At 45.6% G+C, this 135,372-nt stretch overlaps 3 protein-coding genes and 1 long non-coding RNA gene across 12 annotated transcripts; 2 read left to right on the plus strand and 2 right to left on the minus strand.

Annotated features, from left to right (window-relative positions):
• Positions 1-4,848: 4,848 nt before the first annotated feature.
• Positions 4,849-22,977, minus strand: CBX3 (chromobox 3). Of its 5 annotated transcripts, none has more exons than XM_075922178.1 (6): positions 22,652-22,977; positions 20,308-20,357; positions 15,645-15,787; positions 13,083-13,248; positions 7,182-7,276; positions 4,849-5,509 (listed from the first exon to the last, which is right to left on the minus strand). In XM_075922178.1, exons 2-6 carry the CDS (start codon positions 20,329-20,331, stop codon positions 5,383-5,385), a joined length of 555 nt encoding a protein of 184 aa, XP_075778293.1. In that variant the 5' UTR covers positions 20,332-20,357; positions 22,652-22,977; the 3' UTR covers positions 4,849-5,382. The 5 variants fall into 5 exon arrangements, with proteins under 5 accessions (XP_075778293.1, XP_006138442.1, XP_006138444.1 ...); XM_006138380.3 differs by lacking the exon at positions 22,652-22,977 and adding an exon at positions 21,951-22,037; XM_006138382.3 differs by lacking the exon at positions 22,652-22,977 and adding an exon at positions 21,721-21,891.
• HNRNPA2B1 (heterogeneous nuclear ribonucleoprotein A2/B1) lies at positions 22,083-42,195 on the plus strand. Of its 4 annotated transcripts, XR_012901989.1 has the most exons (12): positions 23,659-23,884; positions 30,285-30,395; positions 31,961-32,107; positions 32,773-32,983; positions 33,320-33,421; positions 33,511-33,591; positions 34,428-34,490; positions 35,448-35,567; positions 35,790-35,912; positions 39,447-39,529; positions 40,845-40,975; positions 41,844-42,195. XR_012901989.1 is itself a non-coding variant. In XM_075922177.1 (11 exons), the coding sequence occupies exons 1-10, from the start codon at positions 22,283-22,285 to the stop codon at positions 39,506-39,508; spliced, it is 1,050 nt and encodes a 349-aa protein (XP_075778292.1). In that variant the 5' UTR covers positions 22,083-22,282; the 3' UTR covers positions 39,509-39,529; positions 39,685-40,170. The 4 variants fall into 4 exon arrangements, 3 of the variants coding, with proteins under 3 accessions (XP_075778292.1, XP_006138440.1, XP_006138439.1); XM_075922177.1 differs by lacking the exons at positions 23,659-23,884; positions 40,845-40,975; positions 41,844-42,195 and adding exons at positions 22,083-22,312; positions 39,685-40,170; XM_006138377.3 differs by lacking the exons at positions 40,845-40,975; positions 41,844-42,195 and adding an exon at positions 39,685-40,170 and having other exon boundaries at positions 23,660-23,884.
• A 2,045-nt stretch (positions 42,196-44,240) lies between these two features.
• Positions 44,241-58,493, plus strand: LOC142827316 (uncharacterized). Its single transcript, XR_012901990.1, has 2 exons — positions 44,241-54,591; positions 54,647-58,493. It is a non-coding gene; the product is annotated as an uncharacterized LOC142827316 (long non-coding RNA).
• NFE2L3 (NFE2 like bZIP transcription factor 3) lies at positions 54,590-74,250 on the minus strand. Of its 2 annotated transcripts, XM_075922181.1 has the most exons (5): positions 73,037-74,250; positions 61,788-61,958; positions 60,382-60,471; positions 59,537-59,644; positions 54,590-55,935 (listed from the first exon to the last, which is right to left on the minus strand). In XM_075922181.1, exons 1-5 carry the CDS (start codon positions 73,538-73,540, stop codon positions 54,727-54,729), a joined length of 2,082 nt encoding a protein of 693 aa, XP_075778296.1. In that variant the 5' UTR covers positions 73,541-74,250; the 3' UTR covers positions 54,590-54,726. The 2 variants fall into 2 exon arrangements, with proteins under 2 accessions (XP_075778296.1, XP_075778295.1); XM_075922180.1 differs by lacking the exon at positions 60,382-60,471 and having other exon boundaries at positions 73,037-74,238.
• Between the last annotated feature and the right edge of the window lie 61,122 nt (positions 74,251-135,372).

The following is a 135,372-nucleotide window of genomic DNA, read 5'->3' on the forward strand; positions in this document are numbered from 1 at the left end:
TCCAGGCTGGTAACTATACACAGAACTTGAATGAATGGATGTATAAATGAATGGTTATATATATATATATATATATATATATATATATATATATATATATATATACACACACACACACACACACACACACAAGTGTATAAGGGTTAAGTAGTGATAGGAATAAGTAGTTAAACAACGTTGTTTGCTTCTATCTTTTCTTTATTTTTATTATCTTTACAATAAATGTGGCTTTTTGCCTTATCCCCCTCATAAGATCCTGCTTGCTTTTATTTGGTACAACAACCACTGCCAGACATTTTGTGAAGACCCTGGGGGCCGTGGAAAAGCCAAATAGGAGGGCAGTGAATGGACAACAGCCGAGGTCCACCCTGAAGTAGAGGAAGCACGTGTGCGCAGGCACGATGGAAATGTAAAAATAGGTGTCATTGAGATCGAGAGCAGTGTACCAGTCTTGCGTGTCTAGGGAAGGAATGCTAGAAGCTAGGGTAACCATCTTGAACTTGGGACTTTATTATGAAGATATTCAGATCCCTGAAATCCAGAATAGGATGGAAGCCCCCCATTGCCTTTGGGATCAGGAAGTAGCAGGAATAGAAGCCCTTTCCCCTGCAATCCCACAGCACTTCCTCTACTACCTCGAGGTCGAGAAGTTCCTGTACTTTCACCCTGAGAAGATGCTCGTGAGAGGGGTCCCTGAAAAGGGAGGGGAAATGGGAGGGAGGGCAAGAGAAGAAGGGGATGAGGTATCCCCTTCTCACCTTGTCCAGGACCTATCGCTCCATTGTGATGAGCAACCAGGCACAGTGGAAAGGGTAAAGGCAGTCGATAAAAGGCCTCTGGTGTGAGACTGGTTCACTGTCCCCACTTGCATCTTCAAAAGGTTCCGCCTAGGGCCCTAGGCCCATCAGAGGGGCCTGCCTTCTGGTCGGAGGAGGAGCAGGAGAGATGTCTGTCATTTCTATTATTATTATTTCGGCCTCTGTGCCTAGGGAAATCCGGCCTGTGCCCCTGCTGGAAAGGGCAATATGGAGCCCTAAAGAGGGAGCGCCTTTGTGGAGCAGGGGTATGGATGCCCAGGGACCTAAAGGTTGCCATGGAGTCCTTTAGCCCATGAAGGCTGGTGTCTATTCACTTGGAGAACAAACCGGCACCCTCAAGGGGCAGATCCTGAATTGTGTTCTGTACTTCCAGAGGGTTACCAGGCACCTAGAGCCATGCGCCCCTATGCAGGACCAGGCCCATTGCCATAGTATGGGCTGCCGCATCCACTGAATCCAAGGCTGCCTGAAGTGCACAGTAGTGTCCCGGGCTACCTTCCTTGGACAAGGCCCTGAGCTCCTGCCTTGAATCTTGGGACAGCAACTACCCCAACTTGTCCATAGCCACTCATGAGTTAAAAACATATGTGCTCAGGAGGACTTGCTGGCTAGCGATCCAGAGTAGGAGACCCCTCCGAAGTGTGAGCCTTGTGATCCAAAAGGTCTGACCACTTGACTTCTCTGTTCTTAGGGGTAGGGTCAGGTTGGCCCTGCCACTCAGTGATTAGCGGCCTGCACCACTACTGAACTGGGTGGAGGCTGGGAGAACAGGTGCTCATGGCCCGCCTGAGGGACAAAGTAATGGCACTCTGTCTTCTTGTCTGTGGGCATGCTAGATGCTGGCATCTGTCAGAGGGCCTTTGTGATTTTGCCCAGTCTTATTTAGGCAAAAATAAGGGATGGCACCTCGGCATTGAGAACGTCGACTGTAAGGTCTGAGTCCTCAGAGATCTGCTTCAGCTAGACCCCCCAAGGCTCTGGGCCAGTCTCTGAAGGAGCTCTTGATGGGTCTGGTAGTCCATGGCTGGTGCTGACAAAGAAACCAACCCTAGGACCTCGTCCAGGGAGGACGATAAATCCTCCCTCTCATAAGGCCACTCCGATGCTTAAGAGGCGGCAGACAGCTCCGATGCCCATACCCTCCGCCCGGGGGGGGGCAGGGGCTACCTCTGTACCACGAAGGCCTGTGATGCCAGGGCACTGGGCAGGAGGGTGGCCAAAGGTGAGGCACAGATTCCCAAATGTGCAGATCCTGCCATAGAGGGAACACTCCCATGGCCCTGATGTATACCCAGGGGGTCCAGAACAGCCACTGGTATGGATGTTGGCACTGTGGAGGCCAAGTCTGCAAGAGGCCCAGGACACAATCGTGGCCCTCGCAATGCTGGGATTGAGAGCGGTGCCAAGATCTGGAGCGGCGTTGGCCACTAGAGCAGCACCAAGACAAAATGGTGCTGGGGGAGGGGGAAGAGATCATTGCCAGGACCATGATCGGTGCTGGGAAGATGTGCGGTGCCGACAGCAAGACGGGGACACCCTTGATGGTACCGACTTCACGTTGGACTCCAATGAGTAGTCAGACTCCGACCATGGCAGGGCAGAGGTTGAGCCCGTGGACCGATGTCTCTCTGCAAGCTGAACCATAGAGGCTGGCTTGCCCTGGCGCTGTACAAGCAGAGGGGGCACAAGTTGCTCTGGTGCCACCAACTTGGCCACTGGGATGAGCATGCTCAACGCCGAGCTCTCTCTGGACCTGAGAGAGTAAAGCTGCCAGTGCCAGCGTTGGCATTGAAGGCAAAGAACGATGTGCTGCATGGGGTGCCAGTGCAGAAGATGGTGTGGGCCTACCTGGATTAGGTGCCACTGACAAGGCCTGGGCCTAAGACTGGTTCTGGTGCTCCAGGCGAGGCAATGGCGAATCAGCCGTCAACTCAATCAGCTCCCACACTTCCTCTAACTTATCCAGAGTGGAGGGCTGTTGAACCTGAGACAGCTCCTCCCCTGCCCCGTGGACCTTGGTTATGCTCAACTGGCCATACTTGACTGGCCATGCTCTGGCCCAGGAGCCACTAACTTCACCACCGGTGTGGGTGCAACAGGGTGCAGGCACAACCTGCCCCTCTCTACTTTCCTCTTCTTGTGCTGCACCGGCGACAGTGAGCAGTGCCGTGCCATAGGGTGCCTCGATGATGACGAGGCCTCCCGAGGAACCAAGAGTCTCCCAGACGAAGGGTGGTGTACTGCAGGACTCCGGTGCCGAGTCCGAAGACAGTGCCGGGTGATGCACCAACTCCATAAGGAGTATCTTTAAGCACAAGTCCTTCTCATGCTGAATCCTGGGTTTAAAACTGCAACATATTCTGCAGTTAGCCAGGTTGTGGGCCGTGCTCAAGCACTTTTAAGCACGAATCGTGTGGGTCACTACAGGGCTTGGAACAGTCAATGCAGGACTTAAAACTGTGGCACCCTGGCATGTTCCGTGGGCAAGGCAGGAAGGGGACACAACAGGCGAGCCCCAACCCAAACAACTTAACTAACAGGGAAGATCACTTGGATAAGAACAAAAGGTTTAACAAGGTGCTAACTACTCAGAATGCTATGAATACTGCTGAGATCACACTTAAAGGCAAGCGAGAAGGGAGCTCCAATGACCATCATGGGCGGTAAGAAGGAACTGAGGGGGTGGAGGGCCAGCGGCGATATATATGCACTGATATAGCAGCACCACTCCATGGGGTTCCCTGGCTGGCCCGACAGGTACCACTAAGGGAAAACTCTCCAGCAATCCATGCATGTGGTGCACACACACGTAAGTGGAATGGACATGAGCAAACACTTGAAGGGTAGTACCTCTCCCATTCCCAAGTATAAACATTCCCTCCTTGTTTCACCAGAGCCTGGATTTGGTGACCTCCAGGCTATTCTGGTTTTCCCCAGGAATCTCCAAAGTAACATATTTGGGAAGATATTGTAGATTATCTCTTTATTCATTGAGATCCAAGAGTCTCATCTGAGTGTCTTATAACTGCTATTTTATAGAAGCTCAATATTATAAAGTACTGGCAGCAACCCACAGCTAGGATTAGAATCTGAAACAGGTTTGCAAATGCCTTTTGACAGTGCTAGGGCTGGGAGAAAAAAGAAAAAGAAAAAAAAGGTTATTTTGTAACTGTTGTTCGAGATGTTATACTATATAAAGCTTTTACCCTAGCGGTATCCACAGAGTCTATGCAACCCCATGGTGTTGTGCTGCTGGTGTAATGCATATAAGGTACAGCCAACCTCCTCCCACTCTCAATTCCTTCTTGCCAGTTTGTTCCGACAGAGGGGAAGCAGTTTGGGATTTGGAATGGATATGAGCCCCACACCTCGAAGAACAATTATTAAAGGTAAGTAATCTCTTTTCTTTGAGTGATTGCTCATGTGCATTCCAATACATGGCTTACCAGCAGTTCCTTCAGAGCAGGAGTCAGAAGTAGGGATGTAAGCAACAAGTTGACTATCTGATAAGCATAAGGTCTCCAAAGCAGCAAGGGGAGGGTGTGTGGGGGGGGGGAAGGGAGTAGGAGCCAGTGATGGGGGAAGCTGGCTTAAAAGTTGGTTCCTCCTCACCACCATCTCTGTTGGGGGGGACGGGGACGGACAGTGAGCCACAAATCAGCCAATTCCTGGCTTGCGCCCAGTCTCAGTACATTTAAAAAGCAGAGGTGCAGCATCTAAGAGCTAACAGGTGCCTAATACATTTAAAAGGTTGGTGCGCAGCGGGGGAGCGGGGGCGGAATTGGCACAAGCCGGAACAGCTGATTCCTGGCTCCCATGCGCTGCGCACCAGCCTTTTAAATGTATTAAGAGTATTCTTGCTTTTAATATATTTAAAAGGCAAAGCCGCAGCGGGGTTAGCTTCCAGGGCCGGATGCTAACTCCACTGTGGCTCCCCAGCATATCAGCTAATCGATTAGTTGATTAGGAATGTTAAATTTAGTTTACTCATAGTATGTGACAAAGGTTGAAAAAAACCACAGTATCAATATAAAGGAAGAATATAAAACTAATTTATTGACCACTGTTCACCAGTATTTACAATAAAGTAAACAATATACAGTATGATAACATTCAAATTACTACAAAGTGTTTTTACCTGGCCTCTTTGCGACTAAGTTACCTAAATACTAAAAAGAATGATTCTACATGTTAGGGGTGCTACGCTGTGGGTAAAGAAGATACATGCACATCAATAGCATAGATTACTATAAAACATCTGTGAGTTTGTTTAAACGTTTGTTATGATTTGGTAATAATTATGGAGGTTCATGAAAATTTATAAAAGCCTTTACCTAATATGGAAGAAATAATATCAAATGCTGTCCTGTCAATGAAGCAAGTTACAGAAAGCCTTCATTTACTTGCCGTTGATGCATAACACACTACTTCAAAAAGAAAACATATCTAACTCAATTCTCATTAGAATGTAGATGTTTCTCACATTGCTTATAAATCAAAGAATAAAATCAAAATCCAGGTTTTAATATTAATATATATTTATAAAAAAAAGCAATGTAAGTTATTATTGTGCTTCATCTTCTGGACACGAATGCCAAGTTAGTCGTTCTTCATAAAAAGCAATTACAATCTGAGGACATTTCATGTTAGCTTCTTTGGCCAGCACCAAGTCTGCCTCATCGGAATCTTTCCTAAGAGAGTAGGGTTTAAAAAAAAAAAAAAAAAAAAAAAAGTCATATGAGTGTAAAGGCTATCACTAAACCAGATATGTCTGAAATGGATACGGGAATATATTTTATGATCAACGAGCAGAAGTAGGTGTTTAAGTTTTAGAAGAAAAAAATCTAGCTTGGTGAAACCATCACTAGAAACTTTTTAGGAACCATCACTCTGAGAAGTTTTTCTTGAAAGGACATCAACTATAAATCACAATCTTTTGTTTAAAGCAATTTCAATATAGCAATATCCAGTTTTCTCTGCCATTGTGCTATTTTACAGTCATATTTCCCCCTCAAAAAATATTCCTCTTTCCTATTTGAGAGATCCATACAGACAAAAAGGGAATCACTGCACAAAGAAAACATTGACTGTACACTATCATAATACTGGAAAGATTTTCCTTTTATTGCTTCTAATCTTATGTACAACTTCTCAGAGAGAAGCTTTTTTTTTTAAATTCAAAGTGTCACTCCGGGTAAAATGTGGCCATCACAAACTATTACATTCAGTTGGGATATATGCAGCAACTTATCAGACAAACTTCTGATCCTGTGTCAGAATGAGAGAAAGAGCAAGAGAGAAAGTACCCCTGTATTTTAAAAACTTACTGATTTCACATGCTTGCTGCATTTTAGAAGTAGGCTTGTTGTATATAGCAAAGTATAACAAGTTCTCTGGTATTTAGTTTCCTCATTCAATATTACTACAGAAAATGCCACAACTGCATTTTATAAACACTCGCTGTACGTATCCACTACCTGAAGTTTTTGAGAAGATGAGTAACAGCATCTTCTAAAGTGCAAATCTTTAAGGTCAGGTCTACACTAAAGGGGAAGGTTGAATTAAAATACGTTATGTACCTTAATGCACGTTTCTGCACCGTCTCCACAGTGGGAAGCTGATGGGAACAAACACCCCCATCAGCTCCCTTTACTCCTCACGAGAAGTACTGGCACTGACAGGGGCACCCTCCGAGTTTGATTTAACGGGTCTTTACTAAACCCCTATTTCAAACTCCAGAAGATCAATCTCGTGGCAGTGTCGATCTTCTGCTTAGTGAAGACATGGCCTATGTGTCTAGGCAAACAAGTGAGAGACTGATTTTTGGGACAACTGAGTTGGACTTCATTTGGAAAGCTATTATTGCACTACCCACACTACTCTGACAAACAGCATAAATTCAGTATCTCATCAGTTTGACAATTGAATTTTAGAAAGATTCCAATCTTACTCTGCAGGTTGAACTTCTCTGGTCCAACAGCATCTATGGTCCAGCAGATTCTACATGTTAGGGGTGCTAATGGATGGTATTGGACTAGAGAGAGCACCCCAGAGGTTGCCAAAGAACCTCGCTGGCCAAGGGTAGGAAGCCCTGCTGGCAGGCCAGTAGCCGCACACTGGTCAGGCCAGTGGCCAAGAGGGGAGCCAGCGGCCTGATCTCCCTTGGTCCGGCAAACTCCCTTGTTCGGGACCGCTAAAGTCCCAAGATGCCAGACTAAGTAAGTACAGGTTGGACCTCCTATTTGCTCCGGATAGGTATTCCTAAACAAAGAAACAAGTAACTTGTCTGCTTTCCTGTCACATTCCAAAATCAGTTTGAGGAATTTAAACACTTTGGATCAGACCAGTCTGTACATCACTTACCATTTCATAAGAAACATTAGTTCTCCGCTGCTATCTGTGGCTCCAATTATCCGCTCAGGATCCAGACCTCTTGCAAACCCCCTTGGTTTATCAACCTATTAAAAAGGTTGAAAGTCATATCTAGTTTAACATTAAATGCACATCATTTTAGGAAAGCATCAGACGACTTACAGCTTATATCAAGCCAAGATTTAGTTTGTTAAACTTTTAGGCTGAGCCACTGAATTAGTTACATTTAGCAAAAATTTTGAATTTATATAATTGAAAACTACAGAAGGCAGGTTGCATCCTTCTAGTGGAGGCTAAATGTAAAGACCAGGAAACATTTAAACACCACTTCTGTACGAACGTACCAATGACATGCAAACTACAGTCAACTTTCTGAATATAGGAATATGGCAATAGCTCGAGTTAGATTTAATTTCTCTGCAGAAATCACAATCCAAGCTTGCAAACAGTTACTCCCATATGAAAAAACATGTTAATAGTACCATGCGGGCACAAAGATTATGCAGTTGTTGTTCACAGGACTATAGCCTTAACACTTTAAAATTAAAGTTTAGATTAGATTAATTTATTTTGCTTAAAATTCAAATTTGAGGTTAAGAACACTGCGTAGCACTACATAAACCTGGCTTTGATTTAATCATGGGTATTTTGTGATCCGTTCATTAATATTACTAAAAAATACCCTTACTAAATATTAGGTGGTTTGGGGTAGGAGTTACTCCAGAAGATGCTGCAGCACGTGTGTGTCTGTCCCAGAGCCCTGCTCACCAGACAGTACCAGGGACTAACTACCTCAGAAGATCTACAATGTAGACTGTTCTACCAACCTAAGTGTCTTGTGTCAAATTTGTTTTATAAACAAACAAAAGGCCACTGTGTACTTTTGTGAATTAACAGGAAAACGTAAAGTACAACACTGGGAAGAGGACCAGTTATCTGTTTCTTTGATAGTCTTAAACGGCAACGGTATCTTCTCCTCATTCCTATTTTCAGATGAAGACTTGGAAGGATTTTAGTCATCATTATTCATGAGGTAATTACTCTTAAGCCAGATACATTCTCTTGTATGTTCAGAAGATGTGAGAAGATTTCCAGATCCATGGAGTTGATTTCTTTGACTTTCAAGAGAGTTATCAATGTTTACAGTTTTAACTCCCAGGAAAAATTGGAATTGCCATACTAGGTCCATCTAGTCCACTATGCTGAATAGCAGCCAATACCAATGCCTTAGAAGAAGATGTCAAATCCTCATTGTAGGCAGACATGGAATAATATGCTCTCAGAGGTCTCATCCTGATCTCTTACTGCTAAGATTTAGAAAGGGAAGTACATGGGTATCAAGAATATCCAGATTAATGAGAAATTTTGTTAAGAGAACGAAGATGTTAACTTAGGTCCTGAAGCATTGAGTACTTGACCTCAGTGAGTTCCTATGGCAAAGAAATCCACAGTTTAATTATCTGCTGACTGAAAAGTATTTCCTTTTCAGTTTTTTAATTTCCCACTTCAGTTTTGTTAAATGTCCCTTGGTTATGATACATGGAAGAAAAAAAAGTTATCTACCTTTTGTAACTGTTTGAGATGTTTTGCTCATATCCACTCCATTCTAAGGGAGTGCACATCCAATTGCACACGTTGGGAGACTTCTGCCTTTGCAGTATCCAAAGGATTGGCTGCTGTGCCCTCGAGCAATGCACTCATGTGTCAGTATATTTTTAGGTTCTGCCAATCCTATACCCTCCCAATTCCTTCTTGCCAGCAACTCACATGGGGTAGAAGGGCAGGTAATAGAACGGGCATAAGCAACAAATCTCAAAGAACAATAGTTATAAAGGTAGGTAATTTTTCTTTTCAAGTGCTTGCTCATGCTGATTCCATTCTAGGTGACTCAAAAGCAGTATCCTTGGTGAGCTTAGAAGTTCACAGAGTAGCAGCTTGTATGACTACTCTACAAAAGCCAGCATGATCCCTGCCCACGGGGTGGGTGCATAGCAGGATGTGAACAGACAAACAAGTGGCCATCCTGAAAATGCCATGGCCAGGAAAGCTGTCAAAGAAGCCTGTGCTCTAGTCAAGTGGACAGTCGTGGGAAGTGGCATTGTTATCTCATCATAGCAGCAGCAAATGCAAGCAGTGATCTACGAAGTTGTTCTTTGAGTGGACACTTTAAAACCTTTCATCCTGTCATCCACTCAGAAACAATTCTATCAACCTGTGGAATGCTTTGGTCCTTTCAATTTAAAAGGCAAACACCCTCCTGACAGTGAATGAATGAGAACTGGAAGGGACCTCAAGAGGTCATCGAGTCCAGCCCCCTGCCCTCAAGGCAGGACCAAGCACTGTCTAGATCATCCACGATCTAGTATTTGTATTATTTACCATCCTATCCCCTATGCATCCTAAGGATGTAAAAACCTGTTTAATAAGTTAACCAGTTAAATGTAACGTTTAACCAATTGGGGGGGGCCCACTCCAGTTCCCTCACCTGCCACAGCTAGGCTGGTGGATGTGCCCGGGTTCACCAAAGACAAGGCCAGGCTCTATTTAGGATGCATTAGGGATGTGAAAGGTTAATAAAACAAAAACCACAAAACCCATACCATAGCTTCATGATGAATAGGTATTTTCAGTTAACTGTCTAAGACGACACCAAGATCCCTTCCTTGAGCGAATAGTTACTTTAAAAACCATAGAATCTGATGGAACTTGGGAGTCATCAAGTTCAAATTTCCTACATTCACAGCAGGACAAAGAACCATGTAGACCACCCCTGACAGGTGTTTATCTAACCTGCTCTTTATAAAAATAGCCTATAAGCAGTGTTCCCTCTAACATTTTCTATCTTTGTGTGTGTGTGTGTGTGTGGGGGGGGGGGGGGGCGCAGTGCTGAATTTTCTTATGTGCAACACCAGCATGGAGGTCGTGTACGGCTATATAAAGCAGTCCAAATGTGTGGAAGAAAATATATTAAAACCTGGAGTTTAGCAAAGTTACATCTGGACTTTAGCAAAGCTTTTGATATGGTCTCCCACAATATTCTTGCCAGCAAGCTAAGGAAGTATGGATTGAATAAATGGACTGTAAGATGGATAGAAAGCTGGCTAGACTGTTGGGCCCAATGGGTAGTGATCAACTGCTCGATGTCAGGTTGACAGTTGGTTTCTAGCAGAGTGCCCCAAGGATCTGTTCTAGGACTGGCTTTGTTCAACATCTTTATTAATGACTTTGATCAGGTGATGGATGGCCCCCTCAGCAAGTTTGCAGATGATATTAAGCCGGGGGAAAAGAGGTAAATACGCTGGCAGGGATAGGGTCCAGAGTGACCTAAACAGATTAGAGGGATTGGTCCAAAAGAAATCTGACGAGGTTCAACAAGGACAAGTGTAGAGTCCTGCACTTGGGACAGAAAAATCCCAAGCATTATTATAGGCTGGGGACCGACTGGCTACGTAGCAGCTCAGCAGAAAAGGACCTAGGGATTACAGTGGATGAGAATTGGATAGGAGTCAACAGTGTGCCCTTGTAGCCAAGAAGGCCAATGGCACATTAGATTTCATTAGGAGGAACATTGCCAGCAGATCCAGAGAAGTGATTATTTCCCTTTATTGGGCTCTGGTGAGGCCACATCTGGAGTATTGTGTCTAGTTCTTGGTCCCGCACTACAGAAGCGATGTGGAAGCATTGGAGAGGGTCCAGCGGAAGACAACCAAAATGATTTGGGGGCTGGAGCACATGACCTTTGGAGGCGAGACTGAGAGATCTGGGTTTGTTTAGTCTGCAGAAGAGTGAGGGGGGATTTGATAGCAGCCTTCAACTTCCTGAAAGGAGGTTCCAAAGAGGATGGAGAAAGGCTGTTCATAGTAGTGATGGACGGCAGAACAAGGAGCAATGGTCTCAAGTTATAGTGGGGGAGTCTAGGTTGGATATTAGGAAAAACTATTTCTCTAGGAAGGTGGTGAAGTACTGGAATGGGTTACCTAGGGAGGTGGTGGAATCTCCACCCCTAGAAGTTTTTAAGTCTCAGCTTGACAAAGCCCCGGCTGGGTTGATTTAGTTGGGATTAGTGCTGCCTTCGGCAGGGGTCTGGACTTGATGACCTCCTGAGGTCTCGTCCAGCTCTACAATTCTAAGACACCTGTGTCTAATTGCTGTGACTACAAAGTTAAGAAATTTGCCTTCTTCCACGCAAAGAAGAGTAGAAGTCCCAGAACAAATTAACATATGGCTTCAGGGTTTGTAGATAGATGCATGTTTCAAAGATCCTGCAAATACGGTTTCATTGTACAAAATTAGCAACGAACCAAGTATTTGCTACTTCTGGCTTATAAGAGCCAGAACTCTACCACATAGCAAAGATCTGGCCTTAATGTCTCCCACACCCCAGCTACTAATTCCCTCGTTATCCCACCTGCTTATCTTCTCTGGGAGCTCTTCAGTTCAAGCAACACACCTCCATTTAGCTGCTGCTTAGCCAGATAACCTGCCCCCTCACCCCCCATCAGTCAGCTAATCTCCCTGCCTCCGCAGGAGCTTTGAACCTCTGAGCACGGCTCAGAAAATAGCTGTGCAGTTGCGCAGCTTAGAGGGAACTTAGCCTATAAGACATTTTAGCTTTCTTCTTTAGTATGCATTATTTTGCATATTTCAACAACAAAAATCATTCATCATGTTGCTCATTCACCTAGTCTGTAAATTCTTCAGACCCATTTGGTCCTGACTAATCTAAACTTCTTTAAAATTTGCAAACTTTAAAATATTCACCTTCCTTTTCAAATAATTAATATATTAAAACCATTGGACCCAAGACAAATCTTGAAGCTAGGAGAATAAGCGACTAGTCACTTCCCCCTGTTGCTGCCTCTATCAGAGAGGGGTAGAGAGGGAGTGCAGGAGGAGGAGGAGCAGGAGCGGTGCTAGGGGGAGCCGGCTTAAAAGCCGTTTCCCCCCCAGCACCATCTCTGTGGAGGTAGAGGCACAGCAGAAACAGCGTGAATAGGGACTGAAGTGGGGATGTCTGCGCTGGTTCTTGTTGCCTTTCTCCCTTTGAAATATACAAGAGCCACAGACAGCTCTTGTACATTTCAAAGAGAGGAGCGCAGTGGGATAGCAAGTGCCCCCTTAGCAGCTCCTTATTGACTAATTTCTGGAAATTTCATCAACTACTAGATTAGCTTATCAATCAAATTTAACATCTCTAGACTGAAGCAGTCTCACTTCACGCAGTTCTGCTGCGCTTCTGCTTTTGAAACGTGCAAGAACCCTGGTGGGGCTCTTGTACATTTCAAAGCCTCAGGTGCAGCAGGGAATGCAAGGCCAATCCCCTGCTGGCCCTGTGCTCCCTGAGGGACTTCCACTTTTGAACAATAAGGAGAGCACTGGGCTCTTGCTACAGTTCAAAGGTGGAGGTGCCCTTATCAACTAATCGAATAGTCCATGGAAATCCCATCAGCTATTCAATTTGTTAATCTAAATTTAACATCCCTACTTGAAGTACCATAATCTATGATGAAAGGGGCCATTTAATCCTATTGTTTGCCTTTGATGAGGTCCACCAAAGAAGCTAAGTATTCTTGGGTGATAGAACCACAGTAATACTCTTACTAAGAGATGATGAATCATTTTGGAAGTCTAAGGAAGAACCAGTTGGCTATTCACTACTTTGTCAAATAAAAATTAGTGAGAATTTTTTTTGCAGAAGCTGTGCTGTTTAGATTCTATCATATCATGAGCTTCCAGAGGTTTTAAAAATAAACATTTTTAAACCAATTTCTCAGGTACAGATGTACGGCTCATTTATAATTGGATCACCCCTACAGTTTTTTTTTTTAATATAGGTACAAACATTGAACAAAAGAAAAAACATCTGTATAGGAATAACTTGAACATACTTACAGAATCCCTCTTTTTCTTGGATTTACTGTCATCGGATTCACTGTCTGATAACGATTTTCTTTTAGCACCATCTGTTTTTTCTTTACCAGCTTTCTGGGAGTTCAGAAAGGCTTCGATTAATTCTGGACAATCTAAGTTTTCTTCAGGCTCCCATGTGTTGTCGGCACTGGAACATACACACAGCTCATGAAGGACCATCAAAAGCCAGAAACCTAATTTAGCCAGGATGCTTACTGTGAGCTAAGATTTCTTCCCTATAATGTGAAACAGGCTTCTTAAACCTGAGGTGATTTACTTTGTTTTTTTAAATGACCTTGCAGTCAGCAGATATGAGCTAGGAGTTCTGCTCTATTATGTTTGATGTTAAGACAGAAGACATAGGACATCCACAATTTTTAAAATCCTTTACACATCCACGCTATAGACTCTGATTAGCCCTTCAAGACCGCCTCCCTTCCTATTTAAAAACCTTCAAAGACAGATAGGGAACTGTAACAAAGTGGCTGGGGCTACACAGAGAAGCTATCTAAGTGTAGGGATGTTAAAATGCATTTATATTGGTGAACATGTAAACACTGAAGATTTTTATATGCGGGGGGAGGCATCTCCATGGGAGCTGGTGTATGTGAGGAACTGGCTTAAAAAGCTAGCTCTCTGCATGCACTAGCTCCTGCCCCCTCCCCTCTGTCACTGCCTCTAATAAAGAGGCAACAGCACAGAGGTGGGAGGGGAATGGGCAGGGCTCGACAATCTATGTAATCTATTTGCCTGTGGCGAGTAGATTACATCACAGAAAGCCAGGTTCGGGCGATCTGCGCATGCGCAGAACGATCTGCGCATGCGCAGAACGATCTGCAGTATGGCTGGTGAGGGGGGCTTGCCACGGCTCGGCAAGCCCTGGGAATGGTTGTGTATGTATGTATGTATGTGTGAAGGTTAACTAATGAGTTCAGGCTTGTTGGTTAACCATTTACATTATCATATCCCTATCTAAATATGCCTAGTTTTATTTTATTTGCTACTTAATGTCAAATCTATTAAATGTGCCCCTACACATGGTAAGTGCCTTCTCATTAGATTATACACACCAGTAACAAATAATGCACAAAGGAGAATCCCCAAGCTATTTTCAGTTATTGAAAGATACTCGGGCAACTTGAGGCAAGTCCCATCAACATCCAAACTAAGCAAGTTACTGCTATGTACATCTGAGCAGAATATGCACTTTCAGGGATATAACGACAGGCAAACAGTGAATGAGTTACTTCTGAGGGAATTCTGTGCCAAAAAAAGTGTGTCTGCATATATTAAAATTCTGCAAATTTTATTAGTCAATAAATACATGTAAAGACTTTAGCATGGCAGGGGGAAGCATAGGCCATGACTGTCCAACCCTAATACAAGGGCAGAACTTGCCCCAGAAACTAATTAAAAAGTAGTTAAATCAGTGCAATATTCAACATGGAGACAGTTATATTAATCAAAAGCTGTTCATCTACATTGCAAAACAGTGGTAAAGTAGTACTACTAGTGAGACCTGATCAGATATTACAGTTACTTGAGATTTTCTCCCATCGTCTCAAAAAATCCTTAAGAAGTGAGACAGAAGAACAAATACATACTTAATAGATCTGCTTGTTTTGAATTGGTATGGGCTACAGAAATCGGATGAGCAACCAAGAGAAGCTCTAGTACAGAACATCCCTTTCACACGTTTAAAATATCAAGTTATTCTAAACAAAAAGAGTAAAGTTGTTAAATTGCTGTTATCTGGCTAGTCATGTAGTCGATACAATCTGTATTGTACCAAGTCCAGCAGCCCCTGTCCGAGGTGGTCAAGGCAGGCTGTAGGGACCGGCTGCTCTGGCAGCAGTCCCCCCGTCTGTGGCAAGCCTCCCCATCTCCACTCCCCTCTGTCTCCGATATAAGGATGTTAACTACCCGTTAATTTACTAGTAGAGTAGTAGATGGAATTTTCATCGACTACTAGACTAGTCAATAGGCACTTCTGCATTCTCCCTTTGAAAAGTACAAGAGCCCCTGCTGCGCTGCCGACTTGAAATGCCACACAGAGCCCAAGGCGGTGTTTCAAAAGAGCAGCAGTACAGAGATCAGCTGTGCGGAGCTGCTGCTTTGAAATACCCCCTCTCTCCCCACCTTTGCTGCCTCTTTCTGATAAAGGCAGCAAGGGGAAGGGAGGGAATTGACTAGCAACTAGTCCTAACATCCTTACTCTGATAAAGAGGGGTGTGTGTGTCTGTCCGTGTAGGAGGCGGCACCACAGAGATAACAGTCAAGTACTATACTCGACTACTCACTAACATCCCTAAAAAAGACTATTCACTCTTTAGCCTGGGCTAAACTAGGCTGCTGTAACTATGTTGGTCAGAGTTATGAAAAAGATCCATATCCCAAGCAACACAGTTACAACTGACCTGATCCCCAACATATGTAGTGGTGGGTTTCTAGAAGCATAGAGGCCCTTGCTTCCATAGTCATATAGTGGAAAGTATCTAATGGATTTGGAGGCTACCAGAATAAAATGCATTTGCAATTTCTTACTCTGTAAATCCTTTCCATTTCAAGAAGTATTCAACCTTCCCATTTACTACACGTCTGTCCAGGACTTTCTCCACAACAAATTCTTCAGGCTCTGCTTCTTCAACTTTTTTACCTTTGCCATTCTGTTTCTTTCCCATTTTGTGCTATAAAAGAAGTTAAAAATATGTTTAATATATATATATATTTTATATTGCTCTATGCAACCACTTCTATGGTCAAGCACAACCTTTGTTCTCTACATAACAAAAGCAACTTATATATACTGCATCCAGGGCTCAAATTCCTATTAGGTTAGTGCATCAGGGCAGGTAATCGAGTGCCATTTTTGTAAGTTGCTTTATAAAACATCAAACACTGAGCACCAGTCTTTAATAAAGATAACACATTTTTACTCATGCAATTAATGCCTCCTTTCCCTTAGTTCTTATTCCACTCCTTCCTCAGGTGCCAAAGACCAAAAATTTACAAGAACTTGTACAGAAAAATCTAACTGAACATCTGCAAAAAAGGCAGTGTACTAGAAACAGCATAAAAAGTACATAGAAACAACAAAGCTAACTGTGGAGAGCGGGACAAAAGAGACCGGGGATACTATACTGGCTAAGAGAGAAAATTAAAGAATTAATTTCTACTTTCCTCCCAACACCTCCAAAATATATAACTGTGAAGGGAAGAGGAGCTGAAATCATATTGCTATACCAAACTGGATACCCAACAATAACTGATAACAGCTGCCAACAGAATGTGTTATTTGTAAAATTCCATAGCTGATATTCTCCCCCATCCTCACCCATGCACCAAGCGGTGCAAAAACCTAAGAGCTATGATTAAAGAACAGCACATAATGTATAAAATTTCTCTAATTAAAACTTTACAGAATGTCGTAATTAAATATACATTAGATATATTGTCATATAACATCATTTAAATGCTTAAAATAAAATTTATTACATCCACATCATCCTCAAGGCATTCCACATTTAATAAGGCACAATTAAATGCATCAGGACAAATGGCATTTTTCAAAATTTCTTCGTTCATAACCCTAAAAGGTTTGAAACAAATCTCATTGTCATATGGAGTGGAACTCTATGGGCAGAGTTTTAGTTGCCATTTTGGATGTGCTCCTTATGGGTAAGCATTCAAAATGGCAGCAGGACTTTGACACTCCCAGAAGTCAGTCCTATAAGAGCATTAAATTAAGTAGTGCTGTCACATTTCCCTTACCAAACTATTTTTCCACTGAACACGGCCTGCTATTATAGCATTGCCAATGAGTACTATCTACAATTAATACTGACATTTTGAGAAAGCAATGAAGTAGTTGCTTTGAAACTCAGGCTCAAAGTTAGCTCTTTACACTTTCTGTAATTTAAGATTTTGAAGTTATTTGTAAAAATAATAGAGGATCTTTTCCTACTTAGCCTTTCCCCAAATGCCACTAACTTCAGACTCCTAAGTTAGCAAACCTATAAATTGTATGTTCATACAGCAAAATACAAAAAGGAAAGGTTTCAAGATTTCTAGTCTAAACATTATACATAGAAAAGATATCAGATGTGGTGTTTGTTTGAAGGTGATTTGGGCACAGTGTTAACGGTCTGTTTTAAATATCTTTTATTTTCATATCCCACAAATGACATTCTGAGCAAAGCACCAGTATTTGAAGAGTGCTAACTTAATTACACAAGTATTTTTTGGCCTCCAGAGAGAACGTAAGAGAACAAGGATGAAAGAGCAAGACTAAGTGAAAGAAAAATAGGACCATGATAAACTATCTTCTCAAGGCAGATTCTTTTAAAAGGAAAAAAAGTGAAGGACAGAAGAGAGAAATAGGTAGAAATGGAAAAACAGCAAAAATTGAAGAAAAAAAAGTGATATAATGGTCATAGCACAGAAATAACACTATTGTTACATTGGATGAGAGTCTTGTAAATATAGTTTAAATTAATACTTTAAAGAAATTCTCCTTTGGGCTTTAATTCAGTTCAGGAGTGGGCAATCATTTTGGTAGGGCGGGGTCACTTAATGAATAGTAATGGATCAGCACCTCCCCCAGAAGGGGAGGAGTTTGAGGTGCAAGGGGGCAGGGCTGAGGACTAGCCTCCCCCCGAGTTGTCAAGGACTCTAGGCTTTGAAGTAAAAGCAGAGCAAAGAGGTCACAGCTCCCCGCCCCACTGCTACCGCAGGCATCCAGGTTTCTATGGCTATTTAAAAAGCTCGTAGCTCTAACCCCTTCCAGGGTAGCACTGTGACCAGGAGTCAGCCATTTAAATAGATTCTGCTGCCTGAGCCACCGCCTGGAAATTTGGTGGCATATATAAATTTATAGCAGCAGGATATAAATAGAAATCAGCCAGATGCCGTCCCCGGGGTGGATCTGGCCCCCAGGCCACATCTTGCCCAGCCCTGACTCAGTTCCAAGGTGAATTGAGAAAATGAAAAAAAAGTTAATGCATTCTTAGTCTCATAACGTTAAGGACAAATATTTAGATCTTTAAATCAATTTTAAAAACTTTAAAAAATTGGCACGTACAAAGCCTTCAATGGTAGCACATGAGCTTTGTTTAAAACAAAACACTACCCCCCCCCCCACATACTACAGGAACACACATTTAAAGTTGTTAATGAGAAAAGTCACTAGACCAGTGGTCTCCAACCTTTAAGCACAAGATCATTTTTCAATTTTAAGTCAGTCCAGGATCTACCTCAAACCCAAATACTGCTGCCCCACCCCTTCACCGAGGCCCCACCCTCTTCATTCTGTGAATATGGGGTGCAGGGGAGTGGGACAGTGACAACAGTGCCCCCCACCTCTATCTCCCCCACCCTGCACAAGCAGGAGGCTCCCAGGGGGCAGCTCTGAGCAGGAGCAACAGGGAAGTGGGTGAAGGGGCAGCTGAAGCACTGGCACTTGATAAAGACTCCTGGCCGAACCCGTCAGAGGCTCCAAGATCTACTGATAAATCCTGATTTACTTGCTGGTGAGCACTACACTAGACTAAGCCCCTCATCCTGTATCTAAGAATACCCTTATCCTGGGCATTTTAAAGCTGAATGTTCAAGTAAAATGCACTTTGCTTCTGTTTCCCACATTCAAAATTCACATTAGTAGTATGGACACACACCACATTACCTTCAGTGTATAATCACTCACCTTGTAAATGTTATACAAGTGAAAGATATAACATTGATGTAGCATTGTGGTAGATAGTGTAGATACATTAAAGTCAGACATCAAAGTTACAGTGTCAAGAGAAACATAAACTGTCTCCTCATATACTGGAGGAAGCATGGTTCCCATGAGAACTAAGTTCCTAAAAAATAGTGATTGCATTAACAGGTTCTCTTCCTTGTCTCCAAGCACTTTGAGTCTGATACTAAATTCCAGTAAAAGTTTTTTTAGCTTGATAACTTGTTTGCAATGTTATTGCTTAAACCAGGACTACTCAACAGGCGGCCTGTTTGTTTGCGGCCCATGGGTGGGAGCCAAAACAAAAAAGTAGTCAATATAACGGTCTTCTATTGAAATGAGTTTTAGTAGTTAAATTCCTGGACTGTCGTTGATCATTAAAAGTACCCGATTTCCACGCATATGACAGCAAATATTGCTTTTTATTAATGTCAGCAGAACTGACTTAAACGGGGCCTGTGTGTTGTGTAGTCTTGCTTAATCTTTGTATTCATGCCTGTCAGTGTGAAAGAAACTATTTGCATATATATTTGTATGTATATGCAACCACACTTATTGCAGCCCTTGGCATGTTCTGTGAGTATCATTGTGGCTCCCAGGGTCTTCTAAAGTTGAGTAGCCCTGGGTTATATAGTTGCAGTCCAGTGAAAAATAACTAGGCAATTAACGGACAGGAGACAGGATACTAGTATTTGTGTGGATGTGGGATAAACTAGCTATACTAGTCAGTAAGTACTATTTGCCTATTATTTTTCTACTAGGTAAATAGAGCACAGACTTCCACACTGTTGTCCTTTACAAACATGTACTGCCACAGCTAAATGAATACTAAGCCAACTACTGTGGCATTTATGTGTCTTCAACTTCAGAGTTTTTTGGGCTCAATTTAACATCAAGAATTTTCATAGGAACTTGATACATGTCAAAGTCCTGTTACAATGGTCCAGATAGGGGAAACAATCTCTGCTCCTATGAAATCCAATTGAATCGTTATTTACTAACAGCTCTAACCACAATCCACACTATGCCCCATCATATTAGTATTAGGTAATTGCACTCGTAGTTGTAGCTGAGGAGCTAGGGAGAAGTTAAAACGAATATGCTTCCCCCCCCCCTTTTAAATATACAATGAATTACATGGGGTGCTGAAAGGAGGCTAAAAAATCACAAGTGTTTTCTGTAAAAGGTTATTAAACGTAATTTTCACTGAAAGTCAGAGAGCTGAACTGGAGCACAGGCCTCCATTAAAAAGAGAAGGGATTTTGTTTTGTTTGTAAGTCTTTCACTGGAAAACAGCAGTTTTATTTAAGCCAAAGTTAATGTCCTTTCTATTAGCCTTAGTTTCTGGATCTGAGATTTTAGTCAGAATAATGCTGGGGAGGAGAGATGTGGATGTATCTTCTACATGGAGATGCCAAGTTATAATTTTGAAGAAAAATCCTTATATATTTTAGGTGCTCATGAACTTACCAATGTAGTTTTATTGGAGGCCATTTTTATTGCAGACTTGCAGAGCTTTACTAGAAAAATGCATGACAATTAAAAGGAAATTTAAGTTACTCAGAAAAAGGCATCCCCATACAAGCATGGTCCTTGTTCCAACCCCCATGTGTTCACTGCACATAACATGTCAAGTGTGGATTAAATCCAGAAAAGATTACTGCTTTGTCCAGCAGAATGCACAAACACACCATAATGCTAGTCATGATCCTAGCTATTGATTGTGTATGATAGGTTGCAAGAAAGTCCTACCAGCATAAGGCAGAGATGTTTCAGAGAGAGGTGGGGAGAACCATTTCCTTAAACCCAAGAAGGAAAAGTGTTCAGTTTCAAGCAATTAACTAAGATATTTAACAGCATTTTCAAGATGCAAAAGTGAAATTTTAGTTAGCAACAAAGTATCTGTAGCATAATTCACTAGTGAGTTACCAGTAATCCTGACACAGCAGGAAATATAAACTGCAGAATATTAAAACTATAATGTTGCAAATGTATGGATCAGAAGGCAAGAGTTAAGGCTAATACAGATACAAACTGCAAAACTGTGTACACTGTATGCGAAGACTAAAATGCTTAATTAAGAAATATACATTGAATTAACCTATATAAATTACATAAAAACCACATGGTCTGAAGAAAACTCATCCTCTTTCCCATGCAGTTGCTTACACTAACCACCTCTTTGGGCATACATTTAGTCACCCATCCCTGCAAATCACAAAATGATCAAGGCAAAAAAAAGCCTATATGGAAGTCAGAGGAGGGCTTTGACTCAGCGATCCTGCCCAATTCTCACCCCCTTGCAGCCCGAGAGGTGGTACTGTAGCCAAGAAGTCCAGCGAAGGACAGGCAGAGGCTTGGGCCCTGCTGCTGGGCACTTCATCTAGGATTCATTGCGATTGGAGGGGGGAGGGGGAGAAGAGGAGGGAAACAAAGGCCCATAGCACAGGAATGAAGGGTATGGCTGCGCCACAGGCCTGTGATGGGCGCATACGAGGCCCGGGTGACCTAACGGGACTAGCTGAGCAAGGAGTAGGGCCAACCTGCACGCCAACGCAGAGGAGGAAACCCTGCGCCCCTGCCTCTAGTCGGCGGAGGGAACAGCCGGCGAGTCATGCGTGTTGCCTAAACCTACACTCCACCATTTCACACACCCGCTCTCAAAAAAGGACGAGGGCCCCTTCCCGGCGCCACGTTGCCCCCTCACCGAACACGACCATTGCGCTCCAAGAATAAGCTGGGCGGACAGTGGAAAAACCGCCCTCGGGGCTGGCGGCGTCGCTTTGTCCCCTGAACGCACCCCCCTCCGCCTCTCCCCAGGCTGCACCCAGCGTCTAAGCGCTGCGCTCCCCTCCCTGTTAGGGCCCAGAGCCTTCCTCCTACCTATGGGGGCAAAGCACCCACTAGAGATCCCGGAGCTCAGCTCCCTCTTCCCCCGCACCGCCGCTACCCGCCTTCAGTAGCCACCCTTCAGGTAAAGGCGGGCAGCGAGGGGAGGGGGAGGGGAGCTCCGCAATTACACCCAACACGAGCCCAGCTGCAAGGAATTTTGGGCGCTACCCAATTCCTGGCGAGATTAAATGGGAAACGAGAAGAGAGAGAAGGATACAGACTTCAATGGTGCCTGGCGGTGGCGGCGACTCGGGTTTCCCGTCTCCTCCTTGCTCCCTGCGCGCACTGAGCAGCAGCGACATCTGAGGGGGTGGGGGCAGAGGCTGGGGCGGCTGCTGCGGGGTGGGAGCGCTGAGCTGCGCGGTGGCTGGCGGCGGGGCACCGCGCACAACGCCGCCTACACGTTAGCTGCAGCCTCCTGCCGCCGCCACTGCTGCTGCCGTGTCGCTACCAGTGCAGGCGCGAGCGAGAGGGGGGCCAGCCAAGGCTTCTCTCCCAGAGAGCGGCTTGAAACACGGGGACGCGAGCTCGTCGAGCGCCTGGGCGAAGCAAGATGCCTCGCGGAGACCGAGAGAGCGACTGGGTGAGTGCCGGGGCCCAGCGGAGCGCGCCATAGCCGCCGGGCCAACGGCCAGCCCTGCCTGGGCGCGGCCCCGGGACGGGCCTAGAGGCCGAGCTGGCCGCGGAGAGCTCCCGCATCGGCTGAGGGGCTGGTGGGCTACGAAGGGGAACTTCGGGGGAGCGAGCGGAGGCCGGGGGGGGGGGAGCATTAGAGGGGCTTGGGGGCCGGGGCCCAGCGACCATGCGGCCACTTCCTCGAAGACGGGTGGTGGGAGACCGCGGCCATTTCCCCACTGAGCTCGGCGGGGGGAGGGGAGCTGCCGAAGCGCCATTTCCCCGGCGAACTGGGGCCGCCACTCACCCTGGGCTGCGGGGCCGCTGTGCGCGAAGCTGGCTACGGCGGGGTCCGCCTCGCTCGCGGGCCTGGCAGGCGGCGTCTCGCTGCTGGCGCCAAATCGGGCCACTTCCTCCCAGGCGTCCGGAGGCAAAGGGGCCGCCCCGCCAACAAAGGGGGTCTCAGGGCCGCGCACTCCTCGCGCTCCGGGTTTGGCCCCGTGGCCCTTGCCCACGCTCTGCCAGCACCACAGGTGGAGAAAGGGGGCCCCTTTGGCTAATTATAGTCCTTTTGCTGCTGTTGGGATCGGTCTCCGGGCGGCTCCGGCAATTTCCGGAAAAACCCGAAGCGGGAGCTTCGGCTCTATTCGGACGCGAGAGGCTTTCCCGCTTCTTTGTCGGAAACTACCGAAGAGACCTTCGTAGTCGAGGAAGCCTGTTTCGGCTCTTTCCGGAAACTGCCGAAGTGGATCGCGCTAGTTCGGGCTTTTCCGGGTCTTGCCGAAGTGGAGTTGGTCCACGACGACGCCTGCGTCGGTTCTTCTCGGAGACAGCCATTGCTAGCGGAGCTGTTGAGCTTTTTTACTACGTTACTAAAGCACAAAGGAGCGTTCCGCAGAACTGCGGGCGCTTCCGGGGAGCATTTAATTCCACTTGCGGTCCAAGCAGCCGGCGACAGTTAGAGGAAAGGGAGGGGCGGACGGACCATTGCCTGACGATGCATTTAAAAATACGTAACAAGGCAGCCATTACTAAAAAGGTTGGGTCGTATTCTCAAAAAGGGTTACGCCGGCCATGAGGTGGGTGGTACGCAAATAGCGCACGTCTCGGGTGTACAGTTGCGCAAGGTGCGTTTCGGCTCGCAAGAGTTAGTACTCTTGCGTCATGGCAGGCATATTCTTAAAACTGTTACGCTGTTAGCGCAGCGGGAGGCGTTCGAACTTCCCGTTCGCTAATACGCTTGGTGGCGCAGTGGGCGAGTCTTGGTGCTTTTCCGTAGTAGAGACGTTAGAGGGGAGGAAGGTTCTGGAAGCGCCGGCGGCAGTTGGGCTGGTGCGCAGCAGAGGGAGGCGGAGGCACACGCTGCGGCAACAGCGCACGCGGAGGCGAGCCCTAGATCCGCCTCACAGACGGTTTAACCGAGCTCCTGTCGCTCTAGCGAGCCGCGTGCGCTCTGGGGGTGACAATGGAGGGCAGTAAGCGAAGCGGGTCTATGTCCGGGCCTGGGAAGCGCCGGGATCAGTCCGGGGAGGCGCAGATGGTAATGGCGGTAATGAGGGGGAGGGGTAAAATGGCGGCGGGATGGCGGGGAATAGACCCCGGCTTGCCGGGAAAGGCCCGGAGAGCCCTGCTGCAGGGAAGCGCCGCCACGGAAGAGTAAGGGGTGGCGGGTATGAGGGAAGGGTGTGCGGAGCGGAGTAACTGTTACCTTGCGGGCAGCCTGTACGGAGCAGGAGGTGATGTAGGGGTGGGGGCACCGGGGTTCCCTGTCCAGCTTGGCTGGGAGCCGGCGGGGTAGCTGAGGGGGGGCTTTAGGCATCTAGTTTTTTTACGATCTTGCGAGCGAAGCCGACCCCTGTTCTTGCAGTAGCGCCAGGCAGAATTTTTCTCGGCGGCATCGCTCTCCCTAGGGTTGTTGCTTTTAGGCGCCATTTTCCTTCTCTCTCCAGTGGCGGGTGCCTCTGTCTCCCGGCATTGCCACATGGCGGGCTCCGCGCAGCTGCTGCTCTGACCCTGGAGATTGCAGGCCCTTGCCCCGTTGGGAGGGTGCTGAGGTGGACTTGCGGAGGCACCGCTACCGCTCCTCTTGAACAGACCCGTACGGGTAACAGTCGCGGGGAGCGGGGAATTTAAACCTCCTCCCCCCCCCCCGCCCCACACACACGCGCATGAACTTTTTGGCGGGCACGCAGTACTCGGATGCTGATCTGAAGCTCCTGCTCTTTTACCTCTTCCCGCCATTTTTGTTAAGGTCTTAAGCTGCAGTTTGCAGCAGGTTATGGCCATTCTTTGTCTATTTCTGTAGGTATTGTTCTGTAAAACACATTCCTTGTGGCTGGACTCTTGCCTTCTCAATAGAGGCTCAACATATCCCCATCCTTGCAGATTCGCTCATGCTGTGGGAGAAGTACATTCTTGAAAGCTTCAAAGCTCGTTTATACCGTATTTTTTATTATAACTTTGTACAAAAATAGACGTTCTCACCGAGATTATAAATGGAAGGTAGCTGGACATGCTTAAGTTGCCACAGGTAACATTTAGGCCTTGTTTTCACTACAAACATTAGGCTAGTGTAAAGTTCTCCTGCCCTGCCCCATGACATTGTGTAAGTTAGAAACACTCTTCTATCAGCAAAAGTTCCATCTATATGAGGATTTTGCCACTTAGTTGTTAGGTATATGTTTTTTTCCCCCTTTCATACATCGTTATGCTGCTGCAGACAATATAGTGTAGGCCTGGCCATATTGTAGTTTCCTATTTGGTAGGATGCTAGCCAAGGTTGTAACAGTACTTTTAAGGAAAGAGACTGTTCTCATTCAAATCTCAGTAGCAAAGTAATATCTCCTCTCCTCCCCAGTATAGATATGTTCTAGGTAACACATGTTAAAATCACAGTGTAGATAGTTTTAAACATCTCAGCAAGACTGTAAATAATAGGGGGGAGCTGGAAGTCTGAAAATGGAGTCCATGTTCCACCCAAGGCAGGGCATAGCATGGGATCATGTACAATACTGATTTACTCAAGTACATGCTATTTTTGATGCACCATGTGGTAATTTAAATATGAGACTCCAATGTCAAACTTCAGAATAGTTCTGTAGCTCTTGTGGCTGCAGCATGAAAGCTTCAGTGCTGAAATTAAGCTTGTCATGCTTACTACTCCCCGGCCCCCCAAGAAGTTCTGTGCACAAAATGTTCTCAAACTTTCTTAGCGTAACCAATGTAAGGTGTAGACACCCTAGTTCCCCCTACTGAGTTACCTCTTTTTCCTTCCTAGTCTCACTGGTTGTGTGGTGAAAAATGACAGTTTTGTATATATTTTTGTTTCCTTGGTAACTACAGTGTCTTGCAAGTGTCCTTCAGATCCGCAGAAGTTTCATGTCATATATTCTAATAGGTAAACGGTGTGGGTGAGGTACTGTTTTTGTTTGTATTGGACCAACTTTACTCTAACATGATTTACAGCAACACTGCTTATTCTAGTAGCTCTTGTTAACTTGGCTTATAATACTTTCTGAAGATGTGTTATGAATATATGTAGCTTATACCAAATGATAGTAGTGCCTTGATCCAAGTTTTCATTAGCAGTCCATTTCCCCAAACCCTGTCTCAGCTTTGCCCCACTCCAGCTAAGTTTGGAGTAATTTGTGAAAAATATTTATGCAAATATCTTGTAGCATTAATATAGTGGTCCAAATATTCCCATTGAGCAGGGGTTCTCAAATTTTATGGCACCACAACCCCCCCTCTGTGCAAGAACAATTGTTAGTTTGATGCCAGTATGGGGCTTGAAGTCTGAGTCAGACTAAACCCTGGGTTGGGCCGGGTGGGGGAGGAGACAAAGCCCAGGGGCTTCAGCAGGAGACTGAAGAGGCCTGTTGCCTTAAGTCCTGGGCTAAAGCTCCTCAAGCTTTGGTTGCATGCTCCAGAAAGACTAAGCAAGGACAGTTAACCCCATTAAAATGGGGCTCGTTCTTCCCATATCTTTCAGTTGGCTGTAACATTAGTGTGTGGGTGTTTTTTGTTTAGTTTTTAAATCCGAGTGGATTTTTGGAACTTATTTATGGGTTAGTACTTAATCATTCAATTTTTGATAAGACTGTGTGGTTGCTGCTTTAATCAGGCTTTGCAGATTGTCTTACAGCTGTGCAGTAATTAGAAATATGAAATTGAACAGTAAAAAAGGTATATAGGTTTGCATCGACAGTCTAGTGGCTGCAGAGCCTGAGAGAGGTAGCAGGATATGCAGCTATATCAAAACCAGGTTTGGTATTTTCTTAAATAGCTTCTTTTAGCTCTAAGGGTGCACCATTGAAATCTTGCTTCAGGCAAGATCAGGAGGCTTCTATTAGTCAGTGTGGTAATTAAACTGGAAAATAATTTAAGGGGATACCTGCTTTTAAAACTACAAAAATTGGTAATGCGTTAAGTATTCTTTAAAATGCTTAATTTTAGTTTTTCATTACCTGTTTGGTTCTTTTCCTTCTCTCTCGACATGAGTAGTGAAACAGATTAGCCAGCAACACTTTTCCTAATCTGGTTCTAGTCAGTATTATTAGGGTCTTATATAGGGGGAATGTAAGTGACTAGTTGAGTTGTGACTCGATTAGTCGCTTCTCCCCCCTGCTAGAGGCAGCAAAGGGGTGGGGAGCTGGTTTAAAAGCTGGTTTTCCCCCAGCACCATCTCCGCAGGGGAAAGGGGAGGCAGAGGTGCAGCATCTGGGACTGGGCACAAGCTGGGACAGCCAAGTCCCAGCTCTCACCCAGTCCCCTGCTGTGCCTGTGCCTTTTAAATGTAAGAATGGGGTGGCTCTTACTACATTTAAAAGACAGAGCCTTGGGGGTTAGCTACCTCTGCAGTTTTTGTCCCTTACCTATTAATTGAGTAGTAATAGAAATGTAGCCGTGTTAGTCTGGTGTAGCTGAAGCAAAATACAGGACTACAGGCAGTCCCCGGGTTACCTACAAGATAGGGACTATAGGTTTGTTCTTAAGTTGAATTTGTATGTAAGTCGGAACTGGCTCCAGATTCAGCCGCTGCTGCTGAAACTGACTAGGGGCTGACTACAGGAAGCTGGAGGCAGAATTGCTCTGCCCCCAGCTTCCTGGAATCAGCCACTGATCAGTTTCAACAGCGGCTGAATCTCGAGCCTGGGTCAGAACAGCTGGGCTGCCAGGTAGGTCCCTGCAGGACCAACCCGGCAGCACCCCAGCTGCTCTACCCCAGGATCCACAACAAAAGCCTGGTCGTCTGGGGGAGGGGGGGAATGCACTAACTGCCCCCCCCCCCCAGCAGACCAGGGACACGGGGAGCAAAGCCGCAGCAGCGGCGTGGTGCTGCGCCTCTGAGGCTTTGCTCTGGCAAAGCCTCAGAGGCGCAGGACACTGCTGCCGCTGCGGCTTTGCTCCTGGTGCCTCTGGTCTGCTGGGGACCGTCTCCAGAAGACCAGGGACACCGGGAGCAGAGCCGCAGCGGCGGTGGGATCCCGCGCCTCTGAGGCTTTGCTAGAGCAAAGCCTCAGAGGTGTGGGACCCCTCCGCCTCCCCGGCTTTGCTCCAGGTGTCCATTGTCTTCTGGAGACGGTCCCCAGCAGACTAGGGGCACCCAGAGCAGCTTTTCTCGCCCCGGAGGTCGAGGTGGTGGGACTGCTGCGCTCTGGGCGGTCCCGCTGTCTGCGAGCTCCGGGGCGAGAGAATCCCGTTCGTAAGTGTGGATCCGACATAAGTCGGATCCGCGTAACTCAGGGACTGCCTGTATGTAGCACTGAAGTGCTACATAGTCCTGTATTTTGCTTCAGCTATTAATTGAGTGATTGTGAAATTCCCTGGATGACTTGATCAGCTGATTAAATGCAATTTAATATCCTTAGTCTTATACCCTAGTTCATTGCATCAGTGTAGAGGGTATAAATTATGCAGGATTTTTTTAAACATACTTCTATTTAAAATGTGGGTTTTTTAAAAGTTTTTATGAATCCTTGGAGCAAATTTGAGCAATCCAATATTTTTAAAGCATGTTTTGAAGGCTTGAATAGTAACGCAGTAAATTCAATCAATGTCTCCAAATTTACCACTGGTAAATATCTCATCCCAAACATGTGATTCTAGAAGGGGGGGGGGGGGAGATATACAGCCTTTCAAAATTACTTAAATTCTGCTTACCCTCTCACTTTGCAATGACTGGTTCATTAGAGCCTTCAATTCCTAATTAAGTATACAGGCAAACAAATGTTGACAACACATTAATTCCATCTTTTTGATGGTGTTAAATGCCCTGGGAATTTTAATTATGTAAAATTTCTAATTGTGTTAATAGCTACTTCCTTTCCCAGGTAGGGATTTCTCTCCACTTTCATAATAAACTCTTCAGTTGAGTTTATTGGTCAGTTAAACTGTTGTTTGTGTTATGGTAGCTAGTCAGGATTATGGTACCATCATGCTAGACTAGACATAGTCCACACAGTGAAAATTGATCCTGATTTAGTCAATTTCATCTGTTCATTACTCCTTGAGTTGGTCATTTTGTTTAAGATCAGTTGCTTTTCCTCTCCTCCTTTTTATATATGACTGCTTTAGTATCATACAATATTTAATGTGGTTACCCCAGTGTATAGTAAATTTACTGATCCTCTGAGCCACATACTGTAATCTTCAAAAGTTTGAAACAGGCACACTTGCCAGGGTTCTGGCACCTCATTCCTGCTGGAGTCCTGAGTCCGGGCAAGTGTTTCCCCATGGGGCTGAAGTGCTAAGCTCTCTGATCTGGTGTGGTAGATGGAGGATAGGGAAGCTCTGCAGCCACCTTTTTAGATGCAAAATAGCCATGTAAACCTCTGGAGCCATGGTTTGGCCATCCCAGGTTATATGCACAAAAGGTACATTTGCCTTTTAAAGACTAGATGTTTTACCTACTTGTACAATATTCAACAGGTTGTGTTTTTTGTAAAAACAGGTGCTTAAAACTGCAAAACAATACCTGTCAGCCTTCACTTTTTTTCCCATTATAAAAAGCCCCCAATCTTCTTCTAAAATTGCAGCTTCCTTTGTGTACCACCTTTTCATTTTTTTTTTTTTAAACCATGCGAAGTGTGAGTTGGCCTATGTTATAACGCTAGTTCTGAATACGTAGTCTCCTTTTTTAATTTTTGGCATGGCCATAACTTTCAAACCCCTACTGGTACAAAATTGACCTCTGCTGTAAAGGTTGAAATATTTTCTTGAAAGAGTATTTCAGATAAAATGAGGTAAACTGCTTTCCACTTGGGACCCTATCCTACTTATAATGAAGTCAATGGCAAAACTCCCATTGATGTGATTGGTGCAGGGTCAGCTCTTTATATTTGTCATAAGAGCTTTAATTCTCCACATGTGAGTGAATTGATGAGAAATAATGTCTTAAGGTTTTTGGAGAATGAGTGCATGAGGTTTTTATTCAATTTAAAAAGAAGCACCCCTCCAACCCTCTCCTTTTTGTTTGCCTTACATAGAAACTTACTTATTTTCAGGATTATATTGGTGAACATCGATTGGAACACACACTTATTTTATTTTAAAATAAAATAGCCTACTTTTGGGAACGAACAACATACATTCATCTAGTAAAGAGGACACAGCTCATCTATTAGTCAATGGTTTTTTTTTTTTGGCCTTTTTTTCCTGAGAAGACACTAATGCAGAGAGGAAAACTTGACACATCAAGGGGAAACTTCTGTAGTTCTAAGTGTACTTTAAAACCTAGTTTTCCCGTTTGGGAGGGGAAGGAAAGTAATTTTAAAACTCTGAACCTGTAGTACAATGTGGCAATAATACAACTTCGTGCCATAACAGTCTTTTGATGAAAATGAGTATTCATGTACATTTGTGAAGATGTCTCAGACTTAATCTGACTGACAGTAAAATGGAAGGAATTGCAAATGACATTAAAAATGTTCTCTAATTAGAGGGAAAAGGAGCAGTTTCGCAAATTATTCATTGGTGGCTTGAGCTTCGAAACAACAGAAGAAAGTTTGAGAAACTACTATGAGCAATGGGGAAAACTTACAGACTGTGTGGTAAGTTACATGTTAATAATGTGGACTTAAGAAAAACTTCATAAAAATTGAATGCCATTTTCTGAGGTAATGGTAGTAGTAGAGTTGGACCTCTCTGGTCCAGCATCCAAGTTTGCCAGACCAGGGGAGGTTGATTCCAGCCCCTTTGCTGTAGCTGGCCGCTGGGCTCTCCTGGAGGGGTTGCCAGCCTCTTGGCTCCCTTCCTGGCTGTCATCCCTGGCTCCCAGATTCCCTTCCTGGCCGCAGGCTCTGCTCCCGGCCCTGGCTGGCCTCCACTTCCTGTTGTTGTGGCTCTTTGGTCCTATTGGACCACAGATGTCGGACCAGAGAGATTCAACTGTAGAAGATTACTATTGTGAAGTATGTTGAGATATTTAGAATTTGCATTGAAAGTATAAATTGGTGAGTACTTGCAAAATCCAGATATGAGGCTATTGAAAACAGTCTTGTCTTTGCAGAAGGTCCACTAGTTAACTTTGTAATAACTACCCATCCAAACATAACTAACAGTACTGTCTTAATTTTTTCACAACTGTGTGTATCTTCCTGTATATTGCCTTATTTTAAGAGACAGCTTTGTACATAGTGTTAGGCCTAAGGCTGCCCACATGCTCCCCGGCTTTTCTCCCCGTCTCCCTGGTGTGCTGGTCTCCAGCAGACCAGGAAGACGCGGAGCAAAGCCACGGAGGATCCAGGCGGCGGGACCGCGGTGTGTCTCGGTCCGCTGCCCATGTCTCCCTGGTCTGCTGGGGAAGGGGGGGGGGGGCAAGCTAGTACGGCCCGCCCCCCTCCTCCCCCCAGCAGACCAGGCGTTTCTCCGGATGCCTATGGTAGAGCAGCTGGGGCGCTGCCGGTTGGTCCCGCAGCACCACTCTGGGCGCTACTGGACCAACCCAGCAGCACCCCAGCTGCTCTGCCCCAGGCGTCCCCAAGTCAGCCGCTGCTGAAACTTACCAGCGCTGACTACAGGAAGCCCGAGTTGCTCTGCCCCAGGCTTCCTGGAATCAGCCCCTGATCAGTTTCAGCAGCAACTGACTTGGGGACGCTTGGGGTTCTTAAGTTGAATCTGTATGGAACTGGCGTCCAGATTCAGCCTGTTGAAACTGATCAGAGGCTGATTCCAGGAAGCCCGGGGCAGATCAACTCTGCCTCGGGCTTCCTGTAGTCAGCCGCTGGTCAGTTTCAGCAGTGGCTGAATCTGGATGCCAGTTCCGACTTACATACAGATTCAACTTAAGAACAAACCTACAGTCCCTATCTTGTACGTAATCCGGGGACTGCCTGTAGTGGCATAGCTTAAGCACCACAGCTATGCCCCAGTGTAGTAGACCTACTATTAGATGTTACTAATAATTTTATCTAATGCATTTTTAACACTGTATTTTTGTGTACTTGTGGCCCAAATTGTTGGTATACACTGATTAAAAACCAAGTTATGGCTTTTGTAAAACTAGGACATTTTTTTAGTAAGTCTGTCAAACTGAAAATCAAATCTTGCTTTTATTTAACTGTAGAGCTAATATGAAATATAGTGAATTGGTGAAACTTCCTGACTCTCTTTGCAGGTAATGAGGGATCCTGCAAGCAAAAGATCAAGAGGATTTGGTTTTGTAACATTCTCCTCCATGGCTGAAGTTGATGCAGCAATGGCTGCAAGACCTCACTCAATTGATGGAAGGGTAGTTGAGCCAAAGAGAGCAGTCGCCAGAGAGGTGAGCAAAGTGTGATGAGATTCCAGTGCTCTAATTTTTCTTGGAATTAAGAGGCTCTAGTTAGGGGTAGGTGCCTTTTTTCCTCCTTTATCCTTTTATCACTTTTTATTAGCTTTACAGCAGTTCACATGTAGAGGTTGACTTGTACCGGTTTGAATTTAGAACGTGCTTGACAGAAGCCATTTCTGCTTCTTTAGGTTAAGTGACTACACTGTTGGTGGGAGCGTAAATATTAAAAATTTAATCCCTACTGTTGTAGGTTGAATATCCTGGTCAAACTAGATGCATCGGGGGCTTGATGGTCTTTTTGAGACTAGAGATCAAGGATGGGATTCTGGACCCAGTGAAAACAATGGGAGTTTTGCCAGTGACTGTGGGGCCAGGATTTCACTTGAAGTTATCTTTCTAGTAAATAGAAACACAAAATTTACAATTTTCATTCTTCAGCATAGCCTATTTCCCCTCTCATTGTTAAGAGCTATTCCCATAGCAACCAGATGATTGTAAAACAAAATTGACAGAGGCATTCCAGATAATATGATTTACCCAAAAACTAAATTCATTTCTGAGAATTTAGATTCCTAAGTTAATTATCTTGGTAAAGAGTCTGTATACACTCTTCTACCAAAGTTGTAGTTTGAAAAAATATTTCAAATTCTTTGAAGGAATCTGGAAAACCTGGTGCTCATGTTACTGTGAAAAAGCTGTTTGTTGGTGGAATAAAGGAAGATACTGAGGAACACCATCTTCGAGACTACTTTGAAGAATATGGGAAAATTGACACTATTGAAATAATTACAGACAGACAATCTGGTAAAAAGAGAGGTTTTGGCTTTGTTACATTTGACGACCATGATCCTGTGGATAAAATTGTATGTAAGTAAACTTCATTTCACAATTTCATCTAACAAGTGTTACATAAGGTCCTGATATAGAGAACACTTAAGCATGTCTAGGTAAGTTTGAATTTAATTGGCTGGCTTACATGCATAAATGTCTGTAGGAACACAGCCTTTGTTTTGAACCTTTGATTTATAAATTTGAATGCATGTAACAATACTACCTGAAATTATCATGTGATCTTTTAATTAACTCTCTGATTGGCATTGCAAAAAAGTGTGAAAGAAAAGGCAATTTTAGCCATTCCTGAGTTACATTTCAGAAACAATGTTCACTGTATGTAACTTATTCTAAAATATTTATGAATTACAGTGCAGAAATACCACACGATCAATGGCCATAATGCAGAAGTAAGGAAAGCTTTATCCAGACAAGAAATGCAAGAAGTTCAAAGTTCTAGAAGTGGAAGAGGAGGTATTGAGTTTCACTCTGTTTTTAGGTTCAGTTTTTAGGTTCAGTTTTTATGTAATAAAACAATTAATAGGCATCTAAAATTATTTTAGGTAACTTTGGCTTTGGGGATTCACGTGGAGGTGGTGGCAACTTTGGTCCAGGACCAGGAAGCAATTTCAGAGGTGGCTCTGGTAAGAATGCTTTTTTTTTTTTTTTTTAATTGAGTTTGCTGTGTCAATTACTACCATCTACTGCAGCTTTGGCAATAGAAAAGGCTAACAAATGTCTTAAGCTGATCTTAGTGATTAAAAATGAGAGTATAAATGTCTGAAATCAGTGTCTTCGAGCTGTTCAAAACACAAGAACTAACTTTATTTTGAGTATCAAGTCTTTTATTTAAAGTGGTATATGTTCCCTAGAATGGACAAAGTAACAAAGATTGCTAGAGTAAATTATTAAAATTTCAGAGGGGCTTTTAAGTATAAGTAATTGAAGATGGTCAAGGTAGCAGTTTCCTCGTTGCCAGTTAAAGTCCAAAAATACAATTCAATTTTGTATGCCTTTTTTAGTGAAAGCTGCATATTTTTGGTTCAGGGTGCATATGTCTGAAATTCTAAATTAAAATTATCCCCCCAAAGAGAGCTTGGAATGTAAGTAATTGTATTTTTTACCCCCTAAAATAGTTGTGGGTATCTAAAAAATCTAAAGTGATCTATCATCAGAGAAGGTTTGTCACAGTTTGGAGAGTACAGATGTGTTTTTGAAAGTCATATTTCAGATGAATACATTAGCTTATAATTATCAAATCTTCCCAACACACAAATTATGTAAATACAGTATTTGACCCTAGTTTTTGAAGGGCCATACACAGCTTCTGCTTGGTACTGTTTTTGTACTTGAATTTTTTTTAAGAATTATAGCTTGTCTCAATTTAAAAAAAATCTTTACCCATTTTATTCATAATAGTGAACTGGAATTAACTTTTATTATTTCCGTACATATGAACTAAAACAAATGTTTCCAACAGATGGATATGGAAGTGGTCGTGGATTTGGTGATGGATACAATGGATATGGTGGAGGACCAGGAGGTTAGTGTAGGCTAGTAGATTTTTGTACCTTCTTATACTTGAAAAGGTCATTTTCTCTCTTGCTTTTTTGGCTGTCTCACTCATGTTTCTCATTTTGAAGTATATAATACTTTTGCCCCACAAATCAAAGCATGTAGTTAGTTCTGATGGCTCGTGCTCCTGTACAGATTACTCCCTTGTGCCTGAACCATACACTGTCTTCACTTCAGCAAAAATGTCTGGCACTGAGTTTTTTCTCTTCTACACTATTGTTTTGTTCCTTTATGATTTTATGCAAAAAGTCTATTAAAACAACTGGTAAAGAAAAATAGTGACTTTTTAGAGACTTGGTAGATAGTGTAACTACTAAGGATGTTAAGTATTGTGTAATTGACTAATTGAATAGTCAGTAGGGTGGCGCTGCCCCTTTGAAATGCCTGCCACCAGGCTCCAAGCAGTGCTGCCACTTTGAAATGCCATGAGGATCCTTACCCTGGGCTCCATGCAGTGCTGCTGCTTTGAAGTACCCTTCTCTTTCTCCTCTCCTTGCTGTCTATGGGATAGTCAGCAAAGGGAGGAGGGAAGCGAGTAGTTGACTAGTCCTTAACATCCCTAGTAACTGCAGCTCTATGTTGTTTAGCAGTGCTTTCTTAAACTAAACAGCATTATGAAAATAAGAATTTATTTCAAGAAAAGCCATCTTTTTAGACTTGTAATTATCATGTGTTGGTGGTAATTGTTTTAATCCTTAGGCAAAAACTGCAGTCAGGCTAAACAGTTAAGGGAGAGTACTTAGCTTTAAAATGACTATTATTTGTATAGATTGCCCTTCAAGACTTCCTCTTGGCCTTTCTGGCCTTCAGTGGAGTGATACTGAAGAAAAGTAAGATCTAGGTCTTTGTGTGATCTGAGGAATAGTAGACTGAGTTCTGCTAACGTTTATAATGTAAAGTTATTTAAAGGCTTATTTCATAATAGGTGGCAATTTTGGAGGTAGTCCTGGTTATGGTGGAGGAAGAGGAGGATATGGTGGTGGAGGACCTGGATATGGCAACCAGGGTGGAGGCTATGGAGGTGGTTATGACAACTATGGAGGAGGTAATAAATGCTTTAAAGCAAATATGACTGTTTAGTTTTGGACTAGACTGAGCAAGAGTATTGACTTGAACATTTTACTTCAGTGTTGTCAGAATTAGTGTGCCATTTTCTGTGGTCAGGGAAGAAAATAATTTTTCATTGATTAGTGCCTGGATTTGTTCTGTTTGTAATAACGTATGTGCAGTAATTGTAACAATTAGCCTTCTTTTGTCAATAATATAGGCAATTACGGAAGTGGAAACTACAATGATTTTGGAAACTATAACCAACAACCCTCAAACTACGGTCCAATGAAGAGTGGAAATTTTGGTGGTAGCAGGAACATGGGTGGACCATATGGTGGAGGTATTGTATATGTCATGGGTTGAACTGGGACTAAACTTTTCAGTGTTCTGATACTTCGTAGTGGCTGATTAACTTGTATAGAGAATCGCTGCATATCTGTTTTGTTCTAGGGATGTTAAATATTGGTTATTGAACAGTCAACTAATCGCATGAATTCTTATCAGTCGACTATTTTATAGTCCCCGAGGGTGGGGCCAGCAGCCACTGAATCAAGAGGCAGCAGCACGGGGTGGCAGCACCCATCTATGGAGGGGGTTGAGCTCCTGGACCCAGCATGAGCCAGAATTGAGCCAAGTTGCCTGGCTCCTAATACATTTTAAATGCAGAGCTGCAACAGGGGGTAGGTCCCAGACCTGATGTGATCCAGGACTTAGCTGGGCTGCTGGCCAGCCTGCTGAAAAATTTGGGTGTGTGGGCAGGAGGATGTGTGTAGTCTATAGCATTAACCTATAAGCTTTTGCTTATTGATTAATCAGTTAATTGACTACACCACTATGTCCCTATTTAGTTCCACATAATCTTATAATTTCAGTGCCATTGTGAGCTGAATTCTAGAGCCAGTAAGCAGTGGTTATCTCTTAATGCATCCAAACAGTATGGTTTCAAACAAAGTCACTATTTATTTGGTGTGGAGATGAGTTTTCTCAGTGCAGGAACAGTTAAGAGGATTTTGTACTTTGAGCAGACTACTGAGTTCATGCCTGACCCATGTGAAGTTTGTTTGGGGATACTAACTTTGGTGGGGATACTAACTTTGGTAAAATGTAGTATTATATTTATATTTCTTCCTGTTCCCTCCCTAATTTTAGTGTTGGTAGCTTTGGCAAAGGCTATCCATAAAAAAAAAAAAAAATCATCTTTACATCTCTATACCAGTGGTTCCCAACTGCCAGACCACAACCAATGCAGTGTGGTGGGTTGCTCACTAGGACCCAGCAGCAGTGGACAGGGACTTGGGGAACTAAGGCTGTGCTCAGCCCCCACATCGAAGTGTTGTGGTGACTCAGGGATGGAGCCTGGCCTCAGAGTCCGAGTGGGGCCTGCAGCCAGGAGGGGGAATCTCCATTAGGGCCAGTCGTGCTGCTCCCCAAGTCCCTGGGCAGTGCCTCCAGACTGGCCTGGCCCACCCCTGCTCCAGAGTGGGCAGTGCTTGGGAGGCAGATGAGAGAGACGCGCCCCAGGGAGTGGGCCCCCCGGGCTGTTCCTAGCAGAGTTGGCTGCAATCCCTGCCCAGGTACCAGGGAAGCTGCTGCCAGTTCTCAGCATGTGCAAGGCAGGGGAGCCAGTCCTGGGGGTGTCAGGTATAGGCATGTTAAATATCAAGTAATTGAATACTCAGTGCATTTTGCATCTACTATTTGATTAGTCGATAGGGCATCTCTGCCTTTAGAGTATAGCAACAGCCCTAGGGCTGTTACACTTCAAAGGCCAAAGCTCCACATGGAGTCCAGGGTCAGCTGGGGACTCCCCCTCTGACCCTGGACTCTGTGCAGAACTGCTGCTTTGAAATGGAAGCCAGGCTCTTCTCAGCACTTGAAAGCAGCAGTGCTATGTGGAGCCCCACTCCGGGGGGGGGGAGATGGGGCGGGGGAGTCCCCAGCTGATCCTGGGTTCCACACGGTATTTCAAAGCAGCAGTGCTGTGTGGAGCCCGGGGTCTGGCCCCAGACTCCACATGGTGTGGCTGCTTTTAAGTGCCCCATTCTCCTTCCGCCGCGCCTCTCTCATGGAGGCAGCAAGGGGGCGGGGGGAGCGACTAGTCAACTAGCCTGTCAACTACCTGATAAACATTTGCTTATTGGATAGTCGACTAGTTGTTCATATTCCTAGTCGGGGGGGGAGGTGGCAGATAAGGGGGGGAGGGGGATGCAGGAGGCGCGTTGATGCTTAAAGGCAGATGGGAACGGGTGCAATGCAGGGAAACTCTGGGGGCATGGTCACAGGGAGGGAAAAGGGTGGGATTGGTAGTAAGAGCATTCTGGGGTGAGGAAGGCAGATATACGGGGCAGGGGTTGTATCTCCCCCATCTTCTACTATACAATGGCAGTTTCCCTGCCCCATATCCCCACCCCATGGGGCAAGAGAAGAAGGGCAGATGTGATTGGTGGTAGTACCTGGGCACCAGCTCCTATGCCCTTGACAGAAAGTCAGTTGCTAAATAGGGTACCCCACATGCCCCTTGTCCCTTTGAGGGCCACTCCCTCTGCAGGCACCATTCACCCTTGGGGGAGAGGCTGCCCCACCCAGCAGCCATAGGATAATTCTTTCTGTGAACTTTTTTAGTGTTGTAGATATCAGCAAAGTCTGATATGTTACGTGTTGTCGGTGTGAATAGATGCGATGTAAAATAACACGTGGCCTCTTAAATTACCATAATGAGTATGCAAACAAAATGTTACCCATCTACCAATTTTATGAATGCATTTGCTGGTCCATGGTATAAAAAAGGTTGGGAACCACTGTTCTGCACATTAGTTAGAACAGGGATAGGGGACCTCTGGCCCAATCCAGCCCATGGCAAGTCTTTGCAGTGAGCAGGAAGCCATGAACCTCTGCAATGTATCAGAGGTGGCAGCAGCACTTGGTGGGAACTGGTGCACCACATGAGCTATCTTAAAAGAAGTCTTCCAGTGCTGGGAAGCTGGCTGAAATTTTTACCAGTTAGTTACTCATTTTCATGCATTTTAACATCCCCACTGGCTGGCAGCCAAACTCCACACCCTAAACCCATAACCCTCAACCCACTCCTGCAATTAAACATCCTCTCACATCCCAAACTCCCATTTACCAAGTCAGAATCTCCTCCCAGAGCCCATATTCAAGTCCTGAACCTGCTTCTGCATTCCAAACCCCTTGGTCCCAGTCAGGAGCCCTCTCCCACAACTTGAACCCCTCATCATGGCAGAACCTCCTCCCCTGCCACAGGGTTTGTGTGGTCCACAACTGACATTATTCTGTGGCTAAGTAGCCCTGGACAGATAAAAGGTGTCTGTCCCTTCCCGCTGCCCAAGTTGGAGACCAGTATGAATAAGTTGTTCAATATAGTAGTAATTACCAGCATCTCACTATTCCACTAAACTTTATTCTTTCTCTCTCCTTCTTTCATGTTAGGGTCATTATGTTTCTTCCTGTTTTGGGGAAGGGGTAGCAGCTTCTGAGCAGTTACGCTTTGATGTGGAAAGCATGTAAAGAGAAATTTACCTTAAACTATTTTCTGCAAGGTGTAGTGTGGGTGGATTGCTGTTGCCCAGTTCATTCATATTTGCAGGATCAGGCCCAAGAGAGCAGTATTAATTTCCTTATTTGTTTAAACCTTAGTCTTTCTGCAAGAATTTTGTGTTTTCAAAATGTGATTATCATGGCAATTCTTGAGGTAATTTCGGAGGACAGTGATAGTGCACACTACCTTCAATACACAGCTATGTTCTTGTGAATTGAATATACATCTTTTATGTAAATATACGGAAAATGTGCTTGCATTTAAAAAATAAAGAAGTTTTAAATGTTCTCTATCCTGTTATTTCCTCAAATGCAGGAAATTATGGTCCAGGAGGCAGTGGAGGAAGTGGGGGATATGGAGGGAGGAGCCGTTACTGAGCTTCTGCAAACTTACCATGGGTAAGTATCTTTTTTTATAAGTGTTAATTGCAGTGTTTCATGAGACTTAGCTGCAGGAGTAAAAGCTTTTTAGGATCATATTATCTTTCCTTTAAAAATACCTTAGATGGATAATTTCATAACCTATTTTTTACTCTTTACTTCTGTTGAAACAGGCTTCACTGTATAAATAGGAGAGGATGAGAGCCCAGAGGTAACAGAACAGCTTCAGGTTATCGAAATAACAATGTTAAGGAAACACTTATCTCAGTCATGCATAAATATGCAGTGATATGGCAGAAGACACCAGAGCAGATGCAGAGAGCCATTTTGTGAATGGATTGGATTATTTAATAACCTTTACCTTACTGTGGAGGAAGGATTGTAAAAAATGCCTTTGAGACAGTTTCTTAGCTTTTTAATTGTTGTTTCTTTCTAGTGGTCTTTGTAAGAGTGTAGAAGCATTCCTTTGATAATGTTAAATTTGTAAGTTTCAGGTGACATGTGAAACCTTTTTTAAGATTTTTCTCAAAGTTTTGAAAAGCTATTAGCCAGGATCATGGTGTAATAAGACATAACGTTTTCCTTTTAAAAATTTAAGTGCGTGTGTAGAGTTAAGAAGCTGTTGTACATTTGATTTAATAAAATAATTCTAAAGGAAATATTGTGTAATTATAGACTTTTTTTAAAAATATTGTAAAATAAGGCAAGGAGTGGGTAGTATAAGGTCCCACAAATAATACAAAGTTGTTGTTGTATATGTAAAATTAAATGCTGGTCAGAAAAAGTATGTTGTCTGTAAATTATCAGGTTTAAAATATCTAGATAACTTAAGGGATATCTCTGCAAGGAGAAACACCTTTTTAGATCTTTTAGATGCTGCTTCTTCAATGGCAAGGAAAGGAAATATCCCCAGCGAGGTACTCTTCCAGGGACACAGGTCTAGTACAAGAGAACTCTTGAAAACGGCACTAAGTTCAGCCAGTCTTAAAAAGCTGCGCTGTATTTCTGCAAAGGTTTAACTACCGTAGTTTTAAGGATGCCAACGAAGGCTGAGGGTGTAGAGCAAAATAGTTCTAAGCTTCAGTTAAACTTCTTTAGGTAAGATCTTATTTACTTTTCCTTTCTTAATGTTCCAAAAACAAGAAACTAATACTATGACAGTCTCTTTCAGTATAGTGGTTATCATATGTAGTTTAACATAGCAATGAATTGAGTTAACCATTACCAACTGAAGAGAATTTTGTGAACTTTATTTTTTTTCTTGTATAATTAAATTTTGACATTGTCTAAACATTTCAGCTACTTAACATATTTTTTTCCTACTGGAATCTAGCTTTGATATGAGCCATGGACAAGCATAGACTGCTGCTACTGTACACTGCTACAGTTGAACAAATGAGACCTGCAAGTGTCCATTAGTAAAGTTTTGCAAGGGTTCCATACCTGGTGGTGGTAGTTAAAATGGTAGGTCACAAGTTAATTAAATCATGAAACTTTGTTTACACTTTGCAACCTTTTAGTTTTCTTGGGATTTTGATGTTTACAACTGCAATGAAGGTAGAGCAGTTGTACTATTAGTCTTATGCTATTACAAGTGAAATGTACTGCATCTGTGTATACTGGCCTCTTGTTATATAGTGCCTTACTTGGGATCCTTCAGAACGTAACTTCTTTTTATGACCAGTTTGAGAAGTAGCGAGGTTAATCTGTTTCAGCAAAAACAACAGTTCAGTGGGCATAAGCAATTTGTGAGTTGCAATAAAATTAATCTTTTTAAGGTCCTATTGGACTCCTTCCTTGTTACACTTTTTTAATATATTTTAGGGATTTTTTTTCTACAACTGAAATGCATCTACATCGTAGTAATGAATGTGGCACCACCCATTCTTTATTGATGCGTAGTATTTCTCTAAAAGGGCAAGTCAACTTCAGCTGTAACTACAAGTGGGAACTTTTTTTACACACACTTTTATATATATAAATGGAATTTGGCTAGGATACTGTTTCCTACTTTTTAAAAATGTCTTACAGTTAATACATTTTAGTGCCAGATTCTGTAGCCCAAAACCATTCCAGTCAGAAATATTTTACACAGTAACATGCTTCTCAGCATGTGTAAATTGGTAGAATCTAGTCCTTTATGGGTTTTTTTGGTTTAATTGCCTGCAACAGGCTGCACACCTGAAGAACCTGCATTCAGCTAACCAAAGGTGTATTCCTTTTGTGTTCTGCACACTATTGAGTTGTTTAATTTTTTAATCTGTCCATAAGTAAATGGATAGACATACATGATAAACATCTTCAGATACACTTTATTTTTTTTCTTTGGCAGGAAGGTGCCATGCTGCAGGTAACAAATGAAGAAGTGGTCAACCACAGACATGCTTCAAGAAATAAGAAATTCTGTACCATCAGAAAATAGTTGCTTTTTCTGGCTTCATTAAAATTCTATAGGTTAAATGAATCCTGCAAATAAAACATCCTCAGTTAGTACAGGTTTCTGTAATGCTGGGTTTTTAAAAATAATAGTAATAACTGTCTGTAAATCTCTTGAATAAAATTCAGGGCTGGCTAGGAAAAGCAGACCAATAATGTTATGAAATAGCAAAACTTGTGAATAGAAAGATTACATACATATTTTTATAACTTTCATAGCTTTAAAATAAAATTTTATACCACAGTAATTCTAGTGTAATGATTGATAAATTTAATGTGTATTGATAACATTAAAACACCGTTAACATACAACTAAGTTGAGCCTTTGAGACCTTTAACCTCAAGGGAGGTTAAAGTTTTGACAACCATATTGATATAACTTCCATATCTGAGTAATCAACTTTTTTCTCTGCTGGGAGATACAGCACTACACATTCAAGAAGCTACTTTGATTTTTGGACAGCTTTTGTTTTTCACAAGTGCTTTTTGGCTGCAATATTTATCATGGTATATGAAAGTCACCGCTCGGTTAACAAGTTTTGATTAGTTTTCAAACAGTGGAGTCTCATTTAGAAACAGATTTCACATGTAAAATGCGACGCATAATATTATAAACTTTTACATGCTTTCTCCCCAGCAGTACAAGAGCATCATTTCAGGAGCAGCGGGTGAAGAGGTAAATTACTGTGGAGTTGGGGGCACCTTTTATCCTGCCTCAGGCTCAGCTGCTTGGGCTCAGTGGGACTTCCTCTTCCTTTGTGAGGAGGGAAATCAGTTTCACACAAACAGAATGGGAACTGACTGGCTAGGAAGGAGTACTGCAGAAAGATCCTAGGAATCATAGTGGACCACAAACTAAATGAGTCAATATTGTGACACTGCCAACAAAAACATGATTCTGGGATGCATTAACAGGAGTGTCCATAAGCAAGACACACAAAGTGAGTCTTCCACTCTGCTCTCATTAGGCCTCAGTTGGAGTATTGTGTCCGGTTTTAGGCATATTTCAAGAAAAAATTTGGAGAAAGTGGAGAATGTCTAGCAACAAAAATAATTAAAGGTCTAGAAAATGACCTGAGAGAACTGAAAGAATTGGGCTTGTTTAGTTTAGAAAAGAGAAGACTGAGAGGGGATAACTTGAAAACTGCTATCTAAAAAGGTGTTACAAGGCTGAGGGAGAAAAATTCTTTTCTCCATAACCTCTGATGGGCCAAAAAGCAATGGGCTGAAATTGCAGAAAAGGAAGTTTTTTAGGTTAGACATCAACCACCCTGACAGTTATGAAGTTTTTCTTAAACACTGGAATAAACTGTGTAGGGAGGCTGTGGAATCTTCATCGGAGACGTTTAAGAGCAGGTTCTCTGGGATGATCTGCTTGGTTCTGCCATGAAGGTAGGGGATTAGACTTTACCTTTCAAGGTCCCTTCCCATTTCACTATTCTGATTCAGGATGCCTATTTCTTCCGCCATATTGAGCCTCACCACCTGCACCCCAGTCTTTACCCTGCTCTGGGTAAAGGCTTCAGCTTCATCTGGGTCACCTGCAGTCTTATTTTCCCCCTGCTCCCAGAGCCCTGCAGTGAGCGATTGTGCATCCATATCTCTCCTCTCTCTTCTCTTCACCCCGCCCGCCCCCCACCCCCCCAAGGTTGCCTGCAGCCAGATTGCCCCGATTCTGGGTTCTTCTGCACTTAGATCCTTCCAGGCTAAGCCTGCTTTCCCCACACCTGGATTAGGGTTGGGTACGCATGCAAGACTCCTGTGTCTGCCTGTAAGGGCAGTTCCCCAGATTGTTTCTGGGGCAGATCCAGCCATGTACACTCTCCAGTTCTGGTGCAGCTGTGGTGGAGTGCATGTCTGAAGTGGTGGGGGAGCTGCAGGATGATCTCCCAGCTCCATGCAGCCAGTGGCCTGTGCTTCCCAGTGTCTTGCCTGCATATTACTGGCAAAATATCCAGCAGACCAGGCTTTTGTTTTGGACTCTGGGGCAGAGCAGCTGGGGTGCTGCCGGGTTGGTCCAGTAGTGCCCAGAGCGGGCGCTGCAGGACCAATACTGGACCAACCCGGCAGCACCCCAGCTGCTCTGCCCCAGGTCCTGATTCAGCCACTGCTGGTCAGTTTCAGCAGCGGCTGAATCAGGACGCCTGGGGCAGAGCAGATGGGGTGCTGCTGGGTTGCTCCAGTAGCGCCGAGGAGCGGCGCTACTGGAGCAACCCAGCAGCACCCCAGCTGCTCTGCCCCAGGCGTCCCCAAGTCAGCTTCTGCTGAAACTGACCAGCGCTGACTACAGGAAGCCCCAGGCAGAGTTGCTCTGCCCAGGGCTTCCTGGAATCAGCTGCTGATCAGTTTCAGCAGCAGCTGACTTGGGGACGCCTGGGGTTCTTAAGTTGATTCTGTATGTAAGCCAGAACTGGCGGTCAGTTTCAGCAGTGTCTGAATCTGGACCCCAGTTCCGGCTTACATACAGATTCAACTTAAGAACAAACCTACAGTCCCTATCTTGTACGTAACCCGGGGACTGCCTGTACTGAGTTTAAAACTAAGTTCAGAGCTAGTATATTTAGCTTGTATTTAGTAATAGACATTCTTATGTTACACTGCTACAGGAAAATGTAAATGTTCTGAAGCTTCAGTATAAAATTCTTCTTGTAAAACAGTAGCAAACCTGAATTACACATTTAATCTAGCTGTTTTCTCCCATACAGCCCCTAGTCATTATCCTAGAGCCAGACCTAATATGCTTTCTAACTACTCAGCAGGCTCTCCTGCTTGGACATGTAATATGATTTGAACTATGATCAATTTACAAAAGTGGGTTTACACTTAGCAGTTCAGTATTGCAGCTTGGTGGGTTATGGTGCAAATTGGAAGAATAACACTTGGGGAGGAATTTTTATGCATTCCAATGGGGAGGAATTCTTGTGCCTTTTTCCATTTGTTATTTTGACTCCCTATTTTCTATTCATTTTAATAAAACAGGTGGTACTTCATTGTCCGTATTTAGCAAAGGTGAAAGCATAATCTCCTCCCCCCCTCCTGTTTCTGGGAAGCCACTCCACCGTCCTTCCCAATAAGGAAGTATGGGTTGGGGAGATACAAAAGGGAGGAAGCATTGTTCTAAAGCAGTGGAAAGCTTCAATGTTACTAGATTTTTAAGATGTCTTACTACAGCATACTGCTTTTTTGTTTATTTAGGGACACGTTCTTAATCTAGAAAAGCTGCATTTGTGTGTTTAATGGTGAATTTACTGGAAAATTATGGTCTTTAGTCAACATGGATTCTAGTAATTCTGAATGTCCTGTAACGTGTAGTTGTTGCTCGTCATTAAATTTCTTGTCTTCCTTCCTCCTCCCCCCCCTTCAAGCTAATATGAAACCAGTTTTGCAGAGTACATACTTTTAAAAGGTTCTTTGCCATTTAAGATATTTGCTATGTCTCATTAAAAGTCTTCATTTTCAGGGTAGAGGTGTCTTACTGTGGGTGCCTGCAGGCCAATAACGGGCTAAAGGGAAGCAAACTCCTCAGTTGTGCAGGACTAGGGCATGATAGACTGATTAAAATTACAATTGATGCAGAGCCTGCCCATGGGGCACAAAATTTGTGACAAGATGCCCCCCCCCCCCCCCGTCCTCTGATATGAGTGGGATTCTTCAGTTTCTCCACTCACCTCTTAAAGCAGTGGTTTGTGTGGTCTGTGGATCCAATATTAATCCATGACAGTCTCACAGTTGAGTTGGGCCATGGGGTTTCAACAGGAAGCCTGGGCTGGTGCTCCAGCTCTGCTTTTCATGTGAAGTTGAAGCACCAGCACTGGCTTCCCAGTGGGTATAAGCCTCATTGCCTGTATCTGGCTTGTAGGGAGAGCATCTCCACAAGCTTATGGTCCCACTCTCTCTGGCAGGGGGAATGTTAGTGCATGAAACAGCTTGCCTAGAGGATTTCTTCACCTCTCCTATTGGATGGAATCCTAGCCAATGGGAACAGTGAGGAGTAATTCCTGGGACTAGCAGGATGCATGCTCCTGCACCTTCCCTCCCTGAGCACTGACTGTCCTGGCCTGACCTCTGCCCTCCAACCCTTTCCTGCACCTGTTTTGTCATGGGTGGTCACTGGTGCTATGCAGAAAGGTGGGTTGAACAGAGAGTGGCTCAAATTTTTTAGCTTGTAGCCCAATCTTCAAGGGTGATATTTAGAATGCAGAAACCTTGACCAATATCCTCTGCCCTACACATTGGTTGGTTGAGCACCAGCACAAGGGACTGTTGTGGAGTTGGTCTGGGCTGTTGGAAAAGATCAGCTGGAAGTTCTCAAGCTATTGACTTTTTATGTGTAATCTCATTGATCCATAGGCTGAAGGTTTTGTGACTATTTCAGCCAAAGAGTTGAACTAGCAACCCTAACTTTGACCAGAATGCAGGGTTGGAGATTTCAATTTTTGCCTGTAAAGGGTGAGTGAGTAGGAAATTTGCTGCATAGTTCATGTCTAGCCATACATAACGTACCTAGGGTTACTGGCTCTCTGGTTTGAGATCCTGACAATTCTGGTCAGTTCTGTGGTTATACAGCAGGAGCCTTACCTATTTTAACCCCATGTGACTCTTGGAAAGAGCCCCCAGTCTCTGTGCTCCCTAACTGCATGGAGGAGGGATATTAAATTGCAGGTAATTGAATAGTTGATGCATTTTGCATCAACTAAGCAAGAGGGTGTGTCTGCCTTTGAAGTGTAGAGAAAGCCTTAGGGCTGTTACTACACTTAAAAGGCAAAAGCACCACGTGGAGCCAAGGGTCAGCTGGGACCCACTGATCCTGGGCTCCACATGGTGGTGCCACTTTAAATGACAGGCAGGGCTTGATGCTGGCCTCCTGTGGTTGCATTTCCAAGCAGCAGCACTGTATGAGCCTGGGGTAAGGCTCCAGGCTCCACATGGCACTGCTGCTTTGAAGTACCTCCTCCCTTCCCCCTCTTTCTGAGAGGAGGGGGAAACAACTAGTCTTTCACATCCCTACCATAGTGCCTGTCTGCCCCTATGCTAGCTCCACAGCTCACTGTTAGATGGCAACTGACCCATTAGGGGCTAAAAGAACTAACTGTTCATGGAGTGAGGTTAGCAAGCATCAGCCCAGCATGGAATGCCCTCTAGCCTACCCAGATTCCTTGCACACCAAACCCCTCATCCTGCCAGCCAACCCCAGAGGCTGCACCCACAGCTAGAAGCCTCAACCCCTTGCACCCCAGTTTCCTGCCCCAGCCTGGAGAAAGTAGGCACTGGAGGGAGAGGGGTGGGGTGTGTGTGTGTGTGTGTGTGTGGTGGGTTATGGTTGCAGGGCAAGGGTGCTCAATTCTGTATAACCAAGTTGGTAAATCCACGTGGGGCATAGTGGGATCTTATCTTACACCTCAAAAGGGACAATGTGAAATTTGAAGTGTCAGTGTTTCCCTCTGAGGCTAGGCTAATATTGTGGTAACCTAGTGATTGATGAGGAAAGGAGGAGATTGGATGTGAATGCAATGAAGAGAGCAGGTGCCCCCTAAACTTTGTTTTTAACATGTGAAGCAAAGGTGCTGTGAGTAGAGGCACTTCCATTCCCAGGTGTACTGGAACTCGATTTTTATAGTGACACACAAGCACCATGGGACTTGGAATGCTCCCCCACAACATACTTTCATTCCACCAAAAAAGTGTCACTATCAACCAGTGCTTCTCAAACTTTTGTATTTGTGACCTTTCATACAGCAAGCCTCTGAGTATGACTGACACTTCCCCCATCAAAAACTTTATAGTCAACTATTATAAATGTTGGCTATGTCTATATTGCAGTGCCATGGAGTCCTGAAATAGCTATCCTGTGTCTTAACAGTAAGTCTGTTTCAAAAGATAATGGGCTCACTAGTCTGACATCCCTGTAAACTACATTCCACAAGAAGCAAGGGATGTTTCAGAATAGTCAATTTTGAAATTGATTCAAAATGATCTATGCAATTTGTGTTGCTCAAATGGCGTAGCTTATTTCAAGCTATCAGTGCAGTGTACATGGCACCTCTGGACCTCTTGAAGGGTCATACTCCATTCAAGAACTCCTGCTGGAAACTGAAGCCAAAGCACAACATAGGGAAATGAAATTTGACTAGAGCTGAAATTTAAGAAAAAGGTGAAGATTAACCTCTTACTAAAGTAGTACAGGTGGTCAGCATTTTATTTCTCAGCTCAATGCTTATGTGAAATAAGCCATATTGGAAACTGATTCAATGCTGTTTAAATACAAGTCTCTATCTAATGGTAGCTGTGAACTAATCTAGATTAGTATGGTCATTTGAAAGCTGTTTCTACAAAGTGGTCATAGATTCCATGTCTTCCCTCACCGTTCGAACTATGTAACTCTACCAGCCTGTTCCCAACTCGGTATGTCTACACAGTGTTTTGTCAGAAAAACTGCCATTTTTCCAACAAAACTTGAGTTATGTCCACACCGCAATCGCATTCTTCTGAAAGTAAATGGAAAGAAGAGGGGTTTTTCCAGTGTTGGAAATCCTTTTTCTATGAGGAGGAAGCCTTTTTCCGAAAGAGCTCTTTTGGAAAAAGGCGTGTGTGGATGGGGAAGAGGGAGTTCTTTCGAAAAGAGGAAAAAGCATAGGTGCCCTGGTGGCCACTCTGTCCAAAGTAATCACAGCTTAAATGAGAGCGTGCATCCATTCCGTGTGGACGCTGTCTTTCAAAAAAGCATTTTGCTTTATGTGCTTTGTGTGTGGACTTGCTCTTTTTGGAAGAAGGTTGTGTATGGTAGATTTTTTTTTAAATCTATTCCGAAAAAGCTCTTCCAAAAGAAGACTGCAGTCTAGATGTAGCCTCACTCTGATAGCTGCTGTCTCTAGTGCCCATCTTTGCTGCCTCATTTGTTTACTTCTGCAACAACTCTTGCCATTTTCCATAAAACTCCTAGGTATAGAATACCTGCCAGTCTCATTTGGTGAGCAATTAAAGTCTCTCTCTTGTGTCTACAGGTAAATTCAACTTAATTCTGTTTAGGCATGTTCATAACTTATAAGCTGCCTGATCCTACTGAAATTGCTGTGTCCTCTCTGGTGTTTATTACTCTTATTTCTATGTCTGTTCTAAAACTAGATTGTAAGCTCTTTGGGGCAGGACCCATTTGTTTGTTCTGTAAACTGGGAGCTATAAAACTGTTCTACATAAAAAAAAAATCTTCAAATAGCATAATGCAAAAGTATAGTTTACTATATTCATTAGATGTGCATATGTATTATATAATTGGGACAATGAGATGCCATTGTGAACAAAATGGAGCCTTATGCTATTGCAGTGAAACCCAGTGGGGAAGTTCCAGTCTTTTTATGCACGTTCACAAAGTGATGTCTGCTTTTAATAAACTATATTCTGAATTAGCAGTGGTCTTCAGTGAGTACTTCTTGAAAAGCCATCAAAAGGAAGTCAAGGAAAAAAGGGTTTTGTAAAGTAGTCCTACAGTGTGGGGGGTTTTCCCATCTACATGTTGTTACCAGTAACTAAGGAGAAGCTGTACACTCTTGCTTTGACTCTTTCATCTGAAATTAGTAATCTTCCTCTGCAACCTCTACCAGCTTAATTCAGCAGACAGGCTTCACAACCTGAGTAAGTTGTAAACTGGCTTCCTTTCTCACTCATCCTTTGCCTGCTTGCTGTCCCCATCTCCATGAAATAAGTACAACTTCTAAGGGCCAGCCAGATCAAAACCACTAGATTGTAGGTACTACAGGTAATTCTTTTAAAAGAGAAATCAAGCGATAATGAATTTAGCAAAGTATTCATGAGGTTGCTATTTCTGTTTTGTAGTTAGTTTGGCATTAACCTTTTTGTCATACTATTCTAGTGGATTATACTAGGGAAAAGTTAATGGCTCAGTGAAAGTGTTTGAAGCTTAAAGTTTCATAGATGTGGTATGAAATTAAAAACCTTTAGAGGCTTCAAATATGAGTTCGACTAGAATTTCAGGTTTTAAAGATCTAAAATGATGTGGGTCTGCATACAGCTGTTTTTAAACTGTACAGTATGCCAATTATGTTGCTGTTACTGTGATCAATGCCAGGGGTTAGCAAAGATTTAAATCTCCCTAGCATTCTTCACTCCATTGTTTTGCCTTCAAGAATGGATCATATCTTAACAATACTATCAGATGCGGAACAGGACTTGGCTAATAAGTCACCTTTTTGAGAAACAGAAAATACAGGCAGTCCCTGGGTTACGTACAAGATAGGGACTGTAGGTTTGTTCTTAAGTTGAATTTGTATGTAAGTCGGAAATGGTACATACTGTAGGGGAAACTCTAGCCAAACATTTCTCCAGAGCTCAGTTTTATTCTGCCACACCTCCCTTCCCTCAGTCCTTTATTCTCAAGCTGAGGTGTCTGCTGAGAAAAGCCGCTCCGCGTCTCCCTGGTCTGCTGGGGGGCGCGCTAGCTTCGTGTCTCCCTGGTCTGCTGGGGGGAAGCAGCTAGTGCGGGGCTGCCTCACCCCGTTTGTAAGTAGGGATCCAATGTAAGTTGGATCCATGTAACCCGGGGACTGCCTGTACTTAAAACAGGTCTCTTCCTCTATATATCTTTGATTATCACTTAAAGATCTGACATTAGATTCTTAAGGCTTGTCTACACTACCACTTTACTGTAACTTTCTCATTCTTGGATGAGAAACTCCTTCCTCCTCCCTCCCCCCTCCCCCCCCAGCTTAGCAAGACAGGACTGTAAAAGGCCAGTGTACATTGGTTTCCAGTACTGTTAGCTATTCCCCTCATGGAGATAGTTTGTCTAGAGCAGTGGTTCCCAATGTGTTGCCCGTGGGCACCATGGCACCTGCCAGACCATTTGTGTGCTTGCTGAGTGATTGGGGCTGGCCCTGCCCCCAGGTGCGCAGCACATGGGCGGTGCCGGCCCCTGGGCATGTGGTAGTTAGGTGGCCCTGCCCCAGATGAGCGGTGCGAGGGCTGTGCCAGCCCCAGGGCTTAGTGTATAGGCAGCGCTGACCTGGGTGCACAGCACATGGGCGCTGCTGGCTCCAGGTGCACAGCACATGGGTGGTGGTGGCCCTGCCCCTGGGATCACGGGACATTAGCTGTTCTGACCCCGGTCATGCGGTGTATGGGCGGCACCACCCTGGAGCGTGCAGCACAGATGTGGCGCCAGCCCTGGGAGTGCGGCACGTGTGGCCCCAAAAGGTTGGACCACTGGTCTAGAGTTCTGGGAGGGCTCTCTCCCAGTGCAGGTTACATGACCATGCTGCTACATTAAAGTGCTGGCGCAGCTACACATTTATTTATTAAGGCTTTGGCTACATTTACAAGTCAATATAGATTGATGTGCAGCCTCTTAGAATACATAAATTAGCCATTTACTTTTTCAGTGCTTCCCTTCACCAACTAAGCTGCAAAGTGCAAAATATTTGGTAAGGTCACTGACAAACTCCTATTACAAATGGCTGTCAGACTTCCAAAGCCCCCCCTGTAAATGAAACATTACTGCCTAGTCTTTTTGCTTTTTAGTTTTGCAGTGCCTATGAATCTTTCCATGATTAACAGGTACAAAGGCTTACACAGATGTAGAATTAAGTGAATTGTCCTACTAACACATGAATAATCTTTGCAGAATAGGCTTTACTTTGCAACTCAACTGTTTAAAGTAAAAAAATTTAGTGACTTGATTTTAAAAAAGGCAGCTCAGCCTAAAAATATATAGACGGCTAGCTATGGAGTTCTTAGAAGTGATCTACTGAACAGGAAAATTTCAGAAAACTTCAACTGACAAAGTGTTCTCCATGTAGCTTATGTGCTCAAGGAGAGGTGACAGTTGTGCACTAAAAGAACTTGGGATATATACAGGAAAAAAATCTTTAGCTGTATAAATACAATGTGACTGAAATGTTGTACAGGAACAGACTATTACCACATCACAGAGAAAGTTTTGTATTCTGAGGAAAGCATGTGGTTTTACAAAACATGTCTTGATACAAAGCTGTGACTAATTTCTGTAAATGTTAAGTGCAGCAAATTTAACCATGTAGATTCACACCATGATAGGCATTGATTGATTTATATATTGATTATAACAAATTAATGAGGTAAGAATGAATAAGAGTGGATGCGGTATGGTTGTGGAGTAGACAGAAGAGGCAAAGAGGCAAAACATCAGGAGACCCGATTGCGCAAAGTGACTATGGGACAAACATGGAAAAAAAGCATGACTAAGAGTAACTCTTGTGTGCTACCCAGAGAAAAGTCTGATGCAGCAGTTTCGGAGGAAAGTTTTACATAGCAGTTTCTCAGTGAATCATCAACAGAGCTACTGCTTAGAAGTGTATAAAGGTCCTTCGCGCCAGGGTATCAGTGAGGATGAATCAACAGATGCTGAGGCAGCGCATGCATGGCCATATCTCCAGCCTCTTCCAGCTACTATTAGGGTTGGCCACCTGATAAGGACGCTTGTGTGAGTGCTTGAAAAGGGGAATAGAATATATTGCAATTACATGCAAGCAATCTTAACCTCTTTGTTGATATATAAATACGGAATAAAACTAATAAGAATACTATCATTGTGCCCTCAATCCTTCAGCTCTAAGATCTCTGGAGTGGTCTGATCACCCACACCCAGAGGGACAGACTTATAACAGCATCTCTCATCTTATTTCTCTTTGAAACAAGTCATTTTGGCTTTTCCTTTTACATGTTTGGTACAGCACTGTTGAGTTATTAAACAGTGCTGCTATTGTGTAGTTGTACCCTCAGGGAGCATGGGATCAGCAGGCCCCAGCTGACCCCAGGCTCCACACGGCACTGTTGATTTGAAACACCCTGCCTCAATATTTCAAAGATGCAGTGTCGCACAGCTGATCCTGGGCTCAGCTATGCAGTGCTGCTGCTTTGAAGGTACCCCCTCTACCCTCCCCTTTGCTGCCTCTGATAGAGGCAGCAAGGGGAGGAGGGGCGGGGAGGGGAATCGACTAGGCGACTGACTGTCCGATAAGCATTTGCTTATCGGATAGTCTACTAATCCTTAACATCCTTAATGTATACCATTTGAGACTGTGCTACATGTATGTGTGTCTGTTTTTCTTGGATACCAGATGGTCACATAGCTGCATTCTGTTTCAGATACTTACACTTCAGAACTTACCCCAAAATTGTTACCTTTTATCTCAGCATTACATATTTGTATAACAAAATATAAAAGTGACCCATTATGAATAAGGATGCCTTTTGCACACTTCATGGCACAAATACATCTCCATGTTAGTTAAACCTAGAATGTCTTCACTCTAAACAATTTAGCTGGTCACAGCATGATCATAAGTCAAGTAAAATATTACAGTTGATTTTACCTATGTGGTTTGAGACACATTCTTGGCAAATCTGACTTTAAAAATTCTGTTTAAAAACAAATTAATTGTGCTTACAAAAGATTAATTTAAAACAACCAAGAAAGTGTTTTTTCTTTAGAGAAAAGGCAAGTTATCTAGAATGAAAACCTACCTGTCAGAGGAAATGCCTGATTCACCATTGTAGTTTTTCACTTTTGCACAGAAAAGTCAATGGTGTTACACAGACATAAGTGTAATGTGGTATTGAAACAGGTACAAACTATTTCAATATGTAATTAGAGGAAATGACAAGTATAAAATTAATGAGCAATCCAAGTTTGCTTGAGTATGAGGGTACGTCTACACTGCAGACTAAAGTCAAATTAAGATACACAACTTCAGCTACGTTAACTGCCTGCGTAGCTAAAGTCGAAGTACCTTAATTCTACTTTTGGTGCTGTCTACACAGCAAGAAGTTGAAGGAAGAACACACTTCCCTTTCTCCTTGTGAAATTAGTGTTACAAAGAAGCCCATTATTTCAAAGTAAACATGAGTTATTTTGAAATAAATGTGCAGTGTGGAGTGTGTGTGTGTGTGTGGGCGCGTGCATGTACATACACTTATGGGGGAGAGGAAACGTCTGAATAGCCTTCAGGGCCTCTTCAGAAAACAAAGGAAAGAAGCATTGTTTTACACAAGTGCAAAAAGTATACTTTACATCCACAGAAATAGGAAAAATACATAAAACCACAAGGAATTTAAGCCAAACTTTTATGAATCTAAGTCTCTTGCTTTTTAAAAAACTCTGCCACTGCTAGCAGACTAAATCAAAATTTAAGGTCACTTTATCTGCCAAGAGTCATGAATTTAGGGAGGAAAATACATTTTTCCCTCCATTTGCAACCAGTGTCAATTTTGTACTTTTTTTGGCATTCATTCTACAAAATATGGTTCCTAGTTCCAGTTATGACAACATTTACATACCCTCTATCTGGTCCCTACAACCCTTTTTCCATATAGTTCTATAAGTGCAGTATTGCAAATACTGTTGTGCAAACTAATTTAAAGGCAATAAATTCACACTAAGTAGAAATGCTTCTTCCACTGATGGCCTGGTATCCTCTAGTAACTCTACCTTTTGTTACATCTCAGCAGTTCAATCGGACTAGCAGCTTTTTACCGTTGTAGCTTCTAATGGTTGACAATTTACTATATTTACATAAACCATTCCAATAATTAAAGATGCAAGCCATCTGCATAAATCTCATATTACACTTTGGGTCATTTTTCTTTTTTAAAAGGTCCATATGCATTCTTGGCCTCCAGCATTTTTGGGTCATTTTTCTTTTTTAAAAGGTCCATATGCATTCTTGGCCATTTATGCCACTATCTTCAATCTCACTCTGTCAGAATGAATCCTAAATAATTTAGCAATTTTAATATTTTTGTTTCTGTCCTTTTTGGTTATCTTGTTTCTGTTCTGATGTGACCAGTCTCTTGGGTATTATCAAAATGCGGCCATTATTATTGCAATGAAGAGCATAGTGGCTTGGATTAACAGGTCTGCCCTGGTCGTCCCTTAACCTACTGAAAATTACATGATAAAGATCATTTAGCTTTTGCTTCATACGGCTAATCGATTTACTGCACTGAGATTTCTGCTTCTTAAGTCTTTCTTTTTGGGCTTGAAGATTACACACATCATCTTCCAAGTTCAGGATCACATCTAGTTTACGTTTGCGGCAGTTCTGAGCAGCAACCTTGTTTTTTCCTCTTCGCCTTATGTCACGCATAAGCGATATTTGAGTATCTGACAGATAGAACTTTGATAACATGTTGCTGAATGCCTCAACAGGCGCGCAGACAATTTCGTCTACAGAAAATGGAATTCTCAGGGCTCTCACGCGGCGTTCATCAGGGCTCAGATATTTATTTGTGCTATTGAGGCACCTGCCCTTTACTCTTTCTGATTTCTCAGAGGATGAAGGATAATGCTCAGAAGTGGATGCTAATTCATTTGACAGATGATTGTAAGTGTGATTATGAAGAATATGTTGAAGTGTGGTTTCCCCACAATAGTTTGAATCACGTTGATAGCCCAATTGGCAGTGTTTACTATGCTCTGGGTAATGACCCCCTACAGCTCCTATGTCCTCGTGTGAAGTATATTCTGTATCACTGCTATATCCAACAGCACCTTCATTGCAAGTTGAAACAGATGATGAATTTGAATTGTTTGAAGAGGCTCTGCTGTGGCTTGAGTTTAAAGAAAGTCCAGAATCTGAGTCCGGTTCTTCAAAGAGCTGAGAGACTTCCATCTGCTCAAAACCTTCTTCTAGTGCTAAGGCCATTAGATTTATCTCATCAAATATGTTTTCATCAAGATCTGAAAGAATATCGTGGTTTGTTAGGTTCCTAATGTCAACAGATGGAAATAACCCCAAATTAGTCCCATTAAGCAAGGATTCAGAATTTGTGTTGCTAGAATTTAACTGCAGAAAGGACTCTTGTTGCCGTACATTCCTTATTTCTGGGTTTGCCCAAGTGCTGTGGTTTGATCTCAGTAACATTGCTTCATGGAGGCTGACATCATGGCTAATCGCGTGGGTCAAATTTACACTGTACTGAGAGGAGGAGGAATTTTCCTAAAGAAAAAAATATACAGAATCAGGTAACTTTTCAAATTAAATACTTTTAATTTCCTCAGCTATATACATGCACATTTTTTTCCTTCACTATTATCCATACTAGTAGAATCCATAACAGCCCTAAACTTTGTTACCTGTTGTAGAAGAACTATTTCCTACTTGTACACAGATCCTATCTAATTTACCATTGTAGAATTTTCCACAGATGTCATCCTTTAAGAATTGTGCTAAAAAAATTGAGATTAAAAACCATGTGTGATGGGGTGTGCACATCCTGCACTGTAGCAGAAGGGTTAAAACCCTGTGGGTAGAGGAAGTCCTGCCCCCCTCTCCCAGAGTGGGAATGCTCCAAGTGTTGGGGCAGTATAAAAGACAACACAGCAGCTTTGTCTGGGCTGGCCAGCAAGGGAGAAAGATCTCCAGCAGGAGCTACTGAGCTGCAGCCACCAGTGACTCAGATAGCAGGAACCAGAGCGCCAGGAGACTGATGCGACACAAATCCTGCAGAGTCCTAGGGAGATGATGCTGCCAGGAAACTAGAAGATCCGGCTGCTACGTAGGATGCTAACCCAGCTGAAGCGGTAAGAAGTAACCCAGGGAGGGTGCAGGAGTGGCCTCTCCCACACAGGTATCCTCAGTGTGATTTGGCTGGATTCCCTGCTGAGGGAGTGGCAGACTGTTCTGGTGCTCATACAGCCTTGGGTTGGGAGCTGGAGGAGCAGGGAGGGCCCAGGTCCCCCTTCTAGGGTACTAGCCCCAACCCTGGAGACTCTGGCCCTTAGGTCTCACTGCCCTGAACAAAGGGCTGTATACTGACTATTAGGCCATGTGAACCTGAGCCAAAGTCTGTCTAGAGACTCAGGTTGGTAAGGTATCCTTCCCTGTGCACGGAACTGCTTACAGATTCTAGATTAGGGAAAGATGAGGGAATGGTAGAGACGGCCAGCTACCTCATGGCCAATCTGGCAGCGTCCTAATCTGGAAGAGGCTCCCACTTGAGACAGGGAGTGCATATGCTGCCACACCATGTGTTTAGCCCCCCATCATTGTGAAACTAACAAAAACATGAGCAGCAGAGTGCAACCAATACTAGCGATGTTAAATTTAGTTTAATCGACTAGTCAAAATGTGGGGGAGACGCAGTGGGGTTAACTCCTCGCCCAGGCATGCTCTTAATACATTTAAAAGGCTGAAACACAGTATGGGGGACCCCGTGTGAGCTGATTACCGGCTTGTGCCAGGTCACCTCTGCTGCTCTTCTGCTTTTTAAATGTATTAAGAGCTAGCAGGATAGAATGGTGCAGCATCTGAGAATGGGCGAGAGCATGTCTGTTGTTCTGCCTCTCATGCCTCCTGCAGAGACAGTGCTGGGGGGGAGGGGGGAAGAAGAGAACCGGCTTTTAAGCTGGCTCCCCCCCCTTGCAAGGGGCAGGGGGAGAAGCGACTAGTTGCTTACATCCCTAACCAACTGTGAGAGTACCACATTCAGCATAATGGCTTGATAAATTGTCCTGTTTAGTTTTAAATTGTCCTTTAGCTATTTTACTGATCATTCTAGAAGACATGTCTAGTCAACTGGTGTCTTTCTGTCCCTGGTGATCGATACCCTAAAGAGCCTAGCCAGCATGACAAGCCACACCAAAAAGCCATAGTTAAGTTACTGTGTCCTTACTGGTGCTATATTGACGTGTGTTGCTAGGACTGCTTGGAGTCTGGAGGCCTGTCACATCGCTCTTTGTGTTTTAGCAAGCTAGGTTACCCTGATTCTTCCCTACTGAATGGTGGGAGAACAAATATGACCTTCTGAGTACCTGGGGTGAGTTGTGAGAAGGTACTGAAGGACTACCAACATTCTATTAGTTTAACTTGTGTCCTCCCTGCGAAACAGGCAAGGTACCAGTTTGAGTGAAAACATCATTTGGATTTTAGCCTATACATCAGGATGAACAGCTCAAGTCAGATGGGTGTGTGGGTGGACTGGAAAGGTATTGGGGCAACAATGAAGTTACAGCTCAGATTAACTATGCAGTGTGAAGACATCTTTAAATTGCCTTCCATCACATCCACTAAAACCTCCAACTGTCCTCTTTCCTATCGTCAAAACCTCCAGTTCACTATCTCCATCAACACCTTCAAAATTTTATATTTATATACACATACACACACGTATTTATATATAAAACTTCTCAAATTTCCAGCTAACAGAAAATACAGGGAACCAAAATTGAATTACTCATTTTCATACTGAATTGGTTATTAATATTTTATCTTTCACATAAATGAAGGTGCTACATAACTTCCAATTTTCAAAAGCTAGAGTTCCAAAGAATCCAGGGACCTTGTCATAGCAGTTAGGTCCACACTGTTGCAGGGTACACAGGCTTTGGTTATGTGTCATAGCTTTTAACAATACAAAATAATTACAAAAATTGCAATGTCATGTTTGTTGACTTAGAGTCCAACTCTCACTGTAGAATAGATGGTTTGATTTTTATCAAATCCAAGTTCAAAAAATAAATAGTCTTAAGACTAACTGAAAGCTTGTCACTTTAAAATACATAGGTTTTTTTGTTTAAGTATGTGCCCCTGGATAATTATATCATTTTAAACTCCATTTTCTTACTTTTTTTGGGGGGGAGGACCCTTGCTGTGCAAAAGACCCAGGCAAACAGGGAAAAGACCACACTGCACCCTCACTGCACACAATTAAATATTAAACGCAAAATTAAAAAAAATATTTCCCCCTTTTAATCTTTTTGTTTCCTGCCAAATATTGGTAAGATTCATGGAACATTAGACACTAAATATACTTTCAAATGTAAAGTATGTTTGAGAATTTAGATAAACTCTGATTCCTTTACAGATTAATTTATATACAATGCTTGATTGTGAATACATCATGGTACATAAATATAACACTTTTAATAAAACATTAAATAGGATTTCTAAAGCATAAATTATTGGCTTAGAAATAGGGAGAGACCGTTTTATCTAATAATGAGGTTTTAATATTTTGCAGGCTCACCATCTGTTGTTCACAGATTATTTGATCTGTTTGCATTCTGAAGTTATGATTGTCCCAATATTTTGCACATTGTAAGGGCTGTTTTTTGCTTTCAGTTACGTAACTGCAACCACCTTTGCAAACAGTGGGATTTACAAACACATAACACAGCAAAATTAGACCTACAATCGGTCCAGTTACAAAACCAAGTTTGGAGCTAGAAAGCTGGATTTGAAACAGAAAAGTATTATGAATAAAGTAACAAGCATATAACTGGTCATCTCTACCAGAAAAGAAAATTATTAGGTAATGAAGTTCTGTCTAATGGCTATTTATGGAGATAGTAGGAAGGATATGTTTGTCAATTGACATATGCCTGTGTTCATCATCTGGATGGAGCCAGCAATATTCTCCACCTCACGAACTATGAAGTGTATAGCAAGGTGTCCTCACAATTAAATGCTACATAGTTTCATTTATAAATGAAACTATCAGACGGCAGTTCAGTAAGCAAATAATCTCAGATGCACTTTCAGACGTTTGTGTATTTTTAGAAGAACAATATATATACACAAAGTTCTCTACTACACTTACCTGTAATTCAGGTGATAAAAGAAAGTCCTGCCATATATCTTCTACAGCATTATCCTGTGCTAGCCCTGCTGTAGACAGGGAGGTAGAACTGGTGTTTTCAATTATGCCCTTAAAAGAAACATGGACATTTTTTCAAGATCTGTTGCTTTAAAAAAAAAATGTTAGAAATGAATAGGCCCCCAGTGACTAAATACAGACTGTGATGATACTGTCAACATTTGGTAATAAACTGGAAAAAGCATGAGTATCCTCTTTTATATAGATATTTTCTGGGGTGCTGGGAAGAAGTGAAATTTAGACAGTTTTCAAGTAATAAATTATGTAATTTAACGAATTCCGGAAGCAGATAATGACTATACTAAAAGGTAACCATCAGACAGCTTTTTACAATAATGTTCAGATAAATTACTGAACTGATTTGGTGACATGCTCTCTGCTTATTCTTTAATTAAATGGTCTCTCTCAGGGTTGGGCACTAAGGCGATGCTGCACCTGGTGAACCACCGCTGCTATATTTACCTGCATCTCCGCAGGTATCGGACAATCGCAGCTCTCACTGGCAGCCAATCGCCATTCCCAGCCAATGGGAGCAGTGGGAAGCGGCGCAGAGTGGAACACCACTTCCTGCCACTCGCATTTGCCAGGAATGCTGATCTGCAGCCAGTTAGAGTTGCAATCGCCCAATACCTGCAAAAAGACAGATAAATATAGCAGTGGAGGCCCACCAGGAACTAACCCTGACAGACTGGATCCAGCCCACAGGCCAGTATTTGCCTATCTCTGAGCTAGTCCAATTATCCTACTGTATCAGTTATAATCCATTGCTAATACATCTGTGACTTCACATTTCCCTCTAGTGCATTTTCTGTCTGTGAGGACAGGAGCAGTAAATAGTCCTCCAAGAGGGGAGAGGAATCAATGGAATTTCTGTTGCTCTGTAGTGGAGGAAACAGAAACATTTTGAAAAGTGCAGTTTTTTTAGACACCAACAAGGAGTGAAGTAAGGGCTATGGGAGATGGGAACACAACCCCTTCTCTGCTAAACAAAGAGAGAGAGAGAGAGAGAGCTCCTTCTCACCACTTTTTCCTCCCACTCTTGTTCCGGTTGGCTCTAGCCATTGGATAGAGATGAGTACAAGTCAGCTAATGCAGATTCAATAGGCTTGTAATTTTGAGCAAGAGTATGGGTTAGGGTTTTCCATATTGCATTCTCAGCTTTCTATCTCATCCCCACCATCGAGCAGATGGCACACTAGCAGTTAGTGGCATTTCTAGTTGACATTTTAGGTGGAACACTGTAATCCCATTAAAATTTAAGGTATCCCTCAATCCCCTGATGTGGCTGACAGAAGTACAAAAGGTGTATTTGCTGCTGCTTTAAAACAGTGCAACACAGGCTGATGCCCTGGACCTTTTGCCCCTGCATGGATCCTTCAACTGGAAAAGGAAATGCTAAAAAGGGCAAAATGATCCCACAACTAAAAGCATCACACTTGACCCACAAATGGAGCAACTGTGTTTCCTCTTTGATGACGCTGCACCCACTACCCTTCACGTTTGAAGCCTCGAAGTACAGTGAAGGTTGAAAACAGTCTGGGTAGTGACTGGCAGGACTGCGGGCAAGAAAACTGGAAATTAAATTCTCAGGAGCAACCTTTTATTACAGATTGCAGAGAGACAGGCCAAAAGTGCCCTACTGATTTTCAATCCATGCTTTAGTGTAACTGTAGACTGTACCAACCATAATGTAATCCCCCTCCCCCTTCAACCTACAACAATGCTTGGATATTGGCAACCAAGTCTTCCAAAATGTAATCTTCTAAGGACCTAGGGACCAATCCTACATTAAACACTAATCCTGTGGGTATAAAACTCCATCTATCATTACCTAAACCACAGTAAAGTGAAATCAGCATCATTTAGCATCCTTGTCTCAAATTGATGTGCTTAACTTTGAAACTGTAGAGAGGAAGTCTGCTGTCTTCAGAACTAGAGTAAATAGAATAGAATAAAAACTAATTTTAAGATGACTAATTTTGAAAGGATTAGGACGTTTCAAGGGGAAACCATATTTGTAAAAATAGCCTAAACTTTTGAGAAAGAGAATGGTAATGTCGTATTTACAGAGTATCATCCAGACATTGCCATTTTACTAATAGCATTCACAGAATGAATGACAGTAGGACAGCTACAATAAACCATGTACCCCAGGTCTGAGAGTTGTGTGGGTTTTTTCTATCATTACACTTACCTCTGTGCTAGAATCTATATTTTCTGTCTCTTCCCCCTCATTTTCAGCCTTTTTTTCATTCTCTTCATCATTCACTTGCTTTATCTTCTCCTCTTGTGATTCTGATTGTTCACTTCCTTTACGCAGAAAACAGCAATCCAAAACTTCCAGACCAGTTTTCAAATCTGTGTCCTAAAGTGTCAGAAACAAAAGTGTATTAACACCAAACATAATCTTTAAATATATATCCCTATTTAGTTCAGCCATATTATATCATTTCCAGTGAAACATATCTGATGTGTGTGCGCACACACGAACATACGTGCACCCCTCCTGCCCCCATGTTTCCCAGGCCTGGAATAGGGGCAGTAGTGAGTGGTGCAGAGACCTCCTGTGGGGGCATCCCCAGGAGCTGAGGGGAGGGGCACAAGGAGGCCTCCCAGCAGGGCTCCCCAAGCCTAGGCAGGAGGGAAGAGGCTGTGCAGGCCTGCTGGCAAGGCCACACAGGACAGCCTGGCCATGCTGGGGGGAGCCACCTGTGGGCCCTGAGGGCTGTGGTGGGGCTTCCCTGCACCAGGGTCCAGTGCTGGGGCCGAGGCCTAGTGGCGAGCAAGATGGTAAGCCCCATTTCCTGGCTAGCCACTCTCTTCCTGGTGTGGCTTCCCTAGTGGTTACTCTGTAGTACAGCTGTTGCTTACGCATGCTGCCCCCCTGTGATGACTGGGCAGTATCGTGTCCCTCCGATCAGCTCTCCCTTTCCATGTTAAAGAAACCAATCAAATTCCAGGCACTTCCTGTTTTCCTGCCCTGACCTTGCTCTAAGTTAGCATAAGAGGAAGCTGCATTCCAAATTTGGTGGTCCTAGCTCTTACTGTTTAGGAGGAGTTCTTGAACGAATGGACACACAGAAGGACAGACTCAGACACCTCTAAAATATATATTTTAGAGAGTTTGTGCATCTGTCAATGAGTCCGTCCTTCTGCGTGTCCATTTGTTCAAGAACTCCTCCTAAATGGTAAGGGCCAGGGGGCTAGCCAGCAACTGTAGCACCATCTTCGCAAGCATAGGCAGACCTGGTGAGCCCCCTTTCCCCCCAGACCTCCCACCTCTGCTCTGAACTCCCATGTTCTACCCTGGGCCTGACTCCTGCAACCCTGCACTGAGCCCCCTCACACACAGCCCTCTGCCCTCACTTCTGCACCTCCCCATTACCTGTGCTGAGCCCCTGAACTCTTGCTCTGACTCCTGGACCCCCACCCCCACTAACCTCCTCCTTTGAAGGACCTGAACAATGCCAGGTAAGTTTTATAATGTGTGTTTTATATGAATTTATCATATAGAAGTGTAATAACATGACAAGCTGAGGATAAGACTAAAGTAGGACAGAACCTGCAAGTGTAACACACTAATGTATGCTATATATCTTCAGCTTCATATGGGGATACCGAGCCTCCTTAAGGTATACGTAGACATTCTTCTGCTTCACGCACCAGCAAGGGGTAATTGAATTGCAGAGTGCTGCAAATGATGATCTGCAATTGTGTTGGCTATAAAAGCGAATCTATTGTTTTTTAAAATATACAAACATGCTAAGCAGTGACACACAAAACTTATATGAAATTGTGCAAATGGTGATAAGGCAGTAAGGGGTTTGCCATTGCTATTACAAACCATTCCTTTTCCATGTAGGCAAAGGGGGAAGGGAAGAGGAGGGCTCAGAAGAGTTACTTTTGTAATTGTTTATACCTAACTTAAAACTTCATTGCATGGTGAATACGTTGTTAATATATTCCATCTCAGTGTTCTATTGTGGAATGATATCCAGAAGACAATGAAAGCAAAAAGTTTTCAATATTCTAAAATCAGAATAATGTTGTTTCTGGTATTTGAGAAGAATGGTTAGCAAAAGCCTACATACCGGAACTCTGAAACGTGAACTAAAAAGATAATGTCTACAATGGATAACTCCATTCTGTAGAATGAAATGTTCTGCCCAGCAAAAAGTTTCCCATTGAATAGCAAGTGTTACCTTGTTTGTTCCAAAACTGTATGCTGGGCTGAAGCACCATGAAGTTAAGTTTAAGGCTTTGTTGATCCCCAAACTGTATGCATTCTCCAGTTTATTCAGTTTTCTCCTGTATAAAAGCTTTTTCTGAACTTCAAAAACTGTCTATTTATTAAGTATAACTTGATGCAAAACACAGACTCAAATGATTCGATAGATCAATAAAGCAAAAAAGAAAGACACAGTATTTTAAAACACACTAAATGTTCTTGGGAAACAAAGTTAACTTAGGACCCTAACTTTTCCATGCCACTTTTGAAAAAGTCACAAGGGAATTTTAAAAATAACCTTTGTCAATGGTAAACAGGAATCAAATCCATTAATCAAGTCCTCTGATGCAAGTCTTTGTCCAGTAATATATAATGTACAATTCCCACATACTAATAAGGAGATTCAAATATAACTGAAACTGAAAAAGTAGACTATGTTAAGCTATGTGGAACTGATCAGAGAACTTGCTTCTCATGAACAAACATCGAGAAGCGATTTGTTTTTCCAAACACTTGTAAATTTGTAAATATATTTTCCCCTTGATAGTAGTACACCACTGGAAAGTCATTTGGAACATGAGATTTTTAGTTTGCACTTACTAAGGTATTTTTCCAGCACATGCTTTATATGAGTTCAGTAGTGCAACTTAGGACAAATCTCAGCTCCCATTTACCACTCTTTAACACTGTAGTAACAATATGGACTTAGTTCATAATACTTTGCAATCTTTAAACATCAGTTAAAGGAGAAGGAGAAAGAGGCCTCATCTCAGGTCACAGCAGACTCTTACAATCCAGCATGCACTGCCTTTCCACCCATCATTGCTTCTGAGCATGCATTTCACAGTGAGTCAGATGTTCCAAACTTGACCCTTGATTATTTGTAGACATTGTTTTTATTTCTGGTTATTCTCTGTTCATTATATTTCATTTTAAGCCTTGACTGGAAATACTCGCTCCATTGTTGTTGTTAATCTGTGTGTTGCTTTGCTGGGGGAGGGGAAAATGTCCCTTTTCCTCTGTAAAACTATAGATAACATCCATTTTTGTTTTTGATAAAGTTAAAAGAAAACTGTAGCTTGAGAAATCTGTTAAGTGAACACACATTCTCTGTCCTGTTAAACTGGTATGCCTCCCCACAAGTTGAACATGTCTATTTTTACTATGCTTTGATTAAATAATAAATCTCAAGCTCTCTAGATTTTAATATCTCCCTCTCATACATCTCTCTCTGATTACTGCTGTTACTATTAAAGAAAGCTTACCGTAAACTCTCTAGTATAATGCACACCTATGTATAATGCACACCTACCTTTTAAACATCAGAATTCTGGAATGAACTGAGCTCTTATCTATAATGTGCACCCCCATTATACTCATGATTTTACGGTCCCGCTCCCACCTGCAAGCTCGCCCGGGCAGCGGAGTTTGGAACCTGCTCCCCGCCCAACTGCTCGTGCTGAGCTCGTCCCTGCGGTGGGACCCCTTCTCCCCCCCCCCCCCCCCCCGCCGAGCTGCCCCGCCCGCCGGCTCCTCACCTTGTCCGGGAGCCTGCCTGACCTTGCGCCTGCCAGGGGGGACCCCTGCTCAGCTGCTGGGGTGCCACGCTGACCTCGCGCCTGCTGCGGGAGCCCCCTGTTCAGCAGCACGGTGCACCAGCAGCTCAGCAGGGGGCCCCTGCAGCAGGCGCGAGCTCAGCATGGTGCGCCGGCAGCTGAGCAGGGTGCCCCTGCGGCAAGCGTGAGGTCAGCCAGGCTCCGGACAAGATGAGGAGCCGGTGGACGGGGCAGCTCCCTTGTCCAGAGGCCTGGCGGGGATGGTTAGGTAAAAACTTTACAAATTATCTCCTATGTATAATGCACATCCCGGTTTTAACCCTTAAAAAATGGGAAAAAAGTGTGCATTATACTCGAGATTTTACGGTATATATCAGTGGCACACTAAGGGTGGGGGTCTGAGTGGTTATCATCAAGGCCCAACAACCCACACCAGCTCTGACCACCCAGTGTTCCTGCAGAGATCCAGGGTTGGGACACTTGTCTTGCTCCTCCTACCCGACAAACTTGCTAAGGAGCAATAATGGTACATGGGGCTTATAAGCCCCTGATCTTACTATGGAGTGTCCATGGAGCACGGCAGGGCACAGCGGGGCAAGCACCCTGACCCTGTGCTCCCCAGCAGCAGCGCTGGGTGGGTGCAGTGGGACATATGCCCCAACCCCACTCTAGGGGTCCCCTCCCATCCCAATTTATCCTCTCCAAGGCTGGTTGGTGGCCCAATCTCTCCTGCCATACTCCCCAACGCCTACCCACCATCAGTGCTCACTCATCTGAAGTCAGGGCCCACCCAACTATCCCTTTCTGGCTATGCCACTGCTAGATCTATACTCAATTATACAAATTGTTTGACATCTACTTAATCTGGACTAAAGGGAAACACGTATCCAGTCAGTTCTGTACATTCATAATGAACTAAAACATCTCCCCCCCACACACACACACACCCAATCACAGACACAGACACTTAAAGTCCTTTGAAAGGGACATTATCCTTGGAAATATAATCACAGTTTAAAAAATTTGGAAGATAAAACTGTCGCGCTGGAAATTTCAGGATTGTCACTATCAGACTGCCTTGGATTACAAATGTTATGTAATGTTGTATCTAGGCATTAAGATTTCTAAAAATTAGTCAAATTACTTAGGTTAACTGAATATTACATCTGTGGCTTCAAATACTGACTCTGTCTAACATCTGTTATTATTTCCAATATCTCAATCCTGAAACCCCCTCCTTCATCCCACCACTTTGCCTCTGCCCCGAGCTCCCCTTTGCACCCAAACGCCTTCCCAGAGTTTTCACCCATCACCCCCTCATGCACCTCAACCCCCTGAGCCTGGCTCAGCTCAGAGCCTCTCCTACATTGGCCCCCACCCAGAGCCTCTCAAACCCAACTCCCTGCCCCAGCCCAGCAAAGTGAGTGAGTATAGGGGAAAGTGAGCAATGGCAGGGCAGGGAGAGGGGAATGGAGTGAATGGAGCAGGGCTTTGAGTAAGGGACAGGGTAGATCTTGGGTTGCTCTTAAATCCAGAAAGTGATTTTGGGCATCCAAAGATGTGAGACTACTGGTCTAGCCCAATAGGAATCATGGAATACCAAGAAATAATGAATGTTGTGAACTGTACAAACACAACAGCTTGTTTGTTTATTTACTATTTTCTTCTACCCAACAGATGCATCTCTTGAAACCTTATTCCCTCCTGACTTCTCTTCATCTGCTACTTATGACCAAATTAACAAGAGAAACTTTTGCTAGAATAGCAATATCAGTTAGGGGTTGCTTTTTGACAACATTTCTAAACTAACAAAAGCCCTCGGCTGCTTCTAGACTGGCATGATTTTGTGGAAATACTTTTAACGGAAAAGTTTTTCCGTTAAAAGTATTTCTGCAAAAGAGCGCAAAAGCGTCTGTGCCCAATCTAGACTCGCGTTTGCCATCGGGCTTTCTTGGACTAAAAATTAAGGTGCCTGTCTACACTTATCCCTGAGCGGAAGCGTCAAAGTATTTGCGCAAGAAGCACTGAATTCTTACATTAGAACGTCAGCACTTTTCCGCAAACTCAAGGGGCCAGTGTAGACAGCTGGCAAGTTTTTGCGCAAAAGCATTTGCTTTTGCGCAAAATCTTGCCAGTCTAGACGCACCCCTCATGTAGTTGCAGTAATATCAGCATAAGAAGGCTTTCGCAGCTATTATTTTGCTCATGGAACCGCTTTACACTATACAGGCTTATACAAGCACATTTTTTGCCAGCATAAGTTGTGTCTGCACTTTTAGTGTAGACCTGGACTGATTCTTAGCTCCTCCATTCTGCCTCCTTTGCCTCTATTCTTAGATGTGATATTGAATCTCAAAAAGTTAATCCTCACTCAGCCTGTCTCCTTCCCAGCTACTGTCCCATCTTCACTTCTCACCTCCTCCATACTCCGGCTGCAAGTCTTTTCCTATTTCCTCAGTTTCCTCTCATACATTTCTCTCATCGATCTGAAATTGAGTTCCAGCCTATTGACTCCTCTGAGACCATTCTAAGTTTTCTGCCAAGTTCAAGGACCTTCTCTAGCCTCATTTTGCTCAAGACGTCCGATTCTGTTGACTATCAGTTACTCTCTCCTCCTTGGGCTTTTGTAATTCTGTGGTTGATATGATTGTATGGTATCCCAGAATAGCTACCCTGCATCTACACAAGCCACCCATTATTTCAAAATATTTTTCGAAATAACATGTTATTTTGAAATCTGGCACTGTGTAGATGTGCCAAATTTCAAAATAAGCTATTTTGAAATAGCACAAATTGCATATCTTATTTTGAGTTTAGGGTTCTGTGTAGACGCACCCACAGAGTGCCTCTGGGCTCCATCGTTGGTTCCCTCCTCTTCCCTTTCTCCTGCAACACCATACCCCTGTGCAACCTCAGCCGTTCTCATGTTAATTATAGTCTGTATGCTCACAACACCACTATCTACCTGTTCCCTCTCCTTTCCCTCTTTGCTCAGTTCTACAATCTGCAGATGTCTCTGGAGAGCCAGGAAGAAATATAATCCCTGACTCTAGTGAGCAAATGCTGTCTTTTTTCATGGGGGCTATTGAAGTTTTTTTTTTATCCTCCCCAATTAGCAGTGTCTCCTTCCACATCTATCTGCTGTAGCGAAAGTGCTCTTCTCTGACCACTGCTCTGATTGGGGCACTTTCTCTTTGAATCACTGATCCTATCAGCTGATCTGCTTCTATATCAAATTCAGACTTCGTTGACCTCGCCTTTGTTCCTGTCTGCATTTCATCTCCTGCAACTTGCCTCCCTGGCCTCTGCCTCCCTGGCACGCCTTAGCACTTTCTTGACTCCCTCCCATAAATATCTCTTATGCACTTTCCACACCCAGAGAAAGCACCCTCCCATCCTAAAGACAGGATAAGAAATAACAGGCTGAATCTGCAGCAAGGGAGATTTAAGTTAGATGTTGGGGGAGAAAAAAAATCTACCTATATGGGTAGTTATGCTCTGGAATAGGCTTGCAAAGAAGGTTGTGCAATCCCATCATTGGAGGTTTTCAAGAACCAATTGGACAAACAACTGTCCAAATCAGAGATGATCTAGATTTAGTGGGCCCCTGCCTTAGATGGGCTGGACTTGATGACTTCTCGAGGTCTCATCTACCCCTGCATTTCTATGCTCAGATACTGTTACCAGCAATATGAATTTTTTTAAAAATGCATTACAAAATCAAAATCTGCATTATTTCACTGAAATTATAGCACTAATTTTTAAAAAAGGTATAATATACAAATTAAGCAGCTCTACTTCCATGTAAAGTCTTTAAATAATTTTAAAATTCAGGGTCAGGTTATACCCATACAACACCTCAGTTCCCTCAACAGCTGTTGCCTTAAAAAAAGGCAGCAGAATTTATTGGGTACTATTAACAGGCCATATATAATTCCCCTACAATAAGATCCTCAAACAAGGAGTTGTAGATAGTTATGAAAACAATATAATTACTGAATTAGTACTTGCTTCCCTTACTTTCATAATTTATAAACAATGTAATTAAAGTAATAATTAAAGCAGGCATTTCTAAATTGTATGCATCAAGTCAGTACTTGCAAAAGGTACCAGACAAGCATAGCCCCAGAAAATGAAGCGAAGCTACATAGCAAGTCCAACTGGGGCAGGGAACATAGCTTTTCCTGACACTGCCAATGTGCCTCTCCCAGGAGTTGGACATAATCCTATAAAGGAATGCATCAGGAGGGAAAGTTCAATGCCCACTCAGCTCTTCGGCATCTCTGCCAAGCCTGCCATCTAAGATGCTGCTTAATGCCAGCTATACCACTAGTTTCTGTGATACAACTGACCACACAGGTAAGTAGTCATCACAAGACTCCATACCCCATTGTCAAACTTCTAACCCATACAGTCCCTGCCTGTTTCTCTTGAATGAAAAACAGCAATTCCCAATTAATTCCTTTGAAAAGCAAGTTCTACTCCAATGCTAACATCCTACTCTTGCAAACCACTTATACACTGAGTACCTTACGTATGTACACAGTCACATTGAATTCAGTGGGACAACTCTCATGCATAAGTCTTTGCAGAATGAGACCTTAGCTTGTGAACTTCTTTCTTGGATTGTAAACTCCTTGAGACAAGGTTTTGAGACTTGAGACTTCTTGCGTGTCTGAGGATAGATGCTATTGCAATATGAATAGTTAGAATGACACCATAACTTGCTGGGCTAAGATCTTTAACACTCTACATTAGTGTTTCTTAAATTGTGTTCCATGGCACACCGCAAGGCAGTCGGAGGTGTGCTGCAGAGAACAGAATTCAAAATGGCCATTCTTAAAGGGGCAGGCGACCTTTTTTTTTGCTCAATAACTTTCCCCCAGCCTTCCCCCCCCCCTTGATACCTTCCTTCCAACCCTTTTCCCCCCTCGATCTCTTTCCTCCCCCCCCAACAAAAAATCCTTGGTGTTCCCCATAAAAAAATGTACTGTTTGGTGTTCCTCGGTCTTAAAAAGTTTAAGAAACACTGCTCTATATTCACATATTTTAAGGTATTTTTGGGAAATGGGTTGCACTAATTCACTATATAAAATTATAGAACAATCCAAAGTATTGTATAGGTAGAATCTCTCTAATCCAGACAAGGGATGTAAAATCCTGTTTAATAGGTTGACTATCCGAGCTGGAGCACTAACCCTCTCTCTTCCTGTGGCAGGTGCTGCAGGGCTGCTCTAGCCCTCGGCAGGCAGGGAGCTGCTCCAGCCCCCACCGGTTAACCATTCACATCCCTAATCCAAACTTCCCTAACCCGGCAACACTTGTGGGCAGGCATAATCAGTGACCTCATAGGGTGGTCCTCGGCTGGAGCGCTCATGGAGAAAAAGTGGCAGGCTGGAGCCAGAAGCATTGCTGGACTATGGAAGAATGGAGCCCTGGTGGGCCTACCGGCTAGGGCAATGGAATTCCAGAGACTGGTGCCCAGGTGAGCCAGAGCAGCAGAGCACTGGTTGGGGCAGTATTGATATTTGGGGTTCAGTTTACTAGTCTGCATCTCAACCACTCTATACTGTAGGGAAGTAGGGCTTCATAGAGGTCTACAGCTAAATTAGCACAGAAAATGAATCATCCCTCACTCCAACACAGTGAGTGATCCCTTTAGGTTAGGGTGGAGAAACTAGTTCTACAACTACCTACAGAAATAATACCAACAAATACAGTACAGAATCATAACCAGGCTAATCCTTGTGCAAAATCCTAATAAGTAAAACAAATTAAAAGTTTATTTGTACAATATGACTATACATAATAATTAGAGAGCATCAGTTGCTGCTGATCACTGAACTCAAGTTATTGAAAAATATCTTGGCCCTTGGAGATTAAAATCTAGCATGCAAAAGTATGGTCATCGGAGTATTATTTTACTTTAGATTTCAAAATATGTCAAAGATGTTCGTACAACTCAGTTATTATTCAATGATTATATTATTATTATTAGTAGTACTAGTTATTATTCATAAACCACAATTTATAAAATTAAAACTCAAAGCACTGTTTCTCCAAAAATTACACAAGTAACTTTACTCCTGAGTGTAGTCCCATTAAACTGAACAGCTTTACTCACATGCATGTAGTTACACACATGTGCAAGTGTTTTGCAGGATCAGTGCTGTGGATTAAATAGTTTGCTCTAGTTACTAAACAGATACATATGGCATATGTTTATAACTGAATAATCTAACAAACTGATCATCATTACCAGGTACAATTTGTTTTAACTTGACTTATCTCTCTAATCAAATATTTGTAATAAATCAAAGACAGTTTGAAATGTTTTATAGAGCACTGGTGAAACTGGAGTTCAGCTCTGACACAATAAAATGGCCAAGATTTATGGAGACAATATTATAATATTGACAGCACCAGCTTTTAGATAGTGATGTACATATGGTCCATGGTTTTGATGGATCATGGATACATTACATTTAAAAGTGTCCACATGCAACATTAAGAAAATACTTAAAACAAAGGCCCTAATCCTGCAACTCTGATTTCAATGGCATTTAAAACAAGTGAAGAATTTAAAATGAGCACATGGTTACATCTCTTCAGGACTGGATCTCATGGGTAGTCCTGTGTCCCTGCTTATTTGGCTAAAATCTGTCCTCTACTTGCTGACCCAGTTGATTACCTGCTTTTGTTAGACAATTATAACCTCCCCAGAGCCAACATTATAAGTAATGTAGGCTAAATAAAAAAATAATCGGTGTATACAGTTATATTGCTCCAGCTTCAGTAAAGTAGATAACGAGGTTCCATTATCTGTGTACTTTTTGAGCGCACAACCAAGATGAAATCATTTGGAATTTGAGGTCTTTTTACAGACAGCAGAAAAATTTAAGAAGCTGTCTCCTTTTCCTTCTCTCTTCTGTTACAGGATGCACAGTAGACATGATTAAATCTACTGTAAAAAAGCGGAAGAGCAAACGCATTCCCTGGACACAGTGGGAAAACCCACCAGTCTAGACATACCCTCTGTCTCCAAGGAGTGAGGGCAGTATCTGCCTGCACCTCAGCTGGGACATCATGAAGAAAAAAAGAAGCATTTTTAGACCCAGGCTTCTTGGAAATTCAGTGCAGCTGTGTCAAACACTGGACATTTAGAATTTGTCTCATTATAGGGCAGGTGCAAGTGAGAGCATTCTGATCCAACCCTAAATCGCTTTTGGAACAGCCAGGATCCCGCTGCCAAAGTTTGTGTTGTGGGTGTGCCTGTGGGCCAGCTGGTCCCAGCATTCCAAGCTCCTCCCTAATAGTTCTGCAACTCCATGTAACACCTCGTTATTTCATAAGCAGGAAGGGGAGTGTTTGTGTGGTGTGTGAGGAGTCTCTCGCCGTGAGTGCATTCTAGAGGTGGGATGGAGACGTATTGTTTAGTGAGAGTCCCCCTCCTCTCCTATGTCTGGGGAGCCCCCCGGCACGCGGTACTCCAGCTCTTCCTATTGGATCTGCAGATGCTCACTGCCCGCTTTCACCCGCAGAAAATGCTCTAAGAGGAGGCAGGTTCCCCCATACCACCTCCCCGGCTCTGTGGGGCCCCAAGCTACTTCCCCAGACAGGGAACGTTGCGCTGTGCGTCCTCCCTCCTCTGCCACTTACCTCTAGGCTAGGACAGTCACTTCCCCCCGGGGTGGACTCGGCTTCGGGGGCCGCTGAGACTTCTCCATCCCTTTCCTCCTGGGCCTGCAGGCTGCTCCCCCGGGAGGAGAAGGGGTAGCTGGGACCCTCCTGGGCACTGCTCTCGCTGGGGCCATCTCCGCCGGCGCCACTGACGGGCGAAGAGGGGAGCGCCCCATTCCCCTCCCCGGTTGCCACGGCGTGCACCAGCCAGGCCTCCACGCGGGTGCTGGGGATGTAAGGGGCCCCCAGCGCCCGTACCTCCCGCAGCAGCCGGTCCCAGTCGCGATCAGGGCACTTGGGGTGCGGAGGGCTACTCCCCGTAGCCCGGGCGGCGCCCGGCGGGGCCCACCCCGCGTGGAGAGTCTCCGGGGCCCGGCGCAGGTAGAGATCCAGGTCCACACGCAGCCCCGCCAAGCTGAGCAGGAGGGTGACCTGCAGCAGCAGCCCCTCCTCGGAGCAGCAGCGTCTAGCCAGGGACTTCATCGCCGCTCGGGCAGCTCCTCCTCCTGCGGCGCGCCAGCCAGGGGAGGCCGGGGCCGCACGTGTAGGCCGGTTTGTGCCGGGTAGGGAAAGAGAAAGCGGACAACGGAGCCCAGCGCCGCCGCTTCGGCTTCCGCAGCCAGCCACAAAGGGACCAGCCCCCTCCACACCCTCCGCGCCACGCGAGGCTCTTCCCTAGGGCGGCGAGGGGACGGGCTGGGGGCACCCCACGCTGCTGGAGCTAAGGGATGCTGACTGGAAGCGGTTTCCATTATATCCAGGGCTTGCAGTTTGGGTCAGCGGCTCTCAGCACCCCGCCCCTAAGTACCAGCCCCCTTGGGTGCTGCCACCCACCTACCCCTGGATCCCACCATCCAACCCTGGCTGGGAGGCAGGTAGCTGCTGGGTGTGGGGAGGACGGGGCTGGGAATCTCCTCCGCTTCAGGCCGGTGTAGCGAGCAAAACACTACAGAGCGGTTTCACTTTTTGCCTATACACCGGCCACCCCAAACGGGGGTTACAGCCCGGTGGTTCGTACAGAGCTGCCCTGCAGGGAGCAGCTCCATACAAACCACCTGCATGAGCTCAGAGGGCGCCTACTGACCAGCCCAGCAGCAGCGGTATGTGCATTAGAAACGCGGTCACTCCAGCTGTCGACCTGTCCTAGGCTTTTTCCAGGGCTCCCTTACCCCACGACTCGCTAGGGAGGATACTCCCCAGCGGGACCCTTTGTTCTCCTGTGCCTTTAACTCTGGCTGAGGCTGCAAGAGCAACGGGGGCTGGTTAGTCCCGGGAACCTCGGGCGGGGAGCTGCACGAGGGCGGGGCGATACATACAAACTTGCGTCTCTGCGTCCTCCTGAAAGGAGGAGACTGAACAGGCCGGCGAGCGGGGAAGGGACACGCAAAGCTTTCTGGGGATTGAAGTCCTGCGCCAGCGTGCACCGATCCCAGCTCTGCGTGCGCGGCGTGGATTTTTAGTCCACCCGCGCCTCACGGGCTACTCTCTGCTCGTGTTCCACTCGGTCACACGCCCCTCCCCAGTGCTGGTACGTTAGCAGCGAGGCGTGGCTCAGCTGCGTTTGCCAGAGAAGCAAGAAGTCACCTTCCCAGATTCCATCCGTGCTAAGTGGTTTAGCCTTGTATTTATTGCACGCCCTGTGTGCTGCATTTTGAATTCACACCAACCCCCTAGGAGCTATAGTCTCACTGATTTAAGGGAGAATAGCAAACACCACGTTAATTTAACGAAACAGGTTTACCATCTTGTGGCATAACACTTTCATTTTTCTGTAATATTGCATTCAAAGTTGGGGGGGAGGGGGTTGGTTGCCTTTACAATTTAAAAGGAAGGGACAAAATAAGACTGCTAAATACAGGGATGAGTAATACTTTTTGGTGGGGAAAGGGGTTACTCCCAGATTTTGGAAAGGGGTCAAAGGCCACCCTTTTCTGTGGAGGAGATGCGGGGTCTGGGATGGTGCACAGAGTAAGGGACTGGGGTGCTGGAGATGATGTGGGGACTGAGAGGGAGTTTGGGTGAAGGAGGGGGTTGTGACCTGGGGCAGAGGTTTTGGGTGCAGGGTCCAGGAAGGGGTCTGGATGCAGGAAAGGATTCTGGCCTGAGGGAGTGTGTAGGAGGGGGGTACAGAATCTGGGAAGGAGTTGTGACCTGGTGCAGAGGGTATGGATGATGACCTGGGGGAGGGAGTTGGGGTGTCAGAGGCAGGCTCTGTTGGGGTGCCAACAGTCCTGTAGCACTCCCAAGGCAGACTAGGCTCCCTGCCTGCTGCAACCCCAGCCCACTTACAACTGCAAGGTGCCTCTCTTGGTACCACGTCTTCTTGAGGCAATATGTGGGGGACAGGCAGGGTCACAGGCCTGCGTGGGAGCCCTGGATGCAACCCACATCCCCATCCGTGCCCCGGAGCATCGAGCACACCAGTTTGGGGTGGGCAGATCGACCGTCAGTGCCGTCGTCATACAGGTAAGTCCCGGGGCTGTGGGGGGGGGGAGGGAGGAGGGGGGAGAGTGCTGCACTCCATGCCCTGGGGCAGGCAAGACTCCAGGCTGGGTCACTCAGGGGTTTGGGCCATCCCTCCCTTGCACAGGCCTGCTGGGGGGGGGGGGGGCACCCTGAAGCGTGCATGTGTGTGTGAGGACAGAGGGCATCATGGGTGGGGCTCCGTGGGGCCCCCCCAAGGGAGCACACACTCCCTTTTGATGTGTTCCCCTGTGTTTCCCCTGCCTTATGTGATGTGTTCCCCTGTGTTGCTCTGCACCCTTCTGCAGGTCATCAATGACATCCTGCTCCCAAGAGTCATGCGCAACATGGAGGCTACGATGGCTGGCTTCACTGCTCTCGGGTTCCCCAACTGCGGGGGAGCCCTGGATGCAACCCACATCCCCGTCCGTGCCCCGGAGCATCGAGCGGCCCATTTTATAAACAGAAAGGGGTATTTCTCAATTGTACTCCAGGCCCTCGTGGACCACTGTGGCCACTTCCTGGACATTTATGCGGGCTGGTCCGGCAGGGCACATGACGCCCGCATCCTACTCAACTTCGACTTGTTTGGCAGGCTGGAGGCGGGACACTTACTTCCCCCAGCGGGAATTTACTGTCGGGGACGTGCCCATGCCCACATGTATTGTGGGGGATGTGGCCTACCCCCTGCTGCCCTGGCTAATTTGGGGCGTCCGGACCACAACCGGGCCCAGTTCAACGAGCGCCTCAACCGGGACCGCAACCAAGTGGAGTGCGCCTTCGGGCGTCTGAAAGCCCGGTTTCATTGTTTGCTCACCCGTCTGGAGATGGGTGAGCGGAATGTCCCAGAGGTAGTGGCCGCATGCTGCATACTCCACAATCTCGTGGAGCGGAGGGGGGAGGCCTTCCTCCCAGCATGGATGGCAGGCAAGGGCCATGCCTACGAACAGCCCCGCAGAGCTGCCATCCGCCAGGTGCACCACGATGCGGTGTGCATCCAGGAGGCCCTGACGGAGATGTTCTCCCAGGCTCCATAGTAGGGTTGCGTCTGTCTCCCTTTACATTTCCCTCCAATCCCCTCACCTTCCCTCCTCTCCTCCCTTTACCTTCCAACCAACACAGTTTTTTTTGGACCACAACGTTTGAACTTTTTATATACAATGGGGAGGGGGGAGATGTAGGTTGGGAGGGGGAGGAGGCTCTCAATTGGGAGGGGGAGGAGGCTCTTAACTGGGAGTGGGAGCTACTGATGGGAGGGGTGGCCCCTGCGACTGCTTCTGCGGGGGGCAGACCTGTACATGGGGGTGAGGCCACGTCAAGGCAGGCAGCACGGGGAGGTGGGGAGGAGGGGCAGGAGCAGGAGGGGCCATTCGAGGAGCAGGAGGGGGCACGAGCATTGCTATGGGAGGGATGGCAGGTGCATGGGGCAAGGCCATGCCATAATGTATGGCATGGCCAATGTGCATGGTGAGGGTGGAAATGGCATCTGCCATGCGCACGCACTGGGCCTGGAAGGGGCCCCTGGCCTCCTGGCGCCACTGCAGGTCCGCCTCCACCCGGCGTGTGATGGCTGCCTCCATCCATTCAATGGCCTGCATGTGCTGCCGAAGGAGCTGGTCCCACTGCAGGACCCGCCGGCTTGGTGGTTGGGTGGCTGGGGGTGTTGCTGCTGCTGCTGCCTCAGGGCTGCAGGGTCCCTCGCTCCTACTTGGTCCCGCAGCAAGGAACAGAAGAAAGGATCGGTCAGTCAGGCAGCCCGGCCACTGTCCCCACACTCCATGATCTCCACCCCTGAGCCCAGGTGACACCACAGTAGTGTGGCTTGGGCACACTCAGTTACCCTCCTTCCCCCCGTGTTGTATGTTTGCATACAGGACCGCCCCTGGAGTAGGGTCCTCCTCCATGTATTGTAACCACCGGTCTGTGTCCTGGCCCTTGGGGGGTGGGTGGGCACTTGTGTTGTGTTAACCTGTGGAACTCCCTGCCAGGAGGCTGTGAGGCTTTGGGCTAATCAGTCAATGGTGTTTGACAGGGAGCAAGATGAATCCCCACACAGTGCTTGGGAGCACATCTGGCAGAGGTGGTCTGGGCTCTCAGATCCCCATCACGTGGGATTCTCCTGGACCGAAACAGGAGAGTGACTGGGGAGTGTCCCATCCTTGCAGCAAAACTCAGGTGGCCCTAGGGCCAGCCCAAGCGCTTCCTCCCTCCCCCTCCTGCTAGCCCTCACACACGTAGCCCAGGGACATGTGTGGCCGCAGTGGGGACTTCCCTCAGGGGGCCAGCCAAGGCATCAGGAGCAAGCGAGGGGCTCAGTGGGGGCCACGCTGACAGGGCTGTGACGCTGCGGTTTTCCCAGGAGCAGCCGGCTGTGCCTCAGAGCCAGGCATGGGACAGTGAGCTGTTCTCTGTGCTGCACCCTTGCGGAGGTGCGTGCTCTGGCCTGAACCCCTGGAGCCTTGGCTGGTTCCAGCCGGCATCCACCCTTCCCCCTGGTCCCGCCGGATATGTGTGAGCAGTGTGTAGCTCACGCGGCCTGAGTGACGGGCAGCTCTTTCACCTTAGCCCGGACCTGCTCGAGTGTCCAGGCTGGATGTCCCTGGTGTGAGAGCGCCTGGGCCATGCGGTCAAAGATCTCCGTGTTGCAGCGACGGGAGCGGGTGTCGTGGAAAGCCTCCTCCTCCTCCCACAGGTCCAGGAGGGCCTCCAGTTCCCCCACAGACCAGGATGGTGCCCTATGTTTTCGGCCCGTTGGGGCCTCCTGCACTGGGGGTGCGGGTGGCTGTTCCCCCTGGAGCGGCCATCCTGCTCTGGTGGTTTTTTGGGGACGGCAGCAGAGCCGCGTGGCAGAGCTCTGGGCAGAGGCGGCAAAGCTGCTTCTGCCTCATGGCCTCTGCAGGCTGCATCTGCCTTTAAGGGGGCTTGGGTTACCAGGAAGTCCGGAGCTGCCTGCAGGTACGGAGCGTCCAAGCGGCCACTAGGGCTTTTTTCTGTTTAGACTGCTTTTGCGCAAAATGTCTTGGCTGCCTGTCTACACTGGCCTCTTGCGCAAGAGGGCTTATTCCTGAGCGGGAGTGTCAGAGTATTTGCGCAAGAAGCACTGATTTCGTACATTAGAACGTCAGTGTTTTGCAAAAACTCGTGGCCAGTGTAGACAGGCGGCAAGTTTTTGCGCAAAAGCAGTTGCTTTTGCGCAAAATCTTGCCAATGTAGACACAGCCATAGGGTTCACACCAGACCATGACCAGCAGCAGCCTTTCTGCACTGCACTAGTGTCGGAGGGAAGGGATGGGTGCTGCTTCCAGCCGCAGGGAGGTGAGGTAGGAGGTAGGGATGACTTGGCCTGTGTATTTGAGAAGTCATCTCTTCCCTGCAGGAGGGCTTAAATATGGGACTGTCCCTTTAAAAACAGGACATCTGATCATCCTACTTAATAAGGCTAGTATGTTAGGCCTAGAATCTGCTCAGAGAGGTACTCTCCTGTGCCCATGCCGCACCCCACTGACTTCACATGCACTTTTGTGCAGTTGTAAGGGTCAGCTTGTTTACAGCAGCAAAGTGGATCAAGTCCTTAGATTTTATTGAAGACATTTATTACTAAGGAAACACCTACTTGTGCTATTTAATACTAATGCTTTGTTCTAGTGCTAGAGCTAAAAACTGGGATCCAAGCATATCCCCGAAGTGGAAATTCTGAAGAATTCCATAGGTGTCACTCTCTTCTTGGCTTTCCAGCTAAGTAAGCACTTTTCCTCCCATTCCAGCACACAGTTACTTTCCTTCTTCACCGAGGGTTAACAATTTTCAGTCATTCAAACCGAAGCAGCTAATTTATATTCTCACTCTAACTAGGAAATTCTCAGATTGTCTCTGAGCTGTGTTCTACTGATTATAAGGCCAATATTCATGGCCCTAATAAAATAATAAAACTTAATGGTATAGACACAGATTTTAAATGCAATTCATTTGGTAGCTAAATAGCCTTAATTGTTTAACTTTCCTCCCTAGAGTGGCTATAATTTCAATAACTACAGTATATACTTTGCACTATTTTAACTCACATTGGGATTCACATTTAGAGTAGTTTGCTATTTTTGCTATTTCCTTCTAATTGCTTTGCTTCTACTCTCTGTCTCTTCTGGGGTGTGTCTAGACTACATGGCTTCATCGACGGAGCCATGTAAAATAGCTTACTCGACATAGTCAATGAAGTGGGGATTTAAATAATCCCCACTTCATTAAAATAAAAATGGCCACCGCGCTGTGCCAACAATCAGCTGATCCGGCACAGCGTGGCAGACTAGATGCAGCAGGGCTTCACGTTTCACAAGGTTTACAGGAGCAATCGACAAAGGCTTCCCTTGTCGACCGTGCCGTGTCTAGACTATGTCGAGTAAGCTACTTTACGTGGCTCCGTCGACGGAGCCATGTAGTCCAGACACACCCCTGAATAGGTCTCTTTCCCCTCCTGTTCTGCAGAATCTCTCCTTACCCCAATTCAGCTAAGTGTCTCAAACATTTGTGGTGACACAAAGAGGGACAAGATCCTGCTGGACAGAGACTGAAAGTGACATTCCCTAAACAGAAATTTCTGCCTGTAATGAGTGATAGGTCTCATTTTTCTTTTGGCAGCGGTAATATTTCCCTTTTTCAGTTCTGCTAATTATATGCTGTTACAAGCATATACTGCACAAGCATCTAAATACTATTCTCATTATCACTATTGATACCCTGTTGTCATTAACTTTTTCAATAATCCAAAGAAAAAGTCCACCTAATACCGTGGTCCCCAACACGGTGCTCGCGGGTGCCATGGCGCCCACGGGGGCATTTCCATGCGCCCTCCAGGTGCTTGGGGCTAGCCTGGCACTGGGCGCATGGCGGGGGGAGCGCCAGCCCCAGGCGCGCGGCGCTGGGTGGGGGGAGCGCCGGCCCCGGGTGCGCGGCGCTGGCGGGGGGAGCGCTGGCCCCGGGCGCGCGGCGCTGGGCGGGGTGAGCGCCGTCCCCGGGCATGCAGCTATGGGGGGGGCGCCCCCAGGCATGCGGCTATGGGGGGGCCGCCCCCGGGGCGCAAGTGTCCCCGCCCCCTGGCGCCCGGCGGGCAAACGGCCACGCCCCCTGGCGCCCGACAACCTCGAAAGGTTGGGGACCACTGATCTAATAGAACCACGTACTTACTGCCTATTAATTTTTTCTAAATAGGTTGAGATGATGACTTCATTCCTGAATAGGTTCATTTAAGTTCATCTAATGTTCATATTGATGTTACAAAGAAATAAATTATGGAAAATCTGCACAAAGCTAAAAGAACCGGCTTTATTACAATGCAATCTGTTCTCATTCTTGACAGCCTAATGTGTTGTTGCTGCCTAAAGAATGCATTTAACCAGTTTATTGTCTCTAGAGTCTTCAGTGTCATTGGGCTGCACGCACATTAAACTACCTTTATAGCTTTTTCTCTTAGTAGCTATGTGCTCTGTACCTCATCTAAACGAAAACTTACAAGAGTATTAAGACAAAAGCAAGAACTTTATCACTATGATTCATCTGTAAATACAGAAAAGACAGAACATTTAATGGTGGGTCAGACAGAACATTTAATGGTGGGTCCTTATGCTGTGCAGTATTTCCTTTAGCTTTTTTGGCAGCCCTTAAAAGTTAGGAGATGAATACGAGTTACAACATGGTCTTTAATTATGTGACCATGTCACCTCTCGTGCTACCCACTAGTTTCCAATAAGCACTGGGCTGTTTATCTTTCACTGAGCTGTGTGTTTATTCCTCTCTTACATAATGATACCATCAGGGGCGGCCCGCGGCTATAGGCTGACTCGACCGTTGCCTATGGTGCCACCTTCAATGGCACCCGATTATGATGTCTCGGAGCGCCCGGGGTGCTCGATGATGACGTCACCCCTTTGATGGCTCATTGACGGCCGTGCAGGCGGGGGCACCAATCACGCGTTCCGCCTGGGGCGCCAGATGCCGCAGCCTGCCTCGAGCTGCTCCTGGATACCATGCAATGCTGGCTTACAACTAGGCTTCCTTGCAGCTCTCACTCCCCAGCCCAGGCTTACCTTTTGAGCCTCTGTTGCCTTCCTTTATATTCTCCCCAAATGGCTTGTGAGCTCAGCCCAGGGAGTCTCACTCAGGTGCTCACTTTCCCCCTATACAAAGTGTACCTCTACCTCAACTTAGACTATTTCTACACTGCCCCTCTCTTGTGGAAAAACATATGCAAATGAGGCTGTGTGGAATATTGCAATGCCTCATTTGCATAATTAATGAGGTTTCATTTCCCCCCCAGAAGAATGGCTCTTGTGCGTGAGAGGCATTTTGTGCAAAAAAGAGCTGTGTAGACAGCTCCTTTTTGTGCAAAAGCCTCTTGTGCAAAAACAGAACCTCATTAATTATGCAAATGAGGCACAGCGATATTCCACACTTAGCCTCATTTGCATATGTTTTTCCGCAAGAGAGGGGCAGTGTAGACATAGCCTATGTGCTGACAATTTTAGTTGGACATATTCCTGGAGGTTTTGTCACATGACATAATCTTAAATTAAAGGTTAATTTTTAGTCCCTGGAGACTCAAAGACAAAGGGCCTGATGTGCAAAGGTGCCCGTTCCCCCAAGAGGAATAACGTGTCTGCTCCTGGCTTCCTGTGCTAACATTGATCCTTTGCTACGCTGTGTCCGTGAGAACCAATAAAACCTTCTACTCTATTGGCTAGATGAGAGTCACATCTGGCTGTGGATGGGGTACGTTACAGTAGCCTGCTCCCAGGAGCCACACCCTGTGCCAACAGCTCCTCCTGGTCATGTGGCTGAACTATCCTCCAGCCCTGCCCCCAGCCACACCTCCTGTCTGGGGTCATACAGCCCATTGGTGGTGGGGCGAATGATGGTACTGCTGCACAACCAGGAGGAGCTGCTGGTATGGGACACACGCTCCTGGAAGCAGCAGCACCTTTGGCCACAGTGGATGCATCTACACAGAAGGGCTTAACTCAAAATAAGCTACACAAATTGAGCTACGTCAATTGTGTAGCTTATTTCGAAATAGCTTATTTTGGAATTGGGAGCAACTACACAGCATTTATTTTGAAATAGAGCACCCTTCCACCGACTTCCCTTACTCCTCCTACAATGAGGGTTACAGGAGTCAGAATAGGAATTCCTCCAGCTTGACAGTATTTTGACATTATTTCTAAATAAGTGCCAGCTGGGTTGACATGGACTAAGTTATTTTTAAATAACACTAGTTATTTCAAAATAATGTTGCTGTGTAGATGTACCCAGTGTCTCCTGGGAGTAGAGCCCCAGGGATCAGAGGATACTGATTTCTATCTGCATTCACAAGTAGAAATTTGTATCCATGCAGGACTCTACCCATGAGCCCCAATAAGCTATTTTAGATCTTCAAAGTCTTGTGATCTTTGCAAAGATGCCCACATTCACAAGTAACCCTGTCTTGTGAGTGGCAGAGGGAAGAGGCAGGCATTCTGAAGGTCCTGGTTGGTACATCCTCGGGAAACATCAGTAGGGATGATGTTTTGGACACATTTCAGGACTGGGAACTGGTGTTAGGCTTTGTAGAACTTTTTATTTTATCGCCGGTAGTGAATGCAGCTCCAAAAATATGTGGATCCCAGCAGGCTTTGTGACATTTTTCTGTCCCTGAGTCAGCATTCTGTGCGTTGCTTACCACAGTTATCTTGTCACTGCACACTCCAGAGGAAATAATGGGTGTTTGGGGAAAATGTGGGCCAAGGCAATGCTTACTGCAACATATTATAAATTCTCTGTAGTGATTAATCTCTTTCCTTTGACAAGATGGCAGCTCTTTAGAGAGTCTCTTTGCACAGAGGCTCTCATCTGGCTGCTGTTTGTGGAACACAGTTGTCAAGGATGACCCTTGAGGCCAACTTCCTGAGTCTCAAAGCAATGGCCTAACCAGGAGAGAGTAAATCCACTGAGATTGTGGAGAGAGAAATTGGAACGTCCTGTCAGCCACTCATTAAAGTGGAGTTAAAATTATTGTTCCAGGTGCCTTATGCTTCCCGAATCCCCCCAGAATGTGGGAAAGCAGATTCTTAAACCCAACCATTGGAAAACCATGAAATGCTCATTCAGGAGGTGTCATCAGGTTTGGGCATCCTGTCTTAACCAGCTAGTATAGCTATGTTGGGTGTCTGTTACTAGGTCCTATCCCCTCTGTCAAGCAGTCTGGAATGGCTTGTGGCACAAATACCAACCTCAGTGTGGACTGTGAAGAAGCAGAGCAAAAACCCCAAATTGGTTGTGATTCTACACTTAGGGTGTGTCTAGACTACATGCCTCCATCGACGGAGGCATGTAGATTAGACAGATCGGCAGAGGGAAATGAAACCGTGATTTAAATAATCACAGCTTCATTTAAATTTAAATGGCTGCCCTGCTCTGCCGATCAGCTGTTTGTTGGCAGATCGGGGCAGTCTGGACGCGCCGCTGTCGACAAGGAAGCCTTTGTCGATCGGCGCAGGTAAACCTGGTTTCATGAGGTCGACGGAGGCATGTAGTCTAGACACACCCTTAGATGTCACCAACCAAGTATCAAGTGTGAACTCCTCAAGCAATATATCATCCTTAACATGGAGTCACAGACTGTACTTGTCACAAGACTCCTCGCCGCTTTTGCAGACTGTACTTGGGTACTCCTGTCTATCTTGGTAAGCTTGCCTTTGTGATAAATGATCCCTTACACCAAATATCACAACAATATTCAGGTTACTCCCAGTCTCAAGTGACCAGTTAATTGCATTTTAGATCTTTCACCAAAGATAATGCTTGAAATGAATCCAATAATAAATTAGGTAAAGATTTATTAATTAATAAAAATGAATTATTTACAAACAGAAAGCATATAAACATGCACACAGAAATGAGGTATAGTTTTAGCCTTCAAAAGGTGCTAAAAGCTGTTGTGATATGCATATTCTGTGTGTACATTAGGGCTAACTCAGGCTAAGAAGCTGGGGATTCCTTGCTTATGCTTAGAAATTTTTGCCTCTTAGGGTATGTCTAGACTATATGGCTCCGTCGAAGGAGCCATGTAGATGAGTTTACTAGACATAGGAAAATGAAGTGGTGATTTAAATAATCGCTGCTTAATTTACCTCAAAATGGCCTCCATGCTGTGCCGATCAGCTGTTTGGCGGCACAGCGGGGCAGTCTGGACGTGCCACAGTCGACAAGGGAAGCCTTTGTGGACCGCTCTGGTATGCTTTGTGAAATGAGGAAGGGGGAGCGGCTCTTTAAAGAAAGCAGATTTATGGTGTCTGAGCTAAGTAGTCCTGAGTTAGAAACCTTTTTTTTTTTTTTTTTAAAGAAGCAATCAACAAAACCAAACTCCAGGAAGGGAGCAAATATGAATGGGACACATCCAGCCCACTTCATTAACCTCATCAACATGTGTCCTACAGGTATTTCTTTGCTGATATATATATATATATATAACTTGGTTTCTGTTATTTCCACTCCAACTTATCTGATGAAGTGGGTTTTACCCACAAAAGCTCACTATATATATTTTGTTAGTCTCTAAAGTGCCACAGGACTACTCATTGATTCTATCTGTGTAGATGTAGAGCAGTTTGGGAAAGAGCTGTTCACACTCACAAGATTATAGATTTCAAGAATTTGTCTCCAATGCTTTGCTAGCCTCTTAGGTTTGCTGGCCTATTAGCTGACTGACTTTTGACCCACTGATTAATTTGGCCCTAGCCTTTATTTCAATTTGATTTTTTAACTGCAGTTTCTGGAGTCAGAAGATGCTGATTTCTGTCATAGTATATTTAGGATCCTGATCTTTATCATGTGACTGGGGCCAGCCCTCCTCTCTGTCAGATATTACAGTGATTAGTACCTGGATGGATGGAGTGCCTTATTACACCTGTGTCTTTGGAACTTGAAATTACTGCACAGTTCTGCTGAGCTCCACAACTATAGAGGAGAAAACAAATTGTGAGGGAGTGAGGCATTAAGTTGCCCAGAGGCAACCATGTGATGTTTATTTAACGACTCACCCTCCCAATCCTACCCCCATCTGTTGCCTTGCTAAGCCTGTCAGGTGGGCAACTGCTGAGGATTATAGTAATTCCTGTTGCCTCCAGCAGGAGGGAGATATTCTGCTGGGAAATATAGCCATAGAAGGCTACTAAGGGATTCGGAAGGGGAAGGCGATTGCTTTGCCTTGCTTCCTGTGCTTACAGAGGTGAAGGTCCTTCAAAAGTAAAGAGCTCTCTCACTTGCACACCAGGTCAACTGTCCATGGGATCAATGGGCCCCGTGTGGAGCAAAGCTGATAGACTAGTAAAAAGCTGCCATGCTCCTACACTATACAGGCTAATCCCTGAGTTTATCCTCAAGTGATAAACTAGCTGTTAACTTACTCTCTTTCTCCAAATCCCTTCTCAAAACTCCCTCCTTCCTTCTGTTGCTCCATGCACGTGCTTATGCACAGGAAATTGAACAGCCTGAGATTTTCCTTTCCGGTGCCCCAATTTAGATTTCTCTCTGCTAGCTGGTGAAAAAGACAAGAAATAGTGAGTAGATTCCTTTCAAAATCAGGAAGACATTTGATTTCCTACTTGACATGAGTCTAGACAGCAGTGGGCTTCTGACGTCATTGTCTCCTTTGTGGTCTGCCTGGACAGGAGCCATTCTACTAGTCCTCCTTCATTGTGAGGCTATTTGTCCTGCTCCTGAGGGCTTTGGCAGGCTGGCAGAGAGCTAAACTAACCAGAAAATATTTTGTTTAGTCTGGAAAAAGGCTTATTTTAGTTCTGAGGTTATTTACATAGCTGGGAGCTATATTGTTCTGATGCTAGTAGGCTAATTTCTGTAATTTTGATTTCTTATAGAACATACATTTTTAAAAAGTATATTTCCTCCCTACATTTTGAATAGTCCTGAATCCCTGTCTGCCTCTTTTCCCTGCTTGGTATCTGAGTCTCTGACCCTCATATCAGATTGACCCACTGGCACATAGCAAAGTATCCTAATTATTTATATGGCCCTATGACCCACCAGAGCTCTTTAGCACACAGTGTATGGTGTGATAAGTCTCAGAGGGGTAGTCGTGTTAGTCTGTATCTGCAAAGACAACAAGGAGTCCTGTGGCACCTTAGCCCTGATCTACACTAGGACTTTATTTCAAAATAACTCTCCCCCCAGGTCGAAATTTATAAGTGGAGCGTCCACACTACCAAGCCCGTTACTTCGAAATAACGGGCTGAAGAATAAGAAAGCTGTACTCCTGCTTTTCATCAGGAGTAACAGTAATTCTGAAATGGTCATTTCGAAATAACAGTAGTGTGGATGCACCAGTGCCGCTATTTTGAAAGAGCTACTCCCCAGAGTAATTCGAACTAATTACTCTTGGGGCTCTAAGTCTGAGGTTGCGCATGCACAGGACTCGACAAACTGCGGTGAGAGCTACTCTCCAGCCTGCACCGTGCATGTGCCAGACCAGCACTGCACATGCGCGCAACGCCAGTGAATGGGGCGCATGGAGCGACCGGCTGAAATCTACTCGCCATGGGCGAGTAGAAACAGTGGTTTGTTGAGCCCTGCGCATGCATATTAACAGAGCCTGCTTTGGACTAATTTTGAGGGTTCCCCATGGTGTGGACACACTAGTTCAATTTTGTTAAATTGGGAGTTAAGTCAAAGTTACTAATTATGAAATAGTTTCCTTGTGTAGACATGGCCTTAGAGACTAAGGGTTTGTCTACACTACAGCACTAATTCGAACTAACTTAATTTTAATTAGTTAATTCGAACTAAGCTAATTCGAATTAGTGCATCTAGACCAAAAAACTAATTGAAATTAGCGTTTTGCTATTTCGAAATAGCATGTACACGTTGAGTGGACCCTGAACCGAAGTTAAGGCTGGCCGGAACCAGTGCCGGCAGGGCATCAGGTTAGGACTTAGAGTGTGGAGCTGCTGCCTCAGGCTAGCCAAGGGCTGTGCTTAAAGGGACACGACCCCCACCCCGAACAGACAGTTCTCAGGGTTCCCCGCTTGCTTGTCTACCTCGATGAGGGGCAGCAAAGCAGTCCTGTCTTGGAGTGCCCTGAGTGCCCACACTCGGCACATCACAGCACTCGGCCATCAGCCCGGCTGCACTTGCCGAAGGCTGCCATCCGGGGGGGTCAATCAAGGAGCTGTCAGGATCCAGGAGGCCCTGCAGGAGAGTTTCCACCCCGAGGAGCCCACAGAGCCACCCCAGTCCTCCCCATCAGGGACTCGTGCCCCATTCCCCCCTCAACTCCTTCCAATTACCCATCCCTAGCCCCACTTCCCGATGTAAAAAATAAAGGACATGTGTGTTCAAAAATAGAAACTCTCTTTATTTAACAAAACTGGGGTGGGAGGATTAACCTCTGGGGAGACTGGGAAAAGGAGGTGGGAGCAGGGAAGAGAGAGGGTAGGAGGGGGAGGGGAAAACCTGAGAGGAGGGAGCTGGAAGGGGGAAGCCAGGGGAAGGAGGAGGAGGGGAAGTATAAAACTATGGTACGCCATATCTTCAGTACTGTGTGCAGATGTGGTCTCCTCACCTCAAAAAAGATATTTTGGCCTTGGAAAGGGTTCAGAAAAGGGCAACTAAAATAATTAGGGGTTTGGAACAGGTCCCATATGAAGAGAGGCTAAAGAGACTGGGACTTTTCAGCTTAGAAAAGAGGAAACTGAGGGGGGATATGATAGAGGTCTATAAAAGCATGAGTGGTGTGGAAAGGATGAATAAAGAAAAGTTATTCATTAGTTCTCATAATATGAGGACTAGAGGACACCAAATGAAATTAATGGGCAGCAGGTTTAAAACTAATAAGCGAAAGTTCTTCTTCACACAGCACATAGTCAGCCTGTGGAACTCCTTGCCACAGGAGGCTGTGAAGGCTACAACTATAACAGAGTTTAAAGAGAAGTTAGATAAATTCATGGAGGTTGGGTCCATGGAGTGCTATTAGCCAGGGGGTAGGAACGGTGTCCCTGGCTTCTGTTTGTGGAAAGCTGGAGATGGATAGCATGAGACAAATCGCTTGGTCATTGTCTTCGGTCCATCCCCCCCGGGATACCTGGTGCTGGCCGCTGTCAGCAGACAGGCTACTGGGCTAGATGGACCTTTGGTCTGACCCAATACGGCCATTCTTATGTTCTTATGTTCTAAGCTCAAGGCTCAGGATCGGGGGTCTCACTGGAACAACTTGATTTTCATGCAAACCTGCTCTTGGGTTCGCATGTGGCCTTTGGTGGCCAGGCTGGCAGCTATCCTGCCCTAGATGGCCGCATTCCTGTGCCTAGTGCGGAGATTGTGGACGTTGGAGGCCTCCCCCCAAACCTCGATGAGGTCCAGATCTCCACACTAGACCAGGCGGGCGCCCATCTTTTATGGCCCCGGGCAGGCTCTTGGGAGCCGTCAGTCTGGTCCTGGGAAGAGGCAGAGGGCTGGGTGGCAGCAGGTGGCTGGCTCATGCCGTGCCAGGTGCAGGGTCTCCTGGCTGGGTGCTGGCAGGCTTGCAACTGGCACAAACACCGTAGCCAGACTGTGCCCCTTTAAGGGCTCTGGGGCCAGGAGGGGGGCAGAAGAGTTTCCCTGGTTTGGCCCAGAGTGGCCACCAGGGCAACCTAGGAAGGGCTAGACTCCAACTAGTTCGAATTAAGTGGCTACACAGCCCTTAATTCGAACTACTTAATTCGAACTAGGTGTTACTCCTTGTAGAATGAGGTTTACCTAGTTCGAATTAAGCGCTCCACTAGTTCGATTTAAATTCGAACTAGCGGTTTCTATGTGTAGCCCCTATTAAAGTTAATTCAAACTAACGGCTGTTAGTTCAAATTAACTTTGTAGTGTAGACATACCCTAACAGATTTATTAGGGAATAAGCTTTCTTGGGTAAAACTCACTTCATCAGGTGGACTGAAGAGGAAGCTAAAGAAGCAGGGATGTATATAAGGAAGAAGTTGCTTGTGTTAATGCAGCTAATCAAGTCAAGGTGGAAGTGGGTCAGTCACAATATTTTGTGTGGAGATGTGAATATCCAGAAAGGGGGAATTGAGTTTGTAATGTGTTAACTAGTTGAGATTCTTTTTCAATCCTAAATTGATAGTGTTAAATTTGCAAATGTATTCCAGCTCAGTTGTCTCCCTTTGTAACCGGTTTTTGAAATTCCTTTGTAGATGGATGGTTACTTTCAAATCCATTACAGAATGTCCATGGAGGTTAAAATGTTCCCCTACAGCAGTGTTTCTTAAACTGTGATCGTGGCAGGCCATGTGAGACAGTCAGAGGTGTGCCTCAGAGAACAGTGTTCAAAATGGGGCAGGCAACCTTTTTTTTTTGTTCAATAACTTTCCCCTGCCCCTCCCCCCCCTTTTCTTTTTGCTCAACAAAAAATCCTTGGTGTTCCTCATAAAAAAATTATTGGGGCGCCAACCTCTGGGGGGCACCTGATGGCAGCTGTAAGGGGCGCTGCACACCCAGCTGCATGATGCCCCTTACAGCTGCAATCAGGCACCACGCGCCCAGGGCTGGGGGCTGTGTGGTGCTCCTTACAGCTGCAATCAGGTGCCGCACATCCGATTGCAGCTGTAAGGTGTGCAGCATGCTGGGGGGCAGGTCTGTGCACACGCTGTGCGCCCGGGGGCGGAGCAGCACATGCGTTGTGTGCCCACTGCCCAGGGTGCAGGAATGGGTCGAGCTGGCCCTGAGTGGATGTGCAGGTGGATAAGGCTCTGATGGCATGGCTTATGTGGTTAGGTCCTGTGATGGTGTTGCTTCTATAGATGTGTGGGCAGAGCTGGCAATGGGGTTTGTTGCAGGGATAGGTTCCTGTGTAAGTGTTTCTGTGGTGTGTTGTATGGCTGCTAGTAAGTATTTGCTTCAGATCAGGGGGCTGTCTGTGGGTAAGGACTGGCCTGTTTCCCAGTTGGTTGGCAGGTTTCTGGTGTAGGGTGGTGTTTATGTGACTATCATTAATTTGTACTATAGTGTAGAGGAAGTAGATCTTCATGGATTGTTCCAGGCTGATCTTGATAGTAGAGTGGAAATTGTTGAAATCCCTGTGGAATTCTTCTAGAGTCTTCAACACAAGGTTTGGTGTGTGCCTACCCTCTCCTTCACTGTGCTGGAGGTGTTGCTTAATGTAGGTAAGGCTAATATAAAATGCTAATATAAAATCTTCCTCTCGAGTAAGTAAATCCATAGTGATTTTCTTGGCCCAAAATGAATTTTATAAATTGGTTGGTACAGGACAAACTTTGGATCAAAGAGTCTTTTATTCCAGTTTTTCCCTTGTTTATTCCTGCTACTAAAGTAATCATAGAATGGTATGATTCTTGAGAGGTCCTGAAGTCCAGTCCCCAGCCGTTACAACAGGACCAAGCACCATCTAGATCAGGGGTGAGGAACCTAAGGCATGGGGGCAGAATGCGGCCCCTGGCTTGCCTGGAGCCGGCCCCCAAGGTTCAGGGCTCCTCCCCGGCACTGGTGTTTCAGCCTCTCAGCAGTCCCCCACACAGAGGTGGAGCACACAAAATCAAGTAGTTCAGGCTTCCCAGGCTCTGGTGTGCAAGGAATGTGGGGAATGTCTTTCTCCTCAGTCAGTAAGAATGTTTTTTTTTGCTTCGCTTCTCATTTATGTGCAGCCCCCGACTGATTTTTCTGTGGGTCAGTGGCCCCCGACCCAAAAAATATTCCCCTCCCCTGATCTAGATCATCACTGACAGATGTTTATATAACCCGCTCTTAAATATCTCCAATGATGGAAATTCCACAGCCTCCCTAGGCAACCCATTCCAGTGTTTCACTCCACCTTCCTAGTGACATAGTTTTTCCTAATATCCAACTTAGACCTCTCCAACTGCAACTTGAGACCATTGCTTCTCTGTTATCAAATCATTATGCCACCCTCTCTGATCTCGCTCATACAACCTGGAGAATGGCTCTGTTTAAACGTCTTCTTCCTAAGCACTCCAGTGCTCCTGCACAGCATCATAGCAACCAGTTATTTTGTCAACTATAGCACCCTGAGGTGTCTGGGCAGTGGCCTTTCTGTTAGTCTTCAGACACGATGATGCATTTTCCTTTATTGCCCCCATCATCTTTGATTTTTCTACAGAAGCTTTTCAGCAGCTGGGCTGGTTTTCTCCAAGCCATGGTAGGTATGGGAGTTAGAAGTAGTGCTTGCATTTGACCAATTTCCTACCTGGCTAACTGGTTGCTGGGTCAGGCAACACGAGCCAGAGTGCACAGGGAGGGTGTTAAGGCTCCTCCACACACTGATTGTAGCCAGGCTGCTGACTGATTACACCTATACATTGTATTGTAATCTGCACACTTTTTGGTTGATTTGGGGTGTTAACAATATACTGAGTGGATTTGGTGATATTTTTTGCAATCCATGCTCAATGCTCACTTAAGAGGGACTTTAATTTATTTCATTGCTGTCTTTCTGAGTATAGATTCATTTTAAATGTTTTAAAAATTACATTTTAAATCTGATTTTATGTGAATGGTGGTGTTTTTCATGTTGTGCCTTTCTCTGGTTGTGCGCTTCAGCCTTACTAGTAAAATAGCAAAGTTACTGTGGTGTCTCAAATCTATTAATTTTTAAATGTAAATGAAAAATGTGTCCTAATTTAATAACCCGTATGTTGGTCAACCCCTCGCCTGACCCCACCCCTGTCTTTTAAAAAAGCTTTCAGGAATAAACCAGAGACAGACGTTTAAATAAAAATAGACACCATTTTGAATCTGGAGCTTTGTCTGGTCTCCCACTCTATGTGCATTTAAATGTCTGAACTGCATTGCTCTTCATAGAAAGCAATTAAACGATTCTATTACACGGTACATATAAGAAATACAGAGACATCTGCTGGCTGACTTGAGAAGTTGCTCCTTTTGCTGGTGCATGGATATCTGTGCTTTTGATATCAGATTGTGTAGTTTACACACAAGGCATCGTGAATATTTTTAAATATGAAATCAACAGCATTTATTACAGAAAGGAGGTGGCAGCGGATGAGATGAGAGTTGTTGCCAACTAATATCATTCAGCCCGTGTGTGTTGCTCTGTCATGAAGTGAACAAGACATATCAGTCTTTTGTGAGACCTTGTATGCCAGCATGAGACCCTTTTTCTCCCCCTTGGTCCTACTTTCTCATGATGTGAGACTCTGTGCTGTAGTGACTATCCTCTGGAAGAAGTGTTGCCAACTTTGGTTGGATGAATTCCTGGAGATTTTCATCACATGACATAAAGACAAAACTTTATTAAAGATTCGTCTTTAATTCCTGGAGACTCCAGGATAATCCCGGAGGATTAGCAAAGCCTCTCTGGAAGAGGTCACCTGTTTATCATTCCATCTAGTCTAGTCAATCATTGCCACTGCTTGTGTCATTTAAGTAATGCCAGATAGTCTGTCTCCCGTGGAACTCACCACGCTGCTCCCTACAGCAGGGCAACACAGATAGAAAATCAGCCCTTCCCATATAGACAGGGGAATCTGCAGATGGAGTACGGTAGGTCTGTCCTTGTGGCTCCTAAGTCACCTGTTGCTGTAGGAGGCTTGTTCAGGTGAGAGCAGGTATGGCTAGGGTTTCTCTGTATTCCAGATATTCCCAGCTGTCAAAATGGCCTTTAGAAGACATGGGCACCTGGTAGAAAAATAGAGTAGTTACTCTAGATCAGGGGTCTCCAAACTTTTCAGCCCGAGGGCCGCATTAACTATCAAACAGCAGTTCGGGGGCCGCTTTCACGACGGGGAATTTCAGTTGCCTATTGCGCCCTCTGTCGCAGCGCGGCCGGTACTCTGACCATGCACTCCCTCCAGTGCTGAAGGGGAGGGAAAGGGGGGCCCGGGCCCACCCTCACTCACGGGCCCCAGCCCAAGGCCCTAAGGACACGGAACCAGCTGGCTCCGGTCCAGCTGACGGGGCTCCTGCCGTAACTCGTCAGCCCGCCAACTCTAACGAGTTCTGCCCTGGGCTGCTTCCTTTCCCTCCTCGTGTGACCCTCTACCTCCCCCCACCGTGGGGCGGTCACCTTTGATTCGTCCGTCAGGCTGATGGTCGTATATCCAGACGCCCACCCCTCCCGCCGGGGCTGGTCCTGCCGTCTGGGTGGCCGTCGGGTCTGGACTCCTGAGAAGGGGGGGGGGCTTTTCCCCCTGCTCTCCCCTTCCTCTGCACGCTGTCCTCCCCTCCTGCTTGCCACCGCTCACTCCTTCCCCCCCCCGGGCGGAAGGGGTCACCTTTTTAAAGTTCCCGCCGGGGTTCACGTTCCCCCGCACGTCGCCGGGCGGGCGTTACCACCACCGCCCATCCTGCCCCCTGATTGGCCGGCTGCCCTGTCAGTCTGGGCGGGGGAACGCCGCCCGTGCTAACCCCCGCCCCCTGCGCCGTTTGCCGCCGCGCGGCCGCTTGTCAGCGGAGCGGCCTGCTTCTCCTGCCCCGGTGCGGCGTGAGTACACGCCGCACACCCCTGACAGGGCCCCCCCCCCCGGCAAGAAGGGCCCGTTCGGCGGCGCCCCAGGGACGGGCGGGGGTCACCTCGTCACACCGGCACGCGGAAGAAGGCGGGGCCAGACAAAAAGGTCTCCACGGGCCGGATGAGAGGGCCTCGCACTCCCTAATTTCTTTGATCATCTAAATAGATTGAGCTCTTTGAACCTATCACTATTGGGCATATTTTCTAAACCTTTTCTCATTCTCATAGCTCTTCTCTGAACCCTCTGCAATTTATCACATCCTCTGTGAATTGTGTTCCTGCAGCAGTCACACCAGTGCCAAATGCAGAAGAAAAATAACCTCTCTAATCCTACTTCAGATTCGCAGGATTGCATTAGTGTCAGGACCATTCTCCAATGCAATAGTTCTTGATATCTGTCTCCATTAATAACTATCTGCTAGCCTGACGTTATTGCGCATTAGGAAATAAAACCATGTCACAAATTTCTTTACATTTTTTCAAAACTCCTTTTCCTTTGCAGTTATGTTAAAAATACCCCTGTTCTGCGCCTTGGTCTGAGATGTCACTGCTTGTTCTTGCAGGAGCATCCTTTGATCAAGATTCTTAATCTTTTATTCTTGTATTATAGACTCCACAGGAAGGGGATTTTCAGGCACATGTAAGAGTCCTAACAACTAGAGCATGGGAGAGGAACAGGGCAGAAAGCCTCAGGAGATGCTGAAGGTAACAGATTTAGAAAGGATGCAGCCTTACACTGCCTCCAGCACAGGTCCTCTGGTGATATTTAGTGAACAAGGGAGCCATGCCACACATCCAGTTCAACAGCTTCTTGGGCAGTATTTTGTGCTGTCGGCAACACTAGCAGCCCCCTCCTACTCATGTCACTTATGTGCGAGCTGATGCTGCCTCATGCCTGGGAATTCTAGAAGAGGACATTGGCAAAGAAGCAAGTGTTGGGCTCTGTACTTTCTGAGAGCTGCAAACATGTACACACGCTCACCTGGATGGAGTTAGCAGGCAAATATCAGTGTTGTAAGAATTGTCCTGGTAAGTCATTTCAGATTAGCACTTTATTTCTCTAGGCACTTTTTGTCATAACCACCTCCTCTAGGGTCAATCTTCCTTGCAGCTGTCAGGACCATTCTATAAAGCACTTTAGCTGTGATGATAATTTCTGTACTAGCATCTCCCATCCACCGAGGCTTTGGGAAGAAACAGAGTTTCCAACAGAGCTGCCCTCCCACCCCAGGGCTAAACTTCTGCAAAGAATTTACCCAGGCCCTAGAGACTCTCTGTAATCGTCCCTTCCTGCACTGAGATATTCTTCACCCCTTTCTCAGGTGGTCTATTTGCATGTTCACAGACACTGGCAGGGCCTCCTGTGGGTGATTCATTAACCTTTTTACAGAAACTCACAACATCCATAGGATTTTTATTTTCCAGTCTCAAAGAGACAGTGTCCGCTTTTGCATGTACTGCTAGACCAATATCTGGCAACAGTATGTTTGGGACTGGGGGTTTCCCCCAGTCTCTGTCCCAAGAGGCCAGTCACGGGGCTACCCGCTCGGGGAACTGAGAGCCACAACTCCCCCTTGAAACCTGAATGACAGGTGAGCAGCCTGATATTACAAATGCAGCCCCATCCTCCTCCTCCAGGGCTTATGCTCCCATGCAAGAAGTGGGGAGACACTCCTGCATTTCCCTCTCCAGGCTATTTGTCCTCTGTTGAGCTGTAGGCACACAGGTTCTAGCCATGACAGACCCTTCTCTGGTAAGCCCTGTATCCTTCTCCCCCTTGGAATGGGCTGACATCCAGTTACCAAGCCTGTGAGTTTCTCATCCCCCTGCAGTGGCTTCTCCAACTCCCATCTCACCCTGAAGGCCTCCTCCAAGAAACAGGTCTCTGTGCACCCCAGGGCTGGACTTGCCCCATGCTGATCTGCCGTTCCTAGGCATTTAGCAGTTTGAGTGTTCCCCTGTTACTATGCAAAACCCCTCCCTCTCCCAGGAAAAGGAACAAATGCTTGGGGCTGGATTCCTCCTCCACCACCCTGCAAATTGCCTAGTACTCCTGGCCTGCTTCCTCAACAACTTCTGTGGCTGTACCTTCCCCTCCTTGGATTGCAGCACAAGATCCCTTCTTGCGATTAATAACTCTTGGGATGCCTCAAAAAAAGTCAGTTCCCAAACTAAACTGTGTAAAATTCTGTGACACAGCTGCAACAATTAGACAAGCCTGTTTCTGCACAGCTTGTACCCGTCCCTTAGCTTAGAGGCACAAGGATCTCATGACCTCCTACCAGTTCTAGTCCTGCCATTTTCCTAGGAAGAATATTCTTATTAATCAGGTCCCTCATGACCACAGACATGTCTGCACCACTATCCCTCCCTGCTTGGAGTTCTCTGCCATTAATTCTGACAATATGCACATGCTCACTACTTGGCTGTGCAATGGCCACCTGAGATACTACAGAGAATTCTTTCCCAGGTGTTTGGCTAGTGAGTTTTTTGCCAAAATACTTGTGGTCGGATTGATCCCATGTTTGGGGTTGGGGAGGAATTTTCAGTGGGTTAGATGTGTCAGATTTGCAGAGGCCTTGGGGATTGGATGTGCAATTCACCATTTACACTAGTTGAAACCAGCAAGGTTGCCTTCCTCTGCAGCATGGAACATTTCTTGGAGACTCAGTTTCATTTTTGCTATTCCAGGAAATTAAGGAGGATGCAGCAGGTGGCAGGAGACTACAGAGTTAGTAGAAGGTAGTATGCATTCTGGCTGATACACGTGGCAAGGAGACACAGTATCTTTTTTCCTGGGTAAGTAACAGGTTTCTTTGTATAAAGAAATATATGGCCACTTAATACAAGGGATGCTGATGTGCGATGGGCATATTATGCATCTGGGTTTTCATGGACATGACCGCCTTTTTGGTTCTCCAGTTTCCATCCAGACAAATATTTGAAATATGAAAAAACTTCCCTGAGAATCTACAACTGTTTCCACAGAAGTTGTGGGAAAGGATCTACCAAGAACTACTGGTTGTGTTCCTCAGGGTTGTCAAATGCGGGGGAGGATGTGGTTCTAGTAAGGTACAAGGGCCAATTCTGTTCTCAGGGCTGAGCTAGCCCCCTCTTGCTCAGTGTGAGGGGAGTATGCCCTGTCACAGTCACCTAACATTGGACAGAGTATTCTGAGTGCAGGCATTCCCTGGATTTATATAGTGGCACGGTGGGATTATGTGTCTTATTTTCTATCACTTTCTTAATTATCCCTAATATACCAATAATGTTTGTGATTGCTGCTGTATGAGGAGTAGAAGCTTTAAGAGAATTACCCATGGTGACTCCAAGACCTCTTTGTGTGTGTGTGTGTGTGTGTGTGTGTGTGTGTGTGTGTGTGTGTGTGTGTGGGGAAATTTCGTGCTCAACAACAGCATGAGTACGCCATCTTGGAATGTCCAAAAGCAACCTGGACTCTGTCTTGGCTGCCCTTCTCCTTGCTCCCTGGAGGGCACTTTCCCACTCTTTTCACTTTTTAGTGGGAAACTAAATAAACATGTGACCTGGGTTCTGCCCAGCAACAACAGTTTATTTAAGGGCTGCCTCACCAGTTCTAAAGGGCTGCCCTTCTGAGGCTGTGTCCAGACTCAGGGGTTTTTTCGGGAAAAGTAGCCTTTTTTCGAAAAAACTTCCCCTGCGTCCAGACTCAAGCCGCGTTCTTTCGAAATTAAATCGAAAGAACGCGGCTTTTCTTTCAATGGCGGTAAACCTCATTTCACGAGGAAGAACGCCTTCTTTCGAAAGTTCCTCTTTCGAAAGAAGGCGTTCTTCAATGTAAATAGGGCTTCTTCGAAAGAGAGCATCCAGACTCACTGGATGCTTTCTTTCGAAAAAGCAAGCCGCTTTTTCGAAAGTTCAACGTGCAGTCTAGACGCTCTCTTTCGAAAGAGGCTTGCAGTCTAGACATAGCCTGAGTGTCAGTTTGAAGCTGCTAAACAGTGCACGCCAGCACCATGCGTAGAGGTCCAGCTGCAGGAGGGTGAGCTTACCTGCAGACACAGGGGGTGTTACCAGCTGCCACCCCTCCTCACGGAGGACATATGCACACCCACGCTGAAGCAGGGAGGGAAAGTGGGCTGTCACATCACTCCTTACCTGTGATACCATTTGGAGACAGGGTGCTGCTGTGAGGGTCCTCAAGCTGCAGGACATGGTAGAAATTCCCTAATCCTCTGTTCCCTTTCTTGGGTCCCATCCTGGGGGAGGGAACTCACCTGTGTCGCAGTCAGCACACCACTTCTTGTTACTTACCTTTAGTTGTCCTTGTTATACCTAGTTTCTTAATCCTTTGGTTTACCATTCATTTACCTTCTTTGGAACTGTTGAATAAATACCCTGTTTGTTTGCACCCACATTCTAGTTCAGGGGTGGGCAATAATTTTTGATGGGGGACCACTCCACGAATTTGGAAAGTGGTCGAGGGTTGTACTCTTCCATGATATTAATGGAGGAGGTGCGGGGGTTTGGATGGAGGTTGGGTACAGAAGGGAGCTTTGTGTAAGAGAGGGAATTTGGGCAGGGCCGGTCTACAACATTTTGGCACCTGAGGTGGGGAGCTCAAATGATACCCCAATGCCACCTTTTCTCCTGCCTGCCTGTTATATCTCTTGTGCCCTCCTTCCTTCAGCACAGCACTCCTCCATCTCTGTGCATCTAGAGCAGAGAGAATACATATCCACCAGCAGCAGACACAATTTTCTACACTCTGGGTCCTATTTTCTACACAATCTGGCACCTGAGGCGACTGCCTCAGTTCGCCTTATGGTAAAGCCAGACCTGAGTTTGGGTGAAGGAAGCAGCTGTGACCTGGGGCACTGGACTGGGGTGCAGGGGGTTGGATTGTGACCTAGGACAGGGAATTGGGGTACAGGAGGAGGTGCAGGGGTTTGAGTTGTGAGCTAGGGCAGGAAGGGACTGTGACTTGGGGGCAGGGGATTGGGGCACTGGTTCTGGAAGGGGATATGGGTACAGGAGGGGGGCAGAGGATTTGGGTATGTGGAGTAGGGGGCAGAAGGTTGGGGAAGGGAGGGTCTGGCCAGGAGACTTACCAGCCAGCAGTCATTCCTGAATCAGGCTCCCTGCCTACCCCAACCTTGCACAGGCGGCAGCCATGTGCTCTGGAGCCCCCTGTGCTTTGTGGCTGCTTGTTATTGAAACAGGCAGCTTCCATTGGCCAGTTTCTGCTGGTGGTGGGAGCTGCTCCTAAAACTCCCCGCTCCCCTCCCCTCCGGACTCACAGTTAAAAAAAAAACAAAACACACCCCGCAGCCGCATTTCTGAGAGGCTTGCAGGTGGGGCAAGGCAAGCGGGGAGCCTGCCTGGGGCTCCCCACAGCATCTGCAGGCTGGATCCATTGGTTTGGCGGGCTGGATCTGGCCCACAGGCCATATTTTGCTCATTTGGTTCTAGTTGGTTTTATTTCTCCTAAGGGGCTGAGATAAACCCTGGTAATAGAAGTGAATAGGGGGATATTCCTTAGGCTGGTTCCCTTTCAGCCAGGTTTATCAGTCAACATAATAGCTCTTTTAGAACCTATCAGTATAGCAGTATAGCTCGGATTATCTTTTCCAAGAAGCATTTCTTCACACTTCTCAGTGTTGAATTTCATCTGCCATTTTGTTGTCCAGCCATCCAGGTTTGTGAAACCTCTTTGTAGCTCTTCACAGCCTGCTTTGGACTTAACATTCTTAAGTATTTTTGTATCCTCTGTAAACTGTGCCACTTCCCTGTTCACTTCCTTTTCTAGATTACTGGTGAATTCTTTGAAGAATGCAAGTCCCAGTATTAGAGATGTCCCATCCATAGAATGGTTTGGGGCAGCCACTCCGGGCCCCATGCTTTGGGGGACTCTATGGTGGCCACCTCAATGGTCCCCATATGGAAGTTAGCCCATGGGAGCCAGGGCTACCTGGGGGCTTCCCTGTAGAGCCTGGGGCCAGCAGTAGTGTCGTACTCACTGAAGAGGCAGGAACCGTGGGAAGCAGAGCAATGCATGCAGCAGCCTGCTCCACTCCATTGCCATCTCCCAGCTGGCTCCGCTCCCCCTAGTGTCACTGAGGGCTGCTGTGTCATTCCAGACGCCGCCACCAAAATGAGTGCGGTTGCCCGACCTCTGCTATTTCCCCATGCTCCGCCCCCGGTAATTCCCTGAGTCATGTAATGTGAAGAAGGGGACTTTCAGGAAGAGGTGCAAGGGGGGCAGGAGAGGGTGGAGCAGGCATGGGAAGAGGAAACGCAGGGGTGGAGAACAGGAGCATGGTTTGGGGGAAGGGTTTCATGGGGTACACCGGAGGCAGAGGAGGGATGTTGGAGGGGGCAGGGCCCAGGGTGGAGAGGGGGTTGTCCCTGGTCCTGCCCCCCTCAGGGATGGCCCTGCCTGGTACAGATCCTTGAGGGAACTCACTGGTCACCTCCCTCCTTTGTGAGCTCTTGTGAACCATAGTCTGCCTGATGCCTGTATGTGGCAGAGCTAGGGGCTCTTTAAAGAAGACTAGGGATGATAAATTGCAGGTAATTGACTAATCAAACTAGTCGATATGGCATCTCTGCCTTTGAAGTGTAGAAACAGCCCTAGGGTGTTACTATACTTTAAAGGTGAAAGCACCACGTGGAACCCAGGGTCAGCTGGGAAGTCCCCACCTGATCCTGGGTTCCCTATGGCGCTGCTACTTTGAAACGCTGCATGGAGCCCGGGTCTGGTTCCAGGCACCACATGCTGCTGCTATGTTGAAGTACCCACTTCTATCCTTCCCCCTTGCAGCAAAGGGGGGTGGGGGAGCAGCTAGTCGACAAGCCTGGCGACTAGTCCTTCACATCCCTAAAGAGGCCTAGGACAACTTGAGCAGCAGTGATATTCAGGGCAGGTAGTCAAAGATCCTGAAGCAACAGAACTTGGGCTCAATAACTTTCCAGATGATTATCCAGTCTCTTTCAGGGATTTTCCTTTAGCTCGGCATTACAGGGAAACTTGTTTGTGCCCTCAGCAATGCCCTGTTGTGGCTCGGAAATTTCCCCCTTGTGCACCTGTTTTGTACCCTGCACCCTTCTTTAGAACCCCACAAATCCCACACAGAAAATCCCTCCCCCATCCAAGCCATTGTTGTCAAGGGCTTAGCTCCCTGTGACACAGGGTAGCTCTTTTGCACAGCAGCCTCTGAAATGAGACATTTAAAAAGCAGAGGTGCAGCATTTGGGACTGGGCATGGGCCGGGAATCAGCTGATTCCTGGCTCACGTCCTGTCCCTCCTACTCCTCTGCCTTCCCTGGCTTTTAAGCCGGCTCCCCCTAACATCAGTTGATAGAGGCAGCAAGGCGGAGGAAGCAACTAGTCAAGGGACTAATCAACTATCGGATAAGCATTTGCTTATCGGATAGTCGACTAGTCGCTTATATCCCTACTGATGACCAGAGCTGCCTAAAAGCCAAGTATTATTAAATGTGGTCTCACTGGGCTGTGCCCGTTGTGAGGCTGATCATTTTGCATGTCAAGCTCAGGCTCTGTGTGTAAACTCAGGTAAGCGCTAGGTGCAGCCCTCCTGCCAGGCCCTCTGCCTTACTCAGAAGAGGATGGGGTGATAAATGACCAGAATGGGGAGGGTGAATGGGTGTGTGTGATGTGGCCAGGGTTTAAGCATGTGCCTCGCAGTGCTAATGAATAGTTAGTTCCATGCCATGCTCTAGTGGAGTCTGGATCGGGTTCCTCTGCTCTCCCTGCACAGCTCTTTCTGTTTTGGTTTATTGCCCCTATCACTCTGCTCCTGCCCTGTGCAGGGCCTAGCCTTCAATTTGGGGCCAGCTGGGGCAGAGCTGTGAGGAAGGCATTTGGGAGAGGCCATGATTGTTTAGTTATATGGGGCGGGACAGTTCTCAGTTATAGGGTTTTTCCTGGGGCTTATGCTAGCCATGGCTAGTGCGATGCTCTTTGACTCTCTCCACTCAGCAAGGAAACCGTTCATAGGGCTTAAAGCATCAAGGTCTCTTCTGAAGGTCGGTCATGAGTTCCATTGTCACCCCATAGGGGAGAGGCAACGGGTTTTATGGAATGTCCTGGGTCATGCTACTCTGTAGAGTCTGTTTCCACATGCAAAGGGTTGGCTCAGGATCATTGGACGCTGCTCATTAGGCTTGCCGGGCAGATGGGCATAGTAAGTGTTGTGCTTATGTCTCTGTGTTCTCTGGTGGGCGGCACCAAGAATGTGCCTGTGCAGTGCAGACACTGTGCACAATGCCACTTTCGAAGTCTAGAGCACCACATACAGCCCTGGTGCCAGAGGACCACGGAGTTCACCGGAGAGCTTGTGTGTCAGCTCTCAGGCAACGTAGGTGGAGCCCCAATATCAGGAGTGAATTTAATCAGAACAATGGGAGGGATACTTAGGAACTGTTTAAGAACACTTCACTAGATGCCCAAAAAAGGCACAAGTGAGGAAGGAGGCCATATTGGTTAAAAAAAAAATCAACCTGCTTGAGGGGAAAGGTGAAAGCAGTTGTAAACCATTCTATATAAAACAAATAGAAGAAAGGTGAAGAGCATGGTAATAAATATAAATCAGAAGCTAAGACTTTCTTGGGAAAATATGATGATGAAATCATACCATGCGATATCCTTCAGCTATATTAGTAGAATGGAAAGACTACATTAGTTACTAACGTTAGAGAGAACTTGGGTCCAAGAGTTGTAAAAGAGCTGACTGAGGGCATCTTTGGACAGTGAATGTTGATTTCAAAATGTCCTGGAATTCTGGGACTGTTTCAGAAGATTGGAAGAAAGCAATTGTTGTACCAGTGATAAAGAAGAGTAAACAGTATGACCTGAGTCACTAGAGGCTTGTCATTCTAGCATCAGTCCCAGCAAGAGAATGGAATGGGTGTTATGGGGCACACTTAATAAAGAATTAAAGGAGGGGAATGTAACGAATGCCAATCAACATAGGTTTATGGAAAATAGATCCTATCAGACTACGTTGATCTCTTAGTTTGTGAGGTTGCACGTTTGATTGATAAAGGAAATTAATTCTTCTTAAAATAAGGAATAAGGGGTCTTTCGGAAAAGGCTTTATTTTCTGAAAGATCCGCGTCTAGATTGGCGCTTTTTTCTGGCAAAGCTCTGAGCCGGAAAAAAGCAGAGGCCATGTTTATGCAAATGAAGTGAGGGGGATTTAAATCCCCGCTTCATTTGCAATTGCGATGTGTCTCATTTGCATCCCTTTTACGGAAAAGGGATGCAGTCTAGACACAGCCTGTATATGACTGGTGAGCACGGTAGGGCTGCTATTTAATCTAGAGCAATAGGGAGCAGATGCTAACTGGTTGTGGACAGAAACCTGGACCATATGCTGCATTGTTTTGTGCAGCAATGATGCCAGACTAATGGCTCGGCATGGGAAGGTGTCCTACCGTGGAGGATGGAATAAGGCAGCCACTCCAGAAACCCTTTGAGAAGGATGAAAGAGTTCCTGTATGAGAGCTTTATGGAAATGTGCTGGGAGGATTCCTGCTCCATCTCTAGACACGTTAACAAGCTGTTCTGGGGACCCTTTCCTGTTTAGGCACGATGTCCACCATGGATCAAACCTGATTGCTTAAGCCACTTGTAGCATGATGCAAAATGTGGACTCACCAGAAGTGCCCTGCCCGGGATCAGTGGCATGTCCTGGGAGGAGTGAGATGTCCTGAGAGGAGGGGATTGTCTCCAAAGTTATGAAAAGTTTCTAGCTGTCAGTGACATCGGCTACCTGCTTGCTTGCTGAACACTCTCCTACTCCTCTTCCTCAGCCATGCTGACCTCCATGCTGCTGCCCGAGGCTGCCCGAGGAGTGTCTTTGGAGGAATCCATGGACTGGCTTAGGAAACTGGTCAGGTCCTCCCCTAGAATCCCATACAGCTGCTCATAGAAGTGGCATGTTTTCGGCGATAATCTAGACCATCCATTTGCCTCCTTTGTCTTCTGCTATGCCTGCCTCAGCTCCTTTATTTTCATGCAGCACTTCTGGGCATCCCTGGCGTATCCTTTCTCCACCATGCCCTTCGTGATCTTGACATAGATATCTGCATCCCTTTTGCTGGTTCATAGTTCTGCAAGAACAGATTCCTCGCCGTACACAGCAACGAGGTCCAGGATCTCCTGCACACTCCATGCTGGTGTTCATCTATGACCCTGGAAACTCATGGTCAGGTGTGCTGTTCAGGCATGCTGCCTGCTCTGAGGTCTGCTTGCTAATCCAGCCACATATTTTCCCAGAACTTTTCCTGTTCACCTGGAGAGCAGTAGAGTTGAAAGTCCTGGCCAGAGCGGTCATTGCAGAGCACCTCCTAGAGGCCAAGAATGTTGACTTTCACAGCACTGCATCTGCAGTACAATAAAATCTACCATGCAAGATCGAATTTAGCGTTACTCCTTGCAAAATCAGGAGTACAGAAATCAACTTTAAGGGTCTTTAAAGTCGACAGAATGGGCTTCGGAGCATGAACTCATTGTTTAGAAATTCAACCTAAATGAGGCTAAGTTTGACCTAAAGTCCCAATGTACCCAAGGCCTTAGATGTGCTCTTTTCTCTGTCTAGTGCCGTGGTCCCCAACCCGGTGCCCACGGGCGCCATGGCGCCCGCCGGGCTCTTTACATGCGCCCGCGGAGCATCTGGGCTAGCAGGTGCCAGCCCCGGGCGCATGGCCGGTCCCGGCCCCGGGTGCGCCACGCATGCCAGTGCCGACCCTGACCCACGCCCCTGGGGGCGCCGCGCGTGCCCTGGCCCTGCCCCCTGCCTTGTCCCCGCCCCCGGGGGCACCGCGCGTGCCCTTGCCAGCTCCGACTCCGGCGCCGGCCTTGGCCCCGCCCCCGGGGGCGCCGCGCGTGCCCTTGCTGGCTCCGGCCCCGGCGCCGGCCTTGCCCCGCGGTGCTTACGGGGGGAGCGCCGGCCCCGGGTGCGTGGGTATGGGGGGGGCCCCGCCCCCGGGCGCGTGGCTATGGGGGGGCCCCGCCCCCGGGCCTGCGGCTGGGGGGGGCCCTGCCCCCAGGCGGGCAAGTGTCCCCGCCCCCTGGCGCCCGGCGGGCGAATGGCCACGCCCCCTGGCGCCCGACAACCTGAAAAGGTTGGGGACCACTGGTCTAGTGAATCTTTTCCTAGACGATGGTCTTCTTTCTTCATCTTTATTTATGCTTTGACTGCAAATAGAATTGTTTGTGGCTGACTGTCCTGGCATTTTCCTTTTGTCTTGACAAGCCTGTATGTACTGTTTTAGAATGCATTAAAAAAATCCAGAGTTTCCACATATAAAAATATATTTTTGCAACTCATTTCATGGAAATGAGATGTCTGATCCTACTAATTCATTCCGTCAAATTCAACTGTATTTTATTAACCAAATTAATCACAATGAATAACCAGGGTTATTTCAGAAAATATTAGCAACTGACCAGGACACTGAGGAACAGAAAGAATTCAATGTAAAAAGAAACAGAAGTTGGCAAATTTAAAAGTGGCCTATAATTTTGTATTTGAAGTTTTGCATCCACCCTGAATTGCATGTGCATTCTTGCAAAAGCAGTTTATTTTGGAATGTAGCTGTTCACATGCAGATCTCTAACTGACTGATTTGTAGTCAGAAATGTCATATATCCCAGAAGTCAGATCGTCAGGCATCTAAATTGATTGCACCTGCCCTTAATTGCAGGCACAAAATTGCAGGTGAAAAATGTAGCGGCCCTTTCTGAAAATTTGGCTCATAGCAGTAATTTATTACAAGCCTCCCTCTTGAGAATTCTGATTGCTTTTCAAATGCACATAATGGCACCAAAACCTGAAGCTAGACATGCATGACCAGTTGATGATACCAGAATAGTACATCACAGAAAGTGTCTTGAGGATGACTGGTCAATAAATCTGCTTGACAATTTAATTAGTATAATTGATAAAATCCATATAACTACTAGGGAGGAAATTAAATTACTCAATACAAATCAGATTGGAAGTTAAATTAGAATTTTCTGGGTCAACTCTGTTTCATGCAAATTGTTGTTGAAGACTCTCTCATTTTGAATATGTTTTGTTATATTTTCCCATAAGAAGCTGAATTCCACTAGCGTGTCATAAGCAGGTGCCCTTAACTACATGTATCTGTTTTGGATGGAAGGGGGGCCTAGTCACAGTCCTCAGTGCATTGTTTTTTATTTGTATGTGATCTGATTGCACACATTTCCTCAACCTGCACAGTTCCCAATAGAAGTCCAGGGCTTAGAGATGTTAAAGCACTTATTAATCCGTGTAACCCACTGGGCCTTTTATAACAAATTAATCTGGAGCAAGTATTCACAGAAAGTTCTGTCTTTCAAGGACATCTATTTAGTCTTAAAATAAAGAGATAAAATTCAGGAAGCATTTGGTGAAATTTTGAGACCCGTGTTATGCAGAAGGTTAGACTAGATAATCATAAAGGTCTTACTGTCTTTAAAGCCTATGAAATGCAACATAGAAGCTTAATGCAAGGCACAAACCAGTTTGCTCTTAAGCTAGAACAATTGTTCTAGGTCCTTTGGTTTCTGGGTGTCTGGACATGCACCACTCCAGTGAAGGAGAGGGAACATTTCACAGGACCCTGGAAAGTTGAATGGGCTGGAGACGACAGGGCAGCAGGAATCTTGTTGTGTGACCTGCTATTGTTTGTAGGAACGTGGAAAAATAGAGAGGCTCTGAAATGGGGATGAAGCAAACAAAGTTTAAAAGAGACACAAATTTTCACAGCAAACTCTGAGGGTATGTCTACACTACCACCCTAGTTCGAACTAGGGTGGTTAATGTAGGCAACCGAAGTTTCAAATGAAGCCCGGGATTTGAATTTCCCGGGCTTCATTTGCATCTTGGTGGGCGCCGCCATTTTTAAAGCCCCGCTAGTTTGGACTCCGTGCCCGCGGCTACATGCGGCACGGAGTAGGTAGTTCGGATTAGGCTTCCTATTCCGAACTACCGTTACTCCTCGGGGAATGAGGTGTACCGGTAGTTCGGAATAGGAAGCCTAATCCGAACTACCTACTCTGTGCTGCATGTAGCCGCGGGCACGGAGTCCAAACTAGCAGGGCTTTAAAAATGGCGGCGCCCGGCAAGATGCAAATGAAGCCCGGGAAATTCAAATCCCGGGCTTCATTTGCAACTTTGGTTGCCTACATTAACCACCCTAGTTTGAACTAGGGTGGTAGTGTAGACATACCCTGAGAGATGCCAGTTCAGTGACTGAAAGGAAGAGACTTTTCTTTGAAACGTGTTATCCCCAGGAGGTAAAGGGATGTTATTCCATGTGAGGTAAAGGGATGGAAAATGCTCAGCCGCCTGCATGCCCACTGCTTCCATGACTGCATCCCAGCTGTACAGTAATATTGTAATAAACTGTTTGGCCAGTCATTGTTATGCGGCTGCTGTTTAGCAGCTTGCTCCCAATATTGCATTACAAAAATTACATATTTCATATAATCAAGTCTGTCTCTTACTTAATCATCCTCCTCCATTTATAAATCTTTACAATGGATGGGTCTATAAATCACATGCATTTTTCATTTATCGTTTATTTTAAGCCAGGCAGTTTCTTATTTAAATTGCCATGTGAGTAAATCTAATAACCCTTATTCACTTACATCATCCCAAACTTTAAATCTTGTTCTGACCGAGGTCATAAGTGAAATCAGTATTAAGGGCAAAACTAGCAGCTGTAACAACTGTAATAGCTTACCAAATGATATTAAAGGGCTCAAATAACATTAAAAAGGAGGAAGAATTGAATTACGTTATTAAAGCATGCTGTGCTGAATCAGGCAAACATTGGGCCTAAGCAGAGCTCCTGAACGCGCATCTACTGAATTTATTACCACACTAGTGCATATGCTCTAATTTAATTGAGGAATGAAGCCGCTTCCCTGAACATTTCTATTTATGAACTGCATTTGTATGTGATCCTGCATAGGCTTTAATGCACACAGTGTTAAAATCAAAACACTCAGAGCAATAAGCCCATTTTAAGGTGTGGAGGGAAAATACTTGTTGGGAATTGTAAACCAATTAAACAAAAAAGACCAGATTTTGCCACTCTTGCTCACAGATGTCTGTTGCTTGGGGGACAGCAGGTCTTCTGGTCAGGCCATAGCTAATCTCCCACAGCCTGGAGATGGCTCTTTTGGATATTCTGCAGCTCCAGTGGCCATGTTCATCAGACCCCCTTGGAATCCCAAGCACTGTTACAGGCTGGGGACCAACTGGCTAAGTGGCAGGTCTGAAAAAGAGCTGGGGATTACAGTGGATGAGCAGCTGGATATGAGTCAATGAAGTGCCCTTGTAGCCATGAAGGCTCACAGCATTTTTGGCTGCATTAGGAGGAGCATTGCCAGCAGATGTAGGGAAGTGATTATTTCCCTCTGTTCAGCACCGGCGAGGCCACATCTGGAGTATTACACCCAATTTTGGCTCCACCGCTGTAGAGAGGGTGTGGACAAATTGGAGAGACTACAGTGGAGGGCAACAAAAATGATTAGGGGGCTGGAGCACTTGACTGATGAGGAGAGGTTGAGGGATTTGGGTTTATTTAGTCTACAGAAGAGAAGAGTGAGGGGGGATTTGATAGCAGCCTTCAACTATCTGAAGGGAGGTCCCAAAGAGGATGGATAGAGGCTGTTCTCAGTAGTGACGGATGGCAGAACAAGGAGCAATGGTCTCAAGTTGCAGTGGGGGAGGTCTAGGTTGGATATTAGGAAAAAACTATGTTACTAGGATGATGGCGAAGCACTAGAATGTGGTGCCTAGAGAAGTAGTGGAATCTCCATCCTTAGAGGTTTTTAAGACCAGACTTGATAAAGCTTTGGCTGGAATGATTTAATTGGGAATGGTCCTGCTTCGAGCAGGGGGTTGGATATGATGACTCCTGAGGTCTCTTCCAACCCTAATCTTCTATGATTCTGTGATTCTAATGCTGAGCCTTTACAGGCATGTAGTGGGTGGTTTATGTGCTTTAAAGCCAGGGCCAATTTGCATAACATCAAGATCTCATGTGTAGGGTGAAGGGTGAATCTGCCAGTGCTGATGAAGAGGCAGTTGGTGCTTTTCCTAAGACATTGGCTGACATCATTGAAGAGGGTGGGTATTGTGCTTGGCAAGTTTTTAATGTGACGAAACTGGGCTCTTTTGGAAAAAAATGCTGTTGAGAACCTACATTGCCAAAGAGGAGAAATCCATGCCAGATACAAAGCTGCTAAAGACAGGATCAGTGTTTTGCTTGGTGCAAATGTTGCAGGAGACTTTAAACTTAAACCTTTGCTTGTATATTATTTGGAAACTCCCATGACTTTCAAGGGATAGTCTGGAAGGGCTTCAACATTTATCATGCAGTTAAGAATATTGATCTAGCATGGAATGAAACCAAACAATCAAATTTGAATGGTACCGTATTTTCCGGCGTATAGGGCGACTGGGTGTATAAGACGACCCCCTATCTTTTTAATTAAAAGATAGGGTTTCATCTTATACCCCAGCGCCCCCTGCCTCCTTTGCTCCCGGTGTCCCTGGTCTGCTGGAGATGGTCCCGAGCAGACCAGAGGCACCGGGAGCAAAGCCGCCAGGAGCGCCTGGGCTGCCCCCCCCCCCCCCCGCCGGAGCCCCTCCGCGGCTTTGAAAGCCTCGGGGGAAGCCGGCGGCGGGGCATCCCAGGCGCGCATGGGCTGCCCCCCCTCCGGAGCCCCTCCGTGGCCTTGAAAGCCTCGGGGGAAGCCGGCGGCGGGGCATCCCAGGCGCGCATGGGCTGCCCCCCCGCCGGAGCCCCTCCGCGCCGCCGCGGAGGGGCTCCGGAGGGGGGGCAGCCCATGCGCGCCTGGGATGCCCCGCCGCCGGCTTCCCCCGAGGCTTTCAAAGCCACGGAGGGGCTCCGGCAGGGGGGCAGCCCATGCGCGCCTGGGATGCCCCCCCGCCGGCTTCCCCCGAGGCTTTCAAAGCCACGGAGGGGCTCCGGCGGGGGGGCAGCCCATGCGCGCCTGGGATGCCCCCCCGCCGGCTTCCCCCGAGGCTTTCAAAGCCGCGGAGGGGCTCCGGCGGGGGGGCAGCCCATGCGCGCCTGGGATGCCCCCCCGCCGGCTTCCCCCGAGGCTTTGAAAGCCGCGGAGGGGCTCCGGCGGGGGAGCAGCCCAGGCGCGCCTGGGATGCCCCCCCGCCGACTTCCCCCGAGGCTTTGAAAGCCGCGGAGGGGCTCCGGCGGGGGAGCAGCCCAGGCGCGCCTGGGATGCCCCCCCGCCGGCTTCCCCCGAGGCTTTCAAAGCCGCGGAGGGACTCCGGCGGCGGGGCATCCGGCGTACAAGACGACCCCCGATTTTTGGGGGATGTTTTTTAACTTCAGAGGTCGTCTTGTACGCCGGCATATACGGTATTTGGAGAAAACTGTGTCCGGAGTTTGTGTCTGACTTCTTCAAAGGCCTTATAGACACTACTGAAGAAGGCTACATTTACACTGTGGAACTATTTTGGGATACTGGAAGTATCCCAAAATAGCTATTCCACATCGTTTGAGCAAGTCCGTTATTTTGAAATATAGCAGGCTCGCTATTCCAACATCCCTGTAAACCTCAATTTACAAGGAATATGGGACGTTTCAGAATAGCTCTCTATTTTGAAATTTGGTGCTGTGTAGACAGTGCCAAATTTTGAAATAAACTATTTCAAAATTAACTCAAAATAAGCTACACAATTTGCATAGCTCAAATTGCATAGCTTGTTTCGAGATAAGGGTGCAGTGTAGATGCACCCAAAGTGACCAAAACCATGTTGAAATAGGCAAAGAACTCAACTTAGACATTGCATAAGATGATGTTGATGAGTTGCTGTCATCACATTCTGGAGAATTAACTAGTGAGGACCTCATTGAATTGGAACAGCAAAAAGTGGCAGAGGAAGAAGAATATGCACCCAGTATTGAAGAGACTCCTCCTTATAAAGTCTTGACAACAAAAGTGTTGGCTGACGCATTTCAATACTTGGAAGCTGCCATGTCCCTTTTTGAGGAACATGACCACAATGTTGAATGTGGTGAATCTGAGCATAGGGGCATAACCAACATGTACAGCTGTTACAGAGAAATTTACAAGGAAAAGAGGAGATTATCTGTCAAAACTTCCTTGGACACTTTCTTGAAGAAAGCAGACAAGACTCCAAAAAATCTTGGTACCAGGACTTCTGAGAAGACACTAAGCCAAGAACTCCTCAAAGAAGTCTTTCCAGATCACCTCAAAACCCCCGGAAATCCACATCCAATTAGATCCGACTATGAACTTGTAAGATGTCCCATCTTCTTTTTTTGAGTATGTTTAACCTACAAACCAAATGACAAGACCAGCAACACCCACGAATGATGAAGATATGTTTAAAAAAATCCAAGTTTTAAAATTTGTCTATGCTTTTTAGATCATTTGTAGGTAGAGGTAATGTATAATACTGTACAGTTGTATATTTCTTCATGTATTTAGCTTATTAGATTATTTTTATGTCACATAATTGATATTTACAATTTAAATACATTAATGTATCTATATTACTCGTCTATATCTGAGTACAAAAATCTATGTTATTGTGATGAAAACAGTATATTGGGCTTTGGTTTAGCAACCAACCCCCCATTTATAACATTGTTCCTATGGGAAAATTGGGTCCGAGTAATGATGTTTTGACTTACAATTGGTTCCTGAAAATCTCATGTTATCTTAAGTCAGAGGACTGCTTATGTTTCCATGAGTTTACTTCTTTGGGACAAACAATCACATTTTAATATCTGCCATCTGGTGGTCTTTCACTCCTTTCTTTATTTTCTCTTCCCCTAGCTCACGGGTGAGCAATAATTTTTAATGGGGGTCACTCCAAGATTTTGGCAAGTGGTCAAGGGCCGCGCTTCTATGTAGGGGATGCATGGTCTAGGACGGAGGTTGGGTGCAGAAGGGAGTGGGGGTAGGGGACTGGGATGCAGAAGAGAGTGTGGGGTCTGAGAGGGAGTTTGGGTGAAGGAAAGGGTTGTTACCTGGGGCAGGAGCTTCGGGTGTAGGGTCCAGGAAGGAGGACGGGTGCAGGAGAGGATTCTTATCTGGGGAGGGGTGTAGGAGGAGGTGCAGGTTCTGGGAGGGAGTTGTGACCTGAGAGAAAGGGGTACAGAGGTTTTGGGTGGTGGCCTGGGGCAGGTTGTTGAGGGGAGAAAGCGGGTGCGGTGCCAGAGGCAGGCTCTGGCTGGGAAGTGCTTACCTAGGTGGCTCCTAGCCACTGCTGGCATCAGGCTGTCCACCAGATTTGGGCTTTCAGCCACTGGATCCATTGCAGCCAGACTCCCAGCAACATGTTCTCTTGCTACCCAACACCTGGCCACTGCGGCTCTTTGGCCCAGGAACATCCATGGTCTTGCCAGACCCCAGATCTTGGAGTACCAGAGAGTCTCAGATTTTAGAGGTTCAACCTGTAGATTCACTGGCAAAACTGGCCCCCTAAAGTGGCAAGTCCCAATAAAATGCAAAAGATAAGTTATCCTTTTTACACTTTTAAATTATCCTTAAGTGGTCCAGAGCTTTTTTATGGGCAACAGATTATTTATCTGAAATATTCAGCTATAAAGAGAATGACAAGATATCACTTTGCTTGTACAGAAAAATGTTATTTTAGAAACTTTTGAAGGGAAGTCTATATTTTCTCCAGTGGTCCAAACTCTCATCATTTTGTGTCTCAATCATTGCAACATCCTTCTCTCTGGACTTGATAAATGCAGTCTTGTCCCACTCATCTTCCTTCAGAATGTTCTGGCATGATCATTTTCCTAGCCTGCTATTTTGTCTATGTCAGCCCTTTCTTTGCATCTCTTCACTGACTCCCCCTTTATTATTCTTTACTTCCAAGGCCCTTCAAGGTCAGTCCCCACTGAAACTGACTTCTGATTGGCCCATGAGGCCAGCCTCTATTGCCCACTTGTTACATTTTCAAATAAGCACCTTTATGCATTCTCTCATACTCTCCCATTCTCTCATACTCACCCATACGCTTGGGATTTACTCTCCCGAAACAGATACCAATTTTCCACTGTAGCCACCTTCAAATCCTGCCTCGAAACTTTCCATTGATGTGATGCCTACAAAAAACTTGACAACGATTGGGCTGAAGGAGAGCTGAAACCACTACCTAACAGGCTGACCAACATCATCTCATTGGTTTCCCTGATCTGTCAGTACCCATCAATTGTCTCTTGTCTTATACTTAGATTGCAAGCTCTTTGGGGCAGGATTGGTCTCTTTGTTCTGTGTTGATACAGTGCCTATCAAATAGGGTCCTGGTCTGTGATGGGGCTCCTATGCATGGTAACATAAATAATAAAATAAGAAAAACAATAAAAAATATGAATAACAATTAGTGACTGGTTGCATGTATCCTGAAAATAGCTGACAAGTTCCTAGGAAAGAACTGTGCAACTAGCCAATTTTTTGGTTCAGTGGCCGAATAAAAATAAAAAAAATCAGGATTCAAATGGACCCAAAATTACATTTTGTGAAATACTTCATGTGACGGGGTGTATCAGCCCTGCACTGTGAAAGCTGAGCCTAATTAGGCCCACCTGGCCGAAGAAGCCCTGAACCCATGATGCTGTTGGGCATTCTCAGACTGCAGCCCAGGTATAAAAGCCTTGAGAAAGGCTCAGTCTGGGCTGACTGCTGGAGAGGAAGGACCTCAGAGGAGAGCTCCTGACCAGCACCAGCCAGCTGACCAGAGGGAAGACAGCAGCGACCTGAGCGCTAGTCGGGACATCTCCCCTGCAGCCCACGAGGGAGAAGCCGCCCCCAGGGAAGTAGTGGACCCGGCGAGCACGTGGGACGCTATCTTGCTGGATCAGGTAGGAAGTGGCCTGGGGGTGGGGGAGACAGGAGCCGCCTCTCCCGTCCCGGAATCCTTGGCACGTTTTAGATGGATTCCCCGCTGAGGGAGTGGTGAGTTCTCCTGCCACTCACAGGGCCCTGGGCTGGGACCCGGTGGAATAGGGTGGAACTGGGCCCCCCTACCGGGGGTAGCCCCTTCCTGTGACTCACCACCACCAGTCAGCAGACCCTGCCTTAAATGGCCAGCTACTGTCTTGGTTTATTGACTCTGGCCAGACAGCCAGCGGATCCTGCTTTAAAGGGCCAGTGAGTCTTCCTGTATCACCAGTTTGGGTTGAGCAGCCCGTGAAGCCCTAGAGTCAGTGCCAGGCTACAGCCTGGGGTAGAGTGCGTGGGGTGGGTAGTAGATTCGGGAGAGGGGAAAAGAGAAGCTGCCCCGAGACACTTCAGCAAAATGAAAAAAAAGTCAAAGAAAATTCATTTTGGGACAAAATCAATGTTTCATTTGACCAGAAACAATTGTTTCATTTAAGATGTTGGGTTTTTTTAACCTTTAAAAAAATTAAAACATAATTTGAACTGAAAAATCATTTTGAACGGGAAACAACATTTCAACAATGTCAAAATAAAATGTTTCTCACTTTCTGATTTTTTTTTTTCTGCTGAAACAATTCAGCAGATTCTACAGGAATGATCAAAATGTTTCAGTTGTCGCAAGTAGGAATTTTCTGAGAAAAAAATTCTGCCCTGTGTAGTCTGGATACCACAGCTCTTATCAGCAGATGAAATTTGTTGAAATAGGTTCTCAAAAAAGGACAGTCTAGATGGGGATTCTCAAGCTTTGTTTTGCTGGGACCCTCTTTGAAAATAGCTCAGTTTGCGATAACCTCCTCCCATGCCATGCCACTCTTACTCCTGTGCTGCTGCTTCCAAGCTTGTCATGTGGGCAGCAGCCACTGCTTTCATGACAGCAGTCCCCTTTTGGGTCAGGACCCCCCAGTTTCAGAAATGCTGATCTAGAGACCTGACAAAATTAGCCATGTCAATTATAATTCACATTCTTTAAATGTACACTCTTTCAAGATGGGCATTCATCTGTTTATTATTAATTATTATTATTATTGTAACAACATTTTTGTGTGGGAGTGTCTTCTGAAGGACAATGACTTTACAGATTTTGACTGAGAGCTTTTCCAACTTGTGAACATGAAGGGCAACATGGCAGAAAATGCAGAAATTTTTATTGCAAAAGTGGAGACTTGGTGAGTCTATAGTCCAAAATACAGTAGAATCCCAGCTATCTAATTGTGACTATTCTAACTTATTTCTAATGAACTGTGAGGCTGTTTCCCTGGTTTGTTCACCTGATAATCCAAGTCCTTAATTATCTCATTACATTTTTAGTGCCACCCAAGCAGTGCGTACACCCAGCGTTGTACTGTTTGGCCTTTCTATTTACAAATTGAATGTTGTCAACATATATCCTGGAGGTGAATATGAGCAAAATCTATAGCAGCAGTGGGAGCATCTGAGGCTATGTATGTCTACACTGCTGCTTTTTCTGATAGTTTGGTTGAAGAGGCTTTTCTGAAATTTGGCCAGTCTACCCTGGGCCAAATTTCGGAAAAACCTCCTCTTTCAGAAGAGCCTTTCTTCCTCGTGGCACGAGGAAAACAGGGCTTCTGAAAGAGTGTGTCTGCTCTTCTGCAAAAAATGTCAGAAGAGCAGATACGTTTCCTCTGGGATCCCGTAAAAACTCCATCATCTTAACATAGCCTGAGTCTCATCAGAGACTGGACTGCAGCATCCTGTTCACTTCACATAGTGAATGATAAAAGGTTGATTAGAGCTTTTGGCCTTTGCTGATATGAGATGGATTTGAACCTACAATTTAGATGCATGAGGCTCTTTATTCATTTGCTATGTCTCTCTCTAGTTAGTATCACTGCTCCCCTTTTTGCTTGTTACATCCACTTCTTGAGTCTTGTTTTAGGTTTGTTTGTAAACTGAGTCAACTACTGCCCTTACCTCTGCAGGTCCCCAAGCTTGACTATTACAAAGCACCCATCACCATGATATCTGAGCATCTTCAGACTTCCAAGAACTTCAAACACATAGTCCCCCAAATCAGTGCAGTTTGTAAGAGCCAATCTTTTTCTCAGCTTAATGACTCGAGCACAGTTTTATTCATTTTTATACTGACAACTGATTTTACACTGACTAACACTGATTTTTGTGAATTAGCCAGAAAATGAAAAACAAGTTTTTAAAACAAAACAAACAAGGAGAATGAATCACAGAACATTTTGTTCATTTATTTAGCTAATTGTACTTTGGATTTAATGATTCATAAAACTTCATAGTACAGCGTGGCTACAAATGTAAAATAAATAGCATTTGCACATTGGTATAGGGAATACCTGTAGTAATGCAGTAGCCCTAATTACTTTCAGATGATGAGTGTCAACATTTTAATGGCGACCTCTATATATGGTAAATATGATACCACAAAGTATATTTTGTAAAATACTTACATTTTAGTGATGAGACTTTACAGTAGTGTCTGCTATTAAATCTTTAGAGAGAGAGACCACCACATTTTTGTGCATGTTAAAAAGATGCAGTACGTTGGAGTATTGACTAACAAAGTTCTGCTCTGTTTTATTAATTAGATAAGAGCACAACATGCCACAAGAGGTGGAAAATATGCATCAGACTAGCAACATTTCTGTTATGTAAATGAAAATGTTCCAATAACTCTACACTTTAGCAAAGTACCAAGTTCTGTTTCCTTCTGTTCAGTTTGGCCAGATGGTTACAGTTACAACCTGTCAAATGTTAAGAAAACTTCTCCTGCAAAACATAAAGCAAGGCCATTGAGACACTTTGCATGAAATCACTGTGGGGAAACCCTGGGCCCTTCTGGAGAGCATGAAGTACTTCTTTATCTCCCGTTTATCATGAAGGATGATAGCAGTATAGCCAAATAAGATATAAATACCTTGCTAATCTACACTGCTTTTGCAAGCAGGTCATGGTGACCCTGGAAAAATCTTAGTTGCTTTTGTGTGTTTCATTATTTCTTCTACAATGCTGTCATTCTCTGTGCCTTTGAAAATGTTAACAGAGAGAAAATAAATAATTAACGTGTTATTTAGGGTACGTCTACACTCTAACGCTATTTCAAAATAGGTAGCTCTAGTCCAAAATATTTTAGTCCATGTCTACACAGCAGGCATTTATTTTGAAATAGTGTCAAAATATTGTCAAGCTGGAGGACTTCTTATTCCGACTCCTGTTACCCTCATTGTATGAGCAGTAAGGGAAGTCAGAGGAAGAGTGCTCTATTGCAAAATAAGTGCTGTGTAGATGCTCCCGATTTCAAAATAAGATACACAATTGATGTAGCTCTGCTGTGTAGATGCACCCATAGTGCCTTTCACCCCAACAGATCCAGAAGTGATTTACCAACAGTGGGATGATGCTCAAGGGAGGGATGGAGCCCAAGAAATCTTCCCTACCTGCATTATACCATCTGTGCATTTGCTTGATCACTGTGCTGGGATGTTGGTATCACACAGACCCACTTTCTATAGAGCAATGCTTCAGAAAGTTAAGTTTGCCTTTCTAGCAAGGTGTGCTGGCCCTTTATAGCAGGGGTGGAGAACCTAAGGTCTGGGGGCTGAATCTGACCCTTGGCTTTCCTGGATCCGATCCCTGAGGTTTGGGGCTCCTCACCCCCAGCATTGGGAATCCTGCATCAGTGTTGCCCAGACCCCACCTCCCACTCCACTCCTGCATTCCCTACTGCCCAGACCCCCGAACCTCCTGCCTGCTTCTGCACCCCACCTCCTGCCCAGACCCCTCACCCACAGCCTGTTTCCCAGTAGCCCCTCCTCCACACTGAACTCCCTCACTTTTGGCCTCACCTCAGAGGCTAGGGGAGGGCTCGCAAAATCTACTGCCCCAGCCTCCTCCCCCACAAGCTTCGGTGTGCAAGAGGAATGTGGGGAATGTCTTTCCGCTTCTTATTTGGGGCAGCTACATCAGTGAGGTGGGTTTTTTTGTTTTGTTTTTCGCTTCTCACTTTTGTGACTGCCAACTGATTCTTTTGCGGGCTAGAAGAACTCTCCTGGGACAGTAACACCCAGTTTTAGGAATAATACCTTTCTGTAAGCAGGATCTGAAGGAATGTGTCCCTTACAACCAATTGGAAGTGAGGTGAGACCCTATGTAAGTTTGTGTAAATACAGGTTGCTCCTGCTTTGCTTGGATTTAGTAAATATTCATCTGTTTTTCTCATTTTAACCAACTTGGCTAGTGTTGGGTCACAAATTGTGTTAATACTATTGGCAAAGTCTGTAACTATTATGGGAACACAGAAAAGATAGACTGTGTTTAACCTATTTCGAAGGAGGGAGACACTGTCAGTTTAAAGAATCTCAGATAGACAAGGGCTCCACAGCCAGAATTCTGTGAGGCTGAGGGGCAGAGGAGAACTCTCTATCCCCATGCCCTCAAAGCATTGGCTGTAAAATGGGCTCAACCTGTTTGTCATGAATGGGAGCTGCAAAGGAGAGCCTAACTTACCTGGAGAGCGAGGAAAGGCTTAAGCTAACCTTAAGCTATTCTGCACCTGAGGGAGGGGGATTTGGGCAGTGAGCAAATAAGGTGGGGGGAATCTTCTCCAGGCACAGAGGGAAGAAATGAACTCCCCCCAAAACAGATCCCCTGGGTTCATCAGAATGTGAGTAGGAAAAATTTTAGGTAGTTCATCAGGTTTATTGTTTTCCTTGTTTGGGGTTTGGAAATGATGTCTGAGCTGGTTAATTATCCTCTCCCCCAACTCCCTTGTAATCAAGAACTAATCCCAGGGAGAATCCCTGAGTTTTGTTTCAATTCATGGCTTTTTAACATCAAGTCATTTACTATGCTTGCAACGATAGTCTTGTTTTAATAATAAAAGCGTGTCCTTTTTTTTTATTCTGTTAGCCGGTATTGGTTGATCTTTTGGGTCTTAAACTTAAGTGCCTGACTGCAGACATGTTACCGGAGAAAGCACAGATTCATTGTTCTTTGCAAGAGTGTTCTTGTTTGGTTTCCAGCTCCTTGTGGAAAGGAGGTTGAGGGAGGGTGGGGTTTGCCCTCAAGGAAGAGATTCCAAGTGATTTCTTCCCTGGAAAAGGACATTCGTACACGTGTGGTGGCAATACAATGGATTTCAGGGGAAACTGAAATCAGGAAAACTTTTTTGTCTCTAGGGGCTGCAGAGACAGGATCTGACAGTGTTTTATTTTGCTAGCTGGCCCACATTACCTACGCTGGTTGAGGATTTCAACTGTGAAACTGTTTCTCCCTCTTGTCTTGAAAGTAGAGCTAAAATAGGCTCCATAAGTCTCTTTTATTATTCAGTGGATGCTGAAATTCCTTGTGGCTGGACAGTGTTTTGGGCCAAGAGCTGAAATCACTCATGGTAGGACTGGGTTTTTGTCCAGAGCCAACTTCACCATGAGTAGGCAAAGGGGATATTTCGCCATGTGAAGGAGAAAGTTCGATTGCTGAACTTAAGAACCTGATAGGAAAAGGATACTGCCCAACCTACTTGGGGTGGGACTTTTACTCATGGTTTATGTTTATGAACTCTGTTTGCAGTGTTTCCCCAAATTAATGCCACACTACTTCTCTCCCTTTTATTAAAAGTTTCTTTTCTACACTCTGACTGTGCTGGTGAGGGGGAAGCATTGCCTCTCAGAGGTGCCCAGAGGCAGCATGTGAGTTTCCCCAATTACTGGGTGGGGGGCTTAAGGCAGTTCTGTGTTGAATGAATGGAGAGGAATCCCTAAATATTAAATCTGGCCCTGGCTGCTGCTGGCTTCACCCGGCAGAAGGGTTGCACCTTTAAAATAAAGGCTGTGGTCTCCAGGAAAAGGAAATGATGGGAAAACCCAGTGTTCCTGACAACTTTAAATGACTGAAACTGGGTGAGCAGGGTGGGTTGAATTCTTCTGTCCCCACAGAAGTGAGGAGGAAAATCAGCTCAGATGCTACTGGGCATTGCAGTTCCTAGGGTAGCGGAGCTGGTAGCCTAAGATTCTGGCAAGGTCTGCCAGGAAATGGGGATGTATATGGAACCTGCCCAAAAGCCCGGGGAGAGGCTTGGAAGGAGCCAGTAGTGTTAAAGGGGGTCTCCAGGGTTTGACTGAACAGTTCACTTTTTTGTATTTACTTTGAGGCAAGGCCTTTTGAGAAGGGACTGAGCCAATCTGATTGCTCCTCGCTACAGAAGAGCTCTTTGCTGGCTAATCCATGGAGAAGTGGTTTTTCTTCCCCTTAAAGAGCATTATATAGCCAATGCAGTCCACCTATCATTTGGGTGGTGCTCAGCGAGCTGCTAGCTGTTCATTTCCATATGCCCACCTGACAGGGTTGCTGATTGTCTGCCTGTGCAAACCCAAAGATCCTTGCCCTACCCCTGCCCCACCTCTTCTCTGAGGTCATACCCCTGTGTGACAGTGCATTGGGGTTTCTCCATCTCCTGCACCCCCATACTAACAGACTCCACCAGTCAGTAGAATAGAGGGAGTTTATTGCTTCTCCAGGATACAGCATAGATGTAATCTGGTTACAGGGCAGGCCTGGGACGCCTCAGCCCCCCTTGAGATGGGGGAGACTGGGCCCCTAAATTCCAGCCCCTTCCCTAGGCTGTCTCCTCCATGATCCCAGACAGAAACTAACTAACCATCACTTCCAGCCCTGCCCCCCAGCCAGGGCGGCATTCCACCTCCCTTTGTTCCTCTCCCTGGGGGGTATCCAGTAGAACAGGTTACCTCCCTGTCCCATCAGCTACTCCGCTGGGCCGTGGTACAGACAGCAGCCTGTGGGGGTCACCCACAGCCCAAGCCTACAGCCCAAGCCTAGCAACCAGCAAGGTACCTACACTACGTCACACCCTGTTACACCCCTTTTCCAAGGCCCAGCCCCCTGTTCACTCTATCCCTCTTCTGCTCATTCTCCCCCACCCTCACTCACTTTCACCAGGCTGGCACAGAGGATTGGGTGTGGGAGGGGTGCAAGTTTTAGGAGGGTGTTTGGGTATGGGAGGGGATGTGGGGTCTGGCAGTGGGAGGGAATTTGGGTGCTGACTCAAGGCAGCTGCAAGACTTGGGGGGGGGGGCAGGAGGTCTCTGCATGCTGCTACCCCCAGGCATCGCTACCACAGCTCCCATTGGCCACAGTTCCTGGCCAATGGGAGCTGTGGAGTTGGAGTTCGGGACAGGCTGCAGGTATATGTTGGCTTCTTGTGGCAACAAGAGGGGGCAGGAAGCCTGCCTTAGTTCTGTTGTGCTTCCAGCAATGGCTGGGACCCCCAGGCTCTTAAGTTTCCCAGCCCTCTGGGCAATTTCCCCCTTTTCATATCCCGCATTGTTGGCTGATTCCCAGAATTCTTAAATTCATTACATGATGTAGGGCTTTTCTGTAAAGGATAACTCACCAAATGCTTTGGTGGGTTATCCTTTATGGAAAAGCCCTACATCATGTAATGGAGAATGAAGCTTCCTATAGAGTATTTAAACTAGACTACAACATTCTATAGCACGAAGACAATTCTGTATAAAACTGTTCAGCCTTTTTTAAAGTCAAGTATATAGATTTCTGTTTACTTTCTCCAGAACCCTATTATCATCAGCCCCATTGAATTCTATAGGACATTTCCATAATATTTTCAAGTCACTCCCTTTTATTTGGACATGGATTTCTTTAACCTAGTTTTAAAATGTTTGGCTTAGGTCGTGTGGATTTTCACTATTTTTCTCTCTACATGGAACTTTGTGTTCGGCTTCATCCAGTCACATTCCAACTGCCTGCCTGCCTTTTAATATGCAACTCAAACACAGGGCTGGGATTAGAGTCCTGGGAGCACAGCCAATAGCTGGGACACCTGGTGCAGGGTCAGGAGGAGTGGAGCCCTGGGTGTGATGCTGGCAGCCTGAGCTCCGCGTAAAATGTAAGGGTGCTGCAGTACCCCTGCCTCCGTTATTCCCATGCCTGTGTTCCACGAAGGGCACCCAGTTAAGGTTTCCAGCTTCCAGACATCACCTCCCTTGGGTAGACACTGGGTTCCTCTCCCTCCTGAGCAGGGATTTAAGGCTACACAGCTCCCTGCCATACACAGGTACATCTCCAGGAAAAGGCCAGGCCTGCATAAAGAGTATTTCCAGCCATTATAAGCTACCACATGCTGTCACCATGTTTCATTCAAAAAGTGTGAAGTTGAATCAGGGTTTAAGTTGAACAAATGGAACTTTATTAAACCAATGGCTGATCTACTATCAGCTTTTCCCCTGGTGTCCTCTTCACAACAGTCCCCTCAGGAAGCACACTAGCCCTCTGAATTTAGTTCCATTCATCATGATACACCCATATTGGGAATTTATAAAATTGAAATAAATCTGCCACATTGATCTCTGTTTTAATGCCACCTATGTCAAGTGAATCCCCTCAGAAAATATTTTATCCCATTAAGTTTTAATGTATGCTAAAGGCATATTTGTGTGTGGGTGCCAATTGGTGGGTCAGTCAAGTTGGTTTTTTTTAATACTACAGTAATTCAAATTCAGCAAAAGTAGCAAAGTGACACACTATAACAACATTTTTTAAACCATCTGATGTGTCTTAGTGTCAATAATAAATTCTCTGTAAGCTGTGCTATGCCACTATGTGAATAAAAAATGAAATAGGAGAGCGAACAAGTACAATCAATTACAATATGAGGGATGTCTTGGCTTAAAGATGAAAGAATTCTGTTGCCAACCAACCAACCTTGATAAAATGTCTTAATGTTGTATCAGAAAAAATGCAGCCTTGGTGAATGAGTTTGCAGAGCGCTGATCTATGAACACAACCATTTCTAATTTTCTACAGCAAATGGAATGTTTTGGATTCGTTCATGTCTCAACTGAAAAAATGGGAAACCCTCTAGAGTTGGCAAATGCTCTTAAATTGACTTATGTTTCTGACTCACTAGCTTTAAAGTTGTATCTGGCAAGATCTGGCAGTTTTCACTGCCAAGAGACAAAAAGGAATTATGGCTCATGATAAAATTAATGGATGGCTCCTGGTAATGTCAGATTTGAAAACTCTTTCGTATCCTGTCTCTACACACTGTGCACTCAAATACCTCGCATACTTTTGAGACCTGAATAAATAAATAATAATGCGGATATTTGATGATAGCTTGCAGGAAGACTCACTTGCAAAGTGGTTTCCTGCAGATCCATCATAATCTACAATATATGACTACTATTAAATGCACAATCTAATGCACAATCTAGACTGAGTTATTTGAGATGAGGGCTAGCTTTTGTCTGAACAGCTGCGTGATCTCACACAGTGTGGCTCTAAGCCTTCATTTTAGCCTATTCAGGTTCTAGACTGTATTGTATCTTGATTGATGCCTCTGGGGGTAATGCGATACAAATAATTAATAAATATAAGATCTGTACCTTATTAAATCCTTAGATCCAGCAGAATAAAATACAAAAATATTGCAAATGCACCAGATGGTATGAAAACCTTAGCACTGTACTGGAAGGAAAAACACTGCTATTAATTTATTTTCTAGATAGGTTTCCAAATCAGATGCTTCCTTTGCTTAAGGAACAAAGTATGTAAGGTGGAGGACAGGGAAGGGGCTTTCTCATGGGCTAGAGAGCCAGAGGATAAGCCAACCCTGGTTAAAGAATGAGCCCTGATGAAGAGGAATCAGGTAATTTCCTACCAAGACCAGAAAGCAGCCACAGTAAGGTGTGTGTATGTGTGGCAGGGAATGCAGTGAGTCGCAGTAAAATTGCCACGAGAGTGAGGTTTCTGCAGGGGAGATCCTGAGACCAAGGGAATTACTTTAGTTAGCCAACTGCTCTTGGCCCTTTCTAAGCCATCAAGGACTCTGATCTGACTAGGGGAATATGGGCTGTGCCCAGCTGAAGACTGGAGGGAAGGCTTTTAGTTTTGAACTGTAATGAATTGGACCCTAAGCCCTGGCCTACGCTAGGGAGTTATTTCGAAATAACCCCCCCTCCCTTATTTCAAAATATGTGGAGCGTCCAGACTACCAAGCCTGTTATTTTGAAATCTGTACTCCTGCTTTCCTTAGGGAACAATGCTTCTTTCAAAATAGTTATTTTGCAATAGCATTAGCATGGACACTCCGCTTTTGCTACTTCGAAATAACTACTCTCCAGAGTAATTTGAAGTAATTGCTCCCCAGTGCTTCCTGGGTCTCTGAGTTGAGAGACCACGTCCAAGTAATGGAGCCTGCCTCGGATTAATTTTGAGGCTTCCCCATAGGGGGGAAGCGCTATTTAGATTTTGTTATGTTGGGAGTTATTTTCGGTTCTGTTCAATATCTTCATCAACAATCTAGATGATGGCATAGAGAGAACAATTATTAAGTTTGCAAATGATACCAAGCTGGAAGGGGTTGCAAGTGCTTTGGAGGATAGGGTCAAAATTCAAAATGGATCTGGACAAATTAGAGAAATGGTCTGAGGTAAATAGGATGAAGTTTAGTAAGAATAAATGCAGAGTACTCCACTTAGGAAGGAACAATCTGTTTCACACATACAGAATGGAAAGTGACTATCTAGGAAGGAGTACTGCAGAAAATGAACTAGGGTCATTGTGGACCACAAGCTAAATATGGGTACATCTAGACTACGTGCCTCTGACGACAGAGGCATGTAGATTAGGCTACGCGGCATAGGAAAATGAAGCGGCGATTTAAATAATCACCGCTTTATTTAAATTTAAATGGCTGCCGTGCTGAGCCGATCAGCTCTTTGTCGGCTCAGCGCGGTAGTCTGGATGCTCCGCGGTCAACATCAAAGGCATTTGTCGACCTCCCAGGTATACCTCCTGGGTTTACCTGGGAGGTCGAAAAATGCCTTTAATGTCGACCACGGAGCGTCCAGACTACCGTGCTGAGCCGACAAAGAGCTGATCGGCTCAGCGCGGCAGCCATTTAAATTTAAATGAAGCGGCGATTATTTAAATCGCCGCTTCATTTTCCTATGCCAGGTATCCTAATCTACATGTCTCTGTCGCCAGAGGAATGTAGTCTAGACATATTTTATGAGTCAACACTATTGCAAAAAAAGCAAACATGATTCTGGGATGCATTATCAGGAATGATGTGACCAAGACATGAGAAGACATTCTTCTGCTCTACTCTGCGCTGATTAGGCCTCAGTTGGAGTTCTGGGCACCACATTTCAAGAAAGATGTAGAAAAACTGGAGAAGGTCCAGAGAAGAGCAACATGAGCTAGGAGGGAAGACTGAAAGAATTGGGCTTATTTCATTTAGAAAAGAGAAGACAGAGGGGACATGATAGCAGTTTTCCAGTATCTAAAAGAGTGTTACAAGGAGGAGGGAGAAAAATTGTTTTCCTTGGCCTCTGATGACAGGACAAGAAGCAATGAGCTTAAACTGCAGCAAGGGAGGTTTAGGTTGGACATTAGGAAAAACTTCCTAACTGTCAGGGTGTTTAAACACTGGAATAAATTGCCTAGGGAGGTTGTGGAATCTCCATCACTGGAGATATTTAAGAGCAGGTTGGATAGACATCTATCAGGGATTTATAAATGATCTAGAGAAAGGGGTAAGAATGAGGTGGCAAACTTTGCAGATGATACCAGACGGGTCAAGATAGTTAAGACCAAAGCAGACTGTGAAGAGCTTCAAAAAGATCTCACCAGACTTGGTGATTGGGCAACAAAATGGCAAATGAAATTTAATGTTGACAAATGTAAAGTAATGCACATGGGGAAAAAATAATCCCAACTATAGGTACAATATGATGGAAACTAATTCAGTTACAACTACTCAAGAGAGATCTTGGAGTCATTGTGGACAGTTCTCTGAAAACATTAATTCACTGTGCAGTGGCAGTCAAAAAATCAAACAGGGTGTGGACAGAGTAGCCACCAAGGCAGCTGTGAGAAGCCCTGGAGGCCAATTATTTCAAAATAAGCACAGCTGCACTGTTCACACTATTTTGAAATTGCAATTTCAAAAGAGGCATTATTCCTCATAATTTCTAAATAACGCTCTTGCCGTATGAATGAATGGCTTGTTATTGCAGAAGAACGTAAGAACGGCCATGCTGGGTCAGACCAAAGGTCCATCTAGCCCAATCACTTAGTTTGGTGAGATGTTTTTGAAGCTCTTTACAGTCTGTTTTGGTCTTAACTATCTTGAGTAGTATGGTATCAACTGCAATTTTTGCCACCTCACTGTTTATCCTTTGGGGACCCTACTAGTTATGTCTCTCCACTGTGAAAACTTACTGTTTATTCCTACTCTTTGTTTCCTGTCTCGTAACAAGTTATCAAGCTGAACCTTCCCTCTTATCCCAAGACAACTAACTTTATTTAAGAATCTTTGGTGAGAAAACTTGTCAAAGGTTTTCTGGAAATATAAGTACACTATATCCACTGGATCTCCCTTGTCCACGCCCACATAATGTGAGTTGTTTCAAAATAACGGTGCAGTGTAGACATGGTCTTTGTGTTCTTCTTCCACTCTTGATGCCATCTGATTAACAGCTCCTATTTAGGGTGACCATCCATCCCATTTTTAACAGGACTGTCTCTCATATTTAGTCCTTCTGCAGCTGTCCTGACTTTTTTTTTTTTTTTTTTAAAGAATGGGTGAATTGTCTCATTTTCAGCTCTAGTGCTCCCCTGCTGGTCAGTCGCAGTCAGTGCAGCTGCAGCAGCCTCCTGTTTGTGGCTAGCAGGTGAATGCGGTAGGCAGTGGTCAACAAGTTGTGTTCTCAGGCAGGGTTCAGAGGCAGAAAGACAGGAAGCCAATAGGAGAGGCAGCCAGTGTGTGATAGAGAAGTAAGGGTACGTCTACACTACAACGTTAATTCGAACTACTTAGTTCGAATTAGTTCATTCAAACTAAGCTAATTCGAACTAACGGATCCAGACTAAAAAACTAGTTCGAATTAGCGTTTTGCTAATTCGAACTATCATGTCCACACAGAGTGGACCCTGAACCAGGCTTAAGGATTGCCGGAAGCAGTGCCGGCAGGGCATCAGAGGAGGACTTAGAGCGTGGAGATGCTGTCTCAGGCTAGCTGAGGGCTGTGCTTAAAGGGTCCCGACCCCCACCCCGGACAGACAGTTCTCAGGGGTGCCCCGCTTGCAAAGCAGTCCTGGCTTGGAGTGCCCGGAGTACCCACGCTGGGCACATCACAGCACTCGGCCATCAGACCGGCTGCACTTGCCACAGGCTGCCATCTGGGGAGAGGGGGCAATTGGGGGGCTGCAGGAGAGCTTCCACCCCAAAAGCCCGCAAAGCCAGCCCAGTCCTCCCCATCGGGGGCTCGTACCCCATTCCTCCCTCACCTCCTTCCACTTACCCTTCCCTAGCCCCTTTTCTTGATGTACAAAATAAAGGACAATTGTGTTCAAAAATGGAATCTGTCTTTATTGAACAAAACTGGGGGAGACTGGGAAAAGGAGGTGGGAGAGGGGAAGAGAGGCTGGGAGAGGGGAGGGCAACTAAAATGATCAGGGGTTGGGAACAGGTCCCATATGAAGAGAGGCTAAAGAGACTGGGACTTTTCAGCTTAGAAAAGAGGAGATGGAGGGGGGACAGGATAGAGGTCTCTAAAAGCAGGAGTTGGGTGGAGAGGGTGCAGACAGAAAAGTTCTTCATTAGTTCCCATAAAGAAGGACTAGAGGACACCAAAGGAAAGGAATGAGTAGCAGGCTTCAAACTAGTAACAGAAAGAGTCAACCTGTGGAACTCCTTGCTGCAGGAGGCTGTGAAGGCTAGAACTAGAACAGAGTTTAAAGAGAAGTTAGATCAAGTCATGGAGGTTGGGTCCATGGAGTGGTATTAGCCAGGGGGTAGGAGTGGTGTCCCTGCCCAAGGTTTGTGGAAGGCTGAAGAGGGATGGCACAAGACAAATGGCTTGGTCACTGTCTTCGGTCCATCCCCTTCAGGGTCCCTACGGTTGGCCACTGTCGGCAGACAGGCTACTGGGCTAGCTGGACCTTTGGTCTGACCCAGGACAGCCATTGTAAGCTCAGGGCTCAGGGTCGGGGGTCTCAGTGGACCACCTTGATTTTCATGCAAACCTGCTCCTGGGTGGCCAGGCTGGCAGCTCTCCTGCCCTAGCCGGCCACCTTCCTGTGTCTAGTGCGGAGATCGTGGACAAGGTCCACGATGTCCGCACTAGCCCAGGTGGGTGCCCGCCTCTTGCGGTCCCGGGCAAGCTCCCGGGAGCCGCCAGCCTTTATGGGGTCCGGGGCCGGGAGGGGGGCAGACAAGTTTCCCTGGTGTTGGCCAGAGTGGCCACCAGGGAAACCTGGGGAGGGCTAGCCTCCCACTAGTTCGAATTAAGGGGCTACACAGCCCTTAATTCGAACTAGTAAATTCGAACTAGGCTTAATCCTCGTGGAATGAGGATTACCTAGTTCGTACTAAGCGCTCCGTTAGTTCGAATTAAATTCAAACTAACGGAGCGCTAGTGTAGCGCCTGTGAAAGTTAGTTCGAACTAACGTCCATTAGTTCGAACTAACTTTGTAGTGTAGACATACCCTGTGTGTGTGTGTGTGTGTGTGGGGGGGGGGGGGGTTACCCCTCTCCATGGGCACCCTTAAGCAGGGCTTTCAAAGGTATGTGTGGGGGGGTCAGCCTGCCCTTTCAGGCTGTGAGACTGATGTCACCATCCCCAGCACCTGCTGCGGGGCTTGTAATCTTGATCCCCGGTGGCCCTTTGTACTGAATTCTCAGCATCCCAAGGCTGAAGCCCTGATCCATGGACGCCCACTGAATTTCCAGTACCACAGAGACTGAAGCCCTGATCCTCAGTACACCTGCCCCCCATCCCGGATTAGCAGCCCCAAACCCAAGCATGTCCCTCCCCACTGGGTAGCAGCCTCGATCCCCCACACTCCCCTCCCCCAAGGACTGGGGTCACAAGTCCTGGCAATCCCTGCAGGGCTGGAAGCAGGAGCCAAGAGGCTGAAGTCCTAATTCCCACTCGGCCAAAGCTGAAGCTCAGAGCAGCAGGGCAGAATCCTGGATCCACAGTGCTCCCTGAGCCCAAGGGCAGAGCTGGGGCACCGGGGATCTTGTGCCCCAGCCGCTGCCAACTTCAGTGGAAGTGCAGGGAAATTCAGGGAACAGACACACCCCTCGTGTCTTGTGGCCAGTTTGGAGGTGGGAAGGCAGAGCGGGGCAGGCTGGGGCAGGGTGGGGCAGCTGCTCCTTTGGCTGGGGCCATGGCACAGGCAGCCATATTATTCCCTACTCTCCTGCTGTTGCAGGGGATTGAAGCTGCCCCTCAGCTCCCAGCCCCCTTTGCTCACACAGCTGGTAACAGCCACAGGGGTGAGGGACCCAACTCCATGACTGGCAGAGCCCTGAAGGAACGGTAGGATCACAAAGTCCTCCTGGCACAGATAGCTCCGAGTTCAGAAAATAGGTCTCTGCCTGTCTGCACCCAGCCCCTAGCTACTCCCTCCCTGCTTCCTAAGCTACTCCATCACCATGCACAGACCCTAGCGGCTCCCTCTGGTGGGGTAAACACAAAAATTATTGCCTTTTCTTCCCTACCACTTGAAATGTCTGATGTGCAGTGCGGATTCCAACGTCAAGGGTAGGTCTAGACTACATGGCTCTGTCGACAGAACCATGTAAACTACTTTACTCAACATAGTCAAAGAAGCAGGGATTTAAATAATTTTCACAATTAAAATAATAAGTTTCACGAGGCATAAGGGAGCAGTCGACAAAGGCTTCCCTTGTCAGTCGATCCGCGTCTAGACTGCCTCGCTGTGCCGGATCAGCCGATTGTCGGCACAGTGGGGCAGCCATTTTTATTTTAACGCCGCGGGGCAAAAGCCCCGGGCACGCTGACGTTCCCTTGCGGTGGTGCGCAAGGAGCATCACACTGTCAAAGAACTGAAAGATTTCTTTGTCGATTTTGAGTATTTTACATTACTAGACCAAGGCAGAGTCCCTTCTCTGGGACCAGCACTAAACAGAATGTTGTTGATTTTTATTGGGCATGAGACATATTTTCTCTCTCAAGACACATTCCCAGCACTGTTCAGGGAAGTCTTCAGTGACCCTGGCACAAAACCGGGGTTTGCTTTAGTTACCAAGCAAGCAGTCACCTTTCCAAAGATGGTAGAGGCAATTGAGAAAAATGACTCACCAGTGCCAGAAGTTGCACTGCATATTTCCTACTCTTCAAAATAATTTAGCATGAGACTCAGAGGAAGATTTATCACATCACACACAAAGACCCTGCTGCAGTCTTTGGTTGAGGTGGGGAAATTAAGGAACAGGAATTTTACAATACAGTTGAGAATTCTTATTCAACATCTCTGAAATATGCGGAGCACTGGAAACCCACCTAGGAATGCACAGAAGATCTGGAGTGGGCCCTGTTAAGATCCATGCCAGTGTGAGATAATATACAAAGCAGTCACACAATAATTCCCAGATTAGATGCTGTGAGAATAGATGAGAACTGAATCAGGCTGGGGGCTCAGGGCAGGAATTGGGGGTACAGGGCAGGGGACTCAGGAAACTGAGAGCAGGGGTGGAAGAGATGGGGGGGGCTGAGAGCGATGGATGGGGCTGCAAGAGTCAAGGTGGGTGGGGCATTTGGTATGGGGTGGGAGGCTCAGGGCAGAGGAATGGCAGCTGAGGGTGGGGTGGGGTGGGGGTTGCCAGGGCCACCCATTGTGGTGAGGGTGGCTCTGCTACAACTGTGGCTCCTTCGTGAATGCAGTTGGGGGGTGGTGGTGGCTCATCCCAGGAGGCTGGTGCTGCACCTCCCAGCCCCCCATAGCCAGCAGATTTAGGAGGGGGACTGTCTGGCTTCTCTGGCCAGCCAGCCCAACCCCCCTGGTTGGTGGCTGCTAGCAAGGGGGGGGTTGGTGGCTGCTGGCATACTTCCCACCCATGGTCTCTACTATCCTTGGGGGATGGGGTTTCACTGTCCAGGGGAATGGTGCTAAAGGGACCACAGCTCTGGGGCCGGTGGTTGGCAAGGCTGATGGCTGTTACTGTTTAGGACAGGGTACGCAAATACCAGCCCGTGGGACCAATCCAGTCTGCCAGGGTTAGCTCCTGGTGGGCCCCCATGCCACCACCTTTACCTCCACCTCTGGGGGAACCACAGCTCCCATTGGCTGAAGACTGCCATTCCTGGCCAATGGGAACTGCGATCACCCATACTGGTGGAGGTAAATATAGCGGCTACAGCTCACCAGGGGCTAAACTTGGTGAACTGCAACCATTTTATTGCCCACCCCTTGTTTAGGAGGAGTGTGTGAACAAATGGACTCACGGATAGATGGACAGACAGATGCACATGTCTAAAATATATAGACAGCAAATAATGAAGTGTGTCTTTTAATGGAGGCTCAGTGAACTCAATGCCATTTTGAACATTTGTGCTGCATAGCTGTGACTGATTGCTGTTGAACTAATTGAAATCAGAGCCATTTTACCAGGTGTCCCATATTTGGCATAGGGAAATATGGACACCCCCACTCCTTTGTTTTGCATCCTCCCTAAATTCCACGAGAAAAAGGTAGGAACAGCTATCTTCTTCCTTTGTACCAAATTAATTCCTTCTCAGTCTTCAAATCCTTCCTCAGAACTTATTTCTTCTATGAAGCCAGCACAGTTTAACCTACCCTCTGGCCCTGTCTTCATCCAGCCTCATGCCTGAGCTTTTTGTTTTCATCAGTTTAATCTGTATTAGTGTCCTTGAGGCAGGGATCTTGCATGTTGCATCATTAGAAAGGGATTTATTCACCTCTAGTGCTATATAAATAATTAACACGGGGATATAAAACTTGACAACATATAGCTGCCTGCAAGCAATATAGTATATAAACCAGAGAAAAATAATTCCCACCCAAGGTCTGCAATTGATTCCTTCTCAAGTTTCAGCTTCAATTCAGTTCTAGCCTAAACACACGGATAACACCATTTGAAACCCACAATGTAAGCTGTATAGAGAGAGATTGCATGTCATGGCAGGCAAAGAGATTTCTCTAGATGCAGAAAATTGTTAAATTCATACTCAACAGCTAACACCACTAAATGCACTTCTGATTTACAATAAGTCTAAGAATAAAATATGTCAAGAACTATATTAATTATGCATCCTTTAAAAATTATATCATGTGGTAGGCATTTCTTTATATGCAAAGGAAGCTAAAAAGCTACCTGTAATAATAAAACATTTTCTGCCAGGGAATGTTCTTCTTTATGCAGTCATTGTTCACCCTTATGGGGGAAGAGGATCTCACTTCTATAGAAGATCAGCCTAAATATTAAAAATCCAAGAGCTCTCACACTGAATCAGACTACTTGGTATACTTGCTGTCCTGCCTCCTGCACCAGTCAACACATGATCCTTCCAAGGGAAGGAAAACTTTCCCTTCTCTTTTACTGTAATGCATTCAACTAATTTGAATTTTTCAACATGAAAGACTAGCAGTGAAAAACCTCTTCCAAAAAAGGTGAAAAAAAATCAAAGCTTTCAGGCCGTCTGCCTATATCATAAAGGTGCAAGACTTGGCACATTTACAATTTTGTTTGATCACTTCTGAAGTTAGCACATGCACCAATTGTAAATGTAAATGGACAATATAACTCTGCCACTGAAGAAAACTGAAACAGGTTCTTCCAGTGACCTCTAGTCTTTTCCACTACAGCTCTTTTATAAGACATAGTAACTAAAGCCATGTTCCTGAAAGTACCTACACAAGCACTCCCATTGACCTCCGTGGGCATATTCATGTGCTTTAAAGTAGAGCATGCTGAAAAAGAGTATTCCTGAATCAGGGCCTTTGGGGTGAGTGATCAGCTCTCTTGCAAAGCTCGAGAATAGAACTCTTTCCCAAGTTATACTGCTTTATGAATACAGAGACCAATTCTTTAGTGTCAGCTCAGCTATACCAGCGTAGGATGTCCACAGATCAGAGAGGAATAAGTTAGATCAGCATGAGACACCTCCACCCAGAGTACCCTCCTGCAGCAGGCCATGGCTTAGCAGGTGTGCCTGCCTCAGTTTCCCCTTTAAACTCCCCAGAAGTATAAATAGTTCAGTCTCCTTAAGTATAAATATCATCCTTCTGGGGTTAATTTCTAATAACTCTCACACACATAAACCATAAGAAAATAAGTCCCAACACAGTCTCACAGGTCATAGCATGGGCAAGACAGCACCTCACCAGATAAAACCCCAGCCTCCTTCACCGCAGCTCAGCTCTCCAGAGGAGCCCTTCATGCTCCTCATCATGGTCCTGATCCAAGAACTAGCAAACATCTCTCTCTACAGCTCCAACCTTCAGCTGTGTCTCTGGTAGGACAGCTGACTAGTCCTTTTAGGCTTCCAAGCACTGTCTTTTACAGGAGGCTAGCCCCACTACAGATTCCCTCATAACTCCTCCCTCTTTCCAGGCAAAGCCTACAGAGGGCTCTCTGCAGCTTTCCCTAGACTAGAGACTATCTCCAGTCTTCTGACTCTAGCAGCTGACCTCTAACTCAGATCAATTACATATGCATGCTCACTTGCTGTCTTCCTGTAGTCTTCTCCCTCCACCCCATAGCCCTTAATAGGTGGTGCCTTTAATTGGCCAAACTGAGAGCAACAGCTCTGGTACAGGGGATCTGGAGCTACTTCTTTTACAGGAACCAGCCATCCTGTGACAAACCTTTATACCAGCATGAACTGTGTCCACATTTAGAGATTGTAGCTATTATGATAAAAATACACCTGAACTGAAATGGCTACATTGGTATGTATGAAATCTGTGTGTAGGCCAGGAATCTGGGCTAGAGCATCTGAGGCTCTGACTATGCCATCCACTGGTCCTTTATATAAGGTTTGAATTCATGTTATTCATATTCCCTTTACTGATGGCCCTGTATCTCCTCTTCCATAACCTCTTCTGCTCACATGCAGCCTTAGTCTGGCCTAGGGCATGGGCCTTGTCTAAAATGTGTCTTACAACTTGTTTTAACTAACTTAGTTTAATTACAGGGTTTAACATGTTCAGCTTTCTCTGCCAACAGCATTTTGCCATATGCCCATCATATACTGTGACAATCTCACAGTGTAATGGAGAAGAACAGACTTTTTTGTGGATAATGTAATTTTTGGTATAGGACTTTAGAACCAGATTGCCGAACAAGTTGGATGAGCAATTGCATCTGCAAAATGTCAGAGCCATTGTGAGTCTGATTTCAATTACTGCAGTTGTTTGTACACATTGAGCAAGTGCGAATGCAAAACAGCTTATTAGGAACATGTGTGTACACAATTTCTCCATGAAGTGATGTACTAATAATAGGCACCAAACTGATAGAACACTCCAGTTTTCCAGGCTATCTGCAGAATATTAAAACCAGGGATCAAGAATGCACCGATCTCCCATTTACCCTCTTAGTCTGTGTCTAGACTGGCAAGTTTTTCCGGAAAATCAGCAGCTTTTCTGGAAAAACTTGCCAGCTGTCTACACTGACCGCTTGAATTTCCGGAAAAGCACTGACAATCTCATGTAAAATCATCAGTGCTTTTCCGGAAATACTATGCTGCTCCCGTTCGGGTAAAAGTCTTTTTCCGAAAGACTTTTGCGCAAAAGGGCCAGTGTAGACAGCACAGTACTGTTTTCCGCAAAAAAGCCCCGATCGCGAAAATGGCGATTGGGGCTTTTTTGCGGAATACCGCGTCTAGATTGGCCACAGACGCTTTTCCACAAAAAGTGCTTTTGCGGAAAAGCATCCCTCCAATCCAGACGCACTTTTCCAAAAATGCTTTTAACGGAAAAGTTTTCCATTAAAAGCATTTTCGGAAAATCATGCCAGTCTAGACGTAGCCTTAGTGTGCCTTAGTTCTGTTTTGGAGGGACAAAGTCTATGGGTAATAAGTTAATTTAGTTTCTGCCTCAACAATCTGCTATAACTACTCTGGAGATTGCTAATAGCAAATGTAGTGGTGGTTTTAAGAGATGACCATCAAGAAACTGGACTGTGACCATTAGCTTATTTAATAAAGAGACTGCTAATGGAAGGAACTAAGGTTACTAGAGACCTGGACTCAATTTGAATGTGTCCTAAAAGTGAAAGGTTCATTCAGTCATAGATCCCACTGCTCCTGAGCCATCTAGTCTTACCTGATTCAGTTTTAAAGAGGAATAATTTAGCATGATTTTTTTTAATTTGAGGTACAGGCAGATAATTATGACCCAGTGAATCATTGGGTAATCTGTAATGCTAATTAGCCATTAATTAACTAGTTAAAATCCAGTGCAAGAGAGGTGATTCCTCCTCCCCTCATGTTACAGGGCAAAATTGCATCCACATTTTTCTG

This window comes from Pelodiscus sinensis, chromosome 2 (genome assembly GCF_049634645.1).
Source record: "Pelodiscus sinensis isolate JC-2024 chromosome 2, ASM4963464v1, whole genome shotgun sequence".
Lineage (NCBI taxonomy): Eukaryota > Metazoa > Chordata > Testudines > Trionychidae > Pelodiscus > Pelodiscus sinensis.

What these genes read in the sequence shown, in the direction of transcription:
- HNRNPA2B1 (XM_006138377.3), top strand. Translation starts at nt 23,810, where the DNA reads ATGGAGGGCAGTAAGCGAAGCGGGTCTATGTCCGGGCCTGGGAAGCGC. An exon ending in GAAAACTTACAGACTGTGTG is followed by an intron (nt 30,396 to 31,960) that starts GTAAGTTACATG and finishes CTCTCTTTGCAG; the next exon opens with GTAATGAGGGATCCTGCAAG. An exon ending in AGAGAGCAGTCGCCAGAGAG is followed by an intron (nt 32,108 to 32,772) that starts GTGAGCAAAGTG and finishes AATTCTTTGAAG; the next exon opens with GAATCTGGAAAACCTGGTGC.
- NFE2L3 (XM_075922181.1), bottom strand. Translation starts at nt 73,540, where the DNA reads ATGAAGTCCCTGGCTAGACGCTGCTGCTCCGAGGAGGGGCTGCTGCTG. An exon ending in GTGACTGTCCTAGCCTAGAG is followed by an intron (nt 61,959 to 73,036) that starts GTAAGTGGCAGA and finishes CTGACACTTTAG; the next exon opens with GACACAGATTTGAAAACTGG. An exon ending in ATATAGATTCTAGCACAGAG is followed by an intron (nt 60,472 to 61,787) that starts GTAAGTGTAATG and finishes CCTCCACTACAG; the next exon opens with AGCAACAGAAATTCCATTGA.
- CBX3 (XM_006138379.2), bottom strand. Translation starts at nt 22,031, where the DNA reads ATGTCGCTGCTGCTCAGTGCGCGCAGGGAGCAAGGAGGAGACGGGAAA. An exon ending in CACCGCCAGGCACCATTGAA is followed by an intron (nt 15,788 to 21,950) that starts GTCTGTATCCTT and finishes CTTCTTTTATAG; the next exon opens with CACAAAATGGGAAAGAAACA. An exon ending in CCAAGAAAAAGAGGGATTCT is followed by an intron (nt 7,277 to 13,082) that starts GTAAGTATGTTC and finishes CCTTTTTAATAG; the next exon opens with GTTGATAAACCAAGGGGGTT.